Below are 139,950 nucleotides of genomic sequence, written 5' to 3' on the forward strand. Positions count from 1 at the left end.
GTCACTCTCTAGAAATGAAGACTAGCACTTCATCCATCCCAAAATATAAACATTTAAAATATTATTTTAAATAGTGTCAAGTCAAATATTTTTAATTTTAACTATTAATAGAAAAAAATAAAAAAATTAATCATTTAAAATTGATGTTACTAGATTTATCATTACAAATTATCATAATATGCAATTTTTTATTTAAAACATCTTATTTTTATAGATATTGTTAGTCAAAGTAGCCCCTCGAAGACTGTGTCGAAGTCTAAAAATGCTTATATTTTAGAACAGGGAGAGTACTTGTGTTTTGTTTGACTGAATTAAATTGAATTAGCTAGTTAATTGTCTCACCCGATGAATTTGCTCCATCTGTCAATGAGTTAATTATCTCTTTCTACATCTTCTCTCTCACCGATAGTCATATCCTATGTTGGTTTTTTCTTCTCAAGGTGTGGTCTCCATCCTCTTATCTGCACACTGTGTGCAGGTTTTAGCAGTGTAGCTATCGCTGTGTGTCGATTCCATCTCGAGCTACAGTTGAAGCCATAACTTTTTTTGATGCTTGCATTTACTAAGACGAATTATTGATCGATATGGCGATTAATAACCTGGTTAAACTTCGTTCCAGCTAGCTCAATCCTGACCACGACAGGGTGCCTCTCGATCAGGCAAGTTCAGCTAGCTGCCGACTGATGTCGTTTTGATAGGATTACAAGTCGATCGCTTGACTCGTTCAGATCGACCTGACGACCACACAGTAATTCGACTAGTCATGTGGTCGTGTAGTATTTAGGGCGGTTGGTTTTGGCTGATTAGCTATACGCAAATAGATTTATTTGATTTTCTCAAAATCATGTTCTATACAGAAAGTTTTCATACGAATGTACCCTTTAGCACTTTAAAAAGTATATTAACGGTAAACGAGAAGTAACCAAGATCAATTAACTCTCTACACTATTCACTTGATCGTCGAAACGGATTATTTGCTATATGATTCAAAACATACATTTCTTAAAGAAAAAACTTTATGCCTACCTATTAAGTTTGTTTTAAAATATTTAATTTATCCCTATAATCACTCAATAATCCGTTTCAAACTGAGCCTAAGCTCAGCTGAGATCGAAAGCAGCAAGGAGAATCACCGCCAAGAACGCCATTGCCATCAGAAGAGCACGAGATTTTAGCCCTTTCTGAGATGGAATATATATATACACCACCGGCTCTCGTGGTAGGGGCTCACCCAGTAGTCGTCTTCCTCGATCTTGGACGATCGTAGCGATCCGTAGAGTAGCTTGTACGCAAACATATTCGGTCTGGAATTTGTCATTTGTACAAGACAAGCATGTGATTATGAACTCCTTGTATGCATGTGTGTTGTATTGTATTGTCTTTAAGAAGAAAAAAAAATACATGTGCCATTCTGATCCATAATCACTTGCAGCAGAATACAATGCTGGTCCATTCTGAAATATTCAGATATCTGACGAACAACTCACTCTTTGCCAGAAGAAGAGGTTATTGATGAAGATTGCGATCTTCTCTAGCACATTCTGATTTACTACTAAAGATTGCAATCTTTTTTTACATAGCAGACCGTGATAGATTGATAGTAGTCCGATACTCAGTGGCGGATCTAGAAAAAAATAGTAGTGGGGGCTGAATAAACTACATCAGCATAAATCGAACCTTCAGTCCCCACATCCTATGGATCTATGGAAAAAAAAATTTAGTGGGGGCTTAGGGGGGTCTCCACTGTCCCGGGGTGGTAGTGGGGTCTCGAGACCCCTCCGCCCCCATTGTGAATCCGCCCTGCTGATACTTACTAATTAATCCTATTACTACCTGCTTAAAAATGGGTAGTGAAAAGGGAATTGCAGAAATGCAGTGATCCACTGGATTGGCGCCGGCACCAGCGAAGACTAAAGCTTGAATGATTGCAGGCAAGAACACACATCATAAAAATGGCCAGCAGGTTGCCAAATTGTTGCATCCGATTCCCAATTTCCAATGGACGCATACATCACATCTTCTTTTTTCTGTGCACTTCTTTCCTTCTGTTCTTGCCTTGATCCATCCTGGGAGAGAATAATTCTCATATGCCAACAAATATCATGAGAGAATCCTATGGATGTCCACTGTTCGATTGTGCCAGTGCTTTATGTGGTATCTGACTGGCGTATGCTTTTCAGGTGGGGTGTTGGTGATGTTGCATTTGCAGTTGGAGAATATATGTAGTGTTTTTTTTTCATCATAAAGTGCATTTCTAACATACAAAATACTATAAACATATAATCTCCTTTCAAATATATTAGTTCGAAGCCATTGTTCTATTAGATGATAGATACATAAACCTATGCCTAATGATGATGTGCAGCTCATCTCCTTGCTTTTTGAAGAGTTCTGAATCATGTTTAATTCCTTTTTACCAGAAGAATATAGAATTAGTACCCCACTTTATCAGCTAAGTATGCTTCTCTTTTTAACAAGTGCATCCTGGACTTCATTAAAAAAACCAGTCATTGAGTGAGTTAATTGGGGCCAGAACCAAAGATAAGATGCCATTACCCGTGTGATGATGCAGCATGTGCTTGTCAGGAGAAGAGCTTAGCCATGACTCAACTTTGTAGCGACCACTAAATAAAAATTAGGTATTGGTCTGGTTAGAGACTAATCAGTGTGATGTGTAAAGCAATATAGTTTGTCGGACAGTAGCAAAATCCCTGACGTTTTCTATTTCACCAAACAACTGTAGAACGGAAGCCAAAGCAGATAAAAAGTTCTGTTTGATATACTCAGAATATATGCCATTAGACATGGGAACAATTTCAAATATGCAACTTTGACCATTATTTTTGAACATGAACATGCTTGTAAGAAATAGATAAGTAGTAAATCCTCCCCGTTTTTAAATTGCCGTCACTGGTGACTATCATTGTTTTAGCTTTGACCACTAATTTACTCTTAAAAGATAAAAGTAGTACGACAGATACATGATTTATGATTATATTTAAGATGCTTTAATTACAATTCGGTGACAAGGTATAATTTTTTAGCATTTCAGACTTTCTTAAAATAATTTTAAATTCAAAGTTTGAAAATTAATAAATAGTGCCTAATGTCAGTTATTTAAAAAATAAAATTTTTTAAACTAGTTTTCAAGCTAATTTATGAGCTTATATAATTTTTCTGACTGATCTAATTAGTTTTCGAGCTAGAACATTGTTGTCACAACTCGCAAGGTTTGTAAAATTTCACTTCAAACAGTTTAGAAAAGTTTTCCGAGAATTTTACATGAAACATATAGTTTAGGAGCTTGGAAATCGTGAAATGAAAAATCCAAGATAAGAAAAGAAGAGGGCTATAGTACTATATTATTATTATTATTATTGGACAGAGAATGGGTGAATGGCTAGTCAAATTATGGATGAACTGTCGTCGCCTTACAGTAATTACATGAGCTATTGGAGTTGGGGAGCAACCACATACTCTGAATGGAGTCGGCGGTCAGGACACAATTAGCAGAGTCAGACAGACAGCTAAGAGAGAATATGAGAGATAATGATGCATTGATGCTTTGTCCTTTTGCGGTCTGGTTACTCAAAGTGTGATTAGGTCGTGCATTAACCTCTAAGTGGTGACATAATTAATGGATGGATTATCAAAATGCAAAAACTCCAATCTTATTTTTGACGACTGCATAAAAGTAAAAAAAGAGATAGAACCAGTCAGACAAAAGTATAACTGAGAGATAGTGGCCTGGAAAACTTTGGGGAAATGAGATGGCGAGGCCCATATCATGTAAGCTCAAGGTCTGGCCTGCCATTCAGGAGGTAAGGCCTAATATAGCCCATTGCATCCATGCCAATGCGAGCCGAGGTCGTCCTTTTTTTTGTTTGGGGGGGGGGGGGGGGGGGGGGCATTCAGGAAGCGTTATTAACTCACAGAAATAGGGTTACAATCACGAGCTAAGAGCTCGGTAACACCCTCAGGCGCCTGGAAGCGCAAACCTACAGACTCTTTCGAACGTAACGCATAGTGTATGAGACCATGATCGAGCCACTTTATTTTCAACCCTATCTCTCCGACTTAAAAAAATTTTCAATCCTAACTATATGTGTCTAGGTTCGTAGTTACGAGTTGATTTTTTATGGAAAGTAGTACTAATTAGAGCAGATCGAGGACCATGAATAACATGCAGCCCTGCTCTAGCTTTCTGAATTACGAAGTATATGCCAGACCTGAGATTTATCACACCCAGCCGATCTTAGGGCTGCTTCTACGTTAGCACAATCGGCTCCAAGGATGAAAGGCCCCTTAACTCACTCATTTACCAGGCGGATCCCACCACGGCAAGCCACCTGCTTCTGCTTCTTCAGCCGATGCACAGCCTCTGATCAGCTTCCAAGATGAAAGCAGTAACTTTCCCTCCTGATTGCGAACCACAATGCCCACACTCCCTTCCTTGGTTTGTTGCACAAAAGCACCATCTACATTTACCTTTACCCATCCTGGGCCACACATGACATGTCGGAGAGAAGGGAGAGAGAGAGGGGGGCAGGAAGAAGAAAGAGATAGAGGATGACATGTGGGTCTCATAATTTTTTTTAGTGATAAATAGGACCCACATATATGTTTTTAACTCTAATGTCACCAAAGTGCCACATCCGCAGACCAAGTCAACACTGCTACGTGAACACCACATCATTGAACTTGTCCTCCGAAACCATCGAGGGAGTCAAATTACACCGGTATTAATAGTTGGAGGGTCTAGATATCCGGTCCTGCGGTTCAAGGATACGAATCAGATTCCGTCACTAGTTAAGGGACTAACAGTGAACTTATTCCTTTCCTTTTTCTGTTAGGGCCGTAGTCTACCAGCCTGGTCCGGCCCACCTCCACCCTGGGCCGTGCCTGGGCTTAGGCCACGGCAACATAGCCGTCCTACGTTGAACCCATGCAAACTGACAAATCTATTCTATTTTACTTTATTTTTTTATTTTTCATAAAAAAAAAGATAGCCAAAGCTGACCATGAGCTCCGCCGCGCCGCCGATGCGGAATCGCGGATGCGGTCCACCCGCAGATCTCCGACCATCAGCCCAACCCACGGTTTCCCCGCCCTCCACACCCCAACCTCGTCCGCTCCGTCGCCGACGACGACTGCCTCCTACCCCATGTATATAACCCCCGCCACTCCTCTCGATGTTGAGGTAAATCGAGTGAGTCCGCAAGTCGTTCGCGATTCTTGATCGAGATCTGTCAGGGTGATAAAGGTAACGGTCTTTCGGCTGTGTCTTAGGATTAGATCCAACTGTTTCTGTGCTTGGAACAGTTGCAGAGAAACTGTAGTTTCTTGGATCAGTTTGTCGAGTTTGTTTTGGTGGATTTAGCATCTCGTTCTTTTGTTTTTTTGTACAGGTTTAGAACGGTGCTGAGTTTGTTAATCTTGGGAGAAAAGGGAAACTGCTCTCGAGTATGGAGATGGTGTTGCCAGTCGCGAACGCGACTGCTGCAGCACTTGCGCGGGTTTCTGCTATGTTCAATGCCCCGCTTGCTCGTGCTGTTGTCTTTGGGATTCATATCGATGGTAAATGATATTTATTTTCTCCAGCAGCTAAGAAATTCTGGAGTTGTATCGTGTTTCATTTAAATTATGCGCTATGCGCTGATTCTGTGATTTTCAGGGCACTTGGTCGTCGAAGGGCTTCTCATTGCCGCAATACTCTTCCAGCTCTCCAGGAAGAGCTACAAGCCTCCAAAGAAGCCACTCACTGAGAGGGTGAGCTACACTTTGCTCAATAATTTGGAATTAGTAGTTTTTTCTGTTCCTTTCCATTTCTTAATGCTTCATCAATTGTGTTAATCAGGTGTTTTTTTTTTGGCTCAACAGGAGGTTGATGAGCTCTGTGATGAGTGGCAACCAGAGCCTCTCTGCCCACCCATCAAGGAGGGAGCTCGGATTGAGGCTCCTACATTAGAAAGGTTCGTCTCAATTCTCAAGCCCCATCCCCTCCCAACAAAGTAGACATTTCTAATTAGTCCTTCATGTCACCAGTAAAGTGTTTTATGTGCTTCACCAAAGGCTCTATGTTGCAATGTACTTCTTTCTTTCTTTTTTTTTTAAAAAAAAAAGATTGCATGGGTTCAGTTTGTAGCCATTTCATTTAGTAAGGATTAGGGAAGTCGGTATATAAGCATTGTTGTACACTTATACTATGATACTATGACCTAGTGAGCATGGAATATGGGTGTTGATCTCCAGAGCTTGTTAGTTCTAGAATTACAACCAAACTATGATTTAGAGTTCACACAATTATAGCTATGGTTCCCCACTATCTTTGTACCAAGACCGAGAGGATTGAATACTGATATTCTATTGTTTGATCAGTGCTGCTGGACCGCATACAATTGTTGATGGAAAAGAAGTTGTAAACTTTGCGTCAGCAAACTACCTTGGTTTGATTGGCAATGAAAAGATACTCGTAAGAACCTCATGCTTTTGCTAATATTCTTTAGTACTCTTTTAGAACATTTGAGTGATGTAAGGAAATTGCAGGATTCCTGTATTGGTTCGGTGGAGAAATATGGCGTTGGATCATGCGGACCTCGTGGCTTTTATGGAACGATTGGTTCGTAATGTTCTGTTACAACTTATATTCAATACTTTGTATCTTGTGGCCAAAAGCCTAATGCAAATTCAGGGGAGGAACTTAGCCATTTTGTTGTTTTCAGATGTTCACCTTGACTGTGAGACTAAAATTGCAAAGTTCCTGGGAACGCAAGATTCAATCTTGTACTCCTATGGGATATCAACCATCTTCAGTGTGATTCCTGCCTTTTGTAAGAAAGGAGATATAATTGTAGCGTAAGTGAACCTTTTTCCTCCTGTTTACAACAATTTAGTAACATATTATTCAACATTTTCTAATGAATTGAGTCGTGCCATACCATCTGATGTAAAATGAACATAGATATTTTATTGTAGTTCTGGAAATTCGTAGAATTGGTAATATGGTATCATGGACCTCGCTAATCCTTCTGTGTTATTGACAAACCTACTTGACCTTCTAGCCATCATGCATTTTTGAAACTCATAATTTCGAAATGGTGAATTCTTTTTTTTTATGCGTGCTTTCAGTCCTTATATATCTCTTTTCATTGTTCATATTTAAAATTATTAGCTAGTTTTTGCATCCAGAAAAAAAATAATTCAGTATGGCCACGTTCTTCATAAAAATAAATCTTGATATTCATATGCAATGCAGTGATGAGGGTGTTCATTGGGCAGTACAAAATGGTTTGCAGCTTTCAAGAAGCACTGTTGTTTATTTCAAGCACAATGACATGGCTTCACTTGCGAGCACTCTGGAAAAACTAACTCATGGAAACAAACGTACAGAAAAGATTAGGCGCTATATTGTTGTGGAAGCTATTTACCAGGTTTGTAGCTTACTCATGAATTCTTTTTTGCTGAGAAATACATTGACTGAATTTGTTTCTAAAGTCTGTCTACTGTTCTGGATACAGAATTCTGGCCAAATTGCACCCTTGGATGAGATAGTTCGATTGAAGGAGAAATACCGGTTTCGTGTTATTTTGGAGGAGAGTCATTCTTTTGGCGTTCTTGGCAAGTCTGGACGTGGCCTTGCTGAACATTATGGAGTTCCTGTGAGTGCTCCCTCTCATTTCTTTTCATATATTTCCACAACAGCGAATCTGAAACAACAAATAAAGAACTGGGCAGGCATAATCAGTGGCTCAGTAGACAAAGTGCAATTTGTATTAAGAAAATCTTCCTTGTTGACTAGCTTAGTTTGCTGCACAATTGAGTTCTACTAGTTTTCTAAGTATTCTTTACCGATTGCAGATTGAAAAAATAGACATTATCACTGCTGGAATGGGAAATGCATTAGCTACTGATGGTGGTTTCTGTACAGGAAGTATCAGAGTGGTTGATCATCAGGTAGGTGCCACATCAGATCGATAGCATATTGATGATGGTATAGAAATACCTGCATCTTCAGTATTTTTAACTGGCTGTACTGTTGTCATCTTGCAGCGTCTAAGCAGCTCCGGTTATGTTTTCTCTGCCTCGTTACCACCATATCTTGCTAGTGCAGCAATTTCTGCTGTGGACCACCTGGAGGAGAACCCATCGGTTCTTGCCAATCTAAGATCAAACATCACTCTTCTGCATAAAGGTCACTAATTCTCTTGGCACCTTTATTTCTTGCTTCCATTAATTTACCGAACATAGTGCACTGGTAATATGTTACTAACCTAGTTTATAAAACTGTGATGTACTTACTATGGGCTATAGTCAAAGTACCGAAAATACACAATGTTTAGCATCCTTACAAGTATTTTGATGTACTTGTGATATCAAAATTTTAGGAAACGTCTGGCATATTTCGCTGTATATTTGTCCATCCACTCATCTTTTCATTTGCATTTGATGCGCAGAGTTGTCAGATGTACAGGGGCTTGAAATTGCTAGTAATATATTGTCACCTATTGTCTTCCTCAAATTGAAGACATCAACAGGTTCTGCTGTTGCTGACCTGGAGCTCCTTGAGGTTATTTCAGAGAAGGTATTTAGTGGTGGATTCAACAAATTCGTGAAAAGCACTTGAGATTTGATTTTTGGAGTTAAGCCAATAATGTATTTTACGTAATTGTAATTTCACAGGTATTGAAGGAAGATTCAGTCTTCATTGCAGCGACGAAACGATCGAGTTTGGACAAGTGTCGTCTTCCGGTTGGAATCCGCCTATTCGTATCAGCTGGTCACACTGAATCTGATATCCTCAAAGTATCTGAATCCCTGAAAAGGGTTGCAGCATCAGTGCTCTAGTGACAAACTGACAACCTTGCATCTGGCATGATGTGTTCTACAGTTACGTACAAATCTGTATGCTCGTTGATCTGGCTCAATTTGCTGTCGTGTCTAGCAGAATTACAAATAAAATTTTGTAAAACAGTTTGAATTAAAATATCTGGTAGTTTTGTTCTTCTATAGTCTCTGTACATCGGCTGATTCTTCAACAGTCTGTCAGTTCTGGCATTGTTAGCACATTGGTCAACAACTCAACATATGCAATTCATTAATTAATAGAACAAGGAAAAAAAAGTTCAGCCCAGTAATTCCCGTGCCATACAAAGCCCGTGAAATCTCACTGGAGCGGGCCATGCGGATTTGGGCCGATGCGTGTATGGGATTTTCACACGGAGCATTTCAATTCCCACAGGAAAGGTGAAATTTTCCTCCATTTCGAAGTTCACACGGAGACTCAGATTTGTCTTTTTAGTCATGGCTATTTGCACTGAACATAACTTACTCCTATCTATCATGCGGAAAACAATGATCAAATTTAAGAACCAAGCAGCTTTAAAAAGCCAGAGCCCACATATTAGTAGTAAGAATGAAGCTAGCCGATTTTTTTAAAATATTCTTTTTTTTCTTCTCAATTTTACAGAAACCGAGGGGAAAAGAATATTTCGAAAAAACCGAGGGGGGTAATAAATAAATCAAAGTTGAACTGTTCAAGCCAACAAGGGCAAGGCAGGGGGGAGTGGGGGGACTGTACCTGGACACCATGACGCTGAGCAAGTGAGGCAGGTAGTCAGGTTGTCCGTCGTGTGTGGTTAGCAGATGTTAAAGTTGACATTTCGACAATAATGTTGTGCACGAAATGACGACTGTGACAAAGCATTCCTCCATCCAAGTCGCCATCCAAGGGCAGCAGCTGCATGGGCCTGGGCGCCGCGCCCGCCCCAACTCGGTGCTTTAATCTCCTTCCTCCTTTCTAGGAGTACTCCTTCGTAAAAAAAAATCTAAATAAGAATATGATATCTTTTAAGACAATAAATTTGAATATGAGATAATATGAAATTATCCACGTAGATTCATCATCATCCACATATAAATTAAAGGATGTACATTAGTCCGGATTTTCATCCTTTAACAAATTTAGCAGAATCCCTAATTAATACTCCTAGTTATGCTCCCTTTCAGCAGCAATCAATCCCAAATACTACTTTCTTTAGTTAGTTGCAAGAGCAGTTGCAACTTTGCAAGTGTAGGTGATCATGAAACAAAAGCAGTTTTTTTCCAAAGGCGTCACGGGGAAGCAAATCTTCCGCTGCTTTTTCTGCTTGCTGCTCTGCTGCTGCACGGTGCCGCCAGTCGTGCAGGACGGAGGAGGGGGGGAGAGCGGTTGCTTTGCGAGCAGGGTGCAGAACGTGATTGGAGCCAGAGGCTGCGGTTGGGCTTCGCTTTGCTTTCACCCGGTTTTACCGGCAGAAATGGGCATCGATCACCGGTACGACACGCGACGGGATCCTCTGACGTACTGCCCTCTAACTTTGAGAGGATGACATGTGGGACCCACAGCTAGCGGACCCACATGTCGGCCACCCATGTTAGAGGGCAGTACGTTAGAGGAGCAGCTTCCGTAGGACACCGGGTGCGGCTACTTGCGCCAACAGACGGCCCAGAATCCCCACCACGCCACCACTCACAGATCTGCCAGCCGGTCAGGCACTCAGGCTGCTTCTGTTCTTCAGTTTTAATTCAACGCCCAAGATTATGATACTAGTAGTATCTGAATCTAACCACTACCACTACCAACAGAACAGCCGCCTCAATTTTTCCAAATCCATGAGCACCACTGCGCCAGTCACCATTGACCATCACAGCACATACATTGGATCATGGGAAGCATCGAAAAAAATGACAAGTGAATCACACTCCAGATGGAAATATGCATAGGTGAACTGCAGCAATTCACAGAAATTTTCTCATGTTTTTGGATTCAATTTTCATCTGAACAAGCCTGCTACGCACTAAGAGAGACTACCCTCTTCTTCAGTTCAGCCAAAAGGTGATCAACTGATCACTGTATGTACATCGGACAAACTCGGGTAGAAAGATATAGCTAGCTCCCAAATTCCAGCCAATTCACCAGAGCTCGTCATGGTCCTAACTCCTACTGGACACAAACACTAATAATACGCTACTACCACTGAACCCTGCCACTAATCCAAGCCAAAATTCACAGCTAGCAGACGAGTCCTTCGCCTGAAGAAAAGCTATCTACACATGGATGGAGTTCATCATCATCCTCGATCGAACGAACTAGCCCATCACCGCGGCTCCCCCACGGCTCACGATCCAAGGATGCCCTGCAACACGAACACCGAACGATCCAATCGTTAGCAAAAACACCTCACATTTTCTGGGGAATCATGAACTGAAATTACAAAGTGGAGCAAAATTTAAACGAAGGAAGAGGGTTAGTGCGTACTCAGGACTTGGTCGGCGGAGAACCTTCTGGAGACGTCCTTGCAGAGCATGCGGCGCATCAGGTCCTTGGCCTCCGGCGAGACGGAGGCGAACGCGCGCGGCGGGAAGCGGAGGTTGCCGCGGAGCACGCACTGGAAGACCTCCGCGGCGGTGGCGCCGTAGAAGGGCAGGGTCCCGGAGAGCATCATGTAGAGCACCACCCCGGCGCTCCACACGTCCACCTTCTCGCCGTACTCCCTCCCGGCCACCACCTCCGGCGCCACGTAGTAGGGCGTCCCGACCAGCCCCGTCATCGGCCTCCCGTCCCCGAACCACCCCGCCGACCCGAAGTCGCCGAGCTTGAGCACGCCGCCGCCGTCGAACAGGAGGTTGTCGGGCTTCACGTCGCGGTGCGCTACCCCGCGGCGGTGGCAGGACGCGAGCGCGGAGGCCAGTTGCGCCACGAGGTCCGCGGCCTCGTGCTCCGGGAGGCGGCCGCGGGAGGAGACGAGGGAGAGGAGGTCCCCGCCCGCGCAGAGGTCGACCACGAGGTGCACCGCGGCGTCGTCCTCGAAGGCGGCGTGGAGCGCGACGACGTGCGGGCTGGCCCCGGGCCCCGGCGCCGACGCGACGAGGTGCACCTTGGGCTCCTGCTCCGCGAGCGCGAGGTCGAGCGCGTCCGCCGCCTCCGCCTCCCGCAGCGGCGCCTTGGGCGTGGACTTGACCGCGAACGCCTCCCCCGTGGCGACGGCGTAGCAGCGGCGGACGGTGCCGAAGCGGCCGCGCCCGATCTCGTCGCCGATGACGTACTCCTGCCTCAGCGCGAGCTCGCCGCCGCTGCTCATGCTATCTCCGCGATTCTCTTCTCCCCCCTTCTTCTGTCTCCGCTGGTCTCCGACGCCGCGGCCGCCTCGCCTATAAATGCAGCCGGGAAACGCAGCGGCCAAGGAGACGAAATGGAATATCCGCCTCGCCTTTTTTTTCTTTGGCTCCTAGCGAACCCTTTTCTTTTCTTAGAGAATGGTATTTTTAAACCGATCTCTAAACTTAACCGGGATATAAGTAATCATTTTAAATTGAGAACTTAGCCACTTAACAATTCAATATGAAATTAGCTCTTATAAAAATTTAAACTCAGGATTTTGGAAGGCTACTCAGGGCATTATAATCACTAGGCTACATACTCTTTCGCACCTAGCGGACCTACCTGGTGATGTGTATCGTCTCGTATTTTTTCCTTCTCTATTTTCCATTTAATTACGCATTAGCATAGGGATTAATAAGCTTTATTAGTTATTACTACCGACTCATGATTTAACAAGGAAATAAATTTGAGCAAAATAAAAATGAGATACGCATCTCCCCAGATGGATATTATCTACTAAAAAAAATCTCCCCAAGATGGATGAAGTGTATTATGTTGTCTTACTCCTAATAATGTCTTTCTTTTAAAGTTTGGAGATTTGTATTTATTTGTTGAGGGGATTATAAAACGGGAGCAGTGGACGGGTTGGGTTTGGTTGTTTGGGCAGGCCAATGGATGTTTTTTGTTCTAATTTTTTGGGATAAACAAGTGCAGAAACCGATGTAAGCACGGGACAAGTGTCTGTATGGTCGGTGGGGCCCAAAGAACAGCGAATTATTGGGGCCCATGAAACGTGGCCTCCTTGGAGCGTGATGACGAGGATACTGTGCCACTACAGTGTCCGCATGTTATACACATCTGCAGCGTTGGACCTGGCCATCTTTCCATTCTGCCCATGATTATATTGCTTTTTGAAAGGGAAAAAGGTAAAGAGGAGAGGAAATGGACTACCGTCTCTTCTTTGTTTAAGCTCAATTAATCCCCCTTGGTTTTACAAACTGTGATCAAACACAAAGTTCACTATTTTTTATTTTTATTTTTTGCGAAACAGTGAACAAATGGTAGCACTGTCTCGTTGTTGGCTCGTTTAATTTTCAGATAGGATCGTTTTGATCGCATCGAGCTCGAGCGATCCGATGGCCTCGTCGACGAATATATATGGAATTAATGCCGCCATTTTGTTGTTTTGTGGTGCGGTGTTGTCGTGATTACGATTAAACAGCTTATCCATATTTGGTTTTTATGACGAACGAGGAGAGGATATGTAGGGATTATATATCTGCATCTTCATGCATTCCTTGTGCGATCGACACCTGATCTGCATGCGTAATGAAAACCTGCCACGATTGGTACCCGTCTCGTTCGTTCTTATCAACTGGACTAGCCAACAAGGCCCACGACGAATGCATGCGTGCCTAAGCAGGATTTACGCATGCATGCAGGCATGTTGTATAAATCTTTTTACCGTAGAGAGATTGTCTCGATTAATTACCTGGTCTAGATATTTACGCGGAAAAAAAAGGCATCGAAATGTGTTCAGTGGTGAAATGGGCCATTGGTATTTTTTTTTTCTTTTGGCACGAGGGAGAAATTAATATACGGTCGATCGATCGCCTGAAGTCCTGAACTGTAGCGTACTCCCTCCGAAAAAAAAATAAATTATGGGTTTCCGTGTCCAACGTTTGACCGTGTGTCTTATTTAAAAAAAATTATGAAAAAAATTAAAAAGACAAGTCACGCATAAAGTATTAATCATGTTTTATCATTTAACAACAATGAAAATACTAATTATAAAAAAATTCATATAAGACGGACAGTCAAACGTTAGATACGAAAACACAAGGTTCGTCTTTTTTTTTTATTTGGAACGGAGGGAGTACGCAGATACCAGCTGCAGAAACTCGATCGAGAACTTACGTCGCTGCTTCGGAATCGCCGTAGAATTCCACCTACGGACGCGCTCGATCTACTGTCAGTATCAACTGCGCATGCGACGTTTCATCGTTGATCGTTCACGACGCAATGTGTACAGTGGCTTAAACCAACGACAAGTGGATCGCGAACGCTGCTGCTAGCGAACAGCCCCCGACAGTGAAGCCGCGAGCAAGTCCCACCACCGATCGATCGTTTCATCGTTCGTTGCGTTTCCGCCGTTGAATTGACCGCGCGCGCGGGCGCTGCCGCCGCTGCCGCTGCTTGACAAGAATCCGCGCGCGTGCTGCACTGCAGCCGCGCGCCCACTTGGACGACGCGGTGAATCCGGCTGCGACTTCTTCCCAATTCCCAACTCCCAAGCCGGCAAACCGCGCGTTTCGAACGGACGGCGACGACGACGAAGCTAAGCTAGCTCCACGTTTTCCAAACTGGACGCGCCGGCTTCGCAACCGGCAACTCGATCGTATCGCGCTTACTTTTCTCGCATTCGCAGCCTAGCTACCAACCTAAACCGTATATTCTGCTTCAATTCAGACGTCAACGAACACACAGTTCCGGAATCTCATCGCTCGATCCATCGATCGGCTGCGCTTGAACGATAGTGAGTTAGTGACAGAAAGCTACTACTATATGATAACAAAAGCGGAAAGTGTGTATATATAGATGTACATGCATGATGAATCAAACGAATCATGATCACCAACTTGATAACAAACGATTATTATCAAATTTATCATGTTAACAACGAAAAGGCAGGCAACGGAAATGGACCAGCTTTTTCATCAGCAGTTGAGGCCAGGAAGAAAAGAAATGGAATATGGGTTGGACTCTGCATTTAGAATTGCTCTGCAAACCTGGCTGTGGGGGCTGACCAGGCAAGTGGATTAATTGAAAAATATTAATTATTTCTATAGTTGCATCTCCATCTCCAATCTCCTCCTCTCGATCAAAGGACCAAATACAAATGCTCGTGGTTGGTTGGTCACTGACTTTAGCTTAGATCCAATGACCGCAGTCTTAATTAGCTGGCTTGATATATCATTTGTGCTGTTTTTTTTTATCTGGGTGATAGACACCTCGCACCTAATTGGAATTGTTTTTACACCACTAACTAAGGGAGGTTATATATATCTCATCTCAACGTTTATTTTATACTGGCCATATAGGTTAGCTAGCGCCATATCTAATCTAAATTCATTGGCTTTAGTTTATATCAATGAATGAATGATTCTGACAAAAACAAATGGTCGTGTTCAGTGTTTGCGCATGATGCAAGCTGACTCCGATGAAATGTTTGTTTCTGTACGCATGTTGCCGAAGCTAGCAGGCTAGGATCAAATCTATATGTTTGTTTCTGTACAAGTTGCCAACTACTGTACGCATTCTACCTCTTGTAAATTAACTACTTTGTGCACATAAACAAGTGCTCCATACCTCCATACATATACGATAAAAACATATATCACTGTCAATCTGTCATCTATTCTGAAGAGGTAAGCCACATATTTTGGAAGTCTAGAATCGACGCCGGCTGACACTGCATGCTGTGTATAATATTCTTGGAGCATACATAATACAATACGTGTACGTGGAAAGATAAACAAAAATACACGTAAATATCGATCACAAGTTCACAACCAAGTTGTTATCCATATTTCGACAAGTACATTATCCCATATGTAAAAAAATAAATAAATTAACTTGCATGTTTAAAATGATTTATCACATATTAATTTACCATGTTGATTTTTTAAAATATTTTTATAACTATTTGAATGACACGTAAACAACGAATGAATATACATTCCAGGTAGCTGTACATCATAACCGGCTATTAAACACCAATCAGTTCTGGTCGTGCTACTCGTGGTTAATCAGTCATTCATTTTTCTTGAATCGTACCACCGCTCATAATAATGATATCTTTCTACCACATCAACAATTAACCGGTTATTACCAATCAGTTCTTGGCGTACGTACGCGTGGTTAATGGGTTGACTACGACATTTTGAAGGTATGGAAATGTGGTGAAACATTAATTTTTTTTACGCTAACTCTTACACGGACGACGAGTCATCACGCGAGATGAGATGTGGACGTGAGAGGAATTGAACCGGGCGCGGCCAGGTGCAATCGCACGCATGCATGCACCTGTGCCGAGTCGATTGGATGAACGGCGCGGTCGCCATGTCATGGGTGACGTACGCCACCTTCGATGGACTTCGAATGCAAGAAATTTACGGCATGAATGGAATGAACCAAGAATGCACGCGCGCGTGCATGCTTCTTGATTATGTCATCGACGACACACCACATACTCTATCCGGATCTTTGGTTATTAATTCCTGCAGCTATCTATCTAGCAATATATATTTTCTGCTATGTGTACCATATAAATTAAGATCATCTCTCTCTCTTAAAAAAACAGTAGTACGTGTTCCTGGGCTCCTTGCAAAAACAGAAGAAGTACTTCTTCCGTTTCACAATGTAAGTCATTCTAGCATTTCCGACATTCATATTAATGTTAATGAATCTATACATATATATCCATCTAGATTCATTAACATCCATATGAATATGGGTAATGCTAGAATGACTTACATTGTGAAACGGAGGAAGTATATTGTTAATACCGGTCAGGGTCAGCGACATATATTGCCTGGTGAAATAGTCGTGCAGGTCCTTGGGAGAAATGAATCCTACGAGACTAAAAGTGGATAAATTGATGTGTGTTCTGTTTTCATAAATTTGTCAATTCATCTGTAATTTTATACTCCCTTCATTCTGAAATGTAAGGCATAACCACCCTTAACCTAAAGACTAAGAAAATAATTATTATCATCTTATAGTTTGGATCATCCTAACAAATACAATGCATGCATCCAATAGAATTAGAGAACATGAGAGTGGAGGATTTAAAAAAGTACTCCCTCCTTTCCTAAATGTTTGACGTTGTTGATTTTTTTAACATGTTTGACCGTTCGTCTTATTCAAAAACTTTTGTGAATATTATTCAAAAACTTGAGTAGTAGTAGTATATTTAACCATGAATCAAATGATAGAAAAAGAATTAATAATTACTTAAATTTTTTAAATAAGACAAACGGTCAAATATATTTAAAAAAATCAACGGCGTTAAATATTTAGGGACGGAGGGAGTAATAATTTAATAGAGAAGGGGCCATAGTTAATTGTCTATATGCATGTATGCCTTATAGTATTATGGAACATCTGAAAAAGTGGCTGTGCAATGGATGGAGTAAGTATGTTAGTTATCCTAAGACCTAAGCCTATCATCTACTACGTGCATGCACGAGACCACTGGTCTGGTCTCGTATGATTATTTTCCGTTCTTGACAGAGCGGCGGCTTCACGCAACCAATTGGAGACGGCAAAGGCCGTTTGTTGGGCCTCATCGATTCGTCCAAAATGGGCCAACACAGATAATCGTCCGAAATGGGCTGGCCTTCAAGCTCACTGGTGGGCTGGGGGAGATGCACGTGATGGGCTGGCTCCTCGGCTCGCTCGCTCCCACCGAACCAGTAAAACGCCAAAAAAAAAAAAACAGAAACGGAAAAGGCTAATACGCCATTAACCACCCGGCGCCCGCGCCGCTTAATTCCAAAACCCTCCTGATAAACCAAACCTGGCGCGGTACGCACCACACCATCGCTACCTCATCACGCTCACGCGTCTCCCTTTCTCCGCACTCCTCTTCGCTCTCTCTCGTGATCTCGTCTGATCAGCTCCGCCTCCGCCTCAGAATTCAGAAATCCCCAAACCCCAATGCTGCTGCTGCCTCGCAGTCGCACGGCGAATCGGGGATAAGCACCGGAGGAGGGATCGGAGATGGAGGCGCCGGGGCTCGTCGTCGGATCGGCGCTGCGAGCCGCGCAACCGCCACCGCCACCTCCTCTCCCGCGCTCCCCGCGTGGCGCTGCGGATCGCCTCCTCATCTTCTCGCGGGAGCCTCGACCTCGACTCGCCCCTCTCACCCGGTGCTACTGTTCCAGGTACTTGCTTGCTTGCGAAGTTGCGGTTCCACTGCGCTGGCGCTCACGCACCCGCGCGCACTCGTAACATGTGGATGTGGGTATTCGTCACCGTGGCTTTGTTTGGGCGTTTGATCCTCAAATCGGTGTGTATTCCAGGGAGGGGAAGGGCAATGCTCGCAGCAAACCCCATCGCGAGGGCTCCAATTCCGTTCGGTGTGTGCTCCGCCGCTCGTATTATCTCTAGATTCTTTTTTTCAGTTTTATTTTCACTATTTGACGCAGCGAGTGGTTAATTTTTGTGAGTTTGTCTAGGCTGAACGTGAAAGCAAACAATGACCAGGTATGCATTAAAACTTCGAATCTGTAACACGTTTCCCCACATATTTTACCTCATGTACCTGCATTCTCTTATGGTTTAAGAGGATCATGAATTTAGAGCTGATGTCGCAGGAAACATATTTGGCTGATGAACGACACGAAGGGGTTGACATCTGGGAGCTATTCAGCCAGGCTCAGAGAAGTAATAACTACTTTTTTTTTTTTTTAAATCTGAGCTTACCATTGAACCACACCAGAGCAGTATCATTTGATATTTGGCGTGGCATGCTTATGGCACTTTTCAATTAGAGTGAACCATTTGCATCACTTTGTTGTTTGCTAAAAGAAAAGCGTTATCTGTTCTGATGGCTTCAATTTCACAGATATCCTACACCTTAACAAGCAGCGGCTTGTGGCCATGGAAGAGCTCAAGAAACTGCAGGATGAAAATAAATCGCTTCTGCAGGACATAGAAGTACTGGAAACAGAAAGGCAAGGTGTGGCGGTGATACCATCCTAATGCCAAGATACTTTTGTGAATTAACTGTGAAGATAGAATGCGAGATGTGTAACATCGAGCAATTCAATCCTGTGTTTGATGTGATACTTCTATTTTCTCTTTATCATTGTTAGCTTAAGAGAATAAGAGGTAAACGACAGACCTAAAATTTGACGCTGCATTCTCCTTTTACATATTTCAGGTTTTTCCATAGAAATAGCAGAATCATCAAGGTTCTCTGAGTTGCTTCTGCGTATAGATACAATGACCATTTCTGGTATGGTTGGCATGACAGAAGCGTCTGATTTAAGAAAGAAAGTTATTGACAACCGATACATGATACATAGCGTCTTTTCTGATATTCATCATAAACAAGATACTGAACTACTTTCAGAATTGAGACTCTTTCTGCGTAAACCAGCAGAGTATGTACCACTACCTCATTACATCTCTCCTCCAGGTTCCAGCTTTACTATTGCCATATTATATTCAAAGATCCTACTGCATTATACATACATCTTTCAATCTGAATAAGCATGAAAAATTGAAAATGCACTACAATTTTTTCGTATATATGCCTTCTGCTTATATTTTGTGCTGTATAATTCTAAAACTGCATGTTTTCTATATGATGCACAAACTACCTGTTTAATCTGAGTTTCTGCCATCATAACTGCTACTTACAAATTTTGCATAGCTACGTTAATTTAAATTACTGTTTTGCAGGAAACCTCTACACGTTGTGCACATCTGCAGTGAAATGGATCCAATAACATCACGTGGATCATTAGCAACCTATGTTACTGGATTATCTTCCGCACTTCAAAGAAAGGGTAACTTGGTGGAGGTCATACTGCCCAAGTATGCAATTTCTTTGTGACAAGCAAGTGATCACCAGTGAACTAATAATTTTGTCCATTTTCAAATGTTTGCAATAATTCCAATTATATTTATAAATGGACTAGGCATAAAAAAGTGAACAATTTCTTGTGGGTTTTCAGCAACGTAGAGCTATAATACATACTACAATGATCATTATTCTAAAAGGAGAGATGTTTTGTTTTTGATAAATTTGTTGGATTTGGGATTGAGCTTTGTATGTAGTCTGATTTTGGTTGTGTCATATTTATGCCTCAAGTATTGCAAGCAAAGCTATTGTGTTAATTGCACTGGTATAACCCAAAAACAGGTATGCTGGCATAAATGAAGATGTAATTCATTTCCTGAGGAAAGCTGAAGCAGACTATGAATCTTATTATGGTGGTTGTTGGCATAAAAACAGAATATGGACAGGGTAAATATATACTCAGTATAACAGAAATTTCTTACTCTGTTGATTATATCAAGATCTTAATTTTTAAAAGTAATTTTATAGAGAATTTCTTGCTGTGCGTGCTTGCTTTAGTCATGTTTGCTGGTTTCTCCTCCTAATTTACCTTCTTTAGTGCAGTATATCAAGTGGTGTTAGTCTTACACTCATAGAACCGGTGCAGCTGTCATATTTACCTTCTTTAGTGCAGTATATCAAGTGGTGTTAGTCTTACACTCATAGAACCGGTGCAGCTGTCATATTTTGATCGCGATATGTTACGTGGCTACCCCGATGACTTTGAGCGGTATGTTTTTATGCCATATGGTATCTGCTTTTGTTTTGATTCTATTTTGAATACCGTTGATCATTAGCTCTAGCATTTTCAGAAGCTCAACTTCTGATATATTTGTGCCATGCTGTTTATCTGTTGTATGTGACACACAAATGATATGTGCTTACTGCATGTTTTAACACATGATCCTCCATTCCCCCTTTAAGTTGATTGTATCTATTAGACCCTTGCTTTGATACCTTGTTTGGTACATAACAATTCATGTGTTGTATTGAGCTAGAAACAGCTGTATGTAATCGACAAAAGGGTTATTTAGGCCTGAAACAAACTGATCGGTTATATAGACCATAACTAGCATATTTGACTACATTTAACATCTATGAATACATTGTTACAGATTTTCCTATTTTTCACGTGCATCATTGGATTATATTGTAAAATCCGGAAAGCAGCCAGATGTTTTGCATGTACATAACTGGGAAACTGCTATAGTGGGGCCTCTATTCTGGGATATATTTGCTCACCAGGTCAGTCATGCTATCTCCCAAAGACATTGTTGTTTCAGTGTAAATGTTTATACTTCATACCTCACAAATTATTTCTTCTGTCAGATCTCATGTTTCTTATAATATATTTTTCACTGGTCTCCTAGTATTGCCAAGGGTTGATTAGTACATCTCAAAGCAAAACAGGGAACATATGCACACTGTTCTACAGACAGGAAATCGATGTGAACATTATTATTTTCTGCGTACAGAAAAATACACCTTCATTCCCCCTGTTTATATTGAACATTGTTGCACAAAAGATTCTTCCCAGTCTTTAGAACGACTATAAAGTATTAGAAATGCAGTTGAATTTTTTATATGCTGCAGAAAATCATCTGAGCATTTTGTTATTCCTCATGTGAAGTTTTTCCTTATAAGTTGTATTCAATTTTCAGGGACTTGGGAACACTCGGATATTACTGACATGTCAAGACTTGACTTCGCAAGTAAATATCATATATGCATTATTTGAGTTGCTACTGGTTAACCGTATTTGATGTTCTTAATTAAACAGGCTGATCACAGTTGCTAAACATAATCTGTTCTAATATCAAATATCTGAAGAACAAAAAAATGAATCCTTATGATGCAGTAAATCATATCTTCAAATTATCTGTCGATCTTTTTTGTTGGTGAAATTGTTTCATTAGACCTTGAAATTGAGAAATAGAAGTACACATCAAATGTTCACTGTTGGTTACCAGTTACCATATGGGAAAGGAACCTATGCCTTCTCTGCTATTTCCTTTCCTTTTCTGGCAATATCTATTAGGGACCTATCTGTTATTATTAGCAGTATTAGCTAATTCATATTTTCAGTGAGTACCCTATTGGAATATGTATGCACCATTACCATCATAAGTTCATTCACTCTTTCAGGCATCGTGTTGCTCAAATTTTTACCAACAACACAGCGAAATTTGGATTGACTAGAGATTTTCGTCTTTCAAATATCTTTAAACTTTAATGGACATATTAACAAAAATAATCCTATATGCAGTGCCTAGAGGTTCCAAATATGCTGGAATTGTGCGGACTTGATCCTCATAAACTTCATCGACCTGATCGTCTGCAGGATAATAGCGAAACAAATCTTGTTAATGTTCTAAAGGTCAGCCTTCTTAAAATTTTAGGAGTTGATGCCATGGGTTGAGTACTGTGACATATGACAATTGAAGACTATGCTATTGTTTTTTTCTAAATTTCTTTCATCTTTATATTTAATCCTTCGTTCATGACACTTCCATCTTTCTATAAGAAACTAGTTCAAAGATGTGCTTGAAGAAGATATCAAAATGCTAAACAGAAGTAAATTGTTTCACACATAATCCTTTGAATGATAAATATGTGAAGCTTAATTTTGAATAAGGCAAGCACCATGGCAACTGCAATCACTTGGCACTTGCATATTTGCAAGCTTTATTTCATGCAACCACATATTCAGACTGTGGTTCGTGTGTTGTGTGGAATTATCATGAGGAGAACTTTGCTTGGCTGACATGAACGACTTTGTTTGGCATTATCAGAACTGTGAACAATATCAGTATTATTAATCTCAATTGACGTGTTTTAAGTCCTCGACTCTTGATATCCCCAAGAAAACTTTGTATGATCTTCAGGTCATCCTGTTTTCAGGGATGTATTGTTTATTCAAATAGATATGAAAGTGCTTGACTCCTTGATATCCCCGAGAAAACTTTGTATGAGCTTCAGGTCATTTTGTTTTCAGGGAGGTATTGTATACTCAAATAAAGTTTTGTTAATGTCCTCAACCCTCCCAAGAGATATGGCTATCCAAGGCTTAGGACATGGGTTGGAAGCAACATTAACTACACACAAGTAATTATCATCTTGTTTTGCTTTTTATATTTTCCTCCCTGTAGCCTGTAGGGCTAATGAATGTCCATGACTGCAGTTTCTTGTTTCACACACAAATTTTGTTTTCTCTCCAGGGAGAAGGTGTTGGTTGCTTCTCATGGATTGGATGGTGAACTTTGGGATCCATCCAAAGACATTTATCTTCCTCAGAGGTATTCTCCAAATGACATTGAAGGAAAATCATTTTGCAGAAAGACACTTAAGCGATGTGTTGGACTCCACAGTGGTTCTTCCGTTGTTGTATGTACTTCTCATTGTCTTGCACAAAAAACATATTTTTGTTTAGTCATTACAGTGTTTCATGAAGTTTATATCGTTTGTCAGGTTGGGTGTATCTGCAATGGTGATTCGAATACTGATGGTCTTAGGGAAGCTGTTCGTGTTGCTCTGCATGGAGGTGCTCAGGTTTGTATTACTAATTATTAATTGAGGACCTTCACTTTGGACTCAGGCTCTCTACTAGCGCAGTTTTTAGAGTTTATACTGTGTAGGTCATCTTCATGGAAAACAAAGGGCCTGTGATGAACTCAACTGTGCAGGCATTAAAGGAAGAACTGAAGGTATCAGTATTACTGTTCCATGTCTATCATCAGTAACCTGTGTAAAGCCTTCTGTGTTCACGGAGACTGTAGAATGTAGAGTAACATTACATCTCGGTTCACTTGTTTCAATTTATCAAACAGGGAGACAGAGTAATGTTTGTTGAGATATACGATGAGGCCCTGGAACATTTGATATTTGCAGGCTCTGATATATTTCTGTGCTCTTCCTTTTATGACCCATCGCTACAAATAGCGGTACGTAAAAACTTTTTCTATTTCCCGCTTCTACTTAGTTAGCTAATGTTCACTTCGCAATGGCATCCAAAAACTTAGAAGAAGTCAGTATCACATGATTTAATGGAAGGAGGTATTCTCCAGTTTTCAGAGTATGATTTATTGGTAGATACTCACCGAGTCAAGAGTGAATCAGCTCCTTGACACATAACCGGCGCAACTTCATTTCCACAGACTGTGAAATGAAGCAATTGACAAGCTCTTTGACCAAAACTCCTTGCAGTTCAGATATAATTTTGTTCTTTGGTGGCATTTTTATTTTGCATGTCCGCTTTAGCTGTGTACTTGTGTATGCGTTGTTGATCTTAGCAACATCATAAGTTGCCGGAATTATATTTTGATTTTTGACACATGAAAATGAAATTAATTCTGCAATGAAAGTTAGCTTACAAGTTGCAAGCTCACTACTTTGTCTCGTAGCAAGTTGACTCTTATCTTTGTGGGCAGATTAGAGCAATAAAATATGGATCTGCACCAGTACAGATAAACTTTCCCAGTAATGGATCCAGGTGAAAACTGCAAAATATTTTATAGATGTTTGATGTGCCAATTGGCAATTATGTGTTGTCAAGTTTACTAAGAAGTGGCAAATATGTGTTTATGTGTACTTATGGCACTGTGTTTAAATTTACTTGTAACCAGGCAAACTGAGTGGCATGACTACCCTAGCACAGCCCTCTCTCAGTACATCATCTCAACATATGGGGACATGTCCCTTTCTCAAGCTCTCGATGGCATTGTAAGTTCACAATCTCTAGGACACTACTTAGTTAACACTTATCCTTTGGAAGCTGTTGAATCATTAGGACATGCCAAATCTGCAAGAAAGAAGGCTTATAGGAAGCTAAAATAGCCTCCCCGAATAAGCTATATCAAATTTTTTGCTTCTTGAATGTGCAGAAGAACAACCCTTCCCAGTGGGATTGGCGTATTAAGGATGCGATGTCAAAAGTTTTATCATGGGATGCTGAGTGCTACGACCTACATTGGGAGGCTTATTCCGTTATTAGGAAGCTGTGAATGATGCATTTCTCTGGGGACTGCATGGTACATCATCAGCTATCTAAATACAAGGCACAGTTTTTGCCCATAAACAATCCTGTAAGTCCAGTTGTTTAGCGACATGTAATCTAGCTAAGTAAACATTCCATTCTAGTAGTATGTAAAGTACATGTTAATTTTAAATTTTGATTTTGTCTCTTGCTATAAAGACCTTAATCGAATGTTATTTTGCTATAGAGACAATTATGACAACACCACAAGAAGAATTATGACAAAAATAAAACCAGTGCGATTGTGCGATCCACCAGTTTATTGGGGTTATTTCACAACGTTATTGTGACTGAAAGTTCTATTCTGATAGGTTGATTTCTTGCAACTGAATGGACAACGGAGAGACAGCAATATTCCCTGAGTGTGTTTTGGAGAAAGCATAGTGATGATTAGTACCAACGCACATTCAAGGTAACAATATGTCTATTTTATTTCTACCCCAAAACACAGGTCATACCCGAATGGCACAAATACTAGGATCTGCAAGCTGGATTTTCAGGATCATAGTCATGGTGGTGTCTGAACTTCTGATCCACATTTCTCTGTTCCATGTCAAGCAAGCTCTGCTTCTCCTCCGGATTGGCATCACCTTTATCCCAGGGGTGTAGCTGGTATCTCCTCAGCATCTCCAGCTTCTCAGCGACCTCCTTCATCATCGGTCGTTCCTCACCACTCATGCTCACACATCGCATCACGAGGTGTGTAATCTCTTGGAGCACCTCCTCTGTCATCTCATTCCTCACCTGGCTGTCAATAAGTTCCTCATGGCGGCCATCTCTCACAGCCGTCATGAAGCAAGACACGAGGCTCCTGTCTTCCTCTGATCCGCCGAAGTAGAGTGCCTTCTTCCTGGTTAGAAGCTCCAGGAGGACAACACCAAAACTGTACACATCACTCTTGTTAGTCAGCTGACATGTCATGAGGTACTCAGGGTCTAGGTACCCACATGTCCCTTGCACCAGAGTTGCAATCTCGAACTCATCATTAGGCACCAGTTTTGATGTCCCAAAATCTGAAACTTTTGCGGTGAGTTTGTCATCAAGGAGGATATTTGCCGTCTTGACATCTCCGTGGAGGATGGGTGGTGAGGCTGAAGAATGCATGTAGGAGAGTGCCTCTGCTGACTCTGCCGCTATCCGAAGACGAGAGTCCAAGGATATGACAGTGTTGAGAGTGCTGCCATGGATGTAGTGGTCGAGGGTGCCGTTTGAGACAAACTCATAAACTAGCATGGGAACTTCGACTTCAAGACAACAACCGAGCAACTTGACGACGTTCTTGTGGTTGATCTGGGAGAGGATGCACATCTCCTTCGCAAATTCCTTGGTCTGTGCCTCCTCTATCATCTTTGACTTCTTGATGGCCACCACCATGTTGTCCTCCAGGACGCCTTTGTAGACGATGCCGTAGCCACCGCGGCCAAGAACACGGTCGGCGGCAAAGCTGTTGGTGGCCTTCTCGAGCTCTTCCTTGGAGAAAATCTTGAACCCACCCGCTCCGCCGCTGGTGCCACCATAGGAACTCATCTGTTGCTGGAGAAGCACGCCACCGTTCTGCTCAAAGAATCTTTGCTTCGTTCTGATGAGCTTCCTCTTTTGGAGCCCCAGGTAGAGCCAGAACAACATGAACAGTAACAGGAACACACCGACGCTGACCCCTGAACATGGTATGCCAATGATATTCATTAGTTCCCGACAAGAAAATAAGTGCATTAATAATGTTGCTTGATAACCGGCCGATTGAATACCTGTAACGACTTTCAGAGCTAACGTGAACTTGTCCGTTGGGAGGCATCCATTCTCCTGGGTTGCATTTCCACTAGTCCCCGGTCGGCATTCGCAGGTGTAGCTTCCGATTGTGTTTGTGCATTTTCCGAAGCATGGGTATTCCTTTGTGCGTTGGCATTCATCGATGTCTAGCGTTGGCAAAGCAAAACATATTCATCACTTAATTTTTTTTTGTCAGAAAGATTATTACTCCATTTGCGTTTTAGGCACCCACCTTTGCATCCACCGTCGAGGTAGGGGTTGCCCTCGTAGCCCTTGGAGCACCTGCACCGGTACCCCTGGCCGTCGCTGGCGTTGAAGCACTCGCTGTGCGCGCTCCGGCACGCGTAGTCCGTCCTGTTGCGCACGGCGATGTCGCAGTTGCCGGCGTTCCGGATGGCCCAGTCGAGCACGACGGGGACGGTGAAGTCGCTGGTTCGGTTGATGAAGGCGCGATAGCTGTAGGTGGTGTTGATCCACTTGTCCTCCGCCACGAACACATACTGGCATTTTGTTGAGTCGAGATGGCGGAAGACGGGTTCCGTCGGCGGGAGCTCCTGTTGGTCGGGGACGTTTCGCGTTGGTTCCTCTGTCTTATTCAACGTGAGTATGTAAGGCTTGTAGACGTTGAGAGCGCGGGGCATGGTGTTCTGGCAGCACCCCGACTCGCCGGTGCACTGGCCCGGCAAGTCACCCTGCGACTGCGACCGCCGGCACGTGGATGTGCAGCCAGTGACGTAGTTATCGTCGGCGTCAACCAAGTAGCCAAGGACGGGGCACCCGAGCACGACAAGGCGGTTCCTCGCTGTGGAGAACCGGTAGGCGATGCTGCGGCCGTAGTCCGGCGTGCGGTAGTGCCCACTGATTGCTTTGAAGCGGTCGTCGTGGCAGTTGCTTCCCGCGTCGACGAAGACCCGGACCTCGCCGTCGGCGATGGAAAGGCTCACCAGCTTTTTCTCACGATCATCCAGGTAGTTGAAGTGCGGAGTGTTGCCGTCGCACTCGAGCTGGAAGTCTTTGTCCCGGGCGCAGCCGGCGCCAATGCCGAAGGGGTAGGAGATGCTGATGTTCCCGCACTTGTCGGGGCAGCCCGGCCATGGCTGAGCCGATGCCGGTGTCACCGGCGCCAAGCAGACGAGCATGACGGCTAATAAGTAGGCAACCGCCTGATGCAGTGTACTAGTGGTAGCCATTTCTAACATGTATAATCGCCTTCGTGTTGTTCTTCTTGCCGTCTTGCTTTTACATGCCGGCCGGGCTTGATATCCATATAAATAGATCGCGCACAAGCTTCCTTCCTTCGTTTTTTGGAGGGCAAATATGCCAAGATCAGGAGGATGTGTCATGGAAGCTGCGTCGTGTATTAGGAGTTGACTGAAAGAACACGCGGCGACGTGTTCTTTTCTTAGAGGGCGCGCTGTGTTTAGTTCCCAAAGCAAAAAAAACTTACGCTGTTAAAACAAAAATTTTTATGCTGTCACATCAAATGTTTGAATACATGTATAGAATATTAAATGTAGAAAAAAAATAATTACACAGATTGCGTTTAAATTGCGAGACGAATCTTTTAAGCCTAATTGCGTCATGATTTAACAATGTGGTGCTACAGTAAACATTTGCTAATAATGGATTAATTAGGCTTAATAAATTCGTCTCGCAGTTTTCTGACGAAATATATAATTTGTTTTGTTATTGAACTACGTTTAATACTTTAAATGTGTGTCCGTATATTCAATGTGAGAACCAAACCTAACAATTTTCCTCAGCTAAACTAGGCCTTGGTTGACTAGAAAGTACACGTTGCTTTGCCGCGTGGAATACTAGACTAGAAGAAAAAGTGAATGTGCACGTAGTATTAGTTGAAAGTAACTAAATGAGAAATGACAGCATATAATTAAATATTCATTCAAGAATAGGCAGGGATCCATCAGACCACTTTAAGAATACTTCGTCAACTTACCCTCTAATAAAAAAGGAACAGTCAAATCACTAATTCAATTCATAGCATCATATGATCACTATCTTTTTTGTTTTCTAAACAAATACATGGAACTGGACAGCTGATCCAAATACAATAGTTGTGCAAAAAATATTTTGTTGAAATTTTGGAATTGAGGCACCAAAGCTTGTTTTGAGAGAAGCCATGTCAACTCTTTTTGTTCTCTTTTTTTTTCTCAGAACCAACTGCATATAAGCTTTACCAAGCCCATGGACATGTCTAATTCATAATTTACGAAGCCGCTGAAAAAAAGAATTCAATATGTTCGTGGTTCGGGTGGACAGGAAGCTCGTGGCTCGTTAGCTCGCTTGGCTCGTGACAGGCTCGGCTTGTTTGAATTTCCTAACGAGCCGAGCTGGCATTTCAGCTCGTTAGACCGAAGTAGTCGTGCCGGTCTGACCGCCTGGATACCACCGGTCTGACCGAGATTTAATCTTCGGTCGAACCGCTGAGATCAGCTCCTGACGCCTGTAGCCATCGCCGGTCTAACCGCCGCCTTGCCGCCGGTTTGACCGCCAGTGAGTTGCCGGTTAAAACACAAATCGAATAACTCTCGAAGTAGATGACAACTTTATTGCTTCTATCTGTGTTTACAAAGTGCAACAACAGCACTCCTTAAAAAAAATCTCGACTAAACTCAAAACCCTAACTAAACTCACAACTCAATACTCTCAAAAGCGATACCGGGAGGCCACGCCCTCCCTCTCTATTTATATATGAAGTAGGCAGCCCACGCCCTCCCTCTCTATTTATATATGAAGTAGGCAGCCTAAAGACACGAACCAAACTCATACTAGAAGTCCTAATCCACCTAGGAAACCTTCCCGTACAAGAAACAAACTTTACAAACTCCAATCATAACAAATTTGGACTCCTTCCAAATTCGACTTCGCATCCCATACTCACACAATACCTCGTATGCCATATAGAATCTTCACCAACCACGTGCATTGAACTCTAGCGTAAGTATCCCACATGATATCTGACCGTCACAGACATCGTCTTAACCCCAAGCCAACTCCCGATCCATCACCGCAAATACTATCTTGAGGCATCAAGTCACCTACACATGAATCAAACAAAGAAATCATATTCCGAGACCAAGCTATCTCCAACTTGACTCATTAGTAGCAAACAACAGTATTACATACGCATAGTATCCATCTAGAAGCCATAAACATGAAACAATCACGGATATCCAAACGAACAACCCGAAACCGAAACCGACACAGAGTCGCCCGGTCAGACCGCGGGCTGACCGGTCTGACCGCTCGCATAGCGCCAGTCTGACCGGCATCACCTGCCCGGTCTAACCGGACCTGACAAAACAGCAGTACCTGTATATCACCTGTAAATCCAATCATCTCAAAAACTCCTATCCAATCATCTCCAAATATCAAAACCAATAATCTCAAATACCAATTATTTATCACAGAATAAGAATCAAAACACACTTTGATCTTACAGTATAGTCAGCGGAATACGAACCGAAAGAGACACCAACAAAACCATTCTATCGAATGGAGAACTGCCAACTGATAATAGAAAGCACAAGACGCTATTATTGATTTTCTATTTGGTTAGTGCCTATAAAACCCATAACAAATAGCTGATCAGTTCAAGCAATTTCATCCAAGAACAAACATCTATATACTATAAAAAGTACAAGTTCATCCCTAATCCTACAATCCTTCAGATCCACTATCACGTGGGACCCACCTGTCATCCCTAAGAAAGAAATCATGCACCATCGTCGCGCACGAAGAAAAAAAAAGAAACGCTGAAGGGACACACGATCCCACGATCAGATAAGAAAAAAGGAGGAAAAACCGCTCGTGACCGAGAATGGCGTCACTATGCCGCCCGGCGCCAGCGATCCATGCATTCACCGCCGTGTGCGCCCTCCCACCGCCCGCTCTCCACGCCTGCCGTCCGTCGCCGCTACACCACAACACCGTGCGCCGCCACTGCGAACCATTAATTCCGCTCGCAGCCATCGCACTTCCACGCCGCGCGCCACCAACCGTCCCTGGATGCTGCACACAGGTGGTGCCGGCCCAACCCCAGCGCCGCCGCTTCCCAAGGTGTTTCACGCCTCCGGCGCCGTCCTTCTCGGCCGGAGTCGCGCCTGAACCTGCATATTCTCGGGGAAAGCTCTACCGACTGCCTCACGATCCCCTCCACCCACGTCTCCTTCCACGACCATCGCTGGCCCACGAATGCGTTGGCAAAGGTGGCGCAGCCCCTGCCCAAGACGGATTTCAGCCGTGCCGCCCACGTCCTGGGCGGGATCCACCTTCACTCGTGGGGCTCGCCTGTTCCACCACCACCCGTGACGGTTCAACCCTCGCTGTCGGCCTGCCGCTGACCGGGAAGGGAGCAATCCGCGTCGCCGGCGGTGAGTTTCTCTAAGACTATTGAGGTAGCTAACTTGCTCATGGCCTTTGCAGCACCCATGTAGGCTTTTTTTTTTTTCTGATATGCTCTTTGTGATTCTGATATGTTAACGTAAATTATTCCTGACAACAGTTGCTTGAACGCTTCAAAGACTTCAGGCACCAACCTGAAGCTCTTATTCTTTGAGGCCAACAAGTTCAGGGAACAATGAAGAATCGTTAAAATACTATAAGCAGGAAGGTCCCTTGAAGGATTTCAGCGAGAGGGGAACCATGAATCAGCTTTGGTTGCTTAGATCAGAATGCTCCTTCCGAAGTAATTTTTGTTACAGCATTTCCCCAACGTATTATGCACAGCTATCTAATTTGAAGCTATAAATTCAATGTTGTATTATTTTTGTTATATACAAGTATATTGAAATGAGGTATGCCTTCACCTTGTTTTTTTGGGTGGAATTGAGGCAAATGGAAAAGGGCAAAAGATTGGCCATCAATAAGTCAAATATCATTAATCTGATTCTTTTTATAAGGAAAGTTGTTGCTTCAGTTGAAAGTTTATGGTTGGCCGTTATGGCCTTCACACTAGACTGCTTGTTGAATCTTTTCTATAGGTTTTTCATAGTCTGATACGGTGTACTGCACATGCTATGAGAAAACCCAATAAGTATAGCTATCTATATGTTTTTTTTTTGACGAATTCAGCGAATGGTAATAACTCAGTCTTAACTAGATAAAACTATGTTCTCTCTTGCATGACAACTATAGGGCTAACTGAAGAACCTGGATTTTTCAGGGAATAATAGTATATGTTGCATACCGGCAATCCCAAAATGTTGCAATGAAGAAACTCATATGTTACATACTGCAGACCCCAAATTCATGAATACAACTTTGGGCAACTTTGAGAATTTAATCAAGAATAGGTACTGTTAATGCTATCCTGTGTTTGTCAACGACAATTATAGTTCTGAATATTTTTTCACCTCCGAGTATACATATAGGTTATATAACCCACTGCTACTCTATTTTTTAGATTTGTTTGTGACTTGTTTTTCCCACTGCCCACATAGATCCTGATTTCACTGTTAAAAATCCATGTTTTCCAGCCCTACACCTGCATGATCTGGGTAGAGTGGAAAAAACGAAAAAAAAATCCAAGCTGATCGAATTTGATTTTTCTATTTTCATCTGTACCTGTGAATAATGGATCATAGCATTAGGGTTGGATGCTACAGGGAGACAGATCTCGGATGTGTCATGTATTCCATGATGCAAGGTCGATGTTGGCTATTGTCTCGGCGTTTCGAATAGAGAAGGTTAATAGAAGAGAATGTAATGGTGTAGCTTTTTTGGGCATGATGTATAACATGAACCTTTAACTCAACTGATTTAAGGGTAGGATGCATTTTTTAACGGAATTGCTAACCTTCTTTCGACAGATTTTGCATCCCCAAATTAATCTTGCAGATTTTGGGACACTGGATGGGCTTCGATATTCGTGCTCCACGCCTTCTCCTCCAACTCTAGCGACCTCCTCTTCTTCTTTGGTGCCGGCGAGGACCCTACGGGTTAGGGTCCTGGGGTGGGGTGGGGGTGGGAGGGGGGAGGGGAGGAGTTCGCCGGCTCTAAAGGGATGGCTGTGGAAGGCGGCAGCCCAACGGTGGGCGGCGGATCGGGCAGGTGGCGAGGCACCGGCGGCGGCACCGGAGCTGCAGGGCTGGAGGAGGGTGGTGGGCCGGTGTCGGTGGCAAGGGCACCTCGTCGCCGACGGCTCGAGGAGGAAGAAGGGGAAGAGGCTGGTCGGGGGGGGGGGGGGGGTCTCGCCGGCGCCGTTGATGCCCTCCCGCCAGCCGACGAGGCGGGCGGCGGCGCGGTGGTGGCGGGGGATCGGGCGGAGCCGCTCGCCAGCGCGATGGGAGGGGAACGGGAGGAGGAGAGGTTGAGATTTTGTCAACAGATGTATAGATAGCCCCTTTTTTTTAATTTACTTCATTCAATGTATGTCGACGTGCCTTGCACGTGCACGCTAACTAGTGCATGGAAAAAGTAGGCCGTTTCCTGTTATCAAATACTTCCTCCATTCTAAATTGATCTACATATAGTTTTTTTTAGATTATTCCTAAATGATCTACATATTTGTGTTCATTCATTAAGTCTATTCGTTATTTATGCATTGGAGTAAATGGACATTGATGCATGCATCCATGTACATAAGTATTTATAACCCACATGCAATATCTTAAATGGACATTGGCTAGGAAATAGTGGGGATGGTGCATGCATCGAGTTTGTTGCTAGAGTAAATATAGTATGAGAGAGTTATTAGCTTTTTTTGGTCTTGGTGTACCTATGAAATATGTAGATCAATTTGGAATGGAGGGAGTATAGCACACGTACAGGGGATCGCTAATTAGCGCATATGCGCGAATTGCTTTCCTGGCGCACACGTACATGTGACGAGCATAGATGGACGGTGTCGTCAGAAACGGAAAACGGGAAAAAAACGTGATTAGCACCAGTAATTTAAGAGGGCAGCTAGCCCACGGGATACCGTGGAAAAGTGAAGTCACGGGACAATTTTTACGTGTGATTAATTAGCGTACAACATGTTGTACCACAGGTACCAGGTATCACAAGTATCAGGTACCAGGTGTCACAGGTATCAGGTACCAGGTATAACATATACCAAGTGCCAGGTATCACAGGTACCAGGTGCCAGGTATCAGGTATCATGTGTCATAGGTATTAGGTACCAAATGTCACAGGTATCAGGTACCAGGTATCACATGTACCAAGTGCCAGATATCACAGGTACCAGGTGCCAGGTATCAGGTATCATGTGTCACATGTATCAGGTACCAGCTGTCACAAGTACCAGGTACCATGCAACTGGTACCATACTGGTATCAGCTGGTATCAGCATAGCGGCGGAAAAGCGAACACCAGTCAAAAAGAGAAAAAAAATAAAATCTATGTTACATAATATCATTGTGTCAATTAATTTACATGACATACTAAATCTCAATGTGTCTCACTCAAGAAAAGAAACAAAGCAAGAAAAGGAGAAAACGAAAAATTAAAAATGACCGTGGTATATAGAAGATGTAAGTCAAGCCTACAGAGGTGCATGCCCAAATTGATTCACATGGCCCAAGTGCCCAACCAATATATCTAGAGTCCTTGTGCTGCAGGAAGAACACATACACGTGGATGTGTTGTGGAGTATAGACCTGCCACTTAGTAGGAAATTGTGTCGCATGCGTGTACAATTGTTTTGATGGAAATAACGTAGACCTTTTAAGTCATCCCGTAGGAACGGGATGCCGTTCTAGATTTTCTGGTAATTTAATAGCGCGTGCGTCTGGTCCCCTCCCGCGTCCTATTTTTTTTCTTTTACGATTTTTTTTCTTTCACAATTTTTCTTTCCTTTTGCGCTTTTTTCTGATTATTTTTTTAATCTTCAACACACGTATTTTCGAATGTTTTGAGTTGAAAAGTTTTTAAATCTTAACTTGAAAATTTTTAAATCTTAACTTAAAAAATTTTCAAATCCAAGTTGAAAGTTTTCAAATCTTGAGTTGAAAGTTTTCAAATCTCAAACCTAATCGCCGTCGGCGCCCGACGCCCGGCGATGTCGCAGCTGCCGACGTTCCGGATGGCCCAGTCGAGCACGACGGGCACGGCGAAGTCGCTGGTTCGGTTGAAGAAGGCGCGATAGCTGTAGTTGGTGTTGATCCACCTGTCCTCCGCCACGAACACGTACTGGCATTCAGTGGAGTCGAGATGGCGGAAGACGGGTTCCGTCGGCGGGAGCTCCTGTTGGTCGGGGACGTTTCGCGTTGGTTCCTCTGTCTTATTCAACGTGAGTATGTAAGGCTTGTAGACGTTGAGAGCGCGGGGCATGGTGTTCTGGCAGCACCCCGACTCGCCGGTGCACTGGCCCGGCAAGTCACCCTGCGACTGCGACCGCCGGCACGTGGATGTGCAGCCAGTGACGTACGTATAGTTATCGTCGGCGTCAATCAAGTAGCCAAGGACGGGGCACCCGAGCACGACAAGGCGGTTCCTCTTCGTGGAGAACCGGTAGGCAATGCTGCTACCGTAGTCCGGCGTGCGGTATAGTGCCCCCTGATTGCTTTGAAGCTGTCGTCGTGGCAATTGCTTCCCGCGTCTACGAGGACCCGGACCTCCGTGGACACTTGTCGGGCTGAGCCGATGCCGGCAGGGGCGTAGCTAGGGGTAGTCCCGGTGGGCCCGGGACTACCCCAAAATCTGGCCCAGAGACCCCCCACCCCCCAAAAAATTTAGGCCCAAATAGGTTGCTTGGCCCAAATAGCCCATAAACATCTAGGGTTGGAGGGATTCCTAGGCTCCCAGCCACTCAGGCTCAGCCGCCCACCAGCCAGCGCCGATAGCCGACCGCGCCCGGCGCCTCCTCCTCAACTCCGCGCCGCCGGCGCCACCACCGGCGTCCCCACCCCGCAAGCCCGCGTCTCTGCGCCGGTGCGGCGCCGCCACCTCCGTCCGCACCGACAACCGTCCCCTCCCCTCCTCCGCGCCGGCGCCGCGCGGCCTCCCCTCCAGCCTCCCCTCCTCCGTGCCGGCGCCGCGCGGCCTCCCCTCCGACCTCCCCGCCGTCCGCGGCTCCTCGCCGAGTCGCCGACGACGACGCCGCGCCGTGCTGCCGACCTGCCGACTGCCGTCCGCCCGTCCCTTCCCCTTCCGTGGCTCAGCCCACTAGCCAGGTAACAAATAGATGCCTAAACTAAATGGCTAGATTTGTGAATTTGTGATTAGAAGATTTGTGAATTTGTGATTAGAGATTAGTTAGTCTGTGAATAACTGAGAATGCAATTTATAAATTGTTACTAATTAGTGAATGTGTGCTAAATGGTAATTGCTATTGTTTGTAGGATCTATGTTGATTGTTGGACTCTCTATGTTGTAATATTTGCACATTTCGAACTTGCTTGCTAAGTAAGCCGCTTATGGATGTTGGAAGACATTATTTCTATCGCATTTTCACTAAATTTGTATTTGTATATCAGTTTTATGGTGCAAGAAAATTTTATCATGTGACATGAACTTGTGAACTAGGACTACCCAAGGAAAAATTCCTGCCTACGCCACTGGATGCCGGTGTCACCGGCGCCAAGCAGACGAGCATGACGGCTAATAAGGCAACCGCCTGATGCAGTGTACTAGTGGTAGGAGAAACTCTTTTAAACACTCGGGTGGACGTCCACTCGTTTCTTGCATGTCATCTAAATAGTTATGAAAAATTTTCAAAAAAATTGACATGATAGGTTAATATGTAATACTCCCTCCGTCCCATATTATAAGGGATTTTGAGTTTTTGCTTGCAACCTTTGACCACTCGTCTTATTCAAATTTTTTGAAAATAATTATTTATTTTATTTGTGACTTACTTTATTATCTACAGTACTTTAAGCACAACTATTCGTTTTTTATATTTGCAAAAAAAAATTTGAATAAGACGAATGATCAAACGTTGCAAGCAAAAACTCAAAAATCCCTTATATTGTGGGACGGAGGGAGTATATCACTTCACAAACATGCAAGTTCAAATTCGACTTCTACAAATTGTAACAAAAATAATAAATTTGACTGTGAATATACGTATACTAGTTAGAGTTTGATTTGTTATTTTTGTTACAACTTGTAGAAGTCGAATTTGAACTTACATGTTTGTGAAGTGATATATTACATATTAACCTATCTTGTGTTTTTTTTTAAAATTTTTTCATAATTATTTAGGTGACATACAAAAAACGGGTGGACGTTCACCCGAGAGATTAGAATCCATCCTCGTAGTGGTAGCCATTTCTGACATGTAATCGCCTTCGTTGTTCTGCTTGCTGTCTTGCTTTTACATGCCGGGCTTGATATCCATATAAATATAAATAGATCGCGCACAAGCTTCCTTCGTTAATTAGTTGGAGGGCTAATATGTCAAGATCAGGAAGATGTGTCATGGAAGCTGCGTCGTGTATTAGGAGTTGACTGAAAGTACACGCGGCGACGTGTTCTTTTCTTACAGGGCGCGCTGTGTCTTGTAGTATTATTAGTTGACTAGAAAGTACACGCTGCTTTGCCGCGTGAGGCCTGCCAGTGGTTTCAAATCCACCCCGCACCTACACCAACCCAAAAACAACTACACTAGCCCACCCAATCCAAACCAACCCACAAAATACACGCGATCCAATCCAATCCGCAAGTTGTTCTCCACAGGCAACCCATGGATTCTACCCACAGCCTGTTTGGTTGGGGGGAGTTTTTAGAAGGGATTGGGAGTTTAGAGGGATGAGGCTATTAACTGTTTTATTTGGTTGGGAGACATGGGAATTTTGGTGGGATGGGGATGGGGATGGGGAATTGAGGAATGAACTCCCTCCTTTTCAATACTGGGTAGGGGGTGGTAATTGGGAGGGAATTCTTCCTTTACTTTGCCTAAACAAATCTCAGCCATCCGTTTTCATTAATGACCTAATCTCCAACTAAACTTCCTATCAATTTCCACCACCTCTACCAAACAAGAGACTGGAATGAAAAATCAAATTCCCATCTTAATCTCACCATCAATTCCCTCGTGTAAACTCCTAATCCCCTTCCCTCAAGTTCCCAAACAAGCCGCCATGGCACACAGCCGGCTAACCAAAACACACAGCCACACATAGATACCATAGTCACTCTGGCCGCATACATAGGTAGTTCGTACCATAGTCAAAGCAGTATGCGTACCATAGTTTACTTTCTAATTTATAAATTGTCATCAAATTTGAAAGTAGCAACGAAAATTAACTTAGCACAACTAAAATTAGCTAGGCAATTTGTACAACACTTTACCAATATTATACGAACTATCATGGTGTCTCGTGCAGATAGCGTGGCTAGCATCATTATATTTTCTCTCATATAATAGCATATATGTTTTATCAATGTATTATTCAAATATATTAAAATGACAACATAATTTTAAATTTTGTACTAACTTTATAAAACTACTAATGTGTAATATTCATATTGTTTTTTATACATGTGTTAGTTATTAATTATTTTTAATATTAAATTTTAGTTATTTGTAAATTATATTCCTATATGTACTTTAGACTCGTCTTTCAATATTTTTTTAATTCCGAATTTTCATTATATGTAAATTGTATTTCTATATAGATTCTAGGCTCTTCTTCTAATATTAGTTAATTTTAATTCTGAATCTTTATTATTTCTAATTATATTTCTATGTGGACTCTAAACTCATCTTTCAATATTATTTAATTTTTAATTTCGAATTTCAGTTACTTCTAAATTGTATTCGTATATTGACTTTAGACTCTTCTTTCCATGTTTTTTTTAATTTCGAATTTTACTTATTTATAAATTGTATTTTTATACGAACTCTAAATCTACTTTTAATTTTATTATGTTTATTTCAAATTTTAGTTAGTTTTAAATTCCTATATGGACTCTATACTCTACTTCTAATATTCCTTATTTTTAATTCCGATTTTATGTTATTTTTTAATTGTATTTCTATATGGACTCTATACTCTACTTCTAATATTCCTTATTTTTAATTCCGAATTTCTATTATTTCTTAATTGTATTTCTATATGGACTCTAATCTTCTCTTCCAATATTCCTTATTTTTTAATTCCGAATTTTAACTATTTCTAAATTGTATTTCTATATGGACTCTGTTTTTCTTTTTCTCCGATTAATATGAGAATTTCTAGGCCGTGAGAGCGAACGTAGAGGCTTCTTTTTCTATTCCTTTAATAAGTTAATAGATAGATAGTTGAACATGCATAAGCATGCTACTTCTGCAGCTCAAATCAGTTAGCATGCAAGCTATGATCCTCTGATGTAATTGCTTGATGTGGTTATCCCCACAACCAAAAAGGTGGTTCTACTCTCTTGATGCTCATCCATCTCAGGTGCTTTGATTTGTAATAGCATCAACACAAACTACTTCAGTATGTAAATGGTGGGTTCAAAACTCAAACAAACAAGCATTGTAGATTTTCTGGTTCAGTTTACTAAACTGGAAGCAAGAATCAGGTTTCAGTAAAGATTCAATAATACTGATACCATAAAATTTAAGTGTAAAATATCAACTTAGAGCTAAAATCCATCATACAAAAAACTACTACCTTTTCGGACCATCATACTTTAGAATAAGTTAGTGTACAAAAATAAATGATATGGCCACATAGACAAGCATCAGCTACCAACTGCATTACAATTTTCAAGTTACTTTGAGAATAATCATGCAAACTATAGAGACCAAGTTTTCTTACAAGCTAAGAAGGAAACAATGTTACTTTGTTAGTCTAGCTAGTAGTAGATATGCAAAAATTATACATTTAATTACCTTGTTTCTTCGGTTTAAATAACCAATCTTTAGCACAAGCCAGTGCCTCAAGCATATCAGGTGTCAATGAACTTCTTGTGTCTCCAAGTATCCTTCCTCCACAACTAAAAGCTGATTCCGAAGGCACAATGCTGAATGGAATTGCTAGAAAATCCTGAGCCATAATTGCCAGTATAGGAAACCTTTTAGCATTTCTCTTCCACCAAGCCAAAACATCGAAATCCTTGCTATCATCCTCACAAACTTCTTCTAAATATGTCTCAATCTCAGACTTATGTAATCGTGTTCGGTTTGACTTAAAAATAGCAAACTCTTGGTCAAGCTTTCTTTTGCCTAGAACTGGCGAGCCTACAGCAGTTGCTTCTCCTTGCTCTGAATGTGATAGGGAGGACACACCCCTTCTCCTTGCAATTCCTTCATATACTCTGAAGTATGACTTCATCCGCTCTATAACAAAATCCACTTTAGTTTCAGCTTCATTCATATTGGGAGACACCTTGGCATAAAAGAATTCCAAATAATCTCGTTTCCTTCTTGGATCTAAGACAGTGCTAATGACAAGTGCCAAATTAAAATTGTTTGGCAATTTTTCATCCCAATACTTAGCAAACTTCGTATGCATAGCACTAGCTAATTGAGTCAAAACACTAGTTGTTTGCCAATCAAAATCACTTAAAGCATGGCGAATGCAAAGAACCAAGTGGAAAACTAGATGAGCCAGCTCAATTGAACCTATGTTAACCTGGAACATCATATAATCGATGGATATATATGAATGGCTTCAAATGTTTGCTACTGACAAGTAATTTTAGATACATTAAAAATGTCTCAAGATCTCTAAATAGTTAAACCTAATACACTTGGATATATATGTAATGTTTATTACACAGACATAAACCGTTTAAGAGCTTGAATAATCGAAGCATTTGATAAATCTCCATTTCATTTCTCTGGTAAAATAGAATGGCTAACGGACGAGTCTATGCACTGAATGCTACTACTTTTCTCCACATATATATGCCAAAAATTATTGGTCTGCATTATTTGTATAGCGAAAGATTTTTACCTATTGGTTGAATCAAATGTTGATCTGTATCTTGTTCTTCATCTTGTTGGTTGAATCAAACGTTGATCAGTATCTTGTTCTTCATCAGTTTCCTGTAATTATAATGATAGAGTTAATATATTTGTTGTTAGCACGTTGTAAGCTATATATTTTTAAAAAGTAACTGTCATTAGTTAAAGAAGTTCCGAATTTATAGGATTAAGATAGCGCTTAAAATATATATAAAGAAGCAGACGGGTTACGACTCATGAAATATATATTCCCATCATAAAATTTCAAGTTTAGTTATCAATTTTGATTTATGTATACAGTGAAAGTGTTATGTTTAGAAATTATAGAGGGCTTCTAGGTTTGTCAGCCTCTAACATGTTGATAAAAAATGATCAATGATAGCATCAATTATCTTCGCCGTGAATAAAAGCATTAACAGATATGTGCACACCTAAAGTTGACAGATAGTGGTAAGAGCTAGTTGAGGAGCAACCACTCCTTTTACCACCAACCAAATATTGACATAATATGCACTGTGACACACGAAGGCCTGAGAGATCTGCTTAACTCATAGCGTATCCATGGAGATGATGCTCCTATATATTTCATAGCCGAGGAAGTGCTTGAAGAGCCTGTTGAGACTGTGATCGAAGATACACAAGAACCAGAACTTGAAGGTATTGATTTTAATTATATTTTTATGTGATTACAATATAAATATGGTATTTGTTGCGTTTAGTTCTCCTTATGAAGCGAACATTTTTCGTCCCATCTTTTTAATCCTACGTCCGCCATTGAGGCCAAGATCAAGATACTGAAGGATGCTAACAAAAGGAGTTGGTAGAAAGATTCTTGCTTATCAATATGGCCTAAAGGAGTTGGTAGAAAGATTCTTGCTTTATCAATATGGCCTACAATGGAGGCTTTAACTAGGAGTAAATTTCAAAAGACTGCAAATATTATGCCAAAACTTATCAATTAATTCGTTGCAACTATAGCCTAAATTCCACAAAGCTGCAACAGTAGCTAATGATTTTTTATTAGAACTGCAAAATTTGTTCCACTAGTAGGCCAGGAACACCTGTTAGGGCACCCGCAATGGTTATCTATAGGCTCTCTACAAGAGATCCATGTCAGCATATTTTCCTACTTGGAAGAGATTAAATGAAGAGAGAGAGGAAATCTATCTACTAACCTGGAGATAGTTTATAGAGAAAAACGAGGCAATGGATTAGAGAGCTATAGATACCCATGTAGACATACCATTGAAGTGGTTTACTATTAATCTAGTCTATTGCTGAGATGTACATGTTTTATAGATAGCACCTTACTTTACCATTGTGGGTGCTCTTAGGCACATCTAAAGTCTTCAAACCAGCCCGAGAATGCAGCGCCCTCAGCGTTTTGCGCTGGCGTGGCCCCTGCCGCGTCGCGACGCGTGGACAGGCGCTGGAGAATGGCTGGATTTCGCGAGCTCTCGTGCGGCCGCGTCGTCCTTGCAACTTTTGCAGGAAAGCCCTTCGGTTTCTATGTAATTCTATCGAGGTCCCTCAACAACAGTGCTCCTGATATGATATTTTTACATTTAGTTCCGTAGGAAATCCAGGTATTTCACGCGAAGAACAAAAAAACAAGAACAGGGACCGCGCTCTAAAATGTAGAAGCCGAGGGGTTTTGTCGAAAAAACCCCGCGCAACCCACCCCCAAACCCTAGCCGCCGCTTCCAGTGTCCCCTTCTCCCTTCGTCCCTCCCTCTCCCTCTCCCGCCGCCCCCGCCACCGAGAGCCGCCGTGCACCGCCGCCTCCGCCTACCCCTCGCGCCGCCACCGCCGCCGCCGCCGAGCGCCATCGCCGTCCCCCATCGCGCTGCCACCTCCGCCTCCCGCCGTCCCCATTGCCGACCGCCTCGGCCTCTGCCTCCGCCAACCCTAGCCGCCGCTGCCAGTCCCCTCCTCCCTTCGGTGAGGCGAGCAGCCATCTCCGCCTTGGCCACCGCCGTCGCTGAGCGCCGCCGCTTCCGCCTCCGCCTCACGCCGCCGCTACCAACAGCCGCCTTCGGCTGCCGGCGTCCGGATCTGGGCTCCATGTGGCCGCAGGCGTACAGATCCGCCCTCCGTTGCCGCTGCCATCGAAGAAACGACGGTGGTGACGAAGCCGGCATCAATGAAGGCGGTGGCTGCGGCGAGAAGAGGAGAACCGTACATCGCTAGGCTGATCTGCCGACGAGCTCGGCGGCAACATGGTCGGTCAACTGGCGCTACGGTCGATCTGGATGGCTCACTCACAAGGCAAGCCTGTCATCACACTGTCCTAGAGCCGGGTCGCCCCAGTGAGGGTCTGGTGCTGCGTCCCTCCTCATCCTCTCCCTCACGCAGCTGCAAGATTGGAATCACTCCGGTGAGTTTTTGGCTCTTTCTCGGTTTCTCAATCCTCTGCCTTCCTTGATTTTTTCCCCTTTTCTTTGTTCTTTACTTTGCTGATGTGCATAGGTTAACGAGAAACGCGTCCAGCCAACCACTTCTCCTCGGTGACTATTTTTCTCTTCCCTCCAGCCCTGGCAGCAATAGAGCAAGCTCATGTCACCGTAGTCGCATGCTCTTGGGGGAGGAGATACTAGCAGCCCGCCTAAGGAAATCTTCAATTCTTCATCGCCGTCGCTTCCTCAAGGTTTGCATTATTTTTCACGGGCGTATTTGTTGCCACAGGAAAAAAACATGTTAGCTGATATTGTTTCTCTATGTTACAACAGGTGAGAGTGTTTAGGAAGAAAAAAAATGAATTATCATTTCTTATCAGTCATAGGATAGTACAGGGAAAACATGTACTTTGGGGAATCTATTATGGACAATAGTAAAGGGAGAGTTACTTTTAAAAGAATAAACCATAAACCATTTCCAATTTACCATTATTATTACGCAATATAGAACGACAGTAGCTTGAGCTCACTCAATCTGATTTTTTTCACCTTTTATCTTATTTGGCAGTTCAAGAACTGGTGTAATAGTTGATAGAGCTATACTTGCAGAAGATAGAAAACATGGTGGCTTCAAGAGGTTGGTAATTACCATAGGAAGTAATTTGATACAAAGTTTACCTTAAGTAGCTGAGTACATTATTAATTTGTTTATTTGTCTGTAACAATGATATCTTGGATTATCTGCAAAGAGAAAACCATTTTTTGACATCCTTGTTCATTAAAGTGGATGCTAATCTACATGTAAATATAGGTGTTTGAACTGCGAACTGCGAACTGCTACCCTTTGATAGGCTGATCAATATCATATGCCTTCTTCAAGTCAATTTTTCCTCTACTTTAATTGGACATGTTTAGACATTTTATTTTGCATTAATTTTTTCTCTATTTTATTTTGCCCCAACCCACAGCTCCAAGGAGTGAATCTCCATGGCTAAAGAAGCCCATGCATGGAGTTTCAGGCTCAACTGCCATGGCTAGCACCCCATGGAGCTCGATGCCACCAAGCAGCCATTCCCTGGGTAAGAGCCCCTATTCCTACCTCCTCCATTTTCTCTACTGCTACTACTCCTTTTCTATTAAAATCTAAACTAAGGTGCTTCTCGGAAAAGTACCCCTAGGTAATGGTTTGGTTTATGCTTGATATACTGAAGGATGCTATTGTGGTAGCATGTAAGAAATCACTTGATCCCTTCTCCTGATTTGTGCTTCCCAGATCCCCACGAGCTCACAAGTTAGTGAACTTTATTTCCAACTGTTGGTTCAGCTCTCCATGAATTGGCAGCTGTGCTTGCTAGCTCTTCCTGTCCCCTTCCTAGCAGAACAGATGGCGGTGCTGTACGTCACCTTCTTGAGGTTGATTGACTAAAAACCTTGAAAATACTCCCTCCGTTTCACAATATAAGTCATTCTAGCATTTCCCATATTCATATTGATGTTAATGAATCTATACATATATATATATCTAGATTCATTAACATCAATATGAATATGAAAAATGCTAGAATGACTTACATTATGAAACGGAGGAAGTAGTTGGCAAGGGAGGTGGATGTGGGGAGGGGTTGAGTTGCTCTATGTGCTCACTGGTTGAAGCTGATTGTTGCGCTCCTATCTACCTCACTTATTTACCAGGAGGTGTTAAGCTCATTCGGTGAGAATTTTACCTACTCCTTTCACTGCATTTTCCTTGACCACACTTAGATTAAAATTATAGCTTCCTTCCTGGTAGTAGCAAATTGTGGCACCAATGTGGCACATATTTATTGGTTATCTAAATTATTTTCTTATATTGTGTCTTGACTCTATTTGGTGTTGTAAGGCAGGTTAGTGGCTGATTAATTAGCTGCATTATGCTACCCCGTTATTACTAGCTTAAATAAGTTGATCTGTTCTTGATGCAATTTATACATCTATGAGCTGGTCACTTCATCAGCTTTACTCAGGTAGGGGTCTTTCCTACATGAGTGGCTATTCTCTCCAAACTAATAAAAATTCATGTGAGTTTTGTTGGTATTTTAGCACAAAAAAAAGTACTCAAATAGCTGTTTGCCTGGATGCTATACCCACCAATGAATTTTCAATTATGGGATGGTTCTTATTTTTTTTGTACATGTAAACAGAACCTGAACATCAGATTTGATGAGAGATTCAACCAAGAAGCTAAAATTTTTTGCGACTGATGTGCATTGCTGAACCAGTTTTCTGTTGCATAAAGAGTCCTGAAACTTCTTGTTGCAAACTGAAGTGGTGTTCTAACCAGTTTTCTTCTTGCTTTCTCATTAGCTTCTCTTGAATCTTTCTGTAGGTTTCTTTCCTGTAGGGAAAGGAAAGGTGATTTCAGTTGCCTGACTGTTGCTGGAATCTGTGAAGCATCTACAAGCGATGCCATCGGTTCAGGCAGCTGGCACAGCAATGCCGGTTCCCCTTGCCCCATATCCAACTCCTGTGCCATTTACACCTCCCAATGGTATGGATTCCAACTTGGCACTGCAAGAACACAGCTACATTTTGAGTTTTTTTTCCCTGATGTTGGTTGGTCACCTAGAAATGTTGGTACATGCCATAGTGTTCGCCCTGATGCATTCTTTTGGACTAGAAATCTTATGAACTGAATTTCAATAGACAGCTTTTTCTTGAATCAGATGTTACTGTTCCTGGTTCAGAGGTTGCAGTTTATTCTGCTCATAGAAATCCTGAAAGTTTAGAGAGAACTCCTTGTTGAGAAAATGGAAGTTTTTTTACTGCTGAGTTTCGTTGTCTGAAATGAAAATGATGCATGGAAGATGCTTTTGTTGTCTGAAAATGAAAATGTTAGCTGCTGAAATGCGACATTCAGTCAGTCTCTGAATTTCAGGGGCCCAAAGCCAGCTCGTTTGCTCTGGGTGCCGTAATCTGCTCATGTATCCAGCCGGAGCAACGTCGATTTGCTGCGCAGTCTGCAGTACCGTGACCGTGGTGCCTGCCCCCGGTATGCACATCATTCACTCAGGTTTACATCTCAAGTTTTTTTTTTTTTGCAAGTAATGTGGCATCTCAAAATTGAGTTTCTTTGCATCTAAATTTTAGAGTAGTTTAGAAATTTATATTGTATCCTCTCTGTTTTATTTACAAAAATGAGTATTTTTTGTTTTTTAGAGCAGAAATCTAGCTGCAATGTTCACGAAAATAAAGAGAGATTAAAGGGGAATACAAATGGCTTCAGGGCTCCGCAACAGTGCGCGTGTCGCGTTGATGGTGTGCCTGCACTCAGGTCCCTAATCCGCTGACCTTAGCTATGTGATTCATTTTTGTGTTGCTGTCATCAGTGTTTCACTTGTTCTGTAGGTCGCTCGAGAAGAAGTACACACTGAAGTTGCTCTGGTCATATTTACATTATTGTGTGTAACTCTTCCTTGTTTGCTTTTCAGTCTAGGATAGAGATTTACATGTCAAAGAGTCAAGTGCACTTTTGAAAGTGTAATGCGATGCAAGTAAAAACAATTTTGGACAAGATCAAAAGGATCCATGTCATTTGCTGTCAGAATAGTAATGTTTGTTACTTAATGAGGTTTGTTACAAACCTTAATTACAGGAATATCATTGTAGTAGTTCTTAACTTTTTACACTCCTATTTGTAGATGTACATATATTTATGTACAATTATCAGATGGACTATTTTATACACTACTTTCTCCCTCTCTATATACTACCTCCGTTTTTTAATAGATGACACCGTTGACTTTTTTTTACATGTTTGACCATTCGTCTTATTCAAAAAATTTACGTAATTATAATTTATTTTGTTATGAGTTGTTTTATCACTCATAGTACTTTAAGTGTGATTTATATCTTATACATTTGCATAAATTTTTTGAATAAGACGAATAGTCAAACATACGAGAATGATGAGTTGATGACATTTAAAAAATGAAGGGAGTAGCATTTACATTTATTTATGTATAATTATCAGATGGATGATGAGTTGATGACAATACCTTCTATTTATGCTGCCCTTTCTCTACCTGTAATGTACCTCTGAATTTATCTTAGTCATACCTATATTAAGCGCTACATACTACGTGCCTTCCATAACAATTCTTGCCTTAAGCTTTCATCGGTTCCCGACGCCATTTTATTTCTTGCAACCAAAAACATAATCATGCCACTTATATCAGATAAACAACATTTTTTTTCTTTTTGCTAATGCTATCAGCAAGTAATCACTAACACCCTATTCTACCTCCACCGGTGCAGCGCACGAAGCTCGCGTCCCACGCTAGTATCGGTTAAATTAAAACCTGCCCTGGATTGGCGAGCGGAGAGCGATTAGGGGCGGCGTGTTCGCACGCGGAGCTATCCACGTCGCTCGCGAGTGCTGGGAGGCGGGCGGATTCCACACCCCCTCGAGCGTCCGCGCGAGCGGCTCCGGCGCCGTCCGATCCCTCACAGCAACGGCCGAGATCGGTCGTAGTTCCTAGCACGGTGGACATTTTGCAAAAAAATCCATAATTAATATATAATTTGTTTTAGATCTCGCATGGTGCGATCATATGTTCTGTTTTCTTACATATAGATCCTCCATAACCAGGAAAATCCTATACGGAGAAGAGGAAAAAAGAAAATAGGACTGCGCTCTGAAAAACACAAATCAAGGGGCTTTTCTGAAACAACATAAAACTCTGTCTCCCCATCCTCCCTGAAACCCTAGCCCCCGTGTCGCTGCGCAGCCTCACCCTCCTCGCGCCGCCTCTCCCCGCCCCACCGATGCCCTGCAGCGCCGCTCCATCCTCCGACGCCTGTCCTGGCCCCGACACCGCCGTGCGTCGCCGCATGTCCTCCACTGCCTTTCTCTCTCTCTCTCCTTGCTGCCGGTGCCGCTGAGCTCGAGCTCGAGCTCAATGGTGAGAGGCTCAGTACGTCGACAACGAGTCGGTCGATCCAACATTCAATCGGGTTAGGTCTTCGTCCTTCTCACTACCTCGTCGTCGATTTACCTGTCTACTCAATACAAGCTCCACGCTGCCTTCCGATCTGGTGGTAGCTGCCGTGCAGCGATCGGATCTGGCGAAGGGAGGAGGAGCGCACGGCGGCGTCGACCTGAAGTAGGTTGCTGGCGGCGTCCCCAGCGTGGTGGTGTAGGCCGATGGGCCCAGGAGGCGGACGCCTCGAGCTTGCGAGAAGATGGCGTCGGCACGGAGTTCTCGAAGGCGAGGAGTCGGTCTGGCGGCGCATGACTTGATTTTCGAGTGATGTGGGGGCTCCATGAGCAGTGGCAAGCTCCTGTTTTTTTCTGGTCATCAGAGGGAGGAGGAGTTGTCTCCATCGTCTAGCCGTTCTCTGGATGCATCAAGCTTGCCCTCATCGCATCACGCCATCGTCCACTTGTATTTGATTTTCATTTCTATTCCCCACCAAGATTTGAGGTGTTTGTTTTGTGTGATGCCCTGCCTACAAGGTGTTCGTTGTTTTTCCTACAAGCATGGTGATGTGGCGATCTTAAAGCTATCAGTTACGCCTGCATGACCTGTAATGTAAGCCCGAATGATTTGTTAGGATCTAGATTTGGATCCTACTTTCCACTTAATTTCTCTAAACATTTGAAACTACCTTAATATTAGCAGTTAGATCGATATTCATAATACAAGGGAAGAGTTAAAATTGCTAATGAAATGCATCATTGAAAATATTCATTTGTAGTTAGTTCTATAGATGTATGCATTTCATATATAATGATTGCTGACAACTGCTTTTTTGGCTAGAATATTTATGTGACTATCTACCTCAATAGCTAAAGAACTTCTCGAATTGCAATCAGTCGTCGCTTGTCCCTGTGATTCATAAATCAGTATGGTCCATGAGATTCCTGATTGAGTTTTCAAGGAAAACACCAGCATTAGGTGGCCAATACTGTGCAAATAATTCTATAATGTGTGACGCCCAATCTGGTTTTAGAAAATTGCCCTTTGTGTGTTCTGTAGATGAAGAGTTCGAGAATCTACAACCAGATAAATTTAATTCCTATAACCACAGCAGGCATGGTCTGCCATAATGAAGAGGTTTTTTACTGCATTCCTTTAGCTCATGGTCAAAAGGACAGTCAGTTGTAATAGAGCAGAAGCAATGTTCCTCTGAAAATAACAGGGTACTTTTATTTTCTAGATGCTACTATGCCATTATTAGTTTTAGCTATGATCTTCCAGCTCTAGCTTAATGATAAGTAAATAAAGCCATACAGCCCCATATTAAATCATTGATAATTAACTAATACTCCACATCCAAATTGAAAGAATAATCACTAATTCAATATTCTTGTAGGTAACCTCTCATTTATTGCACGTTTGGATGCAACATTTAGGTGGCAAGGAGATTATACATTGGCGATAGCATGGAGCAACAGGCAGAAATGCCATTCTTTGTTCATTTTATTTTCCTTTTTTTTTTAGTTTGATTAGATTATGGTGCTTAAGGAGCTGGATTTGCTGTTAAATCTTAAATGATTTAAACAGCGGGCTATGGGTTCACTATTGGCTAGAGGTGTTCAGATCGTTTAATTCTTACATGGCATTTCTTTTGGGTCCTGCATCTATAATCCTGGTTGTCTTTCTGAATTGAGATAATACAAAGCATGAGCCTATATGGCTCTTTCTGATCACGGAATTCGTCTTTATGCATCTATTAGCTTTCTGATCACGAAATTTTTCTTACAACATTGAAAATGCCTGTTTATCTATGCTTAGAAGCTTTGCTGGTTATTTCTGTGTATAGCTGCAATATAATGTTCTCTGTATTTGCGATACTACTGTGTAAATTGCTGATTACAGAAGTTGTCTTGCAAGAATTGAAAAGAACATGTTTCTGTGCTTAGATGTTATTCTGGTAATTTTGTTTGCATAACTTCAACACAATGTTCACTCTATTTATCATAGAAATCTATGTTTTTTTCTCCCAGTGACGATTTAAAGTATCTCCACAAAAAAAGATTTATAGTAGAATGCCATCTAATATGTGTTTGTGATCTTGAGAGATCTGTTGATTTTTTATGTATGATATGATGAAAAGTTTTAGTGTCAACCAAGGTATCAAAGATTATTGTGATCTAAATGCAGTTGTCTACCTTCATCCAATGTTTCTATAAAATAAATTATGGTGTGCACTAGCTATGTAGTGCTAGAAGTGAACCATTTACTCTGTAATGGCATTGGTTAAGAAAAACGTTGGTAACCAATGCTCCCTGTATTTAAACATGCTGTCATTTAAACAGCTACTCCCTCCGTTTTATATTGTAAGTCTTTTTAGCACTGTTCATATTTATATAGATATTAATGAATGTAGACACATATATATATGTCTAGATTCATTAACTTATATATGAATGTTGTGTCTACATTCATTAATATCTATATGAATGTGGATAATGCTAGAAAGTCTCACATTGTGAAACGGAGGTAGTACTATTTTGTCATGCCCTCACTATGAGAGTAATGATTATGTCTTATGGTTAATTCTGATGCTTTGTTGTTCAGTGAGAGTGTGGATCTTTAATTTTATTCGCCCACAACATGCTTAATGGTACCCCTTTGTTGGACTTCTGATAGGGCACGCAACGCGCGCAAAATGTCTAGTATGTGTAATACTTACACTGTTGCAAGTTGAGCACACATGTCAAACACGTAGCTAGGGGATAAAAGTTGCAGTTTACCGATAAAATAATTTCCTATCGCTGCAGTTTTGTGAAAATTTTAGCTAAAGTAGTAGCAAAGTGAGTTTTGACTAGATAGTTGCAATTTTGAGAAATTTACTCTTTAATTAATCATCGAGGTACCTGCCACATCTCTGCAATTAAAACTCTAAAAGCTACCCCTTCCATCTCATTTTAAACATAGACATAAGTTTCTGTGTTCAACTTTAATCATCCGTTTTATTTAATTTTTTTTTAAAAAAACATAAGTCACATAAAGTATTATTCATGATTTATCATCTAATAACAATAAAAATACTAATTATAAAAAATTCAAATAATACGGACAATCAAAGTTGAACACGGAAACTCATGGTTGCGCTTAAAATGGGACGGAGGGAGTACATCAAGAAATATTTCAGAATATTCATAGTAAGTTTTATTTTGAATAGGCCGTGACATAGTGCATAAGAGATGTTCCCATAATCCCATGTAATCCTAGATAACTTGAAATTCTAGTTAAGTCTATTAATCTAATTGGTAAATCTAGTATTATATAGAGATGATTTGCAAATCCCCTATGTTCTTATTTAAATGTTATTAATGATCATTCGTTGTCTTTATAACATGTTGTTTTCACCTACCCTTTTAACAGAAGAATGGGCAAGAACCATTTAATACTCACAGTTACATATCATTGGTCTATATGGTCTATGCAGCTTTAGGCTTTTCTTTTGTTTTATTACAGCCCACATACATTTCTTGGTTCTTTGGGTGAGCACCATATATGTGTTTCCATGTCACAAGAACAAGAATTTTAAAGAATTCGTCCTCTTGAATAGTTCAAACAAGTAGGTTAATCTTTACTTATCTGAGAAAAAAATAATCCAGCATATGACTAGTTGTATGTGTGACCTATATATTAGGGAAAAAATAAAGTACTTATGAGAATCATAGCCACCCTCCTGAAGGTAATGTGATTGCATAAATTATCAACATAATACAAAGGTTAATTTCATGCGCCTGGAAGAAAGATGACAAAAATACACATTCAGATGAACATCAACAAAACACGGTTGTGCATATAGCTTTGGACCGCGTGCCTTTCATACCTTGTACATTGTGACAACGCTTTATATTTTAAAAAAATTTCCACTACCTGGGATACCTTGAAGAGAGCAAGTACTCTTCTTCAAGGCTATACTGTTTTGTCGACTCCATACTTGTGCCTTCATTTGCCGGGTAACTCATTGAGACATGATTCTCCTTAGAACTTTTATTGGCCATGCTATGTATAGCTTCTTGCTGCAGAAACAATGATCTTATGCTTTCAAGTGTCATTTCCACCTGTCTCATAGTGGGCCGCTCCTCTGCTTTCAGCTTGACACATGCCACAGCTAACAAAGCTACTTCTTTAACTTCTTTTCCTCCCTCTTCCACGACTTGAGGATCAAGTATGTGACCCAAGTTGTCACGTGTGAGTAGCGTAGTGAAATGCGAAACAAGACCGTCATCCTCAGGTGATCTGTATGAGTATGGTTTTTTCCTAGTAAGTAACTCTATTAGAACAACACCAAAGCTAAAAACGTCGCTCTTCTCGGTGAGACGTCCCGTGTAAGAGTACATGGGGTCTAAGTATCCTAGTGTTCCTTGAATAACAGTTGTGACTCCTGTCTGTTCAGCAGGAATACACCTTGAAGCTCCAAAGTCTGATACTTTTGCTGTTAGGGAGCCATCTAATAAGATGTTATGGGACTTGATGTCCCTGTGAATTATGGGGAATGATACAGCCGAGTGAAGGTAGCCGAGGGCTCTAGCTGTTTCAGTTGCAATTCTGAGTCTATCTTCCCATGACAATGATAATGGCCCTTCAACATGAAGATGGTGGTAAAGGGTACCATTCGATATGAATTCATAAATCAACAATGACACTTCTGTCTCTAGGCAACATCCAAAAAGTTTCACCACATTGCGATGGTTAATCTGTGAGAGAATGGCTACCTCGTTTATGAACTCATCAATCTCTCTTTGGATTGCTACCTTTGATTTCTTGATCGCAACAACATGAAGATCCGATAGAATCCCTTTATAAACGGTGCCGTGCCCTCCTCCTCCAATCTCACGAGATTCATCAAATTTGTTTGTGGCTTTTTCCAGTTCTGCTAAGGGGATGATCATCCTTTCAGCAATGTCGGTATTTTGAGATACCAATTGTTGCAACAAATGCCCACGGTTCTGCTTAAAGAACATCTGTCTAAGCATGTTTGCTCTACGATTCTTGATCTTACGTGTTAAAAAGACTGCACCGAATGCCATGGCCAAAAGCCCCGCACCACTGCCAACTCCAATACCAATAGTTAAACCTGGAGCACAATAGAAGGGAAAAAAAGTTTTCTTCATTAGAGAGGCGTACTGAATTTGTTTGTAATTGAGAACCGTTAGTGCCAGTACTTGCCGAACAGTTGGTTAATAAGAAATCAGCCTTATGGAAATATTAGCCTGTAAAAACATCGTAGTCTGCTTTTGTTTGTTTATGGAACAGAGTAATTTGTGCTGGTACTTGGCCGAACAATCGACTGTTCTCTCCAACAAAACAACCCCGTCGTTTGGCTTATTTACAAACGAAAAAGAATTTATGAATAAAACTTTTATATACATATTCTTAACTCTTAACGATCTAGAAGCAAAGACTGAAAAATAAACTACGATAAAAAAATCCTAAAATCAACTCAAAATTTAAAGTTGAAAATTCAAATTTTGCAACTTTAAATTTTGACTCATAAGTATAAGCATAAGTGAAAATATAAGGGCGAAAATTCCGTTGCACATTATAGCTAGCACACTCTCAAGTCTCAGGTAGATTAGTTTAGCATCTTCAATTAATTTAGATGTCTGGATAAATTCCAAAATGATAAGAAGATTAATTTAGTTACCTAGATCAGTTTTGACGCAGCCTTTTTCAATGAGCGGGTTACCACGAGCACCTGGCGGGCACATGCACAAGTACCCTCCTAGCGTGTTGGTGCACTTGTTGCCGAAGCATGCGTCCTTATCTCGCTCGCACTCGTCGATGTCTTCGCGAATCGCCCAAATCGACGGGAATTAGCTTTTGAACTCACTGTTAAAATGGAGTTTATTTCACGGGAGGCGTTTTTAATTTTGTACCTTGGCATCCACCGTCGAGGTAGGGGTTCCCCTCGTAGCCCCTGGAGCAGTTGCAGCGGTAGCCTTCTCCCTCGGTGGAGTCGACGCAGTCGCTGTTGGCGCTCCGGCACGCGTAGTCCGCCTTGTTGCGCATGGCGGCTTCGCAGCTGCCGACTTCCCGGATGGCCCAATCCAGCACGACGGGCACGGCGAAGTCGCCGGTCCGGTTGAAGTCACCGCGGTAGCTGGTACTGAGCCACTCGGCGTCCGCCAAGAACACGTAGCGGTAATCAGTGGCGGCATAATACTGAAGGGTGACGTTCTTGGGCTTGTCCTGGTTCACGTAGTAGGTGTGGAGACCGGAGGGTATCGAGCTCTGGCAGCATCCCACGCCGGCGCACGCCCCTGCTGACACGGCGAGCGGCGACGACCGGCACAGGGATATGCAACCGGTCACGTAATTTTCTGTGGCGTCTAATAGAAGGCCGAGGTTGGGGCAGCCGAGTGCGACGAAACGGTTCTTGGCCGACGAGAAGCGGTAAGGGCCTTCCCGTCCCAAGAACAAGTACACGACGTCGTTTGTGCGGACGAGGTCCCCCGTGCTGTGGTTGTACAAGCTCCGCGACGCGTTGTTGTATATCCGGGCCTCACCATCGGCGAGGGACAGGCTTTCGAGATGGATCTCCAAATTGGATTGGGAATCGATGACGGCGATGAGGCGCGGAGGGGAGTAGGTGTGGTTGCACTCGAGCTGGAATTTGGGCCCGCGGGCACAGACGGCGCCGATGCCGAAGGGGTAGGGGATGCTGATGTTGCCGCACTTGTCAGGGCAGCCAGGCAATGGCTGAGCCGACGCTGGTGTCGCCGGCGCCAGGGCCATGCCTAACAGCAAGACTACGGCTGAGATGGCGACACCCGGCTGCAGGTGCCTTATCTCTGACATCCTACCTTAGCTAACTCTTTGCCCGTTTCTCTGCTTGCATCGCATGCTGGTTTCCGAATAAATATAGCGCGCTTAGTTGGAGCTGGAGCCTTGGAGGATCGGAAAGGAAGATGCGTGCTAGGCTCCCGGTCATCGTTGAAGAGGTCGTTTGATTGGTTTTTGGGGTCGACGTCACTGTTGCGTCGTCGGTAAAGCATGGAGCCGGGCATATGGGCATGTGTTCCACTTGCACTGTCGCGTGGGTCACTTGCACTGACAAGAATTTGGGAGCCGAGCATCTGTTCCACTTTGCACTGTTTTGGTCCAGTCAACTGCCTTGCCTATTGCCAATTTGCCCTTCTTTTTTCCTTCTGAAAAGGATAGTCCCCGCGAGATTCCTTTTGAGTCTACTGCATGTCTGCATTGTAATGGATGAAGGCATGTGTTGTATACTGTAAGTTGGTGGATAAACAATTGAACGCTATGACGACGTCTCAACCTCACGGTGGTAGAGGAAGCCAAATGGTATCTGTCGGCTGGTTACCTAACTACGATAGTTGAGTATACAAGATTCAGCTTATAAGGTAGACACGAGTGAGAAATGCCAGGGTCTTCTGGCTAGCTCCACAAGGTGGTGGGCTAGACAACCTGGGTTCAAAGTCTCACAACTTCTAATTATTTGATATTAGGTCCTTCCCTAATATTCGAGTCTCTTGGTAGACATGAGTATGGGGGTAGAAAAGTGAGAAACAACTATTTTATCTAATCCTATTCAGAAATGCTATACCACGGGATACCGTCCCGAGTGCGTGGGACGATATCGCCTCCTCCCGACGGGGCGAGATGGCAAGAGAATGAGTATGTTCACGGCGAGTAGGTGGCAAGACGACATGATGATGGCTTCATGGTCGCGGTCGCCGCCTGCTCATCGCTACTGCCTATGACCGCTCCGATGCGAACACTCGGTTATGTGGGGTGTGGACGGTGGAGGATGCGGCCCCGGTGACGAGCTCCGGCGTGGGGCATGGACGGCGGAGGATGCGACCGCCGGCGATGAGCTCTGGCGTGGATGTTGACGAAAAAAATCGAACACACTAGCCTAGGAGATCTGCTTAGCTCCTGTGCAGGTCCAAAGGTTGATGAGATGCGGGCGTGCCAGTCAGTTTGATCCTGCAACTGACAAGATATGCAAATAGTAGATCAAAACAGTCGATCGGCTGACAAGCCGATGGAGCAATCTCAGCCGATATCGATAATAGCTAATGCCAATACCAGCCGATAGCGATAGGGTTTTGATAGATCGGCTATATGTCCAATGTAGATGATGATATAAAGGCAATCGGCTGATGATAATATAATATTGCAATATAATCTAGTATAAACCAATCGGCTAGCAATGATATGATAAATAAGCATCGATCCGAGGTTTAAAGCACACATCGGCTGGAGGTCCGATGTCATGAAATCTACAAGATTAGATTAAACAGTGAAACCTTTGTTGTCATCGGCTAAATCCAATTTATATGTATATGCAATCATTATGAGCCGATGCAACATCCAGATAACTCACCGGCTGAAACCCCGATGAAACCCTTATTAGCAATTAAGAAGCAGGCTAGAGATTATGGTTCTAAGCACGACTTAGTAGATCAAACTTAACTGATGCAGCACTAAGTATGAAAAGAAACATAATACCTAGACAATCAAGCCGTTGACTGAGTTTTCAGGGTGGTAGATGTCTAAGCTAATCTAATCTAGCAACGCGATTTAGCTGATACCGGCAGAAACCCTAAAATGAGAAGCAGCCGATAGAGCTAAATTGACATGCTAAGACTAGATTAACAGAGACATGATAAATAGGTAGGCAAATATATCATCCAAACCAGAGCAATCCAAGAGGTCGAATGTACTGATGCAGCCTTGAACAACGTCGACGTAGACGATACAATTGCCTGGACCGGCGGAACATTGGACTTATCCCTTCGCCGGAGATCGAAGACGATGCAGCCCCGCGTCGGGTGCCAAGTCCCACCGGAACTTAAAAACAAAAGTAGAAGTAAAAAGGGTGGCGATGCGCCGAATTGTATTGATCGTGAAGATATTACATAGACCCCGGTGTGTACATATTTATACCCATGGGTTGATACAAGTCCTTATCGGACAATAAACACACTTTCCTAAAGATAAAAGGAAACTAACAAATTATTCCTAATTAATAGATAAACTGCCATGCCGCATCCTCTTTAAACTCTGTCACTTAGGGATAAGCTTCCTTTAGTAGATTTATTTCCTTAACCGAATATAGCAGGAATCCGACTATTGGCGACTTGATAACTCCTATCGGCTGATTCCGAGATGCTGCAGCCGATAATGATTCTCAGCCGATGACGTCTTTGCCGATTACCAAATTTCACTGTTAACAGTGGAACATGGATAGCGGAGGATGTCGTGGCTGCACCGGGGATGAGCTCCGGCGTGGAACATGGATGGCGGAGGATGTCGTGGTCGCGCTAGCGACGAGCCCGGCGTAGGGCGAGGCAGCGGAGGACGCGGCCGCCGGCGATGAGCTCCGGCGTGGAACATGGATGGCGGAGGATGTCGATCTCCGGCATGGGACGTGAGGCCGCCGCCGCCGAGCTCCAGCGTGGGGAGTGACGGTAAAGGACTTGCTCAAACGCGGAGGACACGGCCACCGACGATGATGCCTTGGTGCCTGGCTCCTGATACCCAGTAGAATCACCTGATATCAGTCGGTATCGATCTGGTATCAACGAGAATAAGTCAATACCAAGTATCACATGATACCTCGTAAGTATAATCACATGATACCTGATAGGAATCGTCTAATACCTTGCAAGTATCATTTGATACGTGGTAGAAATCGCATGATATCTAATAGGTATCATGTCCTGATACCTAACCGGTATCATCCCGCTCGAACGGGATTCCGTTGTAAAGCATCCCCCTATTCAGATTTAGATCTTCAATGTGAAAAATGACCCTACTATATTTATATTTATATTTATTGATCCGGGATGTGTATTACACCAAGTGAAAAGGGAGTAGGTAGCTTGTCTAGTCCACCAGACAGTAGACTTATTCCATCTCGTACAGTTTCGGCCCAGTTCGCTCATCGCAAAGAGCCTAAACAAAAGGGCCCAATACTAGGCCTTCTCCTCTCTAATGGCCTTCCAACAAGGCTCAATGTGTCTCGAGGGCCTTCAGCCCTTCACGTATCATCCTCCCCACCCACTCTCTCTCTCTCTCTCTCTCTCTCTCTCTCTGTCTCAAGCAGGTCAGCGGCCGGCGGCTGGAACCCTTCCTCCCGTGCCTCCGCCGGCGTCGTCGGAGGCGCAGACTGTCATTGTCTCCGCCACAGCCGCCATACATGGTGTCTACCAGAAGTCCTCCGTTCCTTCCATCCTCTGGGAGCTGGGAGGGAGCTGTCCGCTACGCCATCCGCAGGCTGTTCCTACTCCGCCGCCGACTCCATCTGGTCTGGTGAGCGCGTCGCAAAATTACGAATAACTCTACTAATTTGGTATGGTTCTTGTCAAATCAGGCATGCAGAGATGACCTACTCTGTGTAGAAGAAAAAAAAATCCTGTCAGGGACGATCGCCTCCCTTCATTGGACGACCAACTCTAGGAGTGTGATGGTCCTGACCCATACACGGCGGTATTTGGGGAGAAATTTCCCCATGACAATCCAATGTAACTCGCTTTACAGTATATATATCTTTGATTTTGTGGCAAGTCCTTATCTTCTTATTTAAATGTTTCTATTTAATGATCATGAGTTGTCTATACATCATGTTGTTTTCACCTTTTCTTTTAAGAGAAGAACGGACATGAACCTTTCAATACTCATAGTGACATACCATTCTTCTCTATCGTCTATGCAATTTCTTGCTTTTATATTACAGAACACATAAATTTCTTGGTCGTTCTTTGGTTGCACCCCATGGATGTGTTTTCATATTACATAGAAAAGAATTTGTATGTGAATTCATTGATTTATAAAAGATTAACGCAAACAACATTATCTACAAGCTAAATGTATATGTACTTCCTTCTTCCAGATCAAGAACATCATGCTGCCTGAATTGGTAATTTGGATTTTGATGTTCAATGCCAAGCAAGCTTTGATTCTCCTCAGCATTACCTTTAGCTTCAGCCCAAGGGTGCTGCTGGTATCTCCTCAACATCTCCAACCTCTCTGCTACCTCTTTCATCGTTGGTCGTTCTTCACCGTTCATGCTTAGGCATCGCATGAGGAGGTCTGCAATCTCTGTTGCCATTTCGTCGTTCATCTCTTTCCTCACTTGGCTGTCCATAAGCTCTCGATGACGACCAGCCTTCACTGCTGTGGTGAAGCGTGACACCAAGCTCATGTCTTCCTCTGGCCCGTCTAGGTACAATGCCTTCTTCCTGGTTAGAAGCTCCAGCACGACAACACCAAAACTGTAGACATCGCTCTTATCGGTTAACTGGCATGTCATTAGGTACTCAGGGTCCAAGTACCCACAAGTTCCCTGCACCAACGTGGCAATTGCAGCCTCATCAGTTGGTGCTAGTTTGGATGCTCCAAAATCTGCAACTTTGGCGTTGAGCTTGTCATCAAGTAGGATGTTAGCCGTCTTGACATCTCCATGGAGGATTGGTGGAGAAGCTGATGAATGCATGTAGGCGAGCGCCTCGGCGGACTTTGCGGCTATCCGAAGACGGTTATCAAGTGCTATGTCAGTTGTGGGTTCCTTGCCATGGATGTAGTGGTAGAGGGTGCCGTTTGAGACAAATTCATAGACTAACATGGGCACTTCTACCTCGAGGCAGCAACCGAGCAGCTTGACGACATTCCTGTGATTGATCTGGGAGAGAATAAACATTTCTCTAGCAAATTCCTTGGTTTGAGCCTCCTCCATCATCTTGGACTTCTTGATGGCCACCACCATGTTGTCCTCCAGGACACCCTTGTAGACAACACCGTGACCGCCGCGGCCGAGAACACGGTCAGCGGCGAAGTTGTTGGTGGCCTTCTTGAGCTCTTCCGTGGAAAATATTTTGAACCCACCAGTGCCTCCACCAGAGTGCATCTGCTGCTGGAGGATCACTCCACCGTTCTGCTCGAAGAATCTTTGCTTTGTTCTGATGAGCTTCCTCTTCTGGAGCCCCAAGTACAACCAAAAGCACATGAACACCGACAAGAACACACCAACGCTGACCCCTGAAGATGGCATTGCAATGTCACTCATCAGAAATCGGAGAATCAATAGAGAGAAAGGTGCATTAGGGTGTGTTTGGTTGCTGGCCACACTTTGCCACAACTAACATTAGGTAAGTTGTAGCAGCCACAAAAGTGTGGTGGACAAATTGCTAGCCACAAAATGTGTTAAAGTTGGCAAAAAAAATTAAGTCTATGACATGTAGGACATGGTATTGAAAAAATGTGGCAAGTCACAACTGTGGCAGTGAAACAAACATATACCTAACACACTGTGGCAGTCAAAAGTGTGGTGTGGCCATGAACCAAACACCTCCTTAGTGTCTCAAAATTACCTGTGACTATTTTCAGTGCTAATGTGAACTTGTCGTTTGGACGGCAATCATTTTTTATGGCATCTCCGCTGAATCCATGAGGGCAATCACACTTATAGCCTCCCAGCAGATTTGTGCAGACTCCGTGGCATGGGTACTTGTCTAAGTGTTGGCACTCGTCAATATCTTGGAAGAGGAAAAACAAACTCATCACTTCTTGTCAGAATGATTGTTATTTATTTGAGGGCAGAGAATATAAGAATGGCGAGCAAATGAACAATCCTCAATGTTAACTTGATAACCAATATCTGCATTGTATTAAGGTGTCTAGTATTGTATACCTGTGCATCCACCGTCAAGGTAGGGGTTGCCGTCGTAGCCATTGGAGCACTTGCAGCGGTATCCGACACCATTGGTGGAGTCGACGCAATCGCTGTTGGTGCTCCTGCACCCGTAGTCCGTCCTGTTGCGCTTGGCGATGTCGCAGTTGGCGACGTTCCGGATGGCCCAGTCGAGCACGACGGGGACGGCGAAGTCGTCGGTCCGGTTGAAGTCGGCGCTGTCCCGGTAGGTGGTGTCGACCCACCTGTCCTCCACCACGAACGCGTACCGGCAAGAAGTCGTGTTCTCGCGGAAGATTCTCCCCTGGGCTTCCTGGAAGCCTTGAACGGACGCCTCGTAGTAGGTGACATTGGGTGGTATCCTGCTCTGGCAGCACCCAACGCCGGTGCACGCCGCCGGCGACACGGAGTTCCACTGCGACGGTCGGCAGACGGACGTGCAGCCGGTGATGTAGTAGCCCGCGTCGTCGCTGAGGTAGCCGAGGTTGGGGCAGCCGAGCGCGACGAAGCGGTTCCTCGCGGCGGATACGCGGTAGGTGTTGCTGCCAAGGAGGGACAGGTACACCGTGTAGTTACGGGAGTTGTCGCTGACGTAGCTCTCGTTGCTGCTGTAGCACTGGCGGAACACGTTGACGAGAGCTACGGCCTCGCCGTCGGCGATGGACAGGCTGGCCAGATTCAGCCGGCGCCCGGCCAAGATCGATGTAGGCGTGGGGAGTGGAGGGAAGAAGGTGAGGCGCGGAGGGAAGTAGCTGTGGTTGCAGAAGAGCTCGTAGCCGAAGTCGCGGGCGCAGCGGGCGCCGATGCCGAAGGGGTAGGGAACGCTGATGTTGCCGCACCTGTCGGGGCAGCCCGGCAATGGCTGACCCGACGCTGGTCTCACCGGCGCCAGGGCGACGACTAACAGTAACAGCAACACTACGACGCCTAAGCTGGAAAACACCCCCATTTCTGAACTCTGCATTGCTTCTCGTTACTATGACGCTGGTTTCAGCATGCATAAATAGATCGTATTGACATGACATGAGTATATGGCACGTGCACTTCGTTCTTTAATTTAGTTGGAGAATTGTAAAGGAAGATGCATTTGCATATGCTCGTTGACGAGCTAGGTTGGTCGCTTCGGCGGTCGACGACTCGACACGTCCTCCGAACCGGACTGTTGCGTCGTACGACAAGGAAGGAGCTAAGCTGTTCCACTTGTAATGCTGGGTGGGTCAGAAAAGCACGAATCCGAGCATGTGTTCCACTTGCACTGTTGGTCCAGTCAATTGCCTTGCCCATTTGCCAATCCTTTTCTTCAGTGGAGGACAGTCCCCGCGGGATTCATTTGTTCAGAAATGGAAACGTATTTTTTTTTTTGCGAACGTAAATGGAAACGGATTTGCAGTGGTCTATTCCTTCCATCCCAAAACAAAACAACATGGGATGGAATGTAATAATCTAGTACAAGTACAATGAATCTAACATTGGTTTATCTAGATTCTCGTTGTGCTAGATTATATTATATCTTATCTTAGGTTGGAATATTTTGATATGAAGGGAGTAGTGATTTAGTAGTGGATACCATCGTATATACAGCGTTCAGAAAGATAACCTGGCAAACAATGATTTTATTCTACTTCCTCCGTTTCATATTATAATAAGACTTTTTAGCATTACCCACGTTCATATATATGTTAATGAAGCTAAATATATATGTCTAAATTCATTAAAACACACACATATATATGTAAGCAATACTAGCAAGTTATAATATGAAATGGAGGGAGTAGAATCTAAAATGACGCCTAAGTGTCGTCTTGTAAAATTTAAGGGCAACCAACAGTAATGATTTTTGGAGGCTGGATTCGCCCTTGATCACTGATCAATTGTCCCTCGGCTATTTCTGTTGATTTCTTACTTCCTGCTGTGTTGCCGGTTTTCTCTTTGCTCCTCGTTACAAAGCTACTCTAAACTAATGTAGTACGACCGGCCTGTATATATGCTACGGAGTACGTACGTTTATGCGGTTAATTATACAAGAGCTGATGGCCGAGTAATTAAGGCCAGGTTTGATTTCATGGGCTAATGTTTAGCCCTCACCTTTTAGCCTCAAATTAGCCCACAAGAATCTAAACAGGTAGGCTAATTTTGGGCTAATATGAATTAGCCCCCCTCAAAACATTAGTCTCTCCAAATATGTTAATGGGGCTAATTTTGTGTGGGGACCATAAAAAAACAGCTCTCTCTCTCCTTCTCTCTCCTCTCTTTTTACTCTCTCTCCACCTTTTAGCCTTGCCCATAGATCCAAACATACGATTCTAGGCTAATGTTTAGCCTACCAATTCATGACTAAATATTACCTTTTAACATTAGCTCTAGGCTAATCTTACATAAGTATTGTAAAGAAGCAGCCTGCACTCGACAAAGCTATTTAATTGATTTACTCGAATGATGCGGAAAAGCAGGGTGCTGACTGCTGACTCCTACATGCTCTGACCAGTCAACTGCACTGCTATTTGCCAATTTTTTTCTTCCCACAAGAGAAACGAAAATTCCAGAATTTTTTTCGGTTTTAGATTTTTTTTTAATATTTACAGAAATAATCTATCGACCAAAAAAATTACAGAAATAGCCCCTGCCGCCCACCTCTGGGGCAGCAAGCTGACGTGGCAAACGGGGGAGGAACGGGCGGTGACGGAGGGAGGGTTTTTTTGCAGGAAAACCCTTGCCGGGCGGCAAGGGGCCCGAATGCAAAAAAGCCAGTCGGGGCCGGCTATTTTGCAGGCGGCCCCTTGCCGCCCTCTGGCCGGGCGGCAGGCCTCGCTGCCTATAAAAGGCCTGCTGCCCAGCCCCCAGCCCTCATTCTTCTCTCCTCAATTCCAGTGAAAAAAAAAGAAGAGAGGGGAGGAGAAGAGAAGAAGGGGCGAAGCCCTGCCGGATTCAGACGCCGATTTCAGGTAATATTCATAGATCCTATATGTGACTATTGAGTTAAATAGTGTGTATTCTTTAAAAATTTGTTTGAATAAATGCATTATATTTTTAGGGTTTTAGTTGTACTAATCTAGAAGTGCGTATTGTAGATATCGGTAACTACGTAGATCTGCTAATTTGGAATTAATACATTACCGTTGCATTGGCTTACACAAGAAGATATTACGTTGTAGATGTTTATTGCATGAAAGAGTAATATGATCTAGTTATTTCGTTGACAGATATGTCGAACAAACAAATATTCCAAGTTTACCATGGACCAGGAAACGTCCGTTACGGGCCAACTGGGGTAGATCTGTCAGATTTTATTGTATCAGAAAGGGGAATTGATAGACCGGCTGAGAGGAGTGTACCTTCTATAAAAGGATGGTTAATGAGGGGCTTGAGAGTTGATCCACAAACAAGTGACATAACAATCAATGTTATAGTAAGTCGGGCAACTGAGGGTTTTTATTGGGAACTAATGCCAGTTCAAAACTCTCGAGTGTGGAGATGGTATTTGGAAAATGCATTGCAATGTGGGTGGCCTCTAGCTTTGGTTCCGTTTGTTCACCCGAAGGATCCAGGTGTGCAGACGAACATGGATGATGGTGAGGGACCAAGTGCTGAAGTAAACGAGACTTCTGTGGAGGAGGTCAACGCACGAGAGGACGGGGGCGTAGTAGCTCCAGTGGGCATTCAACCAGGTGGAGTGGCCGACGAGGGGGAGACTGTCGGTGCCATTGTGGATGAAATGGAGAGGGAGGATTCTGACAACGAGCGTGTAGAGGAAGGTGATTCGTCAGATGATGAGACGGATATTAATCCAGCAGAATGGGCTAGTGAGGATTTTTCTGGGCTGATCGTCTCTGAAGAGGATAGTGTGAGATGGGAGTACAAAGAAAATGAGGTTATTCAGGGAGCGATTTATAGTAGAGCAGAAGATATGAAGGAGGCGGTAAAACATTTTGCAGTGTCACTTCATAGAGAGTTTTGGGTTGCCAAGTCGAACCGGTCGCAATATGAAGTTCGGTGTGTTAAGGAAAAAGATGGTTGTCCCTGGAGAGTGCACACGTATAAGGGGAAATGGAAGGATTATTGGACAGTGTCAGTTGTTACCAAGCATACATGTTTTCTACCTGGTGTTCAGAAATACCACAGGAACATTACATGTGCATTTGTTGCATCTGAGATGTATGCGCATGTCATCGATAATCTCACATATGAACCAAGGTCAATAATCTGACACATTGAAGAGACATACAAGTATACTATTAGCTATGCCAAGGCCTGGAGGGCCAAACAGAAAATAATAGAGATGAGATTTGGAACTTACGAAGCTTCGTATGACAATTTGCCACGCCTGCTTGGTGTTATCGAGGAAAGAAACCCTGGGAGCTCTTACGAAGTGAAGAAATTCCCCTCAATTGAACATCCTGGCAAGAGTGTGCTGCAAAGGGCGTTCTTAGCTCTACATGCATGCAAGATGGCATTCGTGAACTGTCGTCCTGTTCTCTGCATTGATGGGACATTCTTGATAGGAAAGTATCGGGGCCAGATACTAACAGCAATAGGGGTAGATGGGAACAATCAGGTATTGCCCTTGGCATTTGCTTTTGTTGAGAGTGAGAATACCGACAGCTGGTACTGGTTCCTGAAATTGGTTAAAACAAAAGTTGTTGGTATGAGGCCAAATGTATGCCTGATACATGATAGGCACGCTGGCATTCTGCGAGCGATAGGAGAGTTGCAGTTTGGGAGTATGGAACGAGGATACCCCGGTGTTTGGGAAGATGTACAGAGTAGGTGGTGCATGCGTCATATGGGAGCTAATTTTTTCAAGCAATTCAAGAACAAGGAGCTCATGAACATGTTCAAGAGGCTGTGCAATCAGAACCAGGAGAAAAAATTCAATGAGCTTTGGAAGAGATTAGATGAGTTGACAGCCAAATGCAGTGATCAGCGTGCAGCGGCTCCATCGACCGCCGTTGCTGACCCTCCTCAAGCTCTTGGACCTCTCCCAACGGATAGTCCAACATTGGTTAGAAGAACTGGATTGGAGATTCAGAAATTTTCTCAGTGGATTCTGCATGAACGAAAAGAGAAATGGGCCAAGGCGTATGACACAGGTGGTGCTAGATATGGAATAATGACAACAAATTTGGCAGAAGTTTACAACTGGGTGATGCGCGGTGTCCGTGGACTGCCACTAGTTGGCATAGTGGAGTTCATTTTACATGGGACATGCAGGTATTTTAGGGATCGGTTCCAGGTAGTTCTTCCCTCTATGCCGAACAACAGCATTTTGTTTGGAGCTTTCATGCAGAAAAAGCTAGAGGAGTTGCGTAAAAAGGCCATGAAACATCGAGCTCTAGTGCAAGGTACCCAACAGCACAGGTTTGAGATACTATGTCAAGATAAGGCAGGCAGGGGTATCTACCGCAAGAGAGTGAAGCAGGAGTGTGTTCTCAAAGCCGACGGCACATGTCATTGCTCTTGTGCAAAGCCGAAGCTGCTCCACAGGCCATGCACCCATGTCATTGCTGCCGCAGCGGAGTGTGGCATACCAGATGCAGTATATGTGTCACAGTACTTCAGTAAGCAAGCAATATATCATACGTGGAGCGGCGAGATTTATGGGTTCGGCATAGCTGGGGAGTTCACAGAGACTAACGATGAAGTACTCAATATTCCTGACCCATCGAAGCTCCGAGGCAAGGCTGGAAGGAGGAGGACTCGTCGCATCCGCAACGATATGGACGAGTCGGAGGCTGGCAGGGTGAAGCGTTGCAGCAAATGCGATGAACATGGGCACACCTACAAGCATTGTCCTAAAGACAAGGAGAAACCAAGTGCGGCGGAGGCAGGACTATCAGGATCAGCAGCAGATGGAGCTCGCCCTACGGGTGAAGGCACTACCTCCACTCGACCACGTCCTAGGCGTCGTCGTGCCACGTCTAGCTACGTGGTGTAGTTCTTATGTTCTATGTCGGCATGTGGATTTGCTTGTAATTCGTTTCGAACTTATCGATGTGTTTATGTTTCGTCGTGTAATGTCAGACTTCGGCATGTCATGTCTTTAGGTCTCGTGATGTAACGTCGGACTAAGGCGCCTAACGTCTTTAGGTATGCTGATGTATGTCAGACTTCGACACGTAATGTTATGTTATATTATTGAACTCTACATATATGTTAAATTGCACGTCATCATTATGTACCATTAGTAACGTTTGCTATATTTAAATAGCCTGTACTCTTGTTGTACATAATTAATCTCATGATTTTATTACTATTTCATAATTTTGCAAGTTATCTTTTGTTTTACAGTACTATTTTTTGAATTGTTCTAACACGAAACACTATATTTTTCAGAGATGGCACGTCAGGATACACCTCAGTTGTTGGACCCGGCGATAGATCACCGACACCGGTCTCACCTTACTGCGGTGCAGGGGGCTCAGCTTGGGACGTTCCGGGCACGGACGTGCGGTGAGCTACTCACGGTTCACGACTCCTTTGTCGAGAGGTACGAACAATGTTTTACTATAAGTTAGTTGCACTGTAATATTTTTTATAATGACATATTAATTTGTTATTGCAGGCTACGTGAGGCCGGCCTCCTACCGATGTGTCGGCTGGTGGAGGCTGCGGCCGGCGACGCGGACCCGGCCAGACGATGGACGGTGGACAGGTCCCTCCTAGCAGCTTTGGTCGATCGATGGAGGCCAGAGACGCACACTTTTCACTTGCCGTGCGGTGAGGTAGCCCCTACCCTACAGGACGTATCGTACTTGTTGGGGCTACCGCTCGCGGGAGACGCTGTTGGGCCAGTGACCACGGCTGTGGACTGGCAGGACGATCTGACGGCACGTTTCGCACTAGTACAGCGTGCACCGCACCTCCCGCTCGAGCCGTTGGCACACCACCGCAACACCAGACCTACGAAGAGGTGGCTGCTTCAGTTCACCGTGAGTGTTTTTGTACCGAAATGACAATCGTATTACATATTTAGTCCGCAGTTAAGGTGCCTAACATTTTATCGACGGCTTGCAGGTTGAGCAGCTACAGGCGGAGGCCGACGAGTACTCCTACAGCCGATGTTTGGAGGCGTACTTGCTCTGGCTTTTTGGCTGGGTGATGTTCTGTGGCGGTCATGGGCACGCGGTCGACAAGGGACTCGTGCACTACGCCAGGAGCATCGCCGACGCCGCGGTAGGCGAGGTGCCTCAGTGGAGCTGGGGTTCCGCGTTGTTGGCGGCTCTGTACCGTGCACTTTGTGAGTCTTGCACGAAGACGGATCCCAGCGCGACCTTTGGTGGGTGCCCTCTCTTTCTTTCTATCTGGGCAGCTGAGAGGATTGCGATCGGCCGCCCTGAGGTGGACCAGCACGCGTACGAGGAGTCACTGTACGAGGAGCGACCAGAGGTCGACTACCCTACGATGGGTACTCTGTGGTGCCGTCGTCAGGTACGTTGCATCGATCTTATCGTATTGTTAAGTTAATTGCTAAGTTCATTGTACATCACATCGATCGTCTCGTATTGCAGCGCCGATGGGCTCACGTCCAGGTTAGGCGGTCGTATCCTGAGTTTGTTATGGAGTTCGACCGCCTTCTGCCGACTGACGTCGTGTGGGAGCCCTACAGTGCAGCGGCTACCCAGGCTCGTGCGCCGTTGGGTCTGTCCACACTCTGCACCAGGGACCAGGCGTACTGGATGACTACGGTTCCGATGGTCTTCGACATCTGCGTTGAGCCTCACGCCCCTTTCCGCGTGATGCGGCAGTTCGGCTTCCATCAGCCCTTTCCAGTACCGTTTCCGACCACCGTCCCAGCTGCTGTTCACCGGTAAGATCTTGCACTACGCTTTCCGTTGTTGCATTAAAATCTGCCTGTTCACAATAATTTGTAACATCTGTCGTTTCACACTAATATTACACATTAATTCGCAGGTACTCGCGCAAGGGTCAGCACTCAGCTGGCGACTGGCCCGCCAAGTTGGCGACTTTTGTTGAGGACTGGTTGCTCGCAACCGAGGAGGTCGTGGACCACGAGGGAGAGCCACACACTGAGGAGTCGTACCAGGCCTACCTACGCTGGTACCAGCCACGCACCCGTACTAGGGTCACCTTCGCTCCCTTGGAGCAGCAGCCCCACGTTGCGAGCACTAGAGACCTCTATGCCAGGCACCGCGACCAGGACTTCGCTCGTGCTGTGAGTACCCTGCATCGCACCATTCCTTTATGTTTTCATGTCTTTCTCTTCGTCAAATTTTACGAATATTTACGAACAAATTAACCATGCAGGTCGACGACATCAACCGGGTCGTCGTTGATGGTTCAATGACGATCCAACGTTTAGGCGCGGGGATTCCGGTACCCGTAGAGGAGCACCTGACGACGTACACGCGGATGGTGGAGTCGATGCGCTCGATTCTCCGAGTTCTCACCTGTCGTGCAGACGACGTTGCTCGGGCAGACGCAGCTGTACAGCGGCCACCCGTACCAACTGGTCCCCGTCCAGCTGCGCACGTTCCTAGGCCGACCCCCCCTCTGCACGGAGGTAAGTATTTTTATTACTATTTCTGTACATGCCTCGCACATATAAGTGAGCCGTTTCACTTGCCGATTGCTTCAGGGTTTCGTGCACCGTTCAGCACCCCGCCTTCCTCAGCTAGGCCTTATGTTGTGCCCCCACAGGTACTTAAAAAAACAACATTACTTCGACAATCAATTTACATACATTTTATGTCTTAGCTTACAAGGGTCCCGTTGTCGATGTGTAGGTTTCGCCCAGTTCGCTATGACGCAGGCCGCCCACTTCTCCCAGGCTGTAGGGTCAGCGTCTCAGGCAGCTGTGTCGACCTCGCACTCAGCGCAGTTCTGGCAGTACACCGGGACTTCGTCACAGGCAGTCGGCACGTCGAGTCAGGGTCCACCACTGGACCATGCTGGGACCTCGTCGGACCACTTGTTGCCTTCCACCTTCCTCTTCGACATCACCGACTTCGACTTCGCTTCAGGCTCGACAGAGGACGTCATCGGCCCCTCACAGCTGGGAGGCGCACCGCCGGTGCAGACGCAGGACCAGGCGCAGGCCACTCCTCCGCGGGACACTCGTGCTACCCGTGCTGTGCCACCGGATCGTTTCACCTACTCCCAGGACCACGTGCGAGCACAGGCCCGGAGGACCAAGCGTGGTCGCGGCGCGGGGCAGGGCCAGTAGAGCAGTCTTCTCTTTGTTTACTTGCTTCACTTTCCAGTACTGTATGCTTGTGTAATGACTACGTTGTTGTTATATGTGCACGATACCTTTCGGCGCATGCACGATACCTTTCGGCGCATGCACGACTACTTTCTGCCGCACCGATGCAGCCTCCTTTATTCGCGTGTGATACGAGTATTTGCCCGCCATTTGGCGCATACGACCAATGTAACTGTCGGCGCCGATCATGCATGTATCTTTCGGCGCCAATCAGGCGTACCCACCATACCCCACCACGTTCACATGTCAGGGGTATCACTCGATTTTTTGCGCCTATATAAGTCGCCTTAACGAGTGAGGCCTCACAATCTTTCAGAACTCAGTCACATTCAGTACTCTCTTCCCCACTTGCTTCATTACAAATCCGACCGGCTTTCGTCAATGGCTAGACGCCGAGGTGTTGAGGATCTAAACTGGCGTAGCGATCCTTGTGTATACCTACTACCACCTTGGTGTCAGCGTCCTCTCTGCCTATGCGGTGATCGATGCCAACTAATGGCTTCGAGGAATCCTGATATTCGAGGAAGGCGCTTTTTTAGGTGCCCTAACTATGACCGTGAGGTATTTTATTATCTGCGTATGCTTATTCATTCCGTATGGGCAATCGCTTTATTCTTCGTAACACTACTCTATTCGGCAGACCCGCACTACGGCTTGCGCATACATCGAGTGGGTCGATACAGAAAATCCCGTTCTCGACCTAACCACTTGTTTACAAGAAGGTCGCTGGTATTTCGCATCCGAAAGTACTGAGCAATACTTACAGAGAAAAGCGGCTTATAAACGACAATGTCGTGAACAACAGAGCGACTGGCGGGTGCTAACTACGGCACTCCCTCCATGGGAAGCCCGTCCAAGATGCAGGTGTGGTGATCGTTGTCAGGTTCTTCATTCCATAAATCCTACAACATTGGGTCGAAGGTTCTTTGTTTGTCCAAATATTCTTGACGACGATTTCATGGTAAGAATATTTTGATTACATGAATCCTTATTTTCTCACAACATTTACTAACTTTGCTTGCTTTACATCTATTCATTCCTCCCAGGAACCACCAAGGAGATGTCAATACAGAGAATGGATAGACACCAGAAGGGTTCTAACTCCACCTAGCCGTGTTGTGCAGCTTGAACTACCAGAGCAATACAGGGTTACTAAAGCGCGGTTTGAGAGAGGAGAGGGATCCTCACGTAGGGGTTAGCTATTATCGGACAACTTGGCATATTGAAATTTCTACTGTCATGCTTCCCTGTCCCATTACTACATCGTCGTTGTGTTCAACTATTGCACTACCTCCCTCCTAGTTCGAATCTAATATCATCTATGTAACCGCAATGCAAATAGTTGTATCATGTTCAAATTTAACATAATTCTTCATGTAACATAATTCTCCTTGTTTAAGTCCATATAATGTTTCTACGACCCAGACTGCGATAGGCCTATATAAATTATCCGAGTACTAATACGTCGAATAAGGTACAAAATAATACCTCACTTAACATATGAAATTGCGCAACTCAATACATTTTTATAACAATATTAACAAGTTTTACCAATAAATACTTCTTTATTTATTATTAACATAACATAGAAAAATCTTTTGGCCGTACTTTTTCATCTGGGTCCCTTGCCGCCCCAATAGAGGGCGGCAAGGGACCCAGATGAAAAAAGTACGGCCGCAAGCTCTTTATGGGCGGCCAAAATTGCAATTAGCCCCTTGCCGCCCTCTGTACGGGCGGCAAGGGCCTAATCGCAATTTTGGCCGACGGCGGCAGACGGCGCGGTCGACCCACCGTCTGCCACGTCAGCTTGCCGCCCACCATTAGGGCGGCAGGGGCTATTTCTGCAATTTTTTTGGTCGATAGATTATTTCTGTAAATATTAAAAAAAAATCTAAAAACGAAAAAAATTCGAAAATTCCATGTGGGACTTATGAGAAAAGACGGCCCAGATTCATTAGAGCCCAGGACAAGGGAGGCCACCGTGCACATTTGCCGTCCTAGACCTATTCCAGCCCAACCCACCACGCATTCGCAGGAATCTCGTGCTCAGGCCTAATTCGGCTCGCGCGTTAGCGAGAGCCCAGTTTAGGCCCACCATATCAACCTAGTGCAAATTCCATTTCGGCCCAACTAGTTTGTCACTGTAAAGGGGCCTAAAAATGGGCTAAACGTGTTAGCCTTGAAACCTTTGTCATCTCTCTCAACCACGACAGCAGCGAGCCGGCGGCCGGAACCCCTCCCTCCGCCGTCGCCGCCGCCACCGCCGTCGTCGGGGGCGATCAGATCCGCACCGCACGCGGAGGATATCTATACCGCCGCCGGAGGTGTTGACTTCCTGGGACGCCCTCCGCCGGGTTTCCCACGCTCTGCGCCTCTGCCTCCGTCAGGCCTCAGGGTGAGTGCGTTGCCAAATTATGGTTAGCTCTACTAATCTTTCTTCACTCTAGTCTCTACTGGTCGTCTTCTCTACTCCTGTCCGTGTGCTTCAGTCGGTCTCACCCGCACATCGCAGTGTGGGCTAGGGCTAGCATCATGAATCTTTTCTTACTTGCTTGATTAGTGAAGTGCATTGGTACTGTGCCAGTCAAATCGGAGCTCACCCACACCCACTCTTTAATTAACAAATTTTCCTCTCATGGATGATTGCCTTCCTTCATTTCATTGGACGGACCAACTCTTAGAGTGTGATGGTCTCCTGACCATACACGACGATAGCTAGGGGTAAGCCTGCTAATGGACTGGATTGGAATGGGTTAAATGGATTGGTTTTGTATTTGGGTTTGCTTTGGTTGGATTGAAATGGGCACACGCTATAAATGGCTCAGCACGGAAAGCTGAGCCATGATGACCTGATATGTATTCACTTAGCAGGGGAAGCTTGAATTTGCTATTACAAGGTAGCAAATTCTTCGGATGGCTCATGATCCATTGAAAAATCCTTACTGCAGACAACTTTCAGATTCGGGAATGGGATAACAGTGAGATTTGCCCCTTTTATGGTATAGAACCAGAGACTACCCACCACCTCCTCATAGATTATTCATTCACAAGACAAGTATGGAGCTCCATATGGAGGAAATTGGGCCTCCACACGCCTTCACCATCCCTCTTCACTGGAGACATGCTAGGTTCGTGGGAAGCTTGCAGGAAAGAAATGGTACGCAACTTCGATGGCCTTTTCATCCACACGGCTCGGGGTATTTGGTTACAAACGAATGGAATAATCTTTAATGGGATATACAATTCCGTGCTTCAGGTAGTTGATTCCATCATAGATATGTGCAAGGAGTTTGATGAAGCCCAAATAACTTAGATGATTTTTCTGCGCGTCTTGTTATTAGTTGCTTTGCATTACCTTAAACTTATGTGCCTGCCCTCCACGCTCTCCAGGGATGGAGGTTGTATGTTGTAAAACTTTGTTTTTCCCCCTACTTAATTGAAATTGGCAGAGCTCCCTCCTTCCCCTTAAAAAAAAACCTCTATCCAACTAAAACTCCAAAAGGTATATAAAATTACATAGAGATGGTATGCAAATCTCTTATGTTCTTACTTAAATGCTTCTATTTAATGATCACATGTTGTCTTTACATGATGTTGTTTTCACCCTTTCTTTTAACAGAAGAACAAACAAGAACCATTTAATACTCACAGTTACAAATCATTGGTCTATATAGTCTATGCAGTTTCTTTTTTTTTATTACAGCCACATAAATTCCTTGGTGGTTATTTCATTGCAATCCATATGAGTGTTTCCATTCATGTTACACGGAAAAGAATTTTAAAGATTTTGTATCAGAACAGATTGATTTACCAAAGATTGACACGATCAGCATGATCTATAAGCTAAATGTATATGCATTGCCTTCTTCCAGACCCAGGACATCTTGTTGCCTGAGTTGGTAATTTGCATTATTTTGTTCCATGCCGAGCAAGCTCTGAATCTCCTCCTCATTGCCTTCAGCTTTAGCCCAAGGGTGCTGCTGATATCTTCTCAGCGATTCCAGCCTCTCAGCTACCTCTTTCATCGCCGGTCGTTCTTCCCCAATCATGCTTAGGCATCTCATTAGGAGGTATGTAATCTCTTGGAGCATTTCGTCACTCAGCTCATTCCTTACTTGGCTGTCCAGAAGCTCTTGATGACGACCAACCTTCACAGCTGTGGTGAAACATGACACCAGGCACCTGTCTTCCTCTGGTCCGTCAAGGTATAATGCCTTCTTTCTTGTTAGAAGCTCCAGCACGACAACACCAAAACTATATACGTCACTCTTATCGGTCAGCTGGCATGTCATTAGGTATTCGGGGTCCAAGTATCCACAAGTTCCTTGCACCAATGTTGCAATCTCAGCCTCATCAGTTGGTGCTAGTTTTGATGCTCCAAAATCTGAAACTTTGGCGTTGAACTTATCATCAAGCAGGATGTTTGCTGTCTTGACATCACCATGGAGGATTGGTGGTGAAGCCGACGAATGCATGTAGGAGAGCGCCTCGGCAGACTCTGCCGCTATCCGAAGACGGGTATCAAGTGCTATGTCAACTTCGGGGTCTTTGCCATGGATGTAGTGGTAGAAGGTACCGTTTGAGACAAATTCATAGACCAACATAGGCACTTCAACTTCAAGGCAACATCCAAGCAGCTTGACGACGTTTCGATGGTTGATCTGGGAGAGGATGAACATTTCTCTTGCAAACTCCTTGGTTTGGGCCTCCTCCATCATCTTTGACTTCTTGATGGCCACCACCGTGTTGTCCTCCAGGACGCCTTTGTAAACAATGCCATGCCCTCCATGACCAAGAATGCGATCAACTGCGAAGTTGTTGGTCGCATTCTTGAGTTCTTCCGTGGAGAAAATCTTGAACCCACCCACTCCACCGCCAGCGCCACCATAGGAACGCATCTGCTGTTGCAGAAAGATTCCACCGTTTTGCTCAAAGAACTTTTGCCTCGTTCTGATGAGTTTCCTCTTCTGAAGCCTAAGGCGGAGCCAGAATGCCATGAACACCGACATGAACACGCCGAGGCCAACCCCTAATCATAACGTTGCATATACATAGGCTAATTTTAGGAAGAAATTGCAGACTAAAACCATTGAAAGTTAAGATAATTGCATACATGATGGGTTAGTTCGATCATTAATTACCTGTAACAGCCTTGAGAGCAAACGTGAACTTGTCCTTAGGGCGGCAAACATTCTTCTCGTGGACATTTCCAATAGTCCCCCGAGGGCATAAGCAAGTATACCCTCCTATCGTATTTGTGCAGTCTCCGTAGCATCCGTATTTCTCTTTGTCTTGGCACTCGTCGATGTCTTCCGTTTGCCCAGAAAAATCATCAAACTGATCAGACTGCAGCATTATATATCCAAGAAAATATACAGTCCCATCTTTTCACTTATGTTTATGATTGTTAGTTAAAATTTGAATTTATAACCTTAAATTTAAAGTTGATTTTGAGGTTTTTTCGTCGAAGTTTATTTTTCAGTCTTTGCTTTTAAAGTGTTAAAAACACGGACATAAAAGTTTTATTTACAAATTATTTTTCGTTTACAAATATGCCGTTTGGTTTATTCCGTGAATAACCAAACGATGGGAGCCATAGAGACAAGTAACAGTTGATTGGGTTAAAATGATTACCTGTGCATCCGCTGTCGAGGTAGGGGTTACCCTGGTAGCCATTGGAGCACCTGCACCGGTATCCGACGCCGTCGCTGGCGTCGAAGCACTCGCTCCACTCGCTCCGGCACGCGTACTTGGTGGCGTTGCGCTTGGCGACCCTGCAGTTGCGGACGTTCCGAATCGCCCAGTCGAGCACGACGGGCACGTCGAAGTCGTCGGTTCGGTTGAAGTAGGCGCGATAGCTGTACGTGGTGTCGATCCACTTGTCCTCCACCAGGAACATGTAATTGCATGCCGTCGAGTTGAGGCGATGGTAGATGGGTTCCACGCGGTTCTCCTCTGCCGACTTATTCAAGCTGAGGATGTAAGGCTTGTAGAAGTTGAGAGGCCGAGGTATGGTGTTCTGGCAGCCATACCAGGTGATCATTACCGGCTTGCGACTTGCGGCACATGGATATGCAGCCGCTGACATAGTACTCCTCGGCGTCAACCAGGTAACCGAGGACGGGGCAACCGAGCACGACGAACCTGTTCCTCGCCGCGGAGAAGCGGTAGGCGGTGCTACGGCCGAAAGACACATCAGACAACGGCAGCTGGCCCTGGCTGTCCCTCCTCAAAGCATTGTAACTGATGTAGGTTGTGCCGTCGCTGCAATAGTTTCTGGCGTTGATGAGGGCCCGGGCCTCGCCGTCGAGGGACAGGCTAACCAGCTCGACTTCAGACACGAAGAGGCGCGGAGGCGAGTAGGCGTGGTTGCAAACGAGCCGGAAGTTGAAGTCGCGGGCACAGCGGGAGCCAATGCCGAATGGGTAGGGGATGCTGGTGTTCCCGCACTTGTCGGGGCAGCCCGCCGGCTGCTGAGCCCACGCTGGTGCCACCGGCGCCAGGCAGACGATCAAGACGACGAGGGCCGCACCCTGCAGGCACAGGGTAGTGGTAGCCATTTCTAACATGGTAGCTAAACTCTAGCCTCGTTGCTCTACTTGCTAATGTTGCCGGCTGTCATACCCATATAAATACTCCAGTTAGGAGTAGATGATAGTGCTGCTTATGACGACATACTACCTCGGTTGTCCTTTTTAATTCATTTGACTTATATAAAAATATTGTTGCAAATAGACAAATGCTTAAAGTACTTTTGATGGCATTATTTAGCTGAGTAAATAAATAAATAAATAATACTGTTAGTTGAAGATTAAGAAAAAAAAATTAATTGTCATATATTAAGCCAGCTTCATTGACGAGGTTGACATTGGTCTGAACGCGAGCGCGCGCTTCGTCGACGGTCGACATCACCGAAGTTCACTGATTTTACTGCTGGCTCGGTTGTTTCGGAATTGGGAGGCCGCTCTGGTGCACGTTGTACCTCGGTCCTTTAATTGACTTCCTTCCCACCTGAACTTGTCCTGCTAAATACTACTCACTCCATCCCAAAATATAAATATTTTTAAATCTTGACATGGTTTCTGATATGCTACTTTCACTAACAATATCTATAAAAGTATGATGTTTTAAATAAAAAATATTACATGTTATGATAGTTTATTTAATGATAAATCTAGTAAAATCAATTTATCTTTTTTATTTTTTTCTATTAATGATTAAAGTTAAAAATATTTGACTTGTCACTATGCTAAAAATGCTTATATTTTTGGACGGAGGGAGTACTGCGCATCATGTTGTTTAATTTGCGCGTACCTGTACGTGTAAACAGGTTTCCCCAATGCGAACAACCTCCATCCCAAAAAAAGGCATATAGGACTGGATGTGACACATTCTAATATAATAAATCTAGATAGAGATATATTCAGATTTATAGTAGTAGGATATGTCATATTCAGTACTAGGTTGATTTTTTATGGGATGTCCCAATACGTATGTGGTAGTGCGTTTGTGAACTGTCGGCTCTCTTCATGTAAAGTCAAATAAGAAAGATCTTTCATCTAATGACGAGAGTTGTTTTTAAACTTTCAAGAGAACGTTCTATCGTTATTTATATGTTAAATAGTTGCATACTATTAGTAAAATATTTTTTAATCATCCACGTCACATTAATACTCCGCTAATACAAACATTACTATTTTGATATGCTTTTTTAAAACTACGCATTTCTCGCTTATATAGTGTGTATAAATATGTCCTTTTCTTCTCTTTCCTCATTTCATGCTTACTAGCAAAATACCCATATTTTGCTATTAACAGAAGAATCATAATATGCCATAGCAAAATATTTTTTTTATCAAATATCTTAATATCACTTGTTTGCTCATTTGATTATATGTTATCCATTTGTTTGAACTAAATAGTGGATCATTTCACAATATTAATAAATATCAGGGGACAATTTGTAAAAACTGCAAAAACAATATGAACAGTTGGGTAGCAAATTTACTGCCATCACCATTAGAGTCTTTTAAAGGAGTACATATATTCTCACGTAATCTTTTATTCGTTGTGGACATATTATTCAATATTAGGGAAACCATTCTAGTTAGAGAAATGAGAATTGAGATTGCTCTGCTACAGCTTAATCTCCCTGCTAGGCTGCTACTTGTTAATTACTACAGGAACATAGTGATTTTACGAAAAACATCTGAAATTTCAACGTTTTAAGGGAGCCAAGTGACTACGTGGCATATGCATGGTCATCATCTCTGCGTGGACCTCGTCCGTGAGAACGCATGGCCAGCATCGCGCCTCAACTCGATCGATATCGATCGTGTCGAACATGACGCAACCAGAAGTGAAGTGTAGCGCATGGATTCAAGTGGGGAAGGAGCTAAATGAGTGAGGTAGTGACGCTGTGAAGCGTCTAGCTTTTACTGAAATCCAACACGCATAAGCATAATTAAGGGAAACAATGGTCCAGCTTTTACTGAAATCCACCAGGGCCCGATGGGTTTGTGTGCAAATCCAAGGGCTGCAGCGACTTGGAATGCTCTGACTGTTTCGTGGTTGAAACTTGAAGGTTAGCTTAGATAGTTTTCAGCTAAATACGTGTCAGCGTAAGGCCTTTGTAGTCTTGCTACAAGCTCTATCTTATCTTACGCAGTTCCTGTGTTACACACTCTTCCCCTGTGGTTTCTTTATAGGAATAAAAACAAAACGGATTCGAATGGATAGTGATAATACCATATCACAACCCATATGTTTTAAGTGTAGGATCGTAAAAGGTCTTTCCCATCTCAAAAGCTAGTCATTAAGGTGAGGGGCTCCTCCACTTATATCTTAGGTCATTTGTCCTTCCACATCCCCAATCTCCTCTTTCTCCCCCTTCACACATTGGTGTCCCTCAAAAGCTAGCCATTAAGGTGATTGGTTTCTCCACTTATATCGCCATTAAGGTGAGGGGCTTCCCCACTTATATCTTAGGTCCTTTGCCCTTCCACATCCCCAATCTCCCCCTTCTCCCCCTTCACACATTGGTGTCCCTCAGCCCCTTCACCGTATCCGGGCCCCACCGGCCCACGGTCCATCAGGTATACGGGCCCCGCAGGCACGCACAGTCCATCAGGCCTTCACACACTGTGTCCATCGGACCAGAGATGTTAACCTAGCCTGGCTCTGACACCAATTGTAGGATCGTAAAGGGTCTTTCCCATCCCAAAAGCTAGCCATTGAGGTGAGGGGCTCCCCCACTTATATCTTAGGTCCTTTACCCTTCCATAACCAATGTGGGACTATTCAACATTAAGAGGATTCGAAGTGAATGCAGAGCAGATTGTTTTGGACGTCGTAAATGATATGGTATTGGTGTGGATTCGGTTTGAAAATATATTGAAATTGTCAGTTATAACATGTATATGCAATCAATATAACATCAAGTTAGCGATACAACGGACAACAATATAATTAAAATGAAGCATCCATCCGAATAACTTATATGCTTAAGTGCTAAATAATATGAATATATGTATATCTATAATATAAAAAAACAGTTAAGCATGTGTGAGATGAGCTCTAAGGAGTCTATGTGTGCCATCTCTTGCAGTATGCAACAAACAAAATGGAGTTGTGGATTGACAATTTCGAATTGTCCGACAAACGGCCTATCGGATAATTCGATAGAAATGTCGGATAATCTGCGTCTGCTGGATTTTAGAGATACCATATTCACATCAAAATCCGCAGTGTACTATCCACATCCGCCGGATTATGTAAGACCATACCATATCCTCGTTTTTGACGGATTTGGAGTGGATCGGGTCAGATAATTTGCTCCTCATTTTTATCACCCCTCTTCTTTTCTTTCTAGAATTTTGTCAGAATATTAAAATGGATTATTTGCTTCACATTTTTTAAAAATATTTTTGTTGCATTCTTGGATCGCTTGTTTTAAGTTATTTGTTAAGTTCATTTATCAAAATATTTAATCTATACTATAATCAAGTAGATAATTTGTAGCAACAATCCGTTCAATAATTTATTTTTAATTGCGCCAGTTAAGATGTTGCTATCTATCTCTCTTTGCATCACTCTCTTAGTTCAAGCAATGATAAAGTTGTTTTCAAACCCCTAAGAGAGCAATCATAAACTCTGATAAAAACCTTTCCTTGTTGAAACCATGAGCATGTGCGGCTGCACTACTGCAGCTGTTTGTTTTTTTGAAAATTCATCAGAGCAAGTTTAATAGTATAGCCAACTACTAGCTCCAATTCATCTGTAGCCAATCTAATAGCTCATTCATACAATAGTTACATACTACACTATTAATACATGGTCCCACCTGTCACACACACACTGCGTCTTGGAGTCCGTGCTACAGCTGACTACAAATCTATAGCCCGTTGCTCTTCTCTCTCCTCATTTATCTTCTTAAAATATGTTTGTAGCTGGCTTATAGCCTGCTATTGTACCTGCTCTCAGGGGGGAGAGCTTCCCCACCTGAATTCATTAAAGCAGAAAAGAGGGGAAAAATAGTTCAGTTTATCTTATTACATATTAAGAGAGTGAAGGGTGGAAGAGAAGAGGACCTTCCAGGATGAAATTACATGGCTATCATCTAATTTAAACCGCTCAGCCCAGAGAGAGGCCTCTGAAACACACATAGCATATACATAACATAGGGAAGCTTCCTTATGCCTAAAGACCACCCCATAACGATGATTCCATAGACACCAGAAGCATAGCAGGTATTACACCCGAAAGTGTTTGCTGGGGATTTGAGGAGGTAGAGGAAGATGCGCCAGCTCGCTCGTCAACGAGATGTTGATATAAATGCGAAGGTTATTCCAGAAGGCATCAGCAAGGGGGCAGTGGAAGCACATGTGCGAAACCGTTTCCTCAGCCAAATTGCAGAGGTCACAGTTGGGGGCAGACACGATGTTTTTCTTATGAAGGCTCTTTTTCGTTGGAAGCCGATCTTTAGCAAGAAGCCAGGCAAAGACTGAACCTTGAGAGGTGCTTTGTTGTCCCAGATAAACTTCTAATTCGGGCAGAGAGGTGAACCACTGCATTGGGCAAGATAGAGCTGACTTGTCTTCGGAATGTCACTGGTATTCTTCGCCCAACTACTGCAGCTGTGGCACAACCACCTCGCAGCACAGTAGTTTGTGTCATCGCAGCAGCTATGCTGGCTGCGTTGCAGCAGCTGCAATATGCAGCGGAACACTGCCTATGATAGAGAGCACAACGTCCCCTCCTTTACCCCCAGACCCTAGTAGTAAAGGTTTCCCGAGAACTCTGCAAGGATAATCTTCTAGTTCGTAAAAGAAAATTGACTCTTTTTAACGTGCTCCAACATAATAAAATCCTAGCCGATGATTGTTTTGTGATTTATTTTCCAATTAAAAATATTTTTTCTCCTTCCACAAATGCATTTATCTAACAAGGAAAGTAATAATTACCCTTAGTAAAATATGCATGTATATATATGCGTGCATGCATGGATATAACCAATGGTTGAGACCATTTAATTTTAAAAAAAATCTGTTTTTTGTTTTTTTAAATAATGAAAATGGATTACATCTTCGTCCCGTGCCAGTCTCATAAATCTTTTTTTTTGTTTTTTTAATATCCCAAATAAACATAATGTATGCCGTATGATTTGCACTAGAAAATTTTAAGTTTTAAATGACTGCAATTCTGAGTCGTGAATTGTTGCTATGTAAAATAATATTGAAAGAACATATAATACAAAAGGCATAAATTTCTTTTGATAAATTTGTCAACCGGGGATACCCATAGACCGGACAAATGGAGTATTGGAGTACGTTGGTACGAGATTCTACACGATACGTCATCAAAACAGAAAAGAGACCAGGATTATACTGGTTCAACCCCCTCGTAAGGTAATAGCCCTAATCCAGTTTATATAAGATTGATATAGAAAACCATAGAGTACAAAGAGAACAGATGAACTTGTTGATAACGACTAGATTGTCACGCCCCGAACTAGTACCGACCGGAACTAGCCCGTGACGCTCCAAATTAACCTGTTAATCGATACCAGTCCCAGAAAACAGTGCTGGTATCACAGGAAGACGGATTATCACAGCAACACAAGTCTCTTTATTATAGAGTAGAGGTACAGTCATGTTGGGCTGCGGACAGATCCCGAGCTCACAACTGCATTACAAAAGGGAAACGGAAGCCAGGACTTGGACCAAACAACACAGGCGCGACTTGGGAACTAGGCCGAAACCCTAAAACTCATCGTAGCCGGCTTGCTCCTGGAAGAACTCCTCATCAGCAGGATCCGCTTCATCTTCTTCAGCAACTGGGGGGGATTATTTATATAAAGCAAGGGTGAGTACGGGAGTACTCAGCAAGCTATGGGAAATAAGTGTTTAATACAGGCTTCAAAGAAAGGCTGTTGTTTTTGCAATTGATTTTATTTGAACTCTTTTCTAAAAACAACTAAGTGAGTGCTTCTCAAACGACACGGGTGAGACAGTGCGTCTCGTCCGGTCGGAGTATGTGCAATGTATCAGTCTTTAGAATTGAAACAAGGTTGGCACCCGGCCAACAGCTTTTCAAACGGCCACCCGGGCCAACAACTTTCAAACGGCCACCCGGGCCTAGCTGATCCCATCAGCTGCAGATTTTTCAAACATCGAACCCCTTTCCACAACAGCAATTTCACAAGCAGTAGTCAAACAAAACTACGCTAGGAATCACTTCACATCCGCCCATGACCGTGGGCACGGCTGTTCGAACAGTTTGTTAACCTCTGCAGAGGGGGTACACTTTACCCACACGACATTACTAACCCGGATCACCCAGCCCGTGGGGATCGGCCACGTCGGGAGACCTCCAAGCTTTCATGACAAGGCATTTCCAAAGCCGACACAGGTTTACCATATGCCGACGAGAGGGGTCCCAGACCAACAACAGGTTAGGTCCCAGACCATACTGTGCCAGGAAGCCCAGGGGTCCTCCCCGACACCACCCCGGCGAATCCACATGTCTCTCGGCATCAAGGCTCCCCTGATAAGCTAGTTACTCAGCCAGGGGTGTCCCATTCCACCCATGTGGTCGTACTTGTCTTATGTTTGGATGAAATTCCAAGGAAACGGTCCTTAAGTGCAAGAGCGGGAAACCGTACTCCCAGTACGTTCCCCGGTCCGTGGTTTTGGAAATTCATTTAGTTCGCAAGCACCGACCCAGGTGTCGGGTTTTCCAAGTCTTTTGTAAAACCCTAGTTTTACCCAAGTTGTTAATCAGATTTTTAAGTTTGAAGGCGTCCGTCGATACCCGCACAGGGTGCACGAATATCGAGACGCAACTAGATGGTTACAAGGGGACATGACATAACAATTAACAAATGAAAGATCAAATGCAACAAATTAGGTAGGTCCGCCAATCTGCCTTGCAGACGGGACAACAGATTAAGTGCGATCCTATCAATGCATAATATTTTTCAAGCAACATAATTAAATTTCAAATATAGGCTCAAGATGTTCAAAGGTGGCTTGCCTTGCTCGAGATCTGGAGCTTGATCCTCGAAATCCTCGCACTGCGGGTCTTCGGGCTCCGAAACTACACGCGAAGCGGGGCAACTCAACAAACGGCAAAAAAAAAATAAAGCCCTATTGATGACCTCTAAGCGTGCCATTAGATAGATCTCGAGATTTGAGGAATTTTGGAAGTTGAACGGAGTCAAACGGATTTACGGTTGGGAAGATATTGAATTTCTAAGATTATTGGATTTTTGTCTAAAGGAAAAGGATTTAATTAAATCCTTTTTGGAAAAGAAAAGAAAAGAAAAGAAAAGAGGGAGGGAAAATAGACTTTTCTCGGGCGGCTAGGGCGCGGCCCAAGGGAAATGGAGCGGACCGGCCGAGCTAAATGGGCCGACCGGCCCAAGGCGGCCCAAGACGCGCGCGTGCGCGGGAGGGAGGAGAGAGAGAGCCGGTGGACCGGGCTCACCGCGCGCGGTCCCGGGTGGGACCCGCTTGTCGGTGACACGGCTCACTGTGCGGAGCGAGCACGCGGCGTACGCGCGCGGGCGGGGGAGGAACGCGGTGCATGCGCGCGGGCCCACGCGCAGCCTCACGGCTCGCGGTGGAACGCGCTCACGGGAGGGGCTGACCGGGGTCGGCCCGTCCCGACCTCGGCTGAGCTGGCACCGACGTGGCGCCTACGTGGCTGCCACGCGGGCCGGCGGGAGGTAGACGACGACACCGGCCGGAACGGACGACGGACGATAGCGGCGAGCGGCGGAGCGAACCACGGCGATACAGGCGAAAGCGAGCACACCGGGTGGTTGCACGAGACGAGGGGAAACGAGCCAACGGCTCGGATTCGCCGGAGGAAGCTTGACGGCGGCGAATCGCGGCGGCGGCAACCGGCGGGGAGGGAAGAGGGAAACGGCGACGAGGTCACGAAGGGCCGATTCCCGGCGGTGAGAGCATCTACGCGGCCACGGAAATCCGATGCTAGCGTCGGATTGGGCGGAGCTACGCCGAGCGAGGCCGGCGACGAGCGGGTGCTACGGAGCTCGGGCGGCAACGGCGGCGAGTACACGGCGAGCGACGGCAACGGTCGGGGCGGCGCCGGCTAGCTACGGGGAGGCTACTCGTGCTACTACCCGTGTCTAAGGGGAGGAGATGGAGCGAGGAGGAAGAACGGAGAGAGGCACTACCGTGCGGGTCGGGGTGCTGTGACGAGAGGCCGACGGCGCGGGAGTAATCTCTCCGGCCTCGGGCCGGGGAAGAGGAAGGAGAGGGCGCGGCCGAAGTCCCCTTCCACGTCCTTGCTCGTGCCGGCTCCTCCGACACGCGCAACGACGAACGGCGACGGCGAAACAGAGGGGCGGCAATGGCGCGGAGGTGAATGGGAGAGGAAAGGAAAAAGGGGGGGAGCTCGGGTTTATAGGATGGCAATGTCGGTTTGGGAACCGACTTAGGGCGGTCAAAGGAGAGGGCTAGCGCTCGGCGGTCGCGGCCAAAGCGGCGACAGGGAGGAGGGAGGAGGATGACGCCGGCGGGAGGAAAAAGGGGAAAAGAGGGAGAGAAAAGGGGGCTTGTCCCCTTGCCTCTTCGGGAAAAGGAGGAGGGAGCGGGGGCGTCGCGGCAGAGGGAGGAGGGAGGCTCTGCCTCCGTCCCTTGGAGGCTAGCGCGGGAGTGGCGGGACCGAGGCGATGACGACGGCGATGACGGCGGGGCGGTTTGGAGCGGCGCGACGACACGGGCGACAGGCGCGGGCTGGCGCGGCAGAGGGTGACGGCGGCGGCGGCGACCAGGAGGTCGGCCACTCGGCACGCATGCGCGGGAAACAACGGGCGGCGCGGCTGGGCACGCGCAATGGCTCGCGGGGCCGAGCGGTTGCAGGCGCGGCAGAGCAGCGGGGCCGGGTGACGCGGACGACGCAGACGACGCGACTCGGGCGGGGAACCACGCGGGCGCGCGCGCGCGAACGACGGCGCGCGGGGGCTGTCTTCGCAAGCGGGGAGCTCGCCAGGGAGAGGAGAAGGAGAGCGAGGGGAAGGGGCGCTCGGCGCGGCGCTCGCGCACACGCGCGCCGCCGCGCGCGCGTGCGGGGCGGAGCGGAGCGGAGGGAGAGGGGGAGAGGGAGCGCGCTGGGGGAGGGGAGAGGGCCGAGGGAGAGGGGAAGATGGGCCGAGAGAAATTCGGCCCATCGACCCCGGGGGAGGCAAAATAGACTTTTGCGGAGGAATTTGATTTGGAAAGATTTGGATTCGGATTTGAACTTGACGATAGATCGGGGATTTGAGATCTGAGATGGCACGGACACTAGACAACAAGCAAAGAAACAAATTTCACAATTAGGGTTTTTAAGAGATAATTTTTCCCGCTAGGCGCCATGACGGAACGGGCGCTACATAGATCCCTGTCGAGATTATTCGACGAGATCTCCCAGCGGCTTCGGCTTGAGTCCTTCGGCTTTGTAGACTACGGTGGGTGTGTTGACGCTATGATTCGATGATCCTAAACCCCTCTGGGGGTGTGCCTTTTATACCGTGAGTTGCCTTAGTCTCCAAGTAGAACTCGTAGACAATGAAACCGGCACGATATAGAACAGTCCCGGTCCTTTTCGAGTAGGACTCTGGTAGTCTCCAGCCCGTAAGGACATTTTCCATAATGTCTATATTTCCTTATCATGTACGAAAACATATTGTAGGATATGAGGTATGTCAATCCAGTATAATTGGTAAATCGTAGGATAAGAAGTACTCCCTCCATATTTTAATGTATGACGCCGTTGACTTTTTAACCAACATTTGACCACTCGTCTTATTTAAAAATTTTATGCAAATATAAAAATACTTATGTCGTGTTTAAAGAACATTTGATGATAAATCAAGTCACAATAAAATAAATTATAATTACATAAATTTTTTAAATAAGACGAAAGGTCAAACATTTGTAAAAAAGTCAACGGCGTCATACATTAAAATACGGAGGGAGTATGTATTATTTGTAACCTGATAAAATTTCCCATATGATTTGATTGTAAAAAAACAAGAAGTTATTCGTTCGTGGGCTGTGTGAGTCGGGGTGGTTGATTAGGCTTATGGGCTTTGCTTTGTTAACTGGGGTATATTTAGTTCACGTCAAAATTAAAAGTTTGGTTGAAATTAAAACGATGTGATGGAAAAGTTGAAAGTTTGTGTGTGTAGGAAAGTTTTGATATAATGGAAAAGTTGAAAGTTTAAAGAAAAACTTTGGATGTAAACTCAGCCTGAAGCTCGAGAAAGCATTGAAAATAGACTATCGAGGCTTACTGAGTACTTCTGACTACTGGAGCGGCGTACATCCTAAATATTTCGCATATGTTTTGGGTATGCCACAGTGCATACCAGGAACACACATCTGTCTCTTGGAATAAATTCCCATTAAATCTTCTAGGAAAGATTAATCGAACGAGAGCTAAAGGGTTAAAGAAACATTAGCCATTTGATTAATGTATAATGGACGGTTAAAAATATTTTGGTGTAGCTGAAAAAATCCAAGGGTGCATAGCAATTGACTGGGCCAGACTGATCACGTGCAAGTGGAACGCATGCACATCTCCCTGCTTTTCTGAGAAATCCTTGCAACCACACTGGTCGTATTCGTATCAATCAGGCAGGCAGCTTCGCCAACGAAGAAGCACGTGTGCCTAAGCATACATCTTCTTTTCCACTCCAATCTTCCAACTAATGAACGAATCGCGTGTACAGTACTCCCTCCGTATTTTAATGTATGACGCCGTTGACTTTTTAATTAATGTTTGACCATTTGTCTTATTCAAATTTTTTATACAAATACAAAAATACTTATGTCATGCTTAAAGAATATTTGATGATAAATCAAGTCACAATAAAATAAATGATAATTATATAATTTTTTTAATAAGACGAAAGGTCAAACATTTGTTAAAAAATCAACGGCGTCATACATTAAAATACGGAGGGAGTAAAATCTATAATCTATTTATATGGAAATCAGGCGGCCATTTAAGCAAACAGAGCAACGAGACAATAGTTTTAGCTATCATGACAGAAATGACTACCAGTGCCCTGCATCTGCAGGTGCTTGCCTTAACCGTCTTCCTCGTCTGCGCGGCGGCAGTGACACCAGCGGCGTCGGCTCAGCAGCAGCAGCTGCCGGGCTGCCCCGACAAGTGCGGCGACATCAGCATCCCCTACCCTTTCGGGATCGGCGCCCGCTGCGCCCGCGACCAATACTTCGAGCTCGAGTGCAACCGCGCCTACTCCCCTCCGCGCCTCATCGTGTCTACCCACCGGCAACATCTGGTCAACCTGTCCCTCGCCGACGGGGAGGCTACTGCCCTCATCAACGCCAGACGCCAGTGCTACAACAGCACGGAGGGTTTGATCGGTGATGCCAATAATTATGTCAACAAGGATATCACTCTTGTCGGCAGCAATGCCTACCGCTTCTCTGCGGCGAGGAACCGCTTCGTCGCGCTCGGCTGCCCAAACATGGGCTACTTCGTCGACACCTACGGCTACTACGTCAGCGGTTGCACGTCCATCTGCCGGCCATCGCAGGGGAATGGTGCGAGTGGTGCCTCGACCGGGGGATGCACCGGCGAGGGATGCTGCCAGAGCAGGATACCGACCAATACCGACTACTACGAGCTGTACGTTCAAACTTTCAAACCAGGGGAAGGGGACCCCATATTACGTGGCGGTACGACTGCTTGCCGGTACGTGTTTCTGGCGGAGGACAAGTGGATCGACACCACCTACCGCGGCCACCCGGACTTCGACCGAAACGACGACTTCGCGGTGCCCGTCGTGCTCAACTGGGCCATCCGGAACGTCGGTAACTGCAGCGCCGCTACTCGTAACATGACGGACTACGCGTGCCGGAGCGTCAACAGCCACTGCATCGACTCCATTGATGGCCCCGGATACCGATGCAACTGCTCCCAGGGCTACGAGGGAAACCCCTACCTTGACGGTGGATGCCAAGGTAAAAAAAATAACCACACCTCCCATTAAATAAAGGGAGAATTTGAACCATGCCACACAAATTTTGCAAAATTTATGATATACCACCCTGACCTACATGTCATTGACTCATGTGGGTCCTACATGTCATTGAGATACGAGTGGTATATCTTAAATTTTGCAAATATAGGGTGGCATGGTTCCAACAAACCCTTAAATAAAACTAGCATGGTGACCCGCAGATTGCGCGGCTAGCATCATTGTATTTTCTCTCATATAATAGCATATATGTTTTCTCATTATATTATTCAAATATATTAAAATGACAACATAATTTTAAATTTTGCAATAACTTTATAAACCTACTAATGTGTAATATTCATATTATATTTTATATACGTGTTAGTTATTAATTATTTTTAATATCAAATTTTAGTTATTTGTAAATTATATATATTCCTATATGGACTCTAGACTCGTCTTTTAATATTTGTTTTTTTAATTCCGAATTTTCTGTAAATTGTATTTCTATATAGACTCTATGCTCTTCTTCCCATATTATTTATTTTTATTTCAGAATTTTTGTTATTTCTAATTGTATTTCTATGTGGACTCTAAACTCATCTTTCAATATTCTTTAATTTTTAATTTCGAATTTCAGTTACTTCTAAATTGTATTCCTATATTGACTTTAAATTCTTCTTCTCATGTTTTTCTTAATTTCGAATTTTAGTTATTTGTAAATTATATTTTATACGGACTCAAAACTCTAATTTTAATTTTATTATGTTTATTCCAAATTTTAGTTAGTTTTAAATTCCTATATGGACTCTATACTCTACTTCTAATATTCCTTACTTTTTAATTCCGAATTTCTATTTTTTTTCTTAATTGTATTTCTATATGGACTCTATACTCTACTTCTAATATTCCTTATTTTTAATTCCAAATTTCTATTATTTTCTAATTGTATTTCTATATGGACTCTATACTCTACTTCTAATATTCCTTATTTTTAATTCCGAATTTCAGTTATTTCCTAATTGTATTTCTATATGGACTCTAGTCTCCTCTTCTAATATTCCTTATTTTTTAATTCCGAATTTCACCTATTTCTAAATTGTATTTCTATATGGACTCTAGTCTCCTCTTCTAATATTTCTTATTTTCTAATTCCGAATTTCAGCTATTTCTAAATTGTATTTGTATATATGGACTCTGCTTTTTCTTTTTCTTCGATTAATGTGAGAATTTTTAGGCCATGAGAGCGAACGTGGAGGCTCATTTTTCTATTCCTTTAATAATATAACTAGCATGGTGGCCCGCACAGATTGCGCGGCTAGCATCATTATATTATCTCTCATATAATAGCATATATGTTTTCTCATTATATTATTCAAATATATTAAAATGACAACATAATTTGAAATTTTGCAATAACTTTACAAAACTATTAATGTGTAATATCCATATTGTATTTTATATACTTGTTAGTTATTAATTATTTTTAATATCAAATTTTAGTTATTTGTAAATTATATATATACCTATATGGACTCTAGACTCGTCTTTTAATATTTCCTTTTTTTTAATTCCGAATTTTCCGTAAATTGTATTTCTATATAGACTCTATGCTCTTCTTCCAATATTATTTATTTTTATTTCAGAATTTTGTTATTTCTAATTGTATTTCTATGTGGACTCTAAACTCATCTTTCAATATTCTTTAATTTTTAATTTCGAATTTCATTTACTTCTAAATTGTATTCCTATATTGACTTTAAATTCTTCTTCTCATGTTTTTCTTAATTTCGAATTTTAGTTATTTGTAAATTGTATTTTTATACGGACTCTAAACTCTACTTTTAATTTTATTATGTTTATTCCAAATTTTAGTTAGTTTTAAAAATCCTATTTGGACTCTACACTCTACTTCTAATATTCCTTATTTTTTAATTCCGAATTTCTATTTTTTCTTAATTGTATTTATATATGGACTCTATACTCTACTTCTAATATTCCTTATTTTTAATTCCAAATTTCAGTTATTTCCTAATTGTATTTCTATATGGACTCTATACTCTACTTCTAATATTACTTATTTTTAATTCCGAATTTCAGTTATTTTCTAATTGTATTTCTATATGGACTCTATACTCTACTTCTAATATTCCTTATTTTTAATTCCGAATTTCAGTTATTTCCTAATTGTATTTTTATATGGACTCTAGTCTCCTCTTCTAATATTCCTTATTTTTTAATTCTGAATTTCAACTATTTCTAAATTGTATTCCTATATGGACTCTAGTCCCCTATTCTAATATTCCTTATTTTTTAATTCCGAATTTCAGCTATTTCTAAATTGTATTTCTATATGGACTCTACTTTTTCTTTTTCTCTGATTAATGTGAGAATTTCTAGGCCATGAGAACGAACGTGGAGGCTCCTTTTTCTATTTCTTTAATAATATAATAGATAGATTATATTTCTCATGTGAGTTTAAAAGCTAATTCCTGTTGATTTGGGTGATTTGCGAAGATATCAACGAGTGCGAGCGGCCAGATAAGTACGCATGCTTCGGCGAGTGCACCAACACGCTAGGATCGTACTCGTGCATGTGCCCGCGAGGTGCTCGTGGTGACCCGTCCATTCCACAAGGCTGCCTCGAAAAGGACAAGTTCACTTTAGCTCTGAAAGTAGTTACAGGTGAAAAATTATAACTGTCGTCCATCATGGCAACACCAATGCACCTTTTTTTCTCTCTCTCTCTCTCGCTCTAATGATTCTTCGATTTCTGATGAGTGACATCTTCAGGGGTCAGTGTTGGTGTCTTCCTGCCACTGCTCATGTACTTTTGCCTATACCTAGTTCTCCAGAAGAGGAAGCTCATCAGAACAAAGCAAAGATTCTTTGAGCAAAATGGGGGAGTGATCCTCCAGCAGCAGATGCACTCTGGCGGAGGTGCTGGTGGATTCAAGATATTCTCCACGGAAGAGCTTGAGAAGGCCACCAACAACTTTGCTGATGACCGTGTTCTCGGTCGCGGTGGTCACGGTGTTGTCTATAAGGGTGTCCTGGAGGACAACATGGTGGTGGCCATCAAGAAGTCGAAGATGATGGAGGAAGCCCAGACTAAGGAATTCGCGAGAGAGATGTTCATCCTCTCCCAGATAAACCACAAGAATATCATCAAATTGCTCGGTTGTTGCCTCGAAGTCGAAGTGCCCATGCTGATCTATGAGTTTGTCTCAAATGGAACACTCTACCACTACATACATGGCAAGGAACCCATAGCTCACATATCACTTGATACCCGTCTTCGGATAGTAGCAGAGTCAGCCAAGGCACTCTTCTACATGCACTCGTCTGCTTCACCGCCAATCCTCCATGGAGATATCAAGACAGCAAACATCCTACTTGATGACAAGCTCAACGCCAAAGTTTCAGATTTTGGGGCATCAAAACTAGCACCAGCTGATGAGGCCGAGATTGCAACGTTGGTGCAGGGAACTTGTGGGTACCTAGATCCTGAATACCTAATGACTTGCCAACTGACCGATAAGAGTGACGTTTACAGTTTTGGTGTCGTCGTGCTAGAGCTTCTAACCAGGAAGAAGGCATTGTACTTGGATGGACCAGAGGAAGACAGGAGTCTGGTGTCATGCTTCATCACAGCAGTGAAAGCTGGTCGTCATCAAGAGCTTCTGGACAACCAGGTAAGGAATGAGATGAATGAAGAAATGCTCACAGAGATTGCACACCTCCTGATGCGATGCCTAAGTATGAACGGGGAAGAACGACCGACGATGAAGGAGGTAGCGGAGAGGCTGGAGATGCTGAGGAGATACCAGCAACATCCTTGGGTTGAAGCTGAAGGTAATGCCGAAGAGAATCAGAGTTTGCTTGGCATTGAACAACGGAATTCAAATTACCAACTCAAGCAACATGATGTTCTTGATCTAGAAGAAGGAAGTACATATACATTTAGCTTGTAGATCATGTTTGTTTGTGTTAACCTTTTATAATCAATCAATAAATTCAGGTACAAATTCTTTAAAATTCTTTTATGTGTAACATGAGAACACATCTATGGAGTGCAATGAAAGAACCGCCAAGAAATTTATGTGGGCAGTAATTTTTTTTTAAGGGAAGACGGCAGGAGCTCTGCCAATTTCATAAAAGGAGGAGCAGACAATAGAGGTCGTTTTACAAGCCAGCCACGCAAGCTGAGGGCAAGCACATAGCTTGCGAGATTAAAAACAGATGGGAAACCCCAATCTTGAGAAAGTGAACTGCAACAAGAAGAAGAAAGCGTAGAAAACTCATCTAGGAACTAAGGGCTTCATCAAACTCTTTGCACAAAGCAATGATGAAATCAACGACCTGAGCTACCGAGTTGTAAATGTCATTGAAAATCCTTCCATTTCTTTGCAGCCAAATGCCCCAGGTAGTGTAGATGAAAAGGCCGTCAAAATTACGTCTTTGTTCCTTAACTAGCTCCTTCCTGCAAGCCTCCCACCAATCTAGCAAACGTCCCGGAAAAAGAGAGGGTGAAGGCATGTGTAGGCCGAGCTTGTTCCACATGGAGCTCCAAACTTGTCTTGCGAAGGCACAATCCATGAGTAGGTGATTAGCCGTTTCTGGTTCAATGCCACAGAGGGGACAGATCTCACTGTTATCCCAGCCCCTTAGTTGAAGTTTATCAGCGGTGAGGTTTTTTCTGTGAATCATCAGCTAGCCAAAGAATTTGCATTTATTTTCCATTTTGGCCTTCCAGACGAAAGTTGATCTGTTGTCCTGTATACTTCTTAGAAACTGGATCCTGTAAGCCGAGCTAGCCGAATAGCAGCCATTCGGGGTCCATCTCCATGATATGGAATCCTCAATGCCATCCTGCAAATGAATTTGCTGCAGAGAGTGCCAAAGAATGATGAACTCCCTGACTTGGACTGTGCTTTTCATTCTCTGCATCTGACGAAGCCAGCGATTATCGCCAAGTTCCTGGGCAACCGTCCTGTTTTTCCTGGATGCGATCTGAAATAAGGATGTGGCAATATCTTTAGGAGCTTTACCTTCCAGCCATCGGTCATGCCAGAATTTGACTTTGTTTCCATTTCCTAAGGAGATGACGGTGGAGGCCCTGAAGAGTTGCTTATCTGTTTCATCACAGGGAAGGTTTGAGCCCTGCCACGGTTTGTCCTGAGCTGTCCAATCATACCATAACCACCTCAGTCTGAGTGCACGACCAAAGAGTTCCAAATTAGTAATGCCGAGTCCCCCTAAATCTTTTGGTCTGCAAACCCTCTTCCAGTTGACTAGACAGTGGCCTCCATTAGCCTGCTCAGAACCTGTCCATAAGAAAGCCCTGCGAATCTTGTCCATCTTTTTCTCTGCCCATTTCTTGAGGGGGAACACCGTGAGGTGATAGGTTGGCAAAGCTGAGAGGGTAGACTTGATTAGAACCGCTCTACCTGTTTTGTTGAGAAGTTTTCCTTTCCAGGTAGGAAGGCGAGCAGCAAATCTATCAATTAGGGGTTGAACATCAAGCCTCCGAAGCTTTCTGATGTGCAGAGGTAGGCCGAGGTAGGAGCACGCGAATTCTTTCAACTGGGCTGGGAAGGGGGAAAGAATATCCTGGAGGTCCAGATCTTCACATCTGATGGCGTAAACCTCGCTTTTTGTTAGGTTAGTGATCATTCCCGTTGTTCGTCCAAAGTGAAGGAGGATAGCTTGCACTGCCTGTATCTCATCCTTGATCGGCTTGGTGAAAATGACAGCGTCATCTGCATATAGAGCCATGTTAAAGCGGGCAGTTCTCCTATGAAGGGGCTGCAGCAAGCCTTCATCCTGTGCAGCCGCAAGAAGGTTTTGAAGTGGGTCTATAGCTAGAATAAAGAGCATCGGAGATAACGGGTCACCCTGCCATAGACCCCTGCCATGCATGAAACTGTTACCAGCTCTTCCATTTAGGAGGACATTAGAAGAAGAAGAACCAAGAATGGAGCAGATCCAACCTAGCCATCTTCTACCGAACCCCAGCGTCCTAAGCCTGTCAAGAAGGTAAGGCTAGCTGACTGAGTCGAAGGCTTTGGCAATGTCTAATTTGAGGAGAATTGCCGGGGTCTTGGAAGAATGGAGCTCTTTGACCAAGTTGTTGACGAAGAGGAAGTTGTCCTGTATGTTTCTTCCTTTTATGAAAGCGCTTTGGTTGTGGGACACAAGCTGTTGAAGTTTCGGAGCTAATCTGTTTGCAAGGAGCTTAGAAAAGAGTTTTCCAAATGCATGGATGAGGCTTATGGGTCTGAATTCACTGACACGAAGAGCATTCTCTTTTTTTGGAAGCAAAGCAATGTAGGCTGAATTCAAAAGCCATAGCCTGCGTGATATCTTCCTGAATGATGTCCCAACATTTTTTAAAAAAGCACCTGTGAAGCCATCTGGACCTGGGGAGTTGTCTGAACGGGATTGAAAAATTGCACTTTTGATTTCTTCAACTGAGAAAGGTGCTTCTAGATCAGCGAGGTCAAGGTTGTGTTCCTGTAAGAAGGAGGGATTGATCACAGAGGTTCGAGACCTATGTTCTCCCAAGTGCTGCTTGTAAAAGTTGAAAAGTTCTTGTCCTTTTTCTTCATGAGAGTGAACCATCCCGGAGTCTGTCAGGAGGTGTTGTATGAAGTTTTTCCTTCTTCTCACGCTAGCTTTGATTTGGAAGAACCGAGTGTTTGCGTCACCTGCTTTGATCCACAATTGTCTGGATCTTTAACGAAGTCGCACCCTGTCTAGGGCTGCCAGACCTAAGAGCTTCTGCTTAAGGGATCTTCTGAAAAGGATCTCCTGAGCTGAGAGGTTCCTCTCTTCCTGTGCTAAGTCTAGTCTGAAGATCAGCTCAGTAGCTATCTCCATTCTCAACTTTAGACTCCTAACTCTGCATCTGCTCCAGTTTCTTAGTGCTTTCACTGTTCGGGCTAACTTGATAAGAATTCTTTTCAGGGCATCAGGCGAGTGGACCGGTTTTGACCAGGCAGACTGCACAGTTTCAAGGAATCCTGGGAGCCTTATCCAGTATTTTTCAAACCTGAAAAGGTTGCATTTAGGCCTAGAAGGGTTTGCAGTTAGCAGCAGAGGACAATGATCTGAGACCATCGTAGAGATAGCTGAAAGCAAGCAATTTTGGAACCTTTCTTCCCACTCATGTGAGCAAAACACCCTGTCAATTTTTGTTAAGGTTGGTATTTCTGTTTCGCTGGATCAGGTGTATCGACGGCCATTTAGTTTTATTTCAATAACTTCCAACATGTTTAAAGCCGCCCTAAAAGACTGCATCATGCCCCTGTTAAGATTGCTGTTATTTTTGTCGGAGTCCTGGACAATGAGGTTGAAATCATCTAAGATCATCCACTTTTGATTTACTGTGTTCTTTGTTTGCTTTAGTTCCTCAAGAAATTCTCTTTTCTCATTGTCTGGTTGTGGTCCATACACCCCTGTTATGCTCCAAGCCAAGACATCTTCTTTTTCTTTTAAGTTTGCCGTGATCGAGTAAACACCTGTTTGCACACTTTCAATCGAGTATTTTGAGTCAGACACCGCCAGCAGGATACCTCCTCTTGTACCTGTAGCCGGCAGGAAACAGAAATTATCTGCAAACGATGGACCTAGAACCTGTTGACTATTGCTTGATCAAAGAACTCTAATTTAGTTTCCTGAAGACATACACAGGAGCAGTTTATGTCCATGACAAGGTTTCTGACAACCTGCTGACGGGCCGTGGAGTTTAAGCCTCTAACATTCCAACTCAAAATGGCACAGTCATTTGTAGACATTTAACGGGAGGGGCACCTGCAGTATCCCAAGCGGATGGAAGAGCACAACCTATAGAAATGGTGAGGCTTGAAACATAGTAGAGAAGCAAAACACAGTCGCAGGGAGAGATGAGGTAGAGCTTGGCCGGTAGAGGCAACTGAGCACTTCATTTTCTGCAGAGACATAACCTGGATACATAACTGAAGGACCATCCTTACTAGATCGAGGTCTAACTGGGTACAGGGGGAGCATGAGGCACAGCATAGAAGAACAAAGCCAACTACTCGAGCTACAAGAGCTCCAAAAGAAACTAAACTGCTCTAAACCCCTCAGGAGAAGCAAACAACCCATTTCAGTACTACAAAGACTCATGATAGCAAAAAGGAACAGCACATCAACAAGCGGCGAAGCCAACTAAGTCTTCTTCTTGCTGTCACCAATGGCGCAGCCGGCCACCAGAGCAGAGAAGGCATCTATGACCTCCTGAGAGAGAGGCTGCTTGAAAAGCTTGACGTATTTGGCCATTGCGTCCTCAGTCTTCTTGCCGTCCTCAGGGAGCAGGCCAGCCTTCTTCATCAGCAGCTCATGAGCGAGGTCACCTTGCTTGGCCGGAGAGGAACGAGCGGCTGCCTTCTTGGCCAACCGAGCACTCTTGCGGCCCGCCTGGCTAAGACGGGTCGGGATCTTCTTCAAGAGCTTTCCCTTGGAGACCTGGCGCGTGGGAGTTTTGAGCAGAGGAGGCTGCACCGCCGCGAAGGCCTGGGTCAGGAAATCTGCAAGCTTGTCTGGGGAGATCATCAGAGGCGACTGGGAAGGCTGAGATTGGGCAGCCTGAGAGACCTACACCAGCACGGCGGACTGGGACGCCTGGTCAGCTACCAGCTCCTCCAGCATAGGGTCAGCCTCCATCACGAACTGGTTGGCCTGAAGAGGGGTGGCCTGGGTGATCGGGTCCTGTGGGGATGTAGAAGGGGGGCGAGACAGCTGGAAGCCGCCATCCTTCATCACTGCAGGAACCGACAGCGACGGCGGGGGGGATGACCTTCCACGCGGAGACCTCGAGCGAGCGGCCCTCACCGGAGAACAAGCTGCCCTGCGGTGACCACCCCCGTAGGACCCACCTCTGTTCTCCGAAGACCTGGAAGAGGAGCGCCTGGGGAAAGCTGAGCTGCGAGCAGGAGGGACATCCCACCCCAAGGGGCGGCGGCGCTCCCTCGCTGGCGGAGAGCGGGAACGTGAGCGTGAGCGATCTCTGCCTGGGCCCGGGCTAGGGAAAGCCGGAGGCTGAGGGGGAAGAGTGCCATCCTTGACGCCAAGGCTCCAAATAAAATCATGATGCTTTGGGATTTCTTCTGTCATCGAGACAGGGGAGATGATTCCACTGGCCTGACTCCCTAGACTATTCATCCAAGTTGGCTCAGTTGGCGGCGGGTTGAAGTCGAGCACCTGATCGAGATGCACGAGCACCGGGTAGGCCAGCAGCTTGGGAGGGGAAGTCCTCTGCCGAGCCTCTCCGTCCAGGTCCCAGCGTGAGTCTGGGGAGCGCGGGGACAGCGGTTCTTCAAGCTCGAAGTGCACCTCCTTCGGGATGGAGTCCGGATCGTCCGCCCACAGCCAGGCGCAGAGGCAAGCCGTCTCGTTCTCCGTTCTTGGCTCATCAAGGTCCTGGATCAAGCATCCTTCATCAAGCAGTCCTGTAACTGTCTCTGCCGACCAAGCGTGGCTGGGGATGCCTTCAAAGCAGACACGAATGCTGAAGCACCATTTGACCAGCTCTGCCTGGACGCGTCTCGACCACGGGAGCACCGAGAGGTCAATGTCCTCCACAGCAAAAGGGCTCGCCGCAACCATCATGTCCCTGAGCGACCGAGAGGTGCAGGTGACCAGGTAGCCTCCTTTGGAGAAGACGACAACATTGAGGTCCTCACGAGGAACCTGAAACCTGGACGCCAGTAACCTGTTGATCTGTCTCATGTTCGTCACTGGGAGATTGCCTGTAACCTGTACCACCGCTGCGGTGCGAGAAAGGAAACTTTCATCCTCACGGATGGCCGACGTCCTGGGCAGGACGCGCTGGATGCTGTCCGGCCTGTTGGCTGGGTCCCCTGGGCGCGACATTGCCGGGAGCGGAGGGAAAACTAGCCGACTGGCTAGCGGAGGAGCAGGAGTGGGGCGAGGAGGCTGGACCCCCCCTATCCCGTCGTCTGTCTCCCGGGCACCAGCGGGCTTTGTGGCCAGAACTGCCACAGAGAATGCACCTCAGGGGGTCTCTACAGGAAGCAACTCGGTGGTCCTGAGCTAGATAGCGGAAGCAGTGACCCACCGCCTTCTTTTTAAAGAGCTCGAGGAAGCTGATCCTTGCTTGAAGAGGCTTGGACTGCGAGAGGAAAGGTTGGTGGCGACCAGTGAATGCGGAGGGAAGCTGAGGAGGAGCAGCGGATTGAAGGTGCATGAATGCCGAAGGCCGTTGGGCATGTCTCTTCCTCCACCAATGCTTTGGCTTCACTGTCTGCCAAACTTGAAGACGGGTGGCAGCCTCAGACGGAAGATTTTTTGGGATTGCTTTGGGAAGCTGCGAGGGCGAAGCCATTCATCTTGCTGCCTGAATGAAGCTATCCTGAGGAGTAACTCCCTGTACCTTCAAGCCGGAGGGCACAGGAGGAGTAAATCCTTCACCCACCCTGCGCAGTAAAACCGGGGCTGCTTGAAAACTTAAAGAACCTGTAGAGGGGGGAACCTGCTGGATCTTGGCTGGCACCAGGGGGACGCGCATCCGCTGCCTCACTGACCAGATTTGCCAGGAGGAATTGAGGGCGAAGCAGATCTGGCAGATCCCCATCCGAGTAGCTGCCAGAGAGGGAGCCGAGGCTGACTCTCTCTAGAAAGGGAGGATAGCCGAGGATGAAACCTGTGCTAGCGGGGGAGGACACTAGGGCCGGACTGGTCGGTGGAGGAGGGGGTGGGCGCCTGGGCCAGAGTGGCACCCGGCGATAGGGCGAGAGGAGGAGGAGGAGACGCGTCGACCATTCGGTCGTGAAGTTGCCAGGAAGATGACTGTCCATGTGGGCAGTAATGAAAAGCAGGAAACTGCATAGGCTATAGAGAACAATGATATGCAACTATGAGTATTGAATGGTTCATCAAATCCACCAAACACAGAGCTTAAGTTGTGCAACTAACAAACACCTTGGATAGGCAAAAGAAAAATCAAAAGAATTGTTGTTAATGCTCACAATGCCGACCCATTACCATCGTGTGCCGTGGTGACAGATAGAGACAGTTATAATTTTGGTCCTTTTTCCACTAACACGAGAAATATGGCCTGGATTTCGGCCCTAAAACAAAAACTCATGCCATGTTTGCGCCTTTTTTCTTGGTTTTAGTACCACCTCGGTAACGGAAGGCGGAGGAGGGCGCTTCGCTATGTATATAAGCAGGTGGGCTTGTTCAAAACAACTCTCGGCCTTTTGGCTAAAATCAAGGGTTTGTTTGGTAGAGCTAAAACTTCTAAATTTAGGTACAGGAGTTGAGTCTGGGGTAGAGCTGTTTAAATCCAGCTCCACTTTTTTAGTTTATTTTGTGAGATAACTCTGCTCCCATTTTTGGTAGAGCTTAAAATTGTTTAGTTTATTTCTAGTTTATTTTGTGATACAGCTCCTCTAGTTCATTTTGTGATACAGCTCTACTCCACTCCCTTTTTGGTGGAGCTGAAATTGTTTGGCTTTATCTTGTGAGACAGCTCCACCTAGCTCCGCTCCCATTTTTGGTGAAGCTGAAATTGTTTGGCTGAGATTCAGCTTTAGAAGAGGTGGGACTAGAGTTAGAGCTGTGCCATCTGTGGACCATATATCCACTGTGATATTGAATTTATTTTTTATAGGGGAGGGTCCATCACAGTGTATTGCTACTGGGGGCCCTCACGTGTCGCCTAGGCGTTGCACTGATGCCAGGGCCTGGCACACCCCCAACCAAAACAGCTTTTAAAAGTTTGATGATTTCTCATGCTGAACGCTGATCCTCTACGTCTGTTTAAGTTGTTTACTGCAGGAAGAGTTGAGTTGAGTACTGATGTTGAGTGCCATTAATTTGCTACGAAATTGGTGATCCATGAAACTCAAAATTTCGGATAGCTTTCGTCGTAAATTTGCTAAAAAATTGGTCACTGACCTGTTGACCCATGAACAAAAACTCTGCAAGAGTCTGCCCAAAATCTAGACATCGTCAGAGTTCAGACTTCAGATGTGTCCAACTCTTATAAGGGCGTTTACAATATGCGGACGTGGCATTCAGCCTCCACCCCAAAAACCGAATATTCCTTGCCACATCATCCAAATGCACAACTTCCTTAGCTCCTAGTAGCCAACATTGGCTACCCGTTCTTCGTCTCCGGTGGGACCCACAGGCGGGCTAGAGGAGAGAGGGGAGATGGGCAAGGCAGCAGACAGGGATTTGGATCGTCTGCCTTCGCAGAGTGAAGGCACGAGCATGCAGTCAGCCCCTTATCCACCATTGAAGTAATCCAACGGCTCACGTCGCATGTGCGCTTAAATAGACGAATGAATTTGTCTGTGAAAGACCACGATGGTTCTATCGCAAAAAAAAAAATCCCACGATGGTTGTTTTGGTCTGGGAAGTGTACGCGAGCTAAAGAAACTTACAAACTATATTAGTGCTAATACACATGAAAAAAAATGGATGATATCACCAAATTAAAAATACAAGAAAACTGAAAGTTTCAAATAACAACACTAATTCATTACAAAGTAGTTCTCCATCTTTTTCATATTATAAGTCATTTGACTTTTTTTCTAGTCAAAAATCGTTAAGTTTGACTAATTTATATAAAAAATAGTAATATATAAAATATCAAATTAACTTTATTAAATCTAACGTTGAATATATTTTTATAATATATTTGTTTTGTGTTAAAAAGTAAAAAAAAAGAAGTTTGACTAGAAAAAAAAGTCAAGCGACTTAGGCCTTGTTTAGTTGGAGAAAATTTTTGGGTTTGGTTGTCACATCGGATATACGGACACATATTTGAAATACTAAACGTAGTCTAATAACAAAACAAATTACAGATTTCGCTAGGAAACTGCGAGACAAATTTATTAAGCCTAATTAATCCGTCATTAGTAAACGTTTACTGTAGCACCACATTGTTAAATTATGGTGTAATTAGGTTTAAAAGATTCATCTCACAATTTACACGCACACTGTGTAATTAGTTTTTTTTTCCACATGAAAAGTTTTTATTTTGGGAACTAATAGAGGGAGCATGACGCAATGTCAAGTCACATCATAAAAAGCAAAAGAAAAATTATGATTAGAGCATAGGATTGATAAGAAAAATTACAAAATTTATAATGCAAACATCATTGGTATTCGGACTGAAATATAGCAGTAGTGCTTCGTGGACTTTGACAGACAGATATCCATTCAGACGTGCACAGGCGACGTGAGCCATTGGATTATTTGAACGGTGGATGAGGTGCCGACTGCACGCTCGTGCCTTCAAGCCGTGAAGGTAGAGGATCCAAATCCAGCAGACAGGGAGAGAGGAGCGGCAGCGCCGCCCGGCATCGTCGTCGCTGCTTAGCCCGCCTGGCGGCGCCTCCTTGCTGACGAGCCGCCTAGCCCGCCGTCGCCGTGCACAGCCGACGAGCCCGCCGTCGCCGTCCGCGGCCAGATCCGGCGAGCATGGCGGCCGGAGGAGGAGGGGACGCGCGACGGCCGGAGGAGGGAGGCGTGGCGGCTGGAAAAGGAGGGGAGGAAGTGCGGCGGCCGGAAGACGAGGACGGCGACGGGGCTCCGGTCGGCAGCGACCTCCGCGAGGACGACCACGCCGCCGCTCGTCGTCCGCGAGGAAGACGCCGTGAGGAAGACGCCGACGCCAGATCCGGCTGGATCTGGCCGTCCCATCGCCGCTCCGCCCGGCGCCATCACTGGATACGCCGGCGCTCCGTCCGGCGCTGGGATCGCCCCGCCGCCTCTCCGTCAACCGCCTGGGCCGCCGCGTCGTCCGCCGCCGCCCCCCGTGTCCGCCGCTCCATTCGCCGCCGCCTGTGTCCGCCGCTCCATCCGCCGCCGCCGCCTGGGAGAGAAAGAGGGGCGCCGGCGGCGGAGTAGAGGAGGGGACGCGCCGGCTGGGTTCGGCAGAGAGAGAGGAGAGAAAAAGTTAGGAGAGATAACGGGTGGGACCCAGTGTAGGGAAAAAGTAGACCACATGCATTGTGGAGCTTGTTGCTTATGAAGTTTCTCAGTCTAGGTGGCAGTTTTGGCTCCTCAAAACTACGTTACGTGACGCATTGTGACTGCCCTAAGTATCATCAGATTTCGCTGTTCTAGACTTCAGATAACTTCAATTTTACCGAAACATTTAGGCCCTGTTTAGATTCCAGCTTTTTTCTTCAAACTTCTAACTTTTCCGTCACATCGAACTTTCCTACAAACACAAACCTTCAACTTTTTCGTCACATCGTTCCAATTTCTTCAAACTTCTAATTTTGGCGTGGAACTAAACACAGCCTTAGGCCCTGTTTAGATTATAATTTTTTTCTTCAAACTTACAACTTTTCCGTCACATCGAACTTTCCTACACACATAAACTTCCAACTTTTCCATCACATCGTTCCAATTTCTTCAAACTTCTAATTTTGACGTGGAACTAAACACAGCCTTAGGTTCGATATGCTCCGCGGTAACATTACTACACTGAATACTAGGAAATCGCCTCACAAAATAGGAAAAATTACAATGATATTCAAATTTACATCCAGAAACCCAGAATACAAATCAAATCCATATTTGCATTTACCATTCCCTCCATCTCCATGGGACTTTATTGTTCTTTTCAGAAAGATTAATACTAATCAAATCAAATCCATATTTGCCGTTCAATGCTAGCCTCGATGTGCCTGGCTGAAAGTTCAACTATGGTCGACATTCCGTCTTCTGTTGGAACTCACAACGGCACGTTCGGATTTAAATCCCCGCCAAAAAAAAAAACCTGGCAATCTGGTACTCCCTCCGTTTCAGGTTATAAGACTTTCTAGCATTGCCTATATTCATATAGATGTTAATGAATCTAGGCACACGTATATGTCTAAGTTCATTAACATATATATGAATGCGAATAATACTATAAAGTCTTATATAATATGAAACGGAGGAAGTAGCATCTATTACCATGGTCTCTACTACGGGGATTTATGGGGAAATATTCCAAATCTTGCACGGCAGAAGCTATTGTCATGGTCATTGGTCGTGCCATCATGTTTGACTTAACACCACCGGTGGTACCAAAAAACGCAAAGAACCACTTGTCATACTTGCGACAGCGATGGCATGTGAACGAATTCCGCCGAAAAGAACCTCCAATCTAAACATTCAGCGTTCAAATAGTTTTGAACGACAAATTCTCGACGTCTTCAATTCGTCCTCGCGTTCAATAGTGGGCCGTGACGTATAGAGACAGGCCTTCTCCACTAGTAACAGGCCAACAGAAATAAATACGGCCCATATTTCGGCCCCGCAAAAAAAATACGGCCCAGATTTCGGCCTCAAAAGGAAAACTCCGGCCCATGTATGCGTTTAAACGATAGCACCTGACGGGATCTGGAGATGGATGGATGGTTCTTCGGTTTAGTACCACCTCGGAGACGAAGGACGTACGAGGGCGTTGCGCTCTGTATATAAGCAGGCAGGATTAGACGAAGCAACTCATACCTTTCTCGGCCTTTTGGCTAAGATCAAGTGTAGTATCTGTTCTTATCAGTTTAATATCTGATACGTGGGCCATGTGTCCACTTTGATATTAAATTTATTTTTTGTGGGGGAGAGCCCACCACAGTGGCTTGCCACTGGGGCCCTCACGCGTCGCCCAGGCGTTGCACTGCTGCCCGGGCCTGGCGCACCCCAACCAAACCAACACAATGTTTGATCGAAATTTTTAGTTTTTGTACTTTGTTAGTTTCAATCGTGTAGCTGGTGAATGCGGTAGAGCATTGAAAAATCCATCAGCAAGGAAAACAATTGTCTCTAGATCTGCAAACGGATATCTGAGTTCAGATGCCCCTCCAATTCTGAATAATCGATATACCTTCATCAGATATCTTTTTATCTATGATGGGTGTTGCCTGCTTGATGTCCAGCACGCACAGTCTTTCAAAGGGAACGGTGCCGACATGATGCCCACCAAGTGCTCGACGCCGGTACCAAGCTGTGGCATCACCAAGTCTGATGCCGAGAGCACACCTACCACACTGGAACATGTGTTCCTGGCCACCATGAATCCGTCTACACCCTCAGCCGCATCAGCAGCAGCGGTGCCACCGGTTTCCCTCACCGCGACCAAGGAGGATGAGGTTGACATGGGCAAGGTTGAGGACAAATCAGATAAGACCTTGCATGATTTGTGTGTAGAGATAAAGGAGATGATCAATCAAATGCTTGAGACATGCCGCAACAGTAAAGTGGAACCAATTGTGGGCGATGATTCCACCGGAGTGGCAGTAGTGCCATGCTCTGTTACTAATTCAGTTCCCATTGCATTGGAGGCCAGTCAAGAAATTGTTGCCGATGAGAGTGATGGCAACAACTTGGCCAGGGAAGAGGATTGTGTGGAGAAGACCACAGAGGGACCAGGCTTTGGAGAACACTTAACTTTTTGTCTGAGCCCAAAGGTTGATGTTCCCATTCTTGACTTGATTGCTAATCAGGGCATGTCAAGATTTATTCACAAGGTGGATTTGGAACCTTGGCCAAATCCAGGGCCTTGTCAAGGTAACGGAGGCATGGTGGTGAAGATCTCACGATATGGGCCACCTCATCCTCGAGCTAATTACAAAGATGTTTGTGCTAAGCAGCAACTTGAACCCTGGGCTGATCTATGGTTGAATCATGGCAACGAAGGTGTGGTGGTGAAACTCTTACAGCCCTGGCCACCACCTATTCAAGCAGAAGCTAAAGTTGAGGTTGGAGTACTACTATTATTCGGTGAGTCCCACAAAATCTCCTTGGACTACAGATTCACCAAGTTCATGAGTAGAACGATTATTGTCAGTGCTGGCTTGTTGCAAATTCTGGTTCCTGGATGGTGTATTGGCTATGCGCTGCATCTTTCTAGCACATTTTGGAATTCCTACCAGCATATGCAGCTTTTAGCCTATGGTTGGTCATTTGATGATCATGTTTTGTTCCTCCCACTAATGCTAGTTTTCTGGCCAATTCATGACACCTGGAGTGAATGCTTGCTTGGTTATACTAATGAAGATCACGATGTCCAAAAGGTTTTGATCTGTGACAAGAATTTGCGGGGAGTGCTAATTCCTACAGAGCTCAAAATTCCATGGCCACCACCAAACTTGACTGTTCAAAAATATGGAGTGTTGGCTAAAATACTGTTACCAACAGGATTGATCAAGTTGAAGGTTTTGGATAACATATTGCGTGCACAACAATGGTATTGCAGCTCCTTGGGAGAATCACTAGAAGATAGCACCAATGGTTTCACCAAGTTGCAGAGTGTTGAATTGGTTCAGTACAAGGTTGATTTTGCTAGTAGCTCCTTGCTTGATATTGTAGTATTGCAAGGGGATGATTCTCTGCCATTTCTACTTCCTGGAAGAGCGGTTTTAGAATATCAAGAATTTGTGACTCATGTTAAGATGACAGAACAATCAGTTTCGAAAGGTGAAACGGATGTGCCGAAGCTTTGTGTTCTCAAGTTCAGTTTGGACAAATTTTCAAATTATTCAGTTGGAGATACAATGATTGCTGTGTTGCTTACGCAAACTTGTGTACAATTAGTTCCAAGCTACAATCAGTCTTTATCTGGGAGCAAAAATCACTACAAACTCTTGATGACACAACATATGTCAGTCATTGCAAACTATGAAATGATTTGGTGGAAGTCAGAGCTTGGTGGGGGCAAGATTAGCTTGTGTGCATCATGGAATTTCTGGGATCTGTGTTTTTGTTGCAAGCAAATGTCTACAGAAATTATGGCTGTTGGATTATCTGGTGTGAAGGTATGGCTGTTGTTTGCTATATCAGAGCTGTGGTTACAAAGAAAACAGCTAAAACTTGCATTATTAGAGGAACATATCAAGGTGCTCTGCAATTCTACTATGTTATTCTTCCTGCAAGCGACAATACAAGCATGACTACAGGACTATCTTCGTTCCATCTTGCACAATGCCCTTACATATACTTCTGACCAAGAAAAATATGATGCACAGAACAGAAAATATGATGCACATATGCTCCGTGGTAACAGTTCACTGAATACTCGGAAATTCCCTGCAACATAGAAAATAAATACAATGATATTCAAATTTACATCCTGAAGCCCAGAATACAAATGAAGGCCATATTTGCATTTGCCGTTCCCTCCATGGGACCTTATTGTTCATTACAGAAGGGTTTTACATGTGTAAGAACAAAATATAAATGCCTACTACACTTGCACAAATAAACAATCTCAGAGCCCTTGTGTTTCCTTTTTTTTCCTTTGTTTTTTCCCTGTTGCTCTCTGTTTCCCATCGCAACAGACGAATTCGTATTTTTATCTTGATTTTATAGGTAAGCACGTTTTGGAACGGGATAAATCAGAGGCAGGTGACCCTTCTGCTGCATGCATAGGACCGCCTCATTCAAACTCTTCCTCAGTGGAGTGAACTCCAAACCCAAATCCTTGAGCCTCTGGTTCGAGAACTTATACGGCTTCGCCATCGGCTTCCCATCATCCTCACACCTGAAAAAAAAATCCAAGAAACACACGCATGAGAATTTGAGATCGATCGATTGCATCTCACAAGAGCAATGAAGCAATGCACATAAGCAAATCAATGGCTAATATCTGCATACTTTGCAGTGGCAGGGTACCGTGGGAAGAGCTCCCTGAGCATCCGGAGGAGCTCGGCGCGGTGGAGCACGGTGCCGATGCAGAGGTAGCGGCCGCGTGCCTCGGGGCGCTCGTAGACGAGGACGTGTGCGCGGGCGACGTCGCGGACGTCGACGTAGGCCGCGACGGCGTTGGGGTAGGACTTCTTGGTGCCCATGAGGTAGCGGGCGACGTGGTTGGTGCTGAAGTTGAGCGTCTGCTGAAGCATGGGACCCATCGTCATCGACGGCACCACCACCGCCAGCTCCAGCCCCCTCTTCGCCGCCTCCTCCGTCGCCGTCATCTCCGCCATCATCTTGGCGCAGCAGTACAGGTTCTGCATGTACGACGAGAAAATTTGCCGAGATGAATTTATTGTTCATGTAAGCAACGCTGTTGGAGTTGGTAGAACCGTAGAACGGAGCAGAGTAATGTGCTTACGTCTGTTTGCTTGCAGAATTCGTAGTCGCTCCAGCAGGTCTCGTCGAGGACGGCGTCGGGGCTCCGGTTGGGGTTCATGTGCACGGCGCCGTACGACGACGTGAACACCACGCGGCGCACGCCCATGTCCGCCGCTGCGTTGATCACGTTCCTCGTCCCCTCCACTGCAACCGGAACAAGGTCCTGCATCACGGAGCAGCATTAGTAAAAGTTGGAGGAGGTTAAAGGTGCCATTGTCGTCTCTTTTGGGCTCAGGAACCAGGCTAGTGAACTTACAGGGTCGTTAGACACCGGGGAGGCGACATGGAAGACGCCGTGGCACCCGCTGAAGGCGGCGCGGAGGCTGGCGGCGTCGAGGACGTCGGCGCGGCAGAGGGAGAGCCTCTCGTCGGCTCCCTCCAGCTCAAGCAGGTGAGCATTCTTGCTGTCAGCTACAGATACGCGCATGCAAGAACCGATCAATAAATCAAGCACAACACGCACCAAATTTATGCAAACACCGTGAACTAATAGTACTAGTACTTACCAGGATCCCTGGCTGTTCCCCTGACGTGGTAGCCACGGATGAGGAGCTCCTTCACCACCCACGACCCAATGAAGCCACCTGCTCCGGTCACACAGACCAGCTGCTTCTCGCCATTGTTGTTGTTGTTGGCCTCAAAATTGGACGACATGGTGAGAGACGCTGACCAGTTACTGTCACTAACCAAATGCTACTCTGAACTTGTGAGAGAACTTTCGATCGAGCTTGTGTTGGCTGCTGCTCGTATGTCACTCGAACTCCGTATGTTGGTGTGAGACTAGCGTGTCTGGACACGGCCGCTATTTATACCTGCAGAAACCGCGCGCCGCCATGCGACGGAGGAGGAGGACGACAAGAGGAAGATAGCTAGCGTAGGTTGGTCAGCAGGTGAGGGGTGGGGGAGGCGCAGCTGCGACCGCGCGAAACGGAGTGCCGTCGCCTTGTCGACTCACTGTTCGTCCATTCTTCAGGATTCAGTATTTCAGCTGCGCGCTCGCCCGCAATACTGGGCATCACATCGCAAGGCCGAATTCGCCGATGGGTTGGGGCGTGCGCGTAGGAGCAGTAGAGTATATTCCATTGCCTTTCTGGACGAGGGGATCACGAAGCCAACCCTGGCACGTAAACCGTCTCAGGTTTTCGCTCAACCTGGCGAATCTTCTCTCCAAGTCTACAACTTGTACTTTTTTAAAAAAAATATCTGCTGTCAGAACGACCGACGATTCGAGTCAGACTGGCACGATTGACTACTGTCCTTTTAAACCTGACGTTAATAGTGCTACCACTAATACTCCTCCTTTTTATAATGTAAGTCATTTTAGTATTTCCCACATTTATATTGATGTTAATGAATCTAGATAGATATATATCTAGATTCATTAACATCAATATAAATGTGGGAAATGCTAGAATGATTTATATTGTGAAACGGATGAAGTACTATTTTAATGTATAACGTCGTTGATTTTTTATGCAACGTTTGACCATTCGTCTTATTTAAAAAAATTATGTAATTATCATTTATTTTATTGTGACTTGATTCATCATCAAATGTTCTTTAAGCATGACATAAATGTTTTCATATTTGCACAAAATTTTTGAATAAAACGAATGGTCAAACGTTGGCCAAAAAGTCAACGGCGTCATACATTAAAATACGATAAAAACTATAGGACGGTATACCGTCTCAACGGTATAGTTTATAATTTATACTTACCAATCACTCACCGATTCTTTTTCTCTCTAAAAGCGTGTCATGTACTGTCCTTTCACATGACGGCTGCTGACTAGTGACGACTGACGAGAGGTCTCTTTTCTCCTACATTACAAAATAGCTATGAAATACTCTAGTACAGCACTACTTCTACACCTCTTTAGGTCCATATGGATCTGACACCTGCTTCAACTAGCAAAGTTAGAATTAAGCACTAGAGCTAGTAGCATGAGCCTAAACAAAGCATGTCAGCAGCACATGAGCAAGTTTGGCTGTACTTTCTGGCCTAGCTATGCATGGTCCATCTTTTTATTTGATTGTTGAATAGGAGTATATAACCCATAAATATCAGAATTAGTGGTATCACATCTGAAGTCTCGTGACATCACACCCTATATTTGGTATCAGATCCGCTACTAAGATGTATCAACCCGGTATCTAGGTATTGGATCCGATATTCATAGGTATTAAACCTAACCTAGGTATCGAATCCGGTACTTATAGGTATCAGACCCAATACCTAGATATTAGACTTGGTATTCATAGGTATCATACTCGGTACCTGGGTATGCGACCCAGTACGTACAGGTATCGGAACTGATACTCATAGGTACCAGATCAGATACCCGATACCCGGGTATCTAATCCGATACTCATAGGTATCATACGCGATACCGGATTCGGTACTCATAGGTATCAAACCTGACCTAGGTATCGAATCCGGTACTCATAGGTATCAGACCCGATACTTAGGTATCAGACTTGGTATTCATAAGTATCATACTCGGTACCTGGGTATCCGACCCGTTACGCATAGGTATTGGAACAAATACTCATAGGTATCAGATCAGATACCCGATACCCGGGTATCCAATCTGGTACTCACAGGTATCAGACGCGATACCTAGTTATCGGATCCGGTATTTATAGGTATCAGACCCGATAACTCGGCATTAGATCTTGTATTTATAGGTTTCATACTTGGTACCTAGGTATTTGACCCAGTACCTGGATATCAGATATCACTGGTGGAGAAACCGTCTTTGGTCGGTTGCCCGAAATCCACAATAGTCTCGGTTCCACTAAAAACCGGGACTAAAGATGATCTTTACTCCCGGTTGGTGGCTACAGCGGGCATATTTGATCTTTAGTCCCGATTGGTGTTACCAACCGGGACTAAAAATAATCTTTAGTCCCGGTTCTAAATCTGTCAGGCCTTGTCAGGCCCCCCGAGATCTTTAGTCCCACCAACCGGGACTAAAGATAGGATCTACCAACCGGGACTAAAGATCCCAGGGATCTTTAATCCCGGTTGATAACATCAACCGAGAATAAAGCGTACGCACAGCCCACGCACAAGCGCATGCGTAGCCCCTCTCTCTCTCTCTATCTCCCATCCTTATCTCTTTTTCTTCTCCTTCCTTATCTCCATCCTCTCCATCCTTCTCCTTCCATCCTCTCCCCTTGCTCTTCTCTCACCCCCTCTCCTCCTCCCCTCCCCCTCTTCCTCTTGCAGAGGCAGCCGACGGCGGCGGGATGGAGGCCGGGCGCAGGCTGGCGGCGGCCGGCCGGCGGCGGCGGGATGGGGGACGGCCGGCCGGCGGTGGCGGGATGGCGGCGGCCGGCCGGCGGCGTCGGGATGGCGGCCGGGCGCGGGCCAGCGGGATGGAGGACGCCCGGCGGTGGCCCGGCGCAGGCCGGCGGGATGGAGGCCGGTCGCCGGCGGCCTCGCCCTCCCCTCCTCCAGATCCGGCCGGAGGGGAAGCGGCGGGATGGAGGACGGCCGGCGGCGGCCCGGCGCGGGCCGGCGGGATGGAGGCCGGTCGCCGGCGGCCTCGCCCTCCCCTCCCCCAGATCCGGCCGGAGGGGAAGCGGCGAGATGGGTGGCCGGCCGGTGAGTCGATTTTTTTTTTATTTTTTTTTAATTTGTTGTTTGGATGTTTTGATCTGTGAATGAATCTATGAATCGATATTGTGAATGAATCTGTGATGTTGTGAATGAGTATGTGACTCGATGTTGTCAATGAACCTGTGAATCAATATTGTGAATATATTTGTGATGTTGTGAATGAATATGTGAATGGATATTGTGAATGAATTTGTGGTGAATCTGTGAATCGTGCTGTGGAGTTGTGATGTGGATTTGGGGTTTGATTTGATGATATACATACCACTCGATTCGGGAGAAAATAAAAAAGAAAAAAGGACCAGCTAATGGACTGCCGCTACCCTCTCTTTAGTCCCGGTTGATGACACCAACCGGGACTAAAGATAGTCCCGGTTGGTGTCATCAACCGGGACTAAAGATCGATCTTTAGTCCCGGTTTTTTCACCCGGGACTAAAGATACCCGGATTGGTAGTCCCGGTTTTACAGGGGGTTACGAACCGGGACTAAAAAGCACTTCTCCACCAGTGTATGATAATCTAGCATCTATGTATCACATACTAGAGTTTCTAAGATGTAGTATAACCAAGAGCCCAACATGACATATCTAATTAGAATCCATTGTATCCATATATAATCTAGGTAATTATTTGTCTGGTCTAATCCGTGCATGGTATAGGACACATGCAAATAGATGCAACCAATCTTAGACACATAGCTAGGCTACTAGGCTCTGCCATAACAAGTACCCTACATAACTAGGGTACGGGACTACTAGTAGCTATTACAGGGATTTGGTATGCACAACAAGCTAGTAGTACCTCCGGTTTTATTTACTAGCTAGGCTAGTATCAAAAGCAGGACTTAAGCATGCTGAGTACTAGCTAGCTGTCAGGAACAAAACTATACACTGATACACACAGCAAATGTGCGTGATGATAATCCTAGCAGCACGCGACATACTCGGGAGAAGCCGGCACGTGGGGCCGCGGCATGGAGGATAAGTGGTATACCGTTCAACGGTATACCGTTGTGTAGTCTTTCTCTAAAATACGGATGGAGTATGTTCGAGGGAATTTGACGATATTTAAAATTTATCATGGTTTATCTCGGTGATACGAGAGAAAAACATCAAACAACCGATGCTACCGCCTACGGTCTTGCGAATAAAAAGGTAAAATACCGATGGTGCACAAAATACATATAACTACGTAAAAAGAGAAAACTAGCATAAATCTGCAACATTTTATGACATAATTAATCTGGAACGTAAAAAACAAGAGACCGTAAAATATATATTTTATATTAAGATGTTTCGTTTACTTAGAGCACAAAGCAGAATCCGCTGTGCTCAAGTATCAAAACTGGAGTACTTAGTGGACTAAAAACCAACCAAAGAATTCCGTCTGCCGTTGAAAGTTGAAACTAAACTACGATTTGGGCGCGTGTTAGCTGCACGACTCGCGGCTTTCGAAACCGAACGGCACGGCACGGTCGGAGATAACAGAAACCCACCTGGTTATCTGTTACCGTGTTCTGAAATCTGAACTACTACCCAATGTTTGAGACTAGCTCGGTGAGGTTCGCAACATCAACCTTTTTGACGGCTATCGGCTCGTGTCGGCTGGATGCTTCGGCTTGCGTCACCCGGTGGGCGCGCCGCCAGCCGATCGAACGGGAAGGTGAGGTGCAATTCCAACTTCTCCTCCGCCTCCCGTGGGCTGGGCTACCTGTTCCATCGCCATATACACAGTCCCCACCGACACATGTCCATGGCTTTGCTAGTGGTATAATTTCACTTTGATTCTCTAAACTGGTTGTCGGATCCGGTTCGTATCCCTAAACTATAACATCGGATATTTTGACTCCTCCTCAATTATTAAAATCAGAACAATTTGACTCCCTCGACTGTTTTGAAGAGACGGTTTTGCTGACGTGATAGTGTTGACCTGGTTTCGTCCTACGTGATATTGACGTGATGCTTATGTGATATTAGAATTAAAAAAATATGTGAAACCCGTTTATCATTAATAAAAGAAATATTATGGGATTCACATGTCATCCTCTCTTTATCCTTCCCTTCTTCCTCATGTCTCTCTCTTTCTCTCCCCTTTCTCTACCCCTTCGTCCGTCTATGGGAAGAGCTAAAGCGGTGGCAACAGAAGTGCAAGGGATTCCAGGGCGGCAATGGTACCGCAGTCAGGCGTAGGGACGAAGGCGGTGGACTACGAGGTGGAGCAGCGGGATGGTGGTCGCGTGGTGAAGAGGAAGGAGGCCGGCCTCACGAGAGGGAGCCATGGAGGAGTGCCGGTCGCAACATCAAGTGTTGGGTGAGTGCTAGTGTCGATCGCAATACCACCACCGCCGAGATCCGGCTCTTGCCCACCATCGTCCTATAATATTCCTTCTGTGAATGACAAATGAGTCCTACATTTTAAAAAAAATTAACACCACGTCGGACGAAGACCAGGTCAACACCGCCACGTAGTTACCACGTTAGCGAAACCGTCCTTCAAAACAATTGCAGGAGTTAAATTGTGTCGGTTTTAATAGTTAGGGGTTGAGATATCCGGTATTGTGATTTAGAGATAAGAATCAGATTCGGCTATTAGTTAAGAGAGTCAAAGTGATTTTATTCCTTTGCTAGTTGCTGATACTACTTGCGGGCTGCGGCACATAGACAGATCACTTAACACCAACCAGGCAGGCCAGTCTCCAAGAGTCCAAGCCCATAGCCTTAGGCCGAGGCCAGGATGATTCTAATGGGCCTTGTGCCACACATGGGCTTCACAGGGCCCGAATTCACACATTGCCTTCTTCTTCCTCTTCTTTTAATAATCGTATTAATTCACATACGTGCTCAGTCAACCGGAACGGGGTCATTTAACTTAACTGATGTGAATTGAGCCATTAACATGTGGACCGTAGTAAAGTGAGCTCACTGGACAGTAACTCAACTGCATGTGTAGTTATGGGTGATCTGTTTCCCAGTCAACCCATATGCTCCCCCATGCACTGGCACATACCCCGTCCAGAGATTAATCTGGGCAAATGCTTGTTAAGATTCATGATCAGATGTTGAGGTTAAGTCCAGAAATAGTAGAATACTCATGCATGATCCCCACAAAGAAAGGAGGGAGGGAGAAGAACATGCATGTGGTACTAGTCAACTGTAGATATATCTGTAACGGCATGAAGCTGCACATGAGAAGCAGTTATAGTTCGCACTATTTAGAGACCTATAGCTTCGGTGGACATGCCAACGGCAACGGTAGAATCGGGCACTATCGATCGGACAGACGACTCTAACTAATCCTGTACCGTAATGAGTGCTACTGAAGATTTTAGAATCATCCACTCCAGGCGAGACATGCTTGCAGTTTCAGACATCCAAGCAGAGACACCATATGCTCAGCTCAATGCGGCGAGCGTTCCAGGTGATGATCATGATCTACAAACAGGCCTCGCAGCGACAATCATACAGACCCAGGATGTGAACAGAAGATAAAACAGCTCAAAAGCAAGCAGGCTTTTCTCCTTCAGGCCGGGCTAATCAATGCAATGCAGCAGCACGGCGTCTGCACACGCAATGCACAACTCTCGCGCAGTCGCAGAACGATCTGAAATCTGAATAGAGAGCAGAAACAACAACGGAGATCGATCGATCAATCGATCACCGATCAGGTGAAGGCGTGCATAATTTCAGAGATTTTGCAGGAGCAATCCATCTCCAATATGTTCGGTCATTCACCGACGCTTTCAGAGGAAGCGAGTGATCGATGAGCTGCTGCTGCTGCTCAACTGCAGGGGAAGCTGGCAGACAGGGCAGATGGGGAAGTCTCCCAACCGCGAGAACTTTATGTCGCCCATGCTTGTTGGCAGCTGATCTCTCTGATGAGCTTGCTCTCACACCCATCCATCAGCTGCGCCGTCTCACATCATGCACATGAACCACCCGACACCAGCAAAGATCACGGCAAGTGAGAGCATTCAAGGCTCGGTAGCTGCAGCAGCCAGCAGCAGCTGGTAGTAGTAGCTTGGTCCAAACCGATCAGCCCAGTGAGTGATGGGTTGCCATGCCTACCTCCCTCCCATTCATGTGCCATGGCCATGGAGTTCTGAATGCTGCTCAGTGCCGTTTCTTCCGCTGCAGCTTGCACCAAAGCTAACAGAATTCAGATCGAAGCTGATAGTACGTGCTAGTTTGCTACCAAGTTAACAGCAATCCAACAGCACACACAACGGGGAGGGAAAAGGGGATATTACACTTTGGTCAAAAGCCATCTTGCAGGAGCAGCAGCAGCCAAACATCTTTGGCCAAAAGGAAACGGGAGTATGATGATGGATGAGACCTTGAGGGCATCGAAAGAATGAAAGATCCTCTTTGCTAGGCATCGCCCCAGCACGCTTAAGTTCGTTCCCTTCCCCATGCAGGCATGCTCTCGCGCGTTTTTTTGAGCAACCACATCTCCGTTTCTACCAAAAGCCATGGAGATTGAGATGAGAACAATAGGGCATTGCAGATGCTCTTTTGCCAACATTTCCAGTACAAGGATGGAAGAACTGCTTCTGAAAATGCAACGATCAGAGATAAGGAATTTACACAGGCTTATACCAGTAAAGAGTAAAATGGGAGAGATCGTGCAGGTTTCTTTAATCTATGAGTAAAACGCAGAAATCGCAATGAATAGCCTGGCCCGAGAGAAGAAATGCAAGTACTGGTCACCTGAACAATCTGACATAAGCTATTATGAACAGTAATAAACCAATCTGACAGAACAACAATATGAACAATTAACTCCTGATCCGGACTAGCACAACGCAAGATGCACCCCAGGAGAACAAGATCATACAAGCTGCAATGCTGCGTTACAAACTTTTCATACGAGACACTATGCGAAGCTGCAAACAAACCACTGTAAGGCAATCTTCATGCAAAATCAGAACTCAATTAATACACCATGCTCGCACTTGAGAATTTCGACACAACTTGAACCAAATCTGCCGAATTGTCTGAGGCACGTCCATATCAGAAATCACGCCTATAGCCAATACCTACCCCAGATCATACATACATAAATGCTTCAGACTGGCTTCCCGTGAACAACCACAGGGAAACACTGTACTTGTACGCAAGACCTATTAAGTAATGACAATTACTCCACTGATCACAAAGATCACCTTTCAATACACTGAATCACTGATTCACAAAGATCAACTTGAATAGCAACAAGATACGCAACAAAGGAATCCATCCATCCATCTGCACCTTGATAGTATTTGCTTTGGTCAACTGACCAACAATGAACATACTGAAACCTTTGTGATGCCATTGTTAAAAAGAATTAACAAATAGAAGTAACACCTTAAGACATCGTTAATGAACTCATCCAATAGGCTAATATAATATCCATTATGTCCAGAAAGACTATGTACATCTAAGCACACCAAGAACTCTAGTCGCATATCATGAAGGCCAAAACCAAAACTCTAAACAAAAGAGAGAGAGAGAAAAAGAATATTATAGGTAAATACTAGAGACAATAACGAATCCAACTGACATATTAACGCATATTGACGGACTAGACAGAGAAAATTGCCAAACTCTTTTTTAGTTTTTTAACCCATCGGCGGCGAGGTTAAGATACTGGCATGCTGCTCAGGAAACTGTTGGTTTCACCGCCACCGGCTTGGCTGGGTCAGTGCCGAGCACGGTGGCCGCCGCCGGCACGCCGCTGACAGCCGAAGCATACTGGGGGAGGACGCTGGTGTAGTAGATGGCGTGGCCATTGCTGTCATACGCCACCTGCGGCGCGTAGGCCTGAGCATTCGACGCGGCGGCGGGGGAAGGGCCATTGCCGCTCGCATTGGCATTGCCATTGTGCTGCGCGACGGCGTAGACGGCGGGGAAGGAGGTGGCGCCGGGGCCAGCGGCGGTGGTGAAGTAGCCATGCGGCGGCGCGGGGATGAAGAAGACGGGGGCATGGTCAGCGCCAGAGCCAGGGGCAACAGATGTATACCTTCCCGGCACCGGTAGGAAGGCCGTCGGCGGTGGAGCGGATGATGGAGGCGGAGCAGCGGGCTTCTCCTGGTACTTGGGCAAGTAGTACTCCGGCGTGGCCGTTGGCGGCGTTGGGGTGACGGTGGCGGGAGGGTAGGCGCGGGTGAGGGAGTCGTCGCTGCCATTTCTCGGTAGGGCCGCCGGCGGCGGCGCGGCGGTAGCGGGAGCAGGTGGTGGTGGTGGTTGCTGCGCGGCGGTGTCGGCGAACTGTAGCTTCTCGAGCCCCTGGATCTGGCGCTGGAACTCGCCGGGAGAGACGACCGGGGAGACAACGACGTGGTCGCTTACGGGGTTGGTGGTGTGGCGGTCGTCGTTCTTGGCGGGGATCTCGACGGGGACGTTGTCCTTCACCGTCGGCGGGTCACCGGCGGGGTCCTTCACCTTCACCGCGGGCGGCGGGACGAAGCCGTTGTCGAGGCCGAACAGGTAGTCGGGGCCCGTCGGCGCTGGCAACACCGGCGGCGGCTGCGGCATCGGCACAACCGCTGGTGGTGGCGACTGCACGGAGACCGACTCCTGCTTCGGCTGCGGTGGCGACGGTGGCGGCGGCTGATGGACGGAGTTGAGCGCGTCGACGAACCACTGGCGTTGCTCCTGCTTGGGCTCGAGGAGGCCGGACGGCTGCGGCGGGGGCGGTGGCGTGGGCGACTGGACGGGGAAGAGGAAAACCCTGAGCCTGGGCGTGGAACCGCCGCGGGACGAGCCGCCGCCAGATCCCGGCGCGGGGCGGAGCAGGTGGAGGCGGTCGTACTCGAGGACGAGGTGCTCCAGATCCTCGTCGTTGGTGACGGAGACGAGCGCGTCGAGGTCCTCGCCGGGGAGCTGGTACTTGACGCAGAAGTCCCCCGGAGAACCCGCGAGGCCGGCCAACCGCGCGGCGAAGTCGGCGAAGCGGAGGGGCCTCTCGAGCGACAGGATCTTCGTCTCGCCGTTGACGTACGAGAGCTGGTGGTCGTGCGGCCGCGGCTGGATGCGCCCCCCGTAGCTCACCATCAACCGCACCTTCGCCGGCGGCGCCGGTGGCGGGGGCGCCGCCTGCGCCGCCGCCGCCTCCGAGCCCTCGTGGTGCGCGTCGTCGGTGGCCGCGGCGGAGTGCGGGGACGAGTCGCCGGAGTCGGCCATGGCGGCGGCGGCGGCGCGCGTTAGGGTTGGGGATGATATGATGGGGGAGAGCGGGGTGAGGGGAGAGGGAGGCTGTTATAAGGTAGGTAGGGGTGGGATGAACGGGTTTTGGTGCGATTAAGGGTGGTGATTAGCGATCTTAATTCTGTGTTTAGTCTCTAAAGAGGGGAGGGGATTATTGACTGCGGATTTTGGCGGGGGTTTGGCATCGGGAGATGTGTGGGGACAGTTGGGATTGAGGTGTCTACTGTGGATATGTGTGCCTGCTGTGGCGGGCCCGGCTTTTTCCATTTCTTTCTTTTTTATTATCCTGCTTCTTTTCGCGTGATCTTTTTCTCACCTGGAGATACATGCACGATAGGATACTTTGCAAATTCTAATAGTTTGGTTTTAGTATTACTGATTGGATTAGCATCCAGCAATGTTGAATCAGAAATGTGACGCCGTTGGACAGATCGAAATGCACCTGGCGAATTTTTTCGAATTGGAAAAAACGGCAGCATTTAAATTTTCTGTTCGCCGATGCCTGGTCTATTGTGGAGGGGCTTTTTTTAGCTGCTGTGCGGAGCGTCAGGGCGTGCCGTGATGGCGACAAGCGGACGGACCGATCGAAGGAAGCATTGGGTGCGTCTGGTTGCGCTTTACGACGGCCCAAACTGCCTCGCCGTCGCCGGTGTCGCCGGTGCCAGCCCGCACCTGAGAATTCACCCCATTTTACAAGTTTGGAAGAAGGAAAGCGGGCGCAAGTTTCGATGCGTGGGCGCGCACCCACAGTTTCCACTTCCAACCGACAGGGTGCACTCGGGCGCCCGGGTGTGTGCATGCGTCGCACGATCGCCCAAGGCCCCAAAGGCCAAGAGGGGTGGTGTGCTGGGGCCGACGTACGTCCATGTGTCGCGGGGGTGCTGCCGCTGACGACGCGCAGTCGCAGGCGCAGGGCCATGTGGATGTGTGGGCGCCGTCGGAGTTAATTTTGGCAGCGTGTTAGGCAGAGAGGCCGCGGCAGCCACCACAAAACCGGTCGCTTCTCCTGGTCAAAACCTCCGCATCTCACCGCAGCCGCACCCACGGGCGCCACCACACCGCTGCACCTGCACTGCCCATGCGCCCCGCTTCGCATACAGAAACAACTCGTTCCACTGAAATTCTGACGCATGGATCAATAATTTTAGTAGAAGTACTGCCCTTTCCTGGTGAACCGGATTTGTTTCCCCAAAATTATCCTGCCATGACAAATTTGTTCGACATCGATGGTCACATTTCCACAGGTACTACTTATGGTGATGAATATGTGTACGTTGTATTTGAGGTTAGATATTTGCCAGGTAGTATACGTGATAGGAGGAAGAAAAAAAAAACAAAATGATACCAGGAGTACTTATTTGCACTACTATTAAAATGAGGATCTGACATTACGGATACAGCCAAACCAGCCGTCAAACGAGTGACCGCGGAAGATGGCGAGCACCCGATGATCCAGCTATTGACCTGGCCCTCTTTTCGGCGCGTCACAGTTTAACTTAGCATCCCTAAAAACTGCCACGATCACGGATCTAGCCAGCTGCTTAATGACCTGGGAGAGTGATTACACTGAGCAGTGGGTCCCATCACCAATAGAGGTCCGTGGGCCCACGTCTATTTTTTCTGTGCAGATTTCCTTCATTCTCTTTTTCAGCACACACGAAATCGATTTTATCTATCACAATATCTTTTCTTACCAAACTCAGCGCGTGTGATCTTCTTTTCTGGCTGCTTTGTTTGAAGAGAAGTGCACGATTACAGTGACGTCGTTAGTATCGATCCCAGATGAAAGCCGGATACTATATTATCGCCATTAGATTAGACTATTTGTTTCACAACGCATGTGGCAAGCCAGTTGGTAGTTAGCAGGCATGTTAGCCGGATGGATTCTGGCAGGAAGTTGTGTGGATGGAGTATATTAGTAGCACTCCTTGCACAAAAGATATACTATTAGTAGCACCAAATTAACAATGCTGGTTAATCCATCCGGGCAATGTAATAATGTACACCTTTGTGTTTCCAACCAACTAATGCATGTGTGATCGAGTAGCAGGGCCTGTGTTTTTTTAAGCATGCAAAGAAGGTTAAAGAAATCATTAGAAACCTGACAATCAAGGTGTCTAATGGGCAACCAAGCAAAGCAAGCGAGTGAATCCTGCATCACCGTTGCATAGCTGGAAAGGATAACTGATGATCCTACATTTTTAATAACTGATAGAAAGTGGCGTGCCGTGGGTGACGGCGGCCATGATTAGCTGTGCATAATTACCACTTTACAAGATTGCTAATCAGCGAAATCATGCTGTTTTTTTCCTTAAATAAAACTGCAGAAAATTTACGTGCGTACGTGCACTTTAAAGCCCAATCAGTTTTTTTTTTCGGATTTACTCGGCTACAGTTTCTGTCCATGAGACCAGGGGAGAGGCATTGACCGAGCGTCATCTCCTTAATGGGCCCACGTGGCAGTCACAGCGAAATATGGGCCCACCAGGCCGGGGAGTGGGGAGGGTGACGCGGCATGCATTTGAGCTGGTGGCGTACGAGCGGCGCGGCCCACCCAACACGTTGCTGCATCATCTCTCCACACATATGCGTTCACAGGTGTAGTAAAGTTGACTCGGTAAAATTGACTAAGTAATTCTTACTGTAACTTTTTTTTAGAAAAAAAAGATAAATTTAATAACTGTTGGTTACTTCGTGTTAGTGTAGTATTTTCACGATTGATAATGATATAAGCCGACAATATTATTAAGGATTTAAGGGCGTGTGAAAAGAATAGTGGACGGAATGGCCGAATAGGTTCTCCGCCAAAGAGGAGATGCTGCTGATCGCAAAGAAGAGGAGTACACGTACGCTTTGCCTCAATGAGATTTAGAGAGCGATGTGCATATAATGTGGGTCTCGATTAGGGATGGCAACCGGGGACCCATAACCCACAACCCGATGGGTTTTTACTCTATTAGGAGACAAATATGTTCCAAATATTACACCCATGGATCTCTTATCGGGCTAAAACGTCACCCATCGGTTGGGCCGGGTCCTGGAACGTTCTCCATCCACCCGAACCCATTAACCCGTGGGTTAAAAATACCCATAGGCCTCAGCCCAGAAAATACAAGTAGCCCAATGCCCAACAACAAATCTAAGCATCTAAGTCTAAGTGTCTAACCCTAGAAATAAAAACCCATTTCCTCTCTCTCTCACTGATTCACTTCTCCTCCCTCCCCGGTACTGTGCTGCTGTAGGGTGGCCGCCGCCACAAACCCTACGGCGCCTCTCGCCCGCGCCGGCGCACGCCCACGCCGCCCGCGCCACCCGCGCTGTCGCACGCCTGCGCCGTACGGCCGCACGCCCCCACCGCGCTAGCCGCCGCCGCACGCCAGCGCCGCGCTCGCCGCACGCCCGCACGCCACCCGCCCACCACCGCGCTCGCTGCCGTACGCCCCCACCACGCGCCGCACACAATACAGGCCTGCGCAGCTGTGTGTTCTGCACGCAGCATGGCAGCGGTCTCCGGCTCCGGCAACGACGACGGCAAGTGATCTTCTTCCCTCTTTATTAACTGTTGCAGCTATATCTAATGGGTATGGGTACCCGTCACCCGTGCGGGTGTGGGTATGGGTGAATTTTTCACCTGTGAGCGGGTGTGGGTATTGGAGCGGGCATATTTCATTTTAATGGGTGTGGGTATGGTGTCGGTGAATCCAATGGGTACGCACCGTTGCCATCGCTAGTCTCAAATCTGTAAAGAAGATTAGAGTAGGAATTAACGCGTATATGTATAGTATCAGCGTTCCAATTAGACAGCAACTCTTTTTTTTTTTTTGGCTTCAAATTCTACTAAACGCAACCTATGTAGGAGTAGCACATGCACCTCCAGCTTACTTTGGTTGCACACACATGCGAATCGCCTTCCCGAAGTTAAGTTGAGTGTGTTATTCAAACCAGCTGCAATTATGGTCAGTCTACGCAGTCTCTAGTCTCACAGGTCCTCTTTCTTTAATATGAAACGGATAGAACTGAATTAGAGCAGGTATAATAGCAGGCTGTAAGCCAGCTGCAAACATATTTTAAGGAGATAATGAGAAAATAGAAGGATAATGGGCTACAGATTTGTAGCCAGCTGTAGCACGGACTTTAAGACGTAGTGTGCGTATGACAGGTGGGACCATTTATTAATAGTATAGTATGTAAGTATTGTATGAATAAACTATTAGATTGGCTATAGATAAATTGAAGTTAGTAGTGGGCTATACTATTGAACTTGCTCTTAGGGTGTACGTGATTTAGAAGCAAACATCTCGTCAGACTTTCTTGCCTGCACACGATTTAGGGATTGTTTAGTTTAAGTCAAAATTGAAAGTTTAATTGAAATTGGAACGATGTGATGAAAAAGTTGGAAGTTTATGTGTATAAAAAAGTTCTGATGTGATGTAAAAGTTAGAAGTTTAAAGAAAAAATTAAGAACTAAACCAGGCCTCATTCCTTCTCTCTGTTTGTTTTGTTCTGGGGCTATGAAGAAACAGAAGAAAGTTTCTTGCGGCGCCACCTCAACGAATATCCTTGTTCGCCCAAGGCCTGGAGTTGGACTGAACAATTCTCTGGATAACCTCAACAAGACCGATTCGTTTGTCATCATACTACAGTATCATTAGGATCAGGGTTTTCAATATCTGAAGATAGCCCTTGACATGTTCAGCTGATTGCCTGAAACTGACAGGTAATTGGTACTTCTAGATGATTTTATTTCAGCTTTTGAGCCGGGATATCTACCTGGAGAAGATTACCTTAATTAATTTCTTCAAGTCCGCTAATGATATAGTAGGAGTACTATACTAGTATACTGGTACTAGATGATCAAAATGGCAACCACCTAACCGTTAAAACATAGGAGTAGTAGGAGGAGTAGCTACGTAGCCTGAAACCTCGGAAGTGTAGATGGAGACCTCGCAGCTACACACTACTGAACAAACGAACGGTCCAAAGCCTTTTCACAGAGAGCAACCTCCAAACCGGGACAAGCATCTGCTGCCGTCCATGCGGCGCCAAGCAAAGCCCATCACCGTCGTGTTGGCACCATCCCAGCCGTCTGTCCCTCTCAGTCTCACCCATCATCATCATCATCTCGCAAGCGTCGTGGACGCGAAAGTGAAGCTTCATTTGCCGATGTACTAGCAAACTTCAGCCTCAGCTACATCGTGGGTACGCTGCATCTCCTGCTCCATCGGTCCCAAAAACAAGTATAGTTTTACGCGGTTCATATCTAACGTTTAATCATTCATCTTATTTTAAAAATATTTATAATTAATATTTTTATTTTTATTAATTGATAAAATATAAATAATATTTTATGTGTGACTATTTTTAAAATTTTTTATAAATTTTTAAATAAAATGGACGATCAAACGTTAAATACGGATACTCATGGCTACATTTATTTTACGACGGAGGTTGTACCAATTAACATGATCTAAATTGTTCCCATCAATCACTATCACGGCCTTAATTAAAAGAGCAAGTTAATTAAACCCTCTATTTATGGGGCTACCAAAAATATGATGATGGGAGCAGATGCAGAGTACTCGGTTAACTTAGCTCCGATTGTTAAGCTTTAATCTTCACATGCGTGCAAGTACCAGATTGAGCTGTTTTGTGACTTGTTTAGGGTCGAGAGCCTCGAGTCCCGAGACACGTAGGCAATTAGGCATGATGGGTTTAACCAAGATACACATGGGTTAGTGCAAATCAGGATTAACCAAGTACTCTCACCTGACTAGATAAACATGGAAGCTAGTACTACAAGTCACCAGCCAGAGTTAACAAACACTGCTCTGGGTCTTGCGATCCATGTGAGCTGAAGTGTTTGAAGTTCCTTCCAAACGCATTAACAAATTCTGCCCTGCTTTATCACTGTTATAACCACTCGGCAATGTACTGTAGGAGCAGTAGTTAGTGGTACAGGACTATCGGTAAACTCGAATTAGGAGTCGTGGTTGATTGCATTGACGAGCGTAACACGAGCTGGTGCAGTTGGTTGGTACATCTGCACTCTTCACCCGTGTCTGAATTTCTGCTCGTCTGCTGTGCTGTCGTCGTGCTGCACAGTCTACAGGAATAGCTAGTGGACCAGTGGAGTAGGAGGATTTACATTTTACAATCTCGATATATTGCCTAGGAGAATTGCGTGATGCATCCACGAATAGTACTAGTTGCTCGAGATCGAGGAGGGAGACAAGGATTGTGTGCTATTTTACTGGACTTCGTGTATCCTGTTTCTTTCACCCTTTGCTGCTACTGCCTACTAGTACTAGTAGTAGTACTAGTTTGCTTGTGCCTTGCAAGTTGCAACATGTTGTACGTATGCAGTTACTCGCTCAGTCCCAACAAAAAAAAAAAAAAAAAAAAAAAAAACATAGGTTTCTGTGCCAACTATCCGTCTTATATAAAATTTTTTTATAATTAGTATTTTCATTGTTGTTAGATGATAAAATATGATTAATACTTTATACGTGACTTATCTTTTTTAATTTTTTTCATAGTTTTTTCAAATAAGACGGACGGTAAACGTTGGACACGGATTTCCACTGCTGCACTTATTTTGGGATGGAGGTAGGGGCTGTTTGGTTTAATGCTTCAACTTGCCACACCACACTTTAGACTGCCACACCTCCTTAGCCTTGTGTTTGGTTCATTACCTTAATTATGCCAAGCCACACTTTCTTACCATCTTACCCACATGTCATAGACTCAATCTTTTGCCTAACTTTACCACAAATGTGGCTTACAATTTGTAGGCCACAAAAAGTGTGGCAAGCCACACTTACCTAACATTGTCTAAAGTGAGTTATGACAATGTTAGTTAAGAACCAAACATGCTGGTAGTACTTCAAGAATTTATCTGGCAGGCAACATATGCTACTGGACGCTGATATTTGGCACCGGATTCAGCCCATCTAATTTTGAGCCCAACCAGATCTTATCATATCTGTCAAAGTTTATTCGGCCCAACTATATATCATTACGAGGCCCACCAGTGGCAGTGCTCCCCTCCCTATTGGACCGGAGTACAACAAAGCCCAATTGAAGAGACGGCCCAATGAATGGGCTGCAGAACAAGGCCCACGCCGCAATTGCTCCGTGGAACATAGGGAAGGAAAGCCTCGCAAGCAGCAGGCGAAGAATCGAATTGCGGCCTGCGGCAATTTGTCATCAAAACTCAAAGACATATTTCAGCTACTTGTCAATTTGTCATCGCATACAAAGCATCGTCTTCTTGTCATCAGCAACTTGTTTGCGTACGATTATGAGCTATGCTTTGGCCTACTTCCATCAGCAAGTGTGCAATACGTTGAGCTAGCATCCAGTGGTCACTGGTTAGTTAGCAGTAGTTGTGTACTGCCAGTATAGTAGTAGCTAACAGGAAGGCACATTCAGTGTGTCAGTCGACGAGTCCATACTAAGTCATAACCTGGTTGTCCGTTAGCTGCAGGCCGGACCCGATGCGTGGACCAAAAGAGTATCGGAATTCAGACACGCCACATGATTTTATTGATCGGTACACGCTGCAAGTATGGCTGGGCTGGTCCAAGCCCAAAATTATTAAGAGCAATGACCCGGTTTCAGTTGCAGGCAGCAAATGGAAGAGAATACTTGTAGTATCCAGGAAAATCTTCCTCTCAAAAACTTTGAAATATATTAGGGCATTGTTTAGTTCCAAACTTTTTCTTTAAACTTTCAACTTTTTCATCACATCAAAACTTTACTATACACATAAACTTCCAACTTTTCCATCACATCGTTCCAATTTCAACCAAACTTCCAATTTTAGCGTGAACTCAACACACCCTAGTATTTGCTGCAGAACTGTAGAGAAGGATTATTAGAGCATGTAACTGATGATGAGAATGCTGAATTATTGATGCACCAACTCTTCATCCGGGACTGATTCAAAGGGATTTAGTCGATTTTTCTCCCTCGATTAAATGGAAGACACTGGTCTTCTACTCTGTTATCATCTGTTCAGGAAACAGGACTGGAGTAGCCACATTTACCATCTGTAATTATAAATTTATAATATGCTCATTTGACAGAAATGACATATATATCATCCAATGCAATGGAACATGAGCAGAGAGTAGTAATCTAGAGTAAATGCCCATCTGTTTGTACATTATCTTACCAAGGATTTTTATCAAATCCTACCTGAACGAAAGCAAAGCCGAAAAGAAAAACCATACTAAAATAGAAGAGAGATCAGGGAACAATACACCTAAACTGCAAGCTGAGAGAAGCAGCACTGAAGAACAGGACACGACATGGATCTATCTATCATCATCTATTGGAATCTGGATTCGGGCCACTCGGAACCTCATGCTTGCTGTCGTCGATGCCGGCCGAGTTCCACCTCCGTGGCCGGAACCTCCTCGTCCTCGCCGCCGGCAGCAGAAGGCGCCGTCCACCGGCCGGGACCGACGTCGCCGCCGCTGGCAACGACGACGACCTCACCTTTGCTTCTTCTTCTTCTTCCCCCGGAGGAGGAGCCAGCGACACGACGAGCATAACGGCGCAGAGAAACGCACAGAGGCCGAGAAGCGGCAGCGCAGCAGCTGGTCTTCTTCCATCTCCAATCCATCGAGCTCTTGCCATGCAAGAATCAGCTTGCAGTAAAGCCTTCGATCTCCCCGATCTCACAAGCCACCACTAACCAAAACTCCCATGGGCATCTGCCAGAAGACGAGACGAGAGCTTAGCTGAAATATCGCTCTCTCTAGCTAGCTGCCTCTCACTCTCACTCTCTCAGCGTGTGTGAGCTCAGCTAGCTCTTGTACCGTGGAGACAATGCAAGCAGGCAGCTGTTCTATTCTTTCCAGGATTCACACATGGGTTGGCTACTTGGCTTCTCTGGAGTCTGGACCAAAAGTTTGGGTTTCTTGCTTTGCTTGCTTGCTTGCAGGTGAAATGGGAGATGACCATGTGTATGCAAAGGCACGGAGCAGGGGTGGCTGCTTCTTATCTACTGCCCGTGAAGAGAAGCAGCTGAGAGAGCTTTGTGTGATCCATCGTGTATCTGACAGCATCATCACCATACATCGATGGCTTTGTAGACGCCTCAGCAAGACATGCCCCTAGATTGTACTGCTACTGTAGCTATATCCATTGCATGCATACGCATGCTAATTACTTGCAGTATGGAGTACGTAGTACTATGACTGTATGAGCGTGAATCAACATCTGCATTGTACTACGTACTGCAGATGTATGATTGCACTCGCTAGGTGTGTGAGAAATTTACAATTGCTTCGAGTATTTACTTTTGTCGGTCGCGAGCTCGCAGGAAAAAGTTGATCATGGAGGACGGAGCAGCAAAAGGACGCAAAGGACGCGATGGAAAAGACGTAAGACGGCATCAACTGAGAGCTTTGCTCATCTTGGTAAGGCTGTAAAGCTCCAATCCAACAAAATATTTGACGCTCATTGACAGTGTTGCTGATCTTTCATTAACTAATCCATCTCCCTTTTAATTCTCATCTTATTTGTATATCTGTCAAGAACAAAATGATGGGGGTGCTACGATGTTAGCTCTGCCATTCAACGTTTCCACAGGCTAAGCTAGCAAGCATGATAAAAAGGAGAAGATTGTGAAAGCCTGAAAGGAGTAGTAGCATGCATGCATGCAGTGCAGCCAGGCCAAGCCAAACAAGAATGCTTTTCCATGGACTGACGACAAACACAAGCTGCATCTACACAAATTCATGTCCAACCCTGTAGCAGACAGGCAATGTTCTGCAGTTGTCTCGTCACCTCCTCTGTAGGGACTCGCTACAGTCACCACACGGACCTTGCACATGAACTCAGGCAAATATATCATCACATGAACTGTAAAAGATTGATCTACTAGATGGACAAACACAAACACTTCACTGTTCGCCATGTAGATGCTGCCGGATCGATCGAGAATTTGATTTGCCGTTTTTCTCTTCGAGAGGGGACGAGTGGGGCGCGCATGCTGGATGAAAAGGTTACACGAACTTCAAAGCGGGCATGGTTAATTATCATGGGCTCTAGAGAGGGCAAGAGCTGACTGAAACTGGACTAATCTCCACCTATCGTCTAATCACAACTCATTCTGTCGCCGGCCATGAATGCCTCGTGATTCGGGATATATGCAAACGGAGGAAGCATGCACTGCACATCCTGTATGCTACTGGAGTACTATTATCAGCAGGTTACTTTTGTGCATCTGAACGTGGCAAACCGGGCTTCACGGGAGCAGGCATCATCAAGAGCCAAAACCTCCCACTATAATTCTTCTTTTCGACTCTATTCTTCAGGCTTTTGTATTAAGCCTGCAGCACCCTCTCAATACTTCAATTACAATAGGATCGGTGACCACAGCTTACTAGGTTAGGGGACACAAATATATAACTTGTCCCAAGTTAACATTTGCATTGTGCATCTGCTTTTGTAGCAGTAGTAGTAGCCGTGCTAATGCAATTATTGTGGATGGAACAATTCATGTAACAATCTCATGATTTGGATACCCACGGCGGCAAGCATGCCGGCCGATCATCCTAGCTACTCGTAAGTATCATTTCAGTTGCATACAGTACAATACTCCCTCCGACCCAAAATAAGTGTAGCCATGGTTTTCTGCGTCCAACTTTGACCATTCGTCTTATTTGATTTTTTTTTTTAAAAAAATTAAAAACATAAGTAATGAGTAAAGTACTATTCATGTTTTATCATCTTATAACAACAAAAATGCTAATTATAAAAAAATTTCAAATAAGACGGATAATCAAAGTTGGACGCGGAAACTCATGGCTGCACTTATTTTGAGACGGAGATAGTAGTATTGTCTGTTCAGTTAGGCTTCGGGAAGTGTACTAAAATATTACACCAAAGGTTATCAAAAGCTGGCCTTAAATACATAATAACTTAGCAGCGCGTTACTACTAGAGTACTCCAGTATTTAGGACCCTTTAAATCACAGGAATAAAAAAAAATGAAGAAATAGGAAAAACATAAGATTTTGACAAGAATATAGATGTAAAACTGTAGCGCCCGTTCCGTCGTGGCGCCTAGCGGGAAAACTATCTCTTAAAAACCCTATTTGCGAAATCCGTTTCTTTGCTTGTTGTCTAGTGTCCGTGCCATCTCAGATCTCAAATCCCCGATCTATTGCCGAGTTCAATCCCGAATCCAAATCCTTCCCAATTCAAATCCCTCCGCAAAAGTCTATTTCGCCTCCCTCGGGTTCGATGGGCCGAATCCCTCTCGGCCCATCTCCCCCTCCCTCCCTGGCTCTCTCTCTCTCTCTCCCCGCTCTGCCGTAAGCCGCGCCGAGCCCTCCCTCCCGCTCTCACAGCCGCTTCCCGCCGATGCCGCCCAAATCGCCGCACCGCCCGCGCGCGCGCGCGCCGTGGTGGCCGACCGGCCAGTCGCCGCCGCCGTCAGCGCCTGCCGCGCCTGCCCTGCGTCTGCCGCCCGTGTCGCCGCTCCACTCCAAACCGCCCCGCCGTCATCGCCGTCGTCATCGACTCGGCCCCGCCTCTCCCCGCGCGTCCCTCCAAGGGACGGAGGCTGAGCTCCCCCCCTCTGCCGCGTCGCCCTCTCTCCCTCCCCCTTTTCCCCAAAGCGGCAAGGAGGCAAGCCCCCTTTCTCTCCCCCTTTTTTTTTTCTCTTTTCCCTCCCGCCGGCGTCATCTTTCCCCCCCTCCTGTCGCCGTTTTGGCCGCGAGCGCCGAGCGCCAGCTCGCTCCCTTGACCGCCCAAGGTCGGTTTCCAAACCGACATCGCCGCCCTATAAACCCAGGCTTCCCCCCTTTCCTTTCCTCTCCCATTCGCCTCCACTCCATTGTCGCCGCCTCCCGTGCTCTGTTCGCTGTCGCCGTTCGCCGTCGCGCGTGTCGGAGGAGCCGGCACGAGCGAGGACATGGAAGAGGACTCCGGGCGCTCGCCTTCTTCCTCTTCCCCGGCCCGAGGCCGGAGAGATCACTCCTGTGCCGTCGGCCTCTCGTCACAGCGCCCCGCCTCATCTCGGTAGTGCATTCCCCCGTTCTCCCTCCTCGATCCATCTCCTCCCCTTAGTTTTCGGTAGTAGCATGTGTAGCCTTCCCGTAGCTAGCTGGCGCCGCCCCGACCGTTGCCGCCGCTCGCTGTGTGCTCGCCGCCGTCGTCGCCCGTGCTCCGTAGCGCCCGCTCGTCGCCGGCCTCGCTCGGCGTAGCTCCGCCCAATCCGACGCTAGCAACGGATTCCCGTAGCCGCGTAGATGCTCTCACCGCCGGGAATCGGCCCCTCATGACCTCGTCGCCGTTTCCCCCTTCCCTCGCCGCCGGTTGCCGCCGCCGCAATCCGCCCCCGTCGAGCTCCCTCCGGCGAATCCGAGCCGTTGGCTCATCTCCCCTCGTCCCATGCAACCCCCCGGTGTGCTCGCTTTCGCATGTATCGCCGTGGTTCGCTCCACCAATCGCCACCGCCGTCCGTTGTCCGTTCCGGCCGGCGTCGTCGTCTACCTCCCGCCGGCCCGCGTGGTAGCCACGTAGGCGCCACGTCGGCGCCACCTCGGCCGCGACCGGGTCAAGCAGACCCCGGTCCGCCGCTTCCCTCCGCCCCTCGCGCGCGCGGTCCACCGCGAGCCGTGAGGCTGCGCATAGGCCCGCCGCACCGCGTCCTCCGCGAACCGCGCGCATGCGCCGCGCCTCCCTCCCCAAACCCTAGCACGCCCCGCGTGCACCTCGCTCACGGTGAGCTGAGTCGCCGACAAGCGGGTCCCACCCGGGACCACGCGGGTTGGACCCGGCCCACCGGCTCTCTCTCTCCCCTCCCCGCCCGCGCGCGCGCGTTGGGCCGCCTTCTTGGGCCGGCCGGCCCATTAAGCTCGGCCGAGCCGCCCCATTCTCTCGGGCCGCGCCCTAGCCGCCAGAGGGAAGTCTAATTTCCCGCCCTAGCCGCCGTAAGTCCGTTTGACTCCGTCCAACTTCCAAAGTTCCTCAAATCTCGAGATCTATCTAATGGCACGCTTAGAGGTCAATAATAGGGCTTTATTTTCGCCGTTTGCTGAGTTGTCCCGTTTCGCGTGTAGTTTCGGAGCCCGAAGACCCGCAGTGCGAGGATTTCGAGGATCAAGCTCAAGATCTCGAGCGAGGCAAGCCACCTTTAAACATCTTGAGCCTATATTTGAACTTAATTATGTTGCTTGAAAAATATTATGCATTGATAGGATCGCACTTAATCTGCTTGTCCCGTCTGCAAGGCAGATTGGCGGACCTACCTAATTTGTTGCATTTGACCCTTCCATTGTAATTGTTATACCATGTTCCCTTGTACCCACCTAGTTGCGCCTCGGTAATCGTGTACTCTGCACGGGTATCGACGGTCGCCTTCAAACTTAAAATCTGAGAAACATCTTGGGTAAAACTTGGGTTTTACAAAAGACTTGGAAAACCCGACACCTGGGTCGGTGTTTGCGAACTAAATGAATTTCCAAAACCGCGGACCGGGGAACGTACCGGGTGTACGGTTTCCCGCTCTTGCACTTAAGGACCGTTTCCTTGGAATTTCATCCGAACATAAGACAAGTACGACCACATGGGTGGAATGGGACACCCCTGGCTGAGTAACTAGCTTATCGGGGGAGCCATGATGCTAAGAGACATGTGGATTCGCCGGGGTGGTGTCGGGGAGGACCCCTGGGCTTCCTGGCACAGTATGGTCTGGGACCTAATCTGGTGTTGGTTTGGGACCCCTCTCGTTGGCATATGGTGAACCTGTGTCGGCTTTCGAAATGCCTTGTCATGAAAGCCTTAAGGTCTCTAGTCGTGGCCGTTCTGCACGGGCTGGATGATCCGGGTTAGTAATGTCGTGTGGGTAAAGTGTACCCCCTCTGCAGAGGTTATTAAAACTGTTCGAACAGCCGTGCCCACGGTCATGGGCGGATGTGAGGTGATTCTTAGCGTAGTTTTGTTTGACTACTGCCTTGTGAAATTTGCTGTTGTGGAATGGGTTTGATGTTTGGAAAATCTGCGGCTGATGGGATCAGCCAGGCCCAGGTGGCCGTTTGAAAGCTGTTGGCCGGGTGCCAATCTTGATCAATTCAAAAGACTGAAACATTGCACATACTCCGACCGGATGAGACGCACTGTCTCATCCGTGTCGTTTGAGAAGCACTCCCTTAGTTGTTTCAGAAAAGAGTTTAAATAAAATCAATCGCAAAAACAACAGCCTTTCTTTGAAGCCTACATTAAACACTTATTTCCCATGGCTTGCTGAGTACTCCTGTACTCACCCTTGCTCTATATAAATAATCCCCCCCAGTTGCTGAAGAAGATGAAGCGGATCCCGCTGACGAGGAGTTCTTCCAGGAGCAAGCCGGCTATGATGAGTTTTAGGGTTTCGGCCTAGTTCCCAAGTCGCGCCTGTGATGTTTGGTCCAAGTCTTGGCTTCCGCTTCCCTTTTGTAATGCAGTTGTGAGCTCGAGATCTGTCCGCAGCCCAACATGACTGTACTCCTACTCTATAATAAAGAGACCTCTGTTGCTGTGATATTCTGTCTTCCTGTGATACCAGCACTGTTTCCTGGGACTGGTATCGATTAACGGGTTAATTTGGAGCATCACGGGCTAGTTCCGGTCGGGACTAGTTCGGGGCGTGACAAAAACAGAGGATTGCAAAACACAGAAAAAATATAGTAATGACCGTTTGATTGGACCATAGGAAAAACACAGGAATTTGAGGAGAGATAAAGACTCAAAGGATTTCTTCTTCCATGAGGTTCTACCTCTTGTTAAAATTCCTCCAAAACTTGTATGGAAAAAGGCATTCCATAGGAATTTCATAGGATTCCATAGGGTTCATTCCTTTGATTCAAGGCTTTGTAGGAAAAATTCCTATAGCAATAAAATCCTCTTAAATTCCTATGAATTTTCTTTGAATCAAAGGGGGCCTTAGCCTCGAATTACACTATTAGCATATGCTGTTAGCCTTTAGGCCGTTATTGAAAAGCTCACATCCTTTAAATTTTTGCTTAACCGTATGCTATTTCTGAACACTACTCTCTCCGCCCCAAAGTAAATTCATTTATACACATACCAATAAAAAATAGAATAAACATGCTTTATATCAAATATCAATACAACTATTTTTTCGCTTTATCTACTCCCATAATTATTTCTTATTTTTACAAACTCCGATACAATAATTACTCTAAAAATAAATTTATTTCAAGTAAAACAACAATAGCTAAAAATGAATATTACGGGAGAGGGAGTATTGAACACAAGTGCAAACATGATTAAGGCTGTGTTCGGGAGTGAGGGTCCCGGCACATAAAATGAAGCAGCGTTTACCACATGATTAATTAAGTTTTAGCTAATTTTTTTCAATAATAGATTAATATGATTTTTAAGCAACTTTCGTATAGAAACTTTTCACAAAAAGCGCAATGTTTAGCAGTTTGAAAAGCGTGCGCACGGAAAATGAGACGAGGGAGTTGGGAACAACTCCAAACGAACGCAACCTAAGGCTGTGTTCGTTTCTATATATAGGTTGGGAACCCCTCTCTTGTGCATGAAAAACATAGCGGTACATTAGCGTGTGATTAATTAAATATTATGTTTTTTTAAAAAAAGGATCAATATGATTTTTTAAAACAACTTTCGTATAGAAACTTTTTACAGAATAAAACACACCGTTTAGCAGTTTGAAAAGCGTGCGCGCAGAATACAAGAGAGAGGGTTGGGAACACCGAGCAAAGAACATAGGCTAAGGCCATTCACACTGCACCTAGGTGTCATTCCCCTTCACCTAGGCATAGCTCGGAGCCTCGCAAGAACGGGGGCTTTTGGGCCCACAAGAGAAGAGGTGGAGAAAGGGGAGGTATTGGCTCGTTCTTCGTTAGAATCGCAGCTTCTAGGCCCACAAGAGAAGAGGTGAAGAAGGGGGAGGGAGGGGAGAAGCGCCGATGCCGATGGCGATGCCGTCGTCCTCCCGGATCTGCGCTGGCCGCGCCGCCCCCCGATCCATGCCTGCCGCCGAGGAAGGAGGCCGGACGGTGCGCCATACGGGGAGCTCTGCCCGGTGCGGTCTAAGCTTGGACCGCGCCACTGCATTGCCGCCTCCGGCCCCGATGAGGAGAGATGGAGGCGTGGAGCTCGGTGCCGCCGCTACTCCACCGGCGCTCGGGCGGCGACGTCGCCGCCTTCAGCCCCGACGAGGAGAGGTGGAGGCGTGGAGCTCGGTGTCGCCGCCGCTTTGCTTCGTCCGTCCAGGAGAGAGAGTGGTGCGGAATGTGTGAGAGGGGAGAGGGAGAGATAAAAGGGAGCGGAGAGAGATAGATGGGACCTACTCCAAGCAACATGCATTGTGGAGTATGTACTATCTCCATCCCAAAATATAATACTCCTTCTGTTTCGAAATGTTTGACACCGTTGACTTTTTAGCACATGTTTGACCGTTCGTCTTATTCAAAAACTTTTGTGAAATATGTAAAATTATATGCCTACATAAAAATATATTTAACAATGAATCAAATGATATGAAAAGAATTAATAATTACTTAAATTTTTTGAATAAGACGAACGGTCAAACATATGCTACAAAGTTAACGGCGTCAAACATTTCGAAACGGAGGGAGTAACTTTTAGCTATGAATCGTCCAGTTGGAAGTCTTTCAGAACGAACGGTGAGTGCCCCAAGCGCTTTGGTGATACTCCAGTGTGAGCGTGACTGTGAGTGAGGTCACGAAAATGTTTTGAAGCGGTTTCTCGCATGGAGCTGTGCAGGTCGTGATGGCGCCTTTGGTGATGGTCAGCTGTACCCTGGAGCCTCTCCCGCAGTAGCAGCAGCAGCTAAGGCAGAGAGAGACATGCTACTATGGTGCACGGAGATTGGAGATGGAGAGTGGTCAAAGGCGTAAGCAGGCATGCATCGCTTCATTTCAGTTCAGGGGGTAGTCTCGCTGCTTTTCAGGAGGAAAGGCTCGCCGGTCTCTGAGGCCATTGCTGAATGAATGATAGGATTGAGCTTTTGTTACAAAGGAGTAAAGAGAGAGAATATCTGCACGTGACTCGGCTCGGATTCTACTATAGACGTGTCACGTGCTTGTGTACGCGGACGGCCCGTTGCAGGCCCATCTAAGGCCTGCTCAGATGGGTATCCAAATTCTCATGAAGTGATATTCAGTCAATGAAAAAAAAACTGGCGATGCAAACATGCCATGATTTTATCGGTTGTACTATATAGTAATTATGATTAGTTAATTTTTGTCGAAATAATAGTACCACATCCGTTCCGAAATATTGTAATTTAGGATGAGATTTAGGCTTTGTTCGTTTCTCATGGTTGGAAACGTTCTCCTCCGGCGCAAAAAAAACGGAACAGTTCATTAGCGTGTGATTAATTAAGTATTAGTAAAAAAAATTGAAAAATAGGTTAATATGGTGTTTAAAGCAACTTTCCTATAAAAAATTTTTTACAGAAAATACACCGTTTAGCCGTTTAAAAAGCGTGTGCGCGAAAAATGAGTGAGGATAGTTGGAAACTCTTAGTGCCGAACACAACCTTAATCAATCCTAAAACAAGATTGAGATATGTCCAGATTTTTTGTTATAAGATGCATCAAATCAATGTTTTGGGTAAGATATATCAAATCAACGTTTTGGGATGAAGAAAGTACTCTCTCCGTATCTAAATATAAAGGATTTTAGTTGGATGTGATTAGCGACGGAGGGAGTATGATAGTTTAGCAATACAAGCATGTCAAGCAGAGGCTGGTGTGAGTCCATCATCTGCAGCGTCATGGATTACGGATAAAAGCCTGCTGACTTTGCTGTGGTTTAGTGCGCGCGTGCATGGAGATGACCAGATGACAGCAGATTAGCAGGCAGAGTCCCAAGCCAGCAGCAGAGCCAGAGTCCACTAAATCTGTTGAGCGTACGTGTCTTCTTCATCCACCCATGACGTCCAGTGCTCCAGGCTGCTGCCTGCCTGCCTGCGTTTTTCTTGATCCTTGGGGATTCTCTGCTCAGCTCTGGGCTCTGGCACTGCCTGCCGACAAAAAAACAAAAAACAAAAAGGGCCTGTCCACTTGGATGGGCCATTATTATTGAGGCCCATCCAAACAAGGTAAATCATGAGATAGGCTAATTTGCCTCCTCCTCGGAATAAAGTCATTCTTAGGCCCTGTTTCTTTCAGCTTGGGATTATTATAATCTAGATTATTAAGTCAGATTACTATAAGTTAGATTGTTATAATCTGTAGTAGAATAAGCGGTTAGTTGTTTCTTTCCTAGATTATTAGAGCCTAGATTATTGGGTTTGTAAGTCTAAAAAGGGAGTGGGGTGGCATGGTGGGTAATTTTTCATCCAATAATCTGGAAAAAGCTCACCTAAATGAGCTTATCAGATTATAATAAGCTGGGCTCCAGATTATAATAAGCTACTTCAATAAGTTGTCTGTTTCTTTCAGCTTACTCCTAATAATTTGTATTATAATAATCCCAAGCTGAAAGAAAACAGGGCCTTAACCTCTCACGGTTGTTTTCAAATAAATTCATTTTTAGCAGTCATTACATCAAAGTTTATAAAGAATAGAGAATAAATATACTGAGAGTAGGCAAAGTGCTGAATAATTGCATTGCGATTCGATAAGTTGGAGTATTTTAGTATTTGTCGTTTTATGTTGGTATACGTAGGATGTGTGAAAAATGATTTTACATTTTATAACGGATGATGTAGATAGCACTAAATTGCTAACGGTACAAGGAAATGGCGGTGGCTTTGGGGCCTTCAAGACGGTGGAGGCTGTACCGTAATATGGAGTATTTGGGCCAAATATATATTGGGCCGGGCCGAGTTTTGTTCTTCCACAAAGCCGTCGTGGTTATTTGCTGCTAACCTCAATTCAGCAGATGAAATCATCAACATCATGTGGCCGTGCCACTTTGCTTCCTCCATACTTAACATTCTGCATTCTAGCTCCATCCATTGCCTTTGATTTCTTCTGCACCAAATCTCATCATATCCAATCTACTTTCTTACCGTACAGTTACACACGTAATCCATCCATTCTTATAAAAACCTAACCTTGTTAGGGGATGAGACTTAATCTAGTACAATGAATTTGAATAATCCTCTATCTAGATTTCTCATACTAGATTGTGTCCTGTTTTTTAATTAGGTTGGGTTTTTTTAAACCAAAGGGAGTATCTATAAAGATCGAGCTTCATCGTAGCGTCTCAAAAAGCTTTCAAACTATATACTAGCAGAATTATCCAATAGCAAAACCGTTCTTTTCTTAGAAAAAAAAATACAGCCAAAAAGAGCTTTCCCAACCAAATTGGTTTTGAGTCGTTGGATTTCAAACGGACGCCTCGGATTAGCGCGCGTTCGGTGCGGGAGACGTTCCAATTTCCACGCAACCCGAGGATGACAATGACATGTGGACCCCAACTGCTACTCTTGCGCTGCGTGCACACGTGGAGCGAGTTGCTGCCACGCGCGTGCCACTTGTCATGTGTTCGGCGTCGGGCCCACACGTGGCAGGTCTTGTTCGTTTGTACCGTGACCTCCTCTGCTTTTTCAGCTACTCTAGCTGTCTAGCACAGAGCAGAGTAGACAGAGACCAACTCATCGCTGGGACACGTCACCTTCCTTTCTATGCTCTCTTGATGAAACCATCTCTCTCTCTCTGTGTGCAAAAAATCGAGTTACACAGAGAAGGCATATGAGATAATTGTTTGACCTAATTAGGGAAATGAACAGCAGTAAAATGCATCCATCATAAGCACGCCAAAACATCATCTGATGAGTTTACTTCCATTTTATTTTTATTTTTTTCCCTGATGAATGGTGTTTACTTCACTTTGCTCGTTTACTTCGATCGGTCTCGCCAATCCTACCAGAAGAAGCTAAAAACGGCCTCTCTTTAGAAATAGGTGAATGCCTCAGCCTCATCTGAGCAATGAACACAGAATCTCGACCGATCAAGGAAAAATGTTCTTTTCTGAACTTGTCTTCTCTGCATCCTTTCCTTGCCGCCGGCCAATTTATTGACTCACCGAGAAGTTTGATAAGTACAAGAGAATAACAAAATAACATGGTTGTTGTGCAGTCTTTTTTTTTGCTTCTTCTTCTTAAACAGATTCTTTTCATCTTGAGCCATTGTTGATCTTTGCTCCTCTGGTCGTCAACTCTTTTCTCCTGTTTCAGGGCGTAGGACGGAGGAGGAGATGAGAAAAACAAGAACACTTCCAGCTCTGAATTTCACTCTGCATGCATAAGTTGCAGGATTAGGCTGATTGCAGAAGATTCGGTGAGTTGTTTGACACTCGAGAGAACTTGGTTTGTTTTGAATTTCGGTCTGTTTATTTGACCTGTTCTTGTACCTGAAACTTGAAAGACTCCGAGTAAGAGGGGAGTAAACGAGTGATAAGCCCCGCGATTTGTTAGCGGCTGTTTTTCAGCTAACCATCTTTCAATTTCTGTACTGGTTTGTCAGTGACTTCTGCATGTGGCTGTGTTGTGCGACTACCTTGGTCCTTCCTGATTAGTGATGGGGTTTAGCGCATGGTAATCTGTTTAATGTGCATGCATGCCGATGATCTTTCATGTAGACTGTATATTCCTGTGCTTAGAAGCCATCTGTGGATCAAATCCATGTTGTCTTCCAAGCAATTAGCTCATCTGTGATTTGATTTGTACTTTACTCTTTGGGAAGAATTTTTTTGTCTTTATAGCTTTTCTTGCATGAATTCCATTCCATGATGCATTTGGTGTTTCTTGATTGGAGGCAGTGTTTGAATGCAAGGGTCAGGTTGCGCTGGTAGGTATCTGAGGAATTCAGGAATTGAGGATGATGAGTAATGGCCACAGCAACAGCAGCAAGAGCCTTGAAAGGTTTATATCTCGGAGGGCTCTGCAGATGGGGAGCTCTGCTCCCTGCAAGACATGGGCACTGGGCTTCTTCTGTGGTGTCTGCATTGTGTACCTGTTTGGTGTTGCTCTCCCACCTATCCAAATCCTGATGATCCGATCGGTACATCCACCGGTTCGGCGAGCAATCTTGTTGAATTCAACATCAACTGAACCTGGTATTTTGCGAACACCATTTCGCATAAAAAATTCAGTAGTAGTGTAGTACTATATGTTCATCTAGGCTGAATGTATTTTTTCTTTTCCTTTTAGCTGTGACAATGTCTGTGTAACCAGCTTCTTCCATGCAGGTGGAGCTACAGAAACAGATGACTTATCTGTTTTACAAGAAAAGATAGAAATAGCCACCAATAGCAAGGACATCAATGAAGCTGATAAAATGCATTTGTATAATGCTTGGAGCACTTTACTGGATACGACCAGTGATGAAGTTATGAAAAGTTCAGACGTGCCGCGGCCGCCTCATCTGGAGAATTGCAGGCTTAAATGGGAAAGAAATAAGAAATTTGACAGTTATAGCGACAACGGCGTATTTCCTCCTTGGACATTATGGAAAGGGTCACTTGGTCTTGAGTTATTCAACCAGAACTATTCAGATTCAGAAGAGTGGAGGCAAATGTTTTTCAGGTCAAATGCTAAATCTGACAGGGCGCCATATCCACCTTGGGTGTGTAAACTTGCCTGAACTCGTAATTGTCTTGTCAGTACTACTATGAATGCAGTATTCTAACTTTTGAGTTACAACAAAACTTTAAAGATTGCAGGATCAGATGAAGAAAACTATCCACTGACCAGACAAGTGCAGAGAGATGTATGGATTCATCAACATCCTCCAAACTGCAGTGATCCAAGCTTGAGGTTTCTCTATGCA

General features: G+C 45.1%; 11 protein-coding genes, 3 long non-coding RNA genes, 1 other non-coding gene and 2 pseudogenes across 34 annotated transcripts in view; 10 read left to right on the plus strand and 7 right to left on the minus strand.

The window, feature by feature from the left end:
* Window positions 1-5,023: 5,023 nt before the first annotated feature.
* On the plus strand, window positions 5,024-9,129 carry LOC4331075 (long chain base biosynthesis protein 1b-like). The gene is made up of 13 exons (NM_001417035.1): window positions 5,024-5,263; window positions 5,409-5,577; window positions 5,675-5,769; window positions 5,881-5,972; window positions 6,379-6,472; window positions 6,547-6,619; window positions 6,723-6,855; window positions 7,256-7,430; window positions 7,518-7,658; window positions 7,858-7,953; window positions 8,050-8,191; window positions 8,454-8,581; window positions 8,680-9,129. Exons 2-13 carry the CDS (start codon window positions 5,466-5,468, stop codon window positions 8,842-8,844), a joined length of 1,446 nt encoding a protein of 481 aa, NP_001403964.1. The 5' UTR covers window positions 5,024-5,263; window positions 5,409-5,465; the 3' UTR covers window positions 8,845-9,129.
* A 1,616-nt stretch (window positions 9,130-10,745) lies between these two features.
* Window positions 10,746-12,163, minus strand: LOC4331076 (phosphoenolpyruvate carboxylase kinase 2). Its single transcript, NM_001417036.1, has 2 exons — window positions 11,297-12,163; window positions 10,746-11,174 (listed from the first exon to the last, which is right to left on the minus strand). The coding sequence occupies exons 1-2, from the start codon at window positions 12,117-12,119 to the stop codon at window positions 11,128-11,130; spliced, it is 870 nt and encodes a 289-aa protein (NP_001403965.1). The 5' UTR covers window positions 12,120-12,163; the 3' UTR covers window positions 10,746-11,127.
* A 5,579-nt stretch (window positions 12,164-17,742) lies between these two features.
* Window positions 17,743-25,799, plus strand: LOC4331077 (probable starch synthase 4, chloroplastic/amyloplastic). Of its 10 annotated transcripts, none has more exons than XR_010739051.1 (23): window positions 17,743-18,087; window positions 18,226-18,282; window positions 18,382-18,409; window positions 18,520-18,589; window positions 18,771-18,884; window positions 19,089-19,311; window positions 19,613-19,747; window positions 20,076-20,180; window positions 20,407-20,502; window positions 20,888-21,017; window positions 21,434-21,484; window positions 22,039-22,149; window positions 22,768-22,877; window positions 22,991-23,156; window positions 23,241-23,321; window positions 23,392-23,476; window positions 23,600-23,713; window positions 24,200-24,261; window positions 24,395-24,491; window positions 24,653-24,853; window positions 25,116-25,216; window positions 25,367-25,503; window positions 25,590-25,799. XR_010739051.1 is itself a non-coding variant. In XM_015770716.3 (20 exons), the coding sequence occupies exons 1-20, from the start codon at window positions 17,924-17,926 to the stop codon at window positions 24,770-24,772; spliced, it is 2,103 nt and encodes a 700-aa protein (XP_015626202.1). In that variant the 5' UTR covers window positions 17,743-17,923; the 3' UTR covers window positions 24,773-25,006. The 10 variants fall into 10 exon arrangements, 1 of the variants encoding a protein (XP_015626202.1); XR_001543577.3 differs by having other exon boundaries at window positions 23,408-23,476; window positions 25,305-25,503; XR_001543578.3 differs by having other exon boundaries at window positions 23,408-23,476; window positions 25,363-25,503.
* Window positions 25,194-28,085, minus strand: LOC4331078 (wall-associated receptor kinase 1). Of its 2 annotated transcripts, XM_015770715.3 has the most exons (3): window positions 26,807-28,085; window positions 26,553-26,720; window positions 25,194-26,462 (listed from the first exon to the last, which is right to left on the minus strand). In XM_015770715.3, the coding sequence occupies exons 1-3, from the start codon at window positions 27,915-27,917 to the stop codon at window positions 25,279-25,281; spliced, it is 2,463 nt and encodes an 820-aa protein (XP_015626201.2). In that variant the 5' UTR covers window positions 27,918-28,085; the 3' UTR covers window positions 25,194-25,278. The 2 variants fall into 2 exon arrangements, with proteins under 2 accessions (XP_015626201.2, XP_025878760.1); XM_026022975.2 differs by having other exon boundaries at window positions 25,194-26,720.
* A 1,822-nt stretch (window positions 28,086-29,907) lies between these two features.
* Window positions 29,908-31,394, plus strand: LOC4331079 (uncharacterized). Of its 2 annotated transcripts, none has more exons than XR_001543583.3 (2): window positions 29,908-30,968; window positions 31,100-31,394. XR_001543583.3 is itself a non-coding variant. In XM_015770717.3 (2 exons), the coding sequence occupies exon 1, from the start codon at window positions 30,416-30,418 to the stop codon at window positions 30,980-30,982; it is 567 nt and encodes a 188-aa protein (XP_015626203.1). In that variant the 5' UTR covers window positions 29,983-30,415; the 3' UTR covers window positions 30,983-30,992; window positions 31,100-31,394. The 2 variants fall into 2 exon arrangements, 1 of the variants encoding a protein (XP_015626203.1); XM_015770717.3 differs by having other exon boundaries at window positions 29,983-30,992.
* A 3,939-nt stretch (window positions 31,395-35,333) lies between these two features.
* On the plus strand, window positions 35,334-36,919 carry LOC136355033 (uncharacterized). Its single transcript, XR_010739052.1, has 2 exons — window positions 35,334-35,711; window positions 36,064-36,919. It is a non-coding gene; the product is annotated as an uncharacterized lncRNA (long non-coding RNA).
* Window positions 36,920-42,108: 5,189 nt separating this feature from the next.
* LOC9268909 (protein LOL1-like) lies at window positions 42,109-46,575 on the plus strand (annotated as a pseudogene).
* A 1,331-nt stretch (window positions 46,576-47,906) lies between these two features.
* Window positions 47,907-49,525, plus strand: LOC9271456 (uncharacterized). Its single transcript, XR_001542903.3, has 2 exons — window positions 47,907-48,404; window positions 49,189-49,525. It is a non-coding gene; the product is annotated as an uncharacterized lncRNA (long non-coding RNA).
* A 1,992-nt stretch (window positions 49,526-51,517) lies between these two features.
* Window positions 51,518-54,731, minus strand: LOC9266916 (wall-associated receptor kinase 2). Its single transcript, XM_015767925.3, has 3 exons — window positions 53,717-54,731; window positions 53,485-53,625; window positions 51,518-52,914 (listed from the first exon to the last, which is right to left on the minus strand). Exons 1-3 carry the CDS (start codon window positions 54,636-54,638, stop codon window positions 51,707-51,709), a joined length of 2,271 nt encoding a protein of 756 aa, XP_015623411.1. The 5' UTR covers window positions 54,639-54,731; the 3' UTR covers window positions 51,518-51,706.
* Window positions 54,732-58,597: 3,866 nt separating this feature from the next.
* LOC4331082 (wall-associated receptor kinase 2) lies at window positions 58,598-61,739 on the minus strand. The gene is made up of 3 exons (XM_015768297.3): window positions 60,496-61,739; window positions 60,176-60,340; window positions 58,598-59,843 (listed from the first exon to the last, which is right to left on the minus strand). Exons 1-3 carry the CDS (start codon window positions 61,457-61,459, stop codon window positions 58,663-58,665), a joined length of 2,310 nt encoding a protein of 769 aa, XP_015623783.1. The 5' UTR covers window positions 61,460-61,739; the 3' UTR covers window positions 58,598-58,662.
* An 11,701-nt stretch (window positions 61,740-73,440) lies between these two features.
* LOC107276360 (wall-associated receptor kinase 2-like) lies at window positions 73,441-76,376 on the minus strand (annotated as a pseudogene).
* A 10,869-nt stretch (window positions 76,377-87,245) lies between these two features.
* Window positions 87,246-92,249, plus strand: LOC4331083 (wall-associated receptor kinase 4). Its single transcript, XM_015767414.3, has 3 exons — window positions 87,246-88,218; window positions 90,735-90,902; window positions 91,011-92,249. The coding sequence occupies exons 1-3, from the start codon at window positions 87,273-87,275 to the stop codon at window positions 92,189-92,191; spliced, it is 2,295 nt and encodes a 764-aa protein (XP_015622900.1). The 5' UTR covers window positions 87,246-87,272; the 3' UTR covers window positions 92,192-92,249.
* An 11,471-nt stretch (window positions 92,250-103,720) lies between these two features.
* Window positions 103,721-103,917, plus strand: LOC112938047 (U2 spliceosomal RNA). The gene has a single exon (XR_003241096.1). It is a non-coding gene; the product is annotated as a U2 spliceosomal RNA (small nuclear RNA).
* A 2,343-nt stretch (window positions 103,918-106,260) lies between these two features.
* Window positions 106,261-108,118, minus strand: LOC4331085 (cinnamoyl-CoA reductase 1-like). Its single transcript, NM_001417037.1, has 5 exons — window positions 107,849-108,118; window positions 107,599-107,753; window positions 107,323-107,505; window positions 106,866-107,218; window positions 106,261-106,752 (listed from the first exon to the last, which is right to left on the minus strand). The coding sequence occupies exons 1-5, from the start codon at window positions 107,994-107,996 to the stop codon at window positions 106,575-106,577; spliced, it is 1,017 nt and encodes a 338-aa protein (NP_001403966.1). The 5' UTR covers window positions 107,997-108,118; the 3' UTR covers window positions 106,261-106,574.
* An 8,220-nt stretch (window positions 108,119-116,338) lies between these two features.
* Window positions 116,339-118,169, minus strand: LOC4331086 (leucine-rich repeat extensin-like protein 1). Its single transcript, XM_015767378.3, has one exon. It carries the CDS (start codon window positions 118,125-118,127, stop codon window positions 116,604-116,606), a length of 1,524 nt encoding a protein of 507 aa, XP_015622864.1. The 5' UTR covers window positions 118,128-118,169; the 3' UTR covers window positions 116,339-116,603.
* A 3,184-nt stretch (window positions 118,170-121,353) lies between these two features.
* LOC136355474 (uncharacterized) lies at window positions 121,354-122,986 on the plus strand. Its single transcript, XR_010739738.1, has 2 exons — window positions 121,354-121,682; window positions 122,675-122,986. It is a non-coding gene; the product is annotated as an uncharacterized lncRNA (long non-coding RNA).
* Window positions 122,987-137,940: 14,954 nt separating this feature from the next.
* LOC4331088 (uncharacterized) overlaps window positions 137,941-139,950 on the plus strand; it is a 4,073-nt gene continuing 2,063 nt past the window's right edge. The window contains exons 1-6 of one of the 9 annotated variants that reach the window (XM_066307450.1): window positions 138,104-138,246; window positions 138,357-138,459; window positions 138,646-138,716; window positions 138,941-139,237; window positions 139,370-139,746; window positions 139,837-139,950. The exon at window positions 139,837-139,950 is cut by the window's right edge and continues 136 nt beyond it. In XM_066307450.1, the coding sequence (XP_066163547.1) occupies window positions 139,000-139,237; window positions 139,370-139,746; window positions 139,837-139,950 (729 nt within the window). In that variant the 5' untranslated portion in view covers window positions 138,104-138,246; window positions 138,357-138,459; window positions 138,646-138,716; window positions 138,941-138,999. Of the gene's footprint in view, window positions 138,083-138,103; window positions 138,247-138,310; window positions 138,460-138,645; window positions 138,717-138,940; window positions 139,238-139,369; window positions 139,747-139,836 lie in introns of those variants that run through there. The other 8 variants (XM_066307452.1, XM_015768619.3, XM_066307451.1 and 5 more) reach the window with 8 other exon arrangements.

This window comes from Oryza sativa, chromosome 2 (assembly GCF_034140825.1).
Source record: "Oryza sativa Japonica Group chromosome 2, ASM3414082v1".
Lineage (NCBI taxonomy): Eukaryota > Viridiplantae > Streptophyta > Magnoliopsida > Poales > Poaceae > Oryza > Oryza sativa.

Coding starts and splice junctions, on each gene's coding strand:
- LOC4331075 (NM_001417035.1), top strand. CDS start 5,466: ATGGAGATGGTGTTGCCAGTCGCGAACGCGACTGCTGCAGCACTTGCG. Junction 7,659..7,857: donor CTGAACATTATGGAGTTCCT/GTGAGTGCTCCC, acceptor TACCGATTGCAG/ATTGAAAAAATAGACATTAT. Junction 7,954..8,049: donor TCAGAGTGGTTGATCATCAG/GTAGGTGCCACA, acceptor GTCATCTTGCAG/CGTCTAAGCAGCTCCGGTTA.
- LOC4331076 (NM_001417036.1), bottom strand. CDS start 12,119: ATGAGCAGCGGCGGCGAGCTCGCGCTGAGGCAGGAGTACGTCATCGGC. Junction 11,175..11,296: donor CTCCGCCGACCAAGTCCTGA/GTACGCACTAAC, acceptor TTCGTGTTGCAG/GGCATCCTTGGATCGTGAGC.
- LOC4331077 (XM_015770716.3), top strand. CDS start 17,924: ATGGAGGCGCCGGGGCTCGTCGTCGGATCGGCGCTGCGAGCCGCGCAA. Junction 18,410..18,519: donor TGAAAGCAAACAATGACCAG/GTATGCATTAAA, acceptor CTGATGTCGCAG/GAAACATATTTGGCTGATGA. Junction 23,714..24,199: donor ACCCATCGCTACAAATAGCG/GTACGTAAAAAC, acceptor CTTTGTGGGCAG/ATTAGAGCAATAAAATATGG.
- LOC4331078 (XM_026022975.2), bottom strand. CDS start 27,917: ATGACACATCCTCCTGATCTTGGCATATTTGCCCTCCAAAAAACGAAG. Junction 26,721..26,806: donor CCTCGACGGTGGATGCAAAG/GTGGGTGCCTAA, acceptor TGCCAACGCTAG/ACATCGATGAATGCCAACGC.
- LOC4331079 (XM_015770717.3), top strand. CDS start 30,416: ATGGCGTCACTATGCCGCCCGGCGCCAGCGATCCATGCATTCACCGCC.
- LOC9266916 (XM_015767925.3), bottom strand. CDS start 54,638: ATGTCAGAGATAAGGCACCTGCAGCCGGGTGTCGCCATCTCAGCCGTA. Junction 53,626..53,716: donor CCTCGACGGTGGATGCCAAG/GTACAAAATTAA, acceptor CGATTCGCGAAG/ACATCGACGAGTGCGAGCGA. Junction 52,915..53,484: donor CTGCGTCAAAACTGATCTAG/GTAACTAAATTA, acceptor ATTGTGCTCCAG/GTTTAACTATTGGTATTGGA.
- LOC4331082 (XM_015768297.3), bottom strand. CDS start 61,459: ATGCAGAGTTCAGAAATGGGGGTGTTTTCCAGCTTAGGCGTCGTAGTG. Junction 60,341..60,495: donor CCTTGACGGTGGATGCACAG/GTATACAATACT, acceptor TCCTCTTCCAAG/ATATTGACGAGTGCCAACAC. Junction 59,844..60,175: donor AGCACTGAAAATAGTCACAG/GTAATTTTGAGA, acceptor TGCCATCTTCAG/GGGTCAGCGTTGGTGTGTTC.
- LOC4331083 (XM_015767414.3), top strand. CDS start 87,273: ATGACAGAAATGACTACCAGTGCCCTGCATCTGCAGGTGCTTGCCTTA. Junction 88,219..90,734: donor CCTTGACGGTGGATGCCAAG/GTAAAAAAAATA, acceptor TGATTTGCGAAG/ATATCAACGAGTGCGAGCGG. Junction 90,903..91,010: donor AGCTCTGAAAGTAGTTACAG/GTGAAAAATTAT, acceptor TGACATCTTCAG/GGGTCAGTGTTGGTGTCTTC.
- LOC4331085 (NM_001417037.1), bottom strand. CDS start 107,996: ATGTCGTCCAATTTTGAGGCCAACAACAACAACAATGGCGAGAAGCAG. Junction 107,754..107,848: donor GGGAACAGCCAGGGATCCTG/GTAAGTACTAGT, acceptor GCGTATCTGTAG/CTGACAGCAAGAATGCTCAC. Junction 106,753..106,865: donor CGGTACCCTGCCACTGCAAA/GTATGCAGATAT, acceptor TTTTTTTTTCAG/GTGTGAGGATGATGGGAAGC.
- LOC4331086 (XM_015767378.3), bottom strand. CDS start 118,127: ATGGCCGACTCCGGCGACTCGTCCCCGCACTCCGCCGCGGCCACCGAC.